The sequence below is a fragment of the Simochromis diagramma genome, unplaced genomic scaffold, assembly GCF_900408965.1.
Source record: "Simochromis diagramma unplaced genomic scaffold, fSimDia1.1 OVJJ01000091.1, whole genome shotgun sequence".
Taxonomy (NCBI): Eukaryota; Metazoa; Chordata; class Actinopteri; order Cichliformes; family Cichlidae; genus Simochromis; species Simochromis diagramma.
The window spans coordinates 2,744,622-2,863,729 of record NW_024386901.1 but is presented as its reverse complement, the minus strand read 5'-3'; the positions used below and the strand labels follow the sequence as shown (position 1 = coordinate 2,863,729).

The following is a 119,108-nucleotide window of genomic DNA, read 5'->3' as shown; positions in this document are numbered from 1 at the left end:
TGTTGCCAATGGCATTAACCGCATATACAAAGGTGACCAGTGAACCTCTCTCTGCTGATGTCGTTGCCCCAACTTGTTTAATATAAGTTAAAGTAATAGTGTGGTAAGTTGTAACATACATTATTGTTATAACTAACCCAGACTGTTGCTGTTACAACTGACCCAGACTCCTATAGCCATGAACTAGCTAACATTACAGCCAACGGCTAAAACATTAGCACTAAAGACCTACACAGAATATATCCCCATAGACATACAAATAACATAATTTAAGTTTGATGAGTTTAACTGCAAAGCAGATAATGCTATTAGAAATTGAAATAAAGTAGAAAAACTTACTTTTTGGCATACAAATTACTTTTTTTCATGTTAAATTGTCTGTGTTTGACGAAATGTGCTGATTTTTCACATGTGATAGCAGAACTGAATTGGGCATGCACAGGATGAGTCACATCATTTGAAACTTAGCCCTGATTGGAGAAATTGGAAGTGTTACAACTGACCCACGTTACAACTATCCCCGGTCTCCCCTACTGGGTAAGTGCTGAAATGCAAATATTTACTTTGTTAAACAGAAAAACAGGTTAAAAACAACATCGAAACTTATAAAGTTAACATATTAAAAATAAGCAGTAGGAATTCGTGTTTTGTTTTACATGTGGACTGCATTTTAAGCAACCTCAGAGTAAACCCTGCAATATGTTTCACTATTAAAGCACCACAGCAATAAATTTGAAATAATTACCATCAATTATTTAGCATACTCGTCCACAGTCTGTCTAGCCTGGGACAAGATGAGTAGATATTTACAATATTTTTTTTTCTTTTAAAAACTATTACAAGTTAGCGAATAATTTAATCGAATTATAGTTAAACAACATAGATTTGGAAACACTCAGATTTCTACAGTCATTGCTCGGAACTGAGTGGCCGTTCTTTCACTGATTCTGCCCTGTCGTCAAAATCTTGATTGGCCTGAACCAATCAGAAAATGAAACACTTCGCTTGACGAATCATAACGAACAGTACTTTTGAAGGGGCGGGACTTAAAGTGCCAATGAGCTGGCCGAAATGCTGTTGCTGTACATGGTTATCGGATAAAAAAGAGCAGCGGAAACTCAAAGTTTACAGCTCATGAAACTCACAGAATGAATGGAACGGCTTACTCCAACTTTGACAATCAAGAACATGTGCTGAAATTGGGAGAAACGTTTGAGAAACACCCTAAAAGTGCCTATCACACAGTGCGATGTAAGTGGTGGTTTCACTCGTTTGGTTTTGTGATCGCTAACCGTAGCATGCTAGTTAGCTCATTAGCTGAAGATCCGAAAACAGCTGTTTGGTGTGTAGCCAGTCTAGCAGCTTCGTCAGTTCGTAGCTGTCGACTTACTGGTGAGACATGCTTGTAAAAGTATGTAGTAAGTTAACTCTGAGATATACGTAGACTTTAAGCTCTGAGTTGTCAATATGCTAGATAATGTTAGCCCAGCTTAAGTCTGTACAACACTACCACCTGCTGGTGCCGTTACCCCACTGCAGCACTGTCAAATACATCCGTGGTTTACGTTTACAAATTCAGCAATGTCACTGTCATTATTAGAACATTGTACACATTGTTATATGTGATGTACATATACCTTGTTTACGTATGTGTTATTTTACAAAATCTTGATTTTCGTTTGCGTTTTTTTAAAAAAAAATTGTTGTTGTTGTTGTTTTTAATTGCCACAGATGACTTCAAGCCAGCATCCATTGATACCTCATGTGAGGGGGAGCTCGAAGTGGGCAAAGGAGAGCAAGTCACTATTACGTTGCCTAATTTAGAGGTTAGTGTCTAGTGCTCTAGAGCTTTACACTGCAAGACATAAATGTGGATTTCAGTGGTGGATTATGGTGCAATCTTGTTTCAAGACCTCTTCTGGAGCTCATGTTTTTAACTTGGATGAGTGTTTGCAATCCACAATAGATCTCAACTAATGTTCCTAATGTTCCTTTTATTAATTGTGTTTTTTGTAAGGTGACCTTGGGTTTCTGAAAAGCGCCCTCAAATAAAATGTATTATTATTATATTATCAACTGTTGCTGATCTCAACTTTCTCTGTGTGTGTGTGTGTGTGTGTGTGTGTGTGTGAGTGAGTGAGTGAGAGGAGAGCAACAACATTTTCAGCTTTGTGGTTTAAATTTTTGACAGATTTTTTGAGAAATTGTTAAAATATTCTCTGAAAAAATAGCATAATAGTACTGTGACATCTAGCTTAAATACATACATACTTACATTTATTTTGCTTTTTAGGGTTCCAGTGCTCCTGTAACGGTCTTCAAGGGATCCAAGAGGCCTTACATGAAAGAGTGCATCCTCATTGTAAACCATGACACAGGAGAGTACAGACTGGAGAAGCTCAACAGCAACATAGCTGTGAAAAAGACGAGGTGGGGTTAAAAAGAAGCAGCATACTAATCTAAAGTGGTATTTCATTTAACCTTGCAAATTTGTGTGGCAAAAAAATTTGAAAGAATGAAAGGTAGGGCTGCCATGATTAGTCGACTAGTTACGATTACGTCGACTAATAAAATCGTCAACGACTAATTTAATAGTCCTTCATTTCCCCAGATTTGAAGGGTGGGTCAGGTGTATACTTCGTGGCCCAACCTATCCCAGAATTCATAGCGCGGCCCAGCTCAGTTTCCAACAACGGCGGCAGCTAGTTAGTTTTAATATTACTCTTATTATTCTTTTTGGGTCACAAAATAAGCGTTTAACATATTTTCAGGTGAGAATGTAACTGTGTAAACCTCAAATATCTGCTCAGTTTATCAAGACACCACATATTTTCAAAAGCGCTCCGACGTTTTCAGAGACGTCTGTTACCCACTAGCTCGATAGCTAGCGGGGGCAAGGTCACTAGAGCCGGTGAGAGCACCGGACTCCCGGCAAATCGTTTTCAAACCCATCGCCGTCTTTCGCTACTCAGGTTAAATATGTAATATAAGTCACTTAGATAACTTAAAAATGTTATTGTTTGGCTTTTTTTAGTATTTTATTTGTTCCTGAGTAAATCGGTTTGGCTGAATAAACGTCAAGCTAGATAGCAAGGAGCAGACGGCTGAGTTTATTAAACTCCACCGAAACAATCTGCAAATTTCATTAAAATTTAATAAACTATCATCTTGTCTTTATTTTTAGTTAGCACATACCTTAAAATCTTAAAGCTGTAAGCTAATGATAGTTATATAAGAGCAGATGCATGCTGGTGCAGTAAGCTGTACGTTTTACGTCCAATAGATGCATGATCTGATTAGTTGACTAATCGCAAAAATAATCGGTGACTAGTTGACGATCAAAATAATCGTTTGTGGCAGCCCTAACGAAAGGTTAGTTATCAACATTTTTAAAAAAAGAAAGAAAAAAACCTTAAAAAAACGTATTAAAAGCTCCTGCGTGTCCGTGTTTGCCTGTTCTTGTGGATTTTCAGGGCTGAGGGTAGCAGTAAGATTCATTCTCGACTGGAGCAGCAGACCAGTCGTCTGGGCCAGCAGATGAGGAGTAATAACAGCAGCAGTAACAAAACCCCAGCCAGCACTAAAAGTTCTCCACCAAAAGAGAAGACTTCCCCAGCATCCCCAATGGATGACATCGAGAGAGGTAACATGGAGTCACACTTGGTGTGTTTAACTGATGACATCCACATCTGTATCATTTTTATTGGGTTCGGCAGAAGAAGACTCATCTTTTCTCATAGACAAATTAGTCGTCATATCTTGAAGTCTTATGCAGAAATGTCTAGGGATGGGAATTGATAAGAATTTAACGATTCCGATTCCATTATTAATATCACTTATTGATTCAGTTCTCATTGGCTCATTGTCACCACCCTCTCTAAGCAGCATATCAAAGATATTACACATATTACACAGAACACTTTTTTTAAAAGTGTGGGTGAGCATTCACTCAGCTTTAACATCACTCTCAGTTCTTGGCTAGCTAAGTAATGTCCATATCCACACTGCAGACTGCGCCATTATTTTTCTCCTCCAGCACACGAACTGAAATCAGCTGATTGTAGCGAGAGTGCAAGAGCCGATAAGCAGGATTGATACGCAGGCAGACTTAGGATTTCCAGGACTTGGTCTACTGGGAACCGATTCTCTAGAAGAACCAGTTCTTGATTCCGATCCCTAGAAATATCAGACATATTCACAAACACATATTCTAGTTATGAAGTCATGTTGGATGTGATCCAAAATAAACCTGTAGCTTGTCAGAGTTTTATGGAGATACACTAAATTAGCATGCTTTCCCTGGCAGAAGACATTAGAACATTTTCTGATATATTTGTTTTTGGGGCTGGACAAAAGGTGGAATAAAAGACTGCCTGTATTTATTTTACACTTGGGACATACAGGTGATGTTCCAGCCTTGAAATTGGAAAGGGAACCAAGATCATTTTAACACCCTTGTCTTTTTTTCTTTCTTTTTTCCCCCCAGAACTGATGGCCGAGGCTCGAGTCATGGATCAGATGAGCAGCAGTGACAGCTCCTCAGACTCTAACAGCTCGTCGTCCTCCAGCAGCGACGACAGCTCCAGCAGCAGCGATTCAGAAGATGAACGTACTTCCGCGGCACCCTCAGTCAACCACAGCATGCCTATCATCACCAGCACCGACTCCAACAGCCACCACCACGAGAGTGGAGGAGGACTCATGAACACGCTCAGTGAGTAACCCCCTCAGCTTCATCTAAGTTAGACGGACGTCATCTTTACATGAAAGTCGATACCACCTGGTTGCTCCTAAGTTAAAGTTGTCACCATAAATATGAACACATGAATCATACGCACCACAGAGCTGAAAGATTAGTTTTCCATTATAACATGTAAGGGCAGGTTCTCTCTTTAGTGGCAGTTCTCATTATTGTCACCCAGTATGAAAGCAGTTGGAGCTCTTAAGCTCCATCCACATGTCAGTCAGTTCACCTAGCTTTGTAGTTGACGGTTATTAAAGCGTCTGGCTAACCGGATAACCCTGCAGCTAGAGCTGGGCGATAGAACGATATGTATTGCGAAATAACTTTTTCTCGATAGAAAAGTTAAACTATTGTGATAGGCCTCATCTCTCTTGTCCTCTTAAAAAAAAAAAAAAAAAAAAAGAAAAAAAAGAACGGCGAATCCAAATTAAGTAGTGCAGAGCGGAAACAATCACAGCCGCAGCGTCACGTCACGTGACTTGTTACGTACAGCACAAGTGCCAAGCCGCACATGTGTATTTGTTTGGGAAGCAGCCAGCCACCGTACCGCCTGGGTAATGGAGGAAATGAGTGTGCCGACTAGAAAAATCAACCGAGCGTGACCGAAGGTTACTGAAGAGAAAACAGATGATGGTTCCAATGCCGGAGAGATTGTTGAACGGAAGAGCCATAGAAGTTCTGTAGTGTGACGGTATTTCGGCTATTTCAAGTCTGACAAAAAAACAGAGTAGCGTGCACTGTAAATTGTGCCGAAAGCAAGTCTGGAAATACAATAAAGCGGTGCATGCTCATTCTCTGACTGGAAGCGCTAATTCGTCATTCGGCTTTTGTCAGACTAAAGTAACTGTTAAAACTGTTTGAAAAGCTAAGCTATACAACAAGGAGAGATTGAGAATTTCCTTTTAGTTCTCAGTTTATTTGATATTGACAAAAGTTAGTTTTGTCTGTTCTTCTGTAAAACAAACTAAGATTTATTTTTAGAATTAATATTTTGTTTCTAAGTGGAATTGACAATTTAGTCGTCTGTTTCGTTTGTTCTATTTTGAAACTTAAACGCTTTAGCGGCTGCCTTTTGTGTAGTTTGCAATATTTGCCTTTATTTATCTGAAAAAGTCTCATGTTCCTTAAGTACATCTACCCTGTTGAACTTATTATGGGAAATAAATATTTAAATAAAAACAAGCTGCTGATTATTTCACATTTTACTTGTGAGCAACGGCACATTTAAATCTTACAAATATAGTTATTTGGCTTATATCGTGATAGATATCGTTATCGCCTGAAATGAAAAAAAACAAAAAAAAACAACATATCGTGATATGAAAAAATTTATATCGCCCAGCTCTACCTGCAGCGTATTTCCACCATCAACTGTATTCATTACTCACATTAGTAGCTGCTTCACTCACTCTATTCAGTGTTGTTTTGTCCTTTTTTTTTTTTCTTTTTCTTTACATCTGTCTTGTCTTTGGCTTTTGTGGTCAGAATTATGGGATGTGTCGAACACATTTGGCTTTTCCAAGATAATCTCTGTAAATTCTCCATAGGTTTCTCTTGTTCGTGTGTTTCCTTTATCTGTTTATTCATTTCTATTAGTCTGATTATTCGTAATTTTTTTTAAGTGTTTAATTGTATGATTTCTTTAAACTCCAAAGTTATAAACTGCTGTTGTAGTAATTGAATAATAAAAGAGAGAGGTGAAACAAACCAAACTGTACCATACAAAAGTGATGCAGAGACCCTGTGCAAAGGGTAAACTGAGCTTTAGCGACACATGTATATAATCTTAACTTGCTGTCTGTCTGTCTGCTGCAGAAAATGACCTTCAGCTGAGTGAATCAGGCAGTGAAAGTGACGACTGAACAGCAGGAGGACACGTCTGCCCGTTCGCAGATCTCAGGAGCATTTACAGTGAGGAGTGAAGGAGCCAGTCACAGACCTGTCAGTGTCCTGCTTCCATGAATATGGAACAGTCTTCTCTACATATCAAATGTAATGTGCTGCTTCTCTGCCAGAAATCAGTTTTTATGTCACATGTGTTGCTTTATATTTGTGTGTGAAGAGATGCCTTAGTTGAGAGCGCTGTGATGTCATTAATGTGAGAGAAGCTGTAACATATGATGTGCACTCTGTGATGGATCTCACTGGATGCCTCTGTGTAGTTAAACCGACCGAGAAAATGTGATTGGCAGGATGACGGTGGTCTTCATGTAATCGTCTTAAACAATAACTTGGCTTCCTCAATTCAGCTTAGAAACATGAAAAAACTTTAGTTGTGCTTAGATAAGATATAAGTTGATGGCTTCAGGTCCGTCTCAGCTGCTTAGGTTTGTTTTATTAGAGACATATCTGTGTTAACAGAAATGAAAGCCACGCTGCTTCAGTTACATTGAGCCTTTTATTTTGGTTTACTTAAACTTTTTTTTTTTTTTTTTTTTTTTTTTTTGTAATTTAAAGTTACATTAATTACTATATTGTTCGGGCCATCACACAAAGAATGCAAGTCTAATGCATACAACTCCACGCTTTGCTTCTCAACTCCTGAGAAATAGGCCAGACTATCAAAACATGGGCTGAAAGATGCTAAAATGCTCCATGGAGCAGAACTGAAAAGGTAGGTGATGATTATCTGTAGCTCAGACCACCTTGCATTGCACTAGTCATGTATTCATTGTTAAAATAAATAATGGTTATTGCAGCCTGAAGTAGTAGGACGTCTCCAAAACCTTGTGGATCATGATGATTTAGTATACAGCTGGGTATTATTTCAGGCAAAGTAGTCCACTATGTAGTTGGCTGACTCAGAGTCATGCTTTGTAGCTTTAAACCTGCAATACTTGAATCTTTATATCTCTAAATATACTCGACCAATGATTACTTGCTTATATTTTATATATATATTTACCAACTAGCAACTGGAAGTACGAGTAAATAGTGAGTGTGAGTCTTAAAGCACTTCATGTGTCTTGTGTTGTTTCCTTCCGCCTTTTATAACATGGAGCTTCCTATTGATTTTCAAGCGAGGCACCCTCATCACTGCTGAGCTGTCGCTACAGGCAACAAGCTGCTGTTTATGGTCCAGAATGTCTCTGGCATCCCTGCTGACTGATAGATGGAATGAGAGAGAAATATAGAGAAACTCAGTTGCATGTTTAGCCTAAAGGAGAGAGAGAATTGTTCGAGAGCAATTATACAAAAATAAAGATTTTAATGCTTTCCTGTGCTTTGGCGTCAATTTTCATTCATGTGACTGCAACGTCTGTAGCTCTTTGTGCTTTGGCGTTTACTCCATATTTAAGTGTTGCTGATCAGACCAGGTGACCTTTTGCATTGACTTGCTGCCATATGATTGGGTGATTAAAGGTTTAAGTTGTCAACGAGTTGAACAAATGTACCTAATAAAGTGATGTGAGTTATTATTTTACTGAGATACTTCCTTGTAGAAAGCTATCTGTTACACTGTTAGGTGTATTACTTGTATGATAGGTATTTACATTGCATAGTAAAGTATTACCACAGAGCCAGCAGCAATGCTCCACCTCTCTAAAGGCATAGATGACTATTTTCTCCAATCAGCCATTACGAACACGGCGAGTGTTTTCTGTCGTAGGTTTTCCCTTCAGTGTGATGTAAGTAAACTCCAGCATGTGGAAAGAATTTCAAAGTGAATTCCTTTCTGTGGCTCGTAGAAAGAGTATGTGTTAAAACACGTATAGTTTTCTTTTCACAACTCTGTTATGGCAGAGAGCAGACGTATGTTTTTGGTTCAAGTGCGCACACAGCTCTACATAAAAGATTAAGATCACAGGTAATTTCTCTGTTGACAGACTGGGTGATAGATTAAAGTTGAAAATCATGAATTATTGCAAACAAGTAGAAAATAGAAACGGCAGCATTGATTTAAGCAGATCTGATTTAAAAAATATATATTTTCACTACTAAAAATATTTATTCTTGATTGCTGACAGCTATTCCAAAATAGTTCAATGTAGTTAGTTCAATAGTTCTACACCATACGTTTTGTCCTTGCTGTAGAAGGAAGAAAAAAAAACTTTATTTACCTGCACATGGGAGGAAAAACTCCTTTTTTTTCAGAGACCATCTGCCATGGAGTAAGGAAAGCGTGGGGAGAGTAGAGATTACAACAGAAAAATAAACACTCGTTCCGTCAGTTGGACCATTAATTGCAGATAAGAAACGTGCAGCTGCAGAGCCAGCGATACCTGCAGAGCTATACAGCGAAAGCCAGGACAGAGACAAAAAGCGGAAACTACAAGAGAGAATAGAGTTAAAGGTAATTACACGCCGTGATGGAATATAACTGGACGATGAGGGAAAGGGCAGAGCAAATTGCTGAAGGCCTAAATTCCAATTAATGTGCATGTGTCAGTGCACTTTTTGACCAGATTTGTAATTAAAACTTTGTATTTGGGCCTTCAGGAGCTGCAGATTTCAAAATAGAGTTATGTTCACCAACGTAGCTAATTTGATTAGAGTAGCTGCACAGTTATTCAACTTCTGCACCAATGTTAACTTTCTTTAAAGCAAAATCTGGATAATTTAGGGAACACGTCTTTTTGAGCCTCTGGGACTAGATGCACAAATAAAACTTTGAAGCTGTTAACATACCACCTGCATAAAAGGATCCTCCCATACATTCTGTGAATAGGATGAACTTTGAATGTCAAAGGGTTCATGTGGCAATAGCACTGTGGAGCACACCTAGTTGCCTTTGGCATAAATGCCTCTTGGCATTGAAAGTCAGAAAGTTGACACTGAGTACTGATAAAAGGTAAAAGATTAGATAAATAAGACTATTGTGAAGATGGACATTTCATGTCCTTGAACAGCTGGAGAGGAAATACAATCTCTTCAATAATACAGTTTTATGTTATTTGCAGTTGCAATCTTTTCTCAGAGCAAATATAGGCCATGAAATAGAGAGACTCGTTCAGCAGGTGGATTTAAACATAGCATCAATGGCATATCTTTTATTCAATTCAATTCAGTTTTATTTATATAGCGCCAAATCAAAACAAAAGTCACCTCAAGGCGCTTTATATTGTACAGTAGATACAGAGAAAAGCCCAACAATCATATGACCCCCTATGAGCAAGCACTTTGGCAACAGTGGGAAGGAAAAACTCCCTTCTAACAGGAAGAAACCTCCGGCAGAACCAGGCTCAGGGAGGGGCGGGGCCATCTGCTGCAACCGGTTGGGGTGAGAGAAGGAAAAGATTAGATAAAAAAAGCTTCACCAGAGCTTTTTATCAGATTTATTCTTTCAATAGTTATTCAATACCAATTTTAATTGCATATTGAGACTTGTTCATTAAAGCTTTCTTCTTTAATTGTACCTCACACCACAGAAATGACATCTACCCAATCTTGAAGTCTCTACCTTTTAAGAGTGATAGAGATATTTTACCTGGCTTTGTACAAAGGTGCCCCCGTTCTAGTATGACCTCTGAGATACAGTGGCTTGCAAAAGTATTCAGCCCCCTTGAACTTTTCCACATTTTGTCACATTACAGCCACAAACATGAATCAATTTTATTGGAATTCCACGTGAAAGACCAACACAAAGTGGTGTACACGTGAGAAGTGGAACGAAAATCATTCATGATTCCAAAATTTTTTTACAAATAAATAACTGCAAAGTGGGGTGTGTGTAATTATTCAGCCCCCTGAGTCAATACTTTGTAGAACCACCTTTTGCTGCAATTCCAGCTGCCAGTCTTTTAGGGTATGTCTCTACCAGCTTTGCACATCTACAGACTGAAATCCTTGCCCATTCTTCTTTGCAAAACAGCTCCAGCTCAGTCAGATTAGATGGAGAGCGTTTGTGAACAGCAGTTTTCAGATCTTGATTCCACAGATTCTTGATTGGATTTAGATCTGGACTTTGACTGGGCCATTCTAACACATGTTTTGTTTTAAACCGTTCCATTGTTGCCCTGGCTTTATGTTTAGGGTCGTTGTCCTGCTGGAAGGTGAACCTCCGCCCCGCTCTCAAGTCTTTTGCAGACTCCAAGAGGTTTTCTTCCAAGATTGCCCTGTATTTGGCTCCATCCATCTTCCCATCAACTCTGACCAGCTTCCCTGTCCCTGCTGAAGAGAAGCACCCCCAGAGCATGATGCTGCCACCACCATATCTGACAGTGGGGATGTTCAAAGTGATGTGCAGGGTTAGTTTTGGCCAAAAGGTTCCATTTTGGTCTTATCTGACCAGAGCACCTTCTTCCACATGTTTGCTGTGTCCCCCACATGGCTTGTGGCAAACTGCAAACGGGACTTCTTATGGTTTTCTGTTAACAATGGCTTTCTTCTTGCCACTCTTGCATGAAGGCCAACTTTGTGCAGTGCACGACTAATGGTTGTCCTATGGACAGATTCCCCCACCTGAGCTGTAGATCTCTGCAGCTCGTCCAGAGTCACCATGGGCCTCTTGGCTGCATTTCTGATCAGCGCTCTCCTTGTTCGGCCTGTGAGTTTAGGTGGACGGCCTTGTCTTGGTAGGTTTACAGTTGTGCCATACTGCTTCCATTTCTGAATGATCACTTGAACAGTGCTCCGTGGGATGTTCAAGGCTTGGGAAATCTTTTTGTAGCCTAAGCCTGCTTTAAATTTCTCAACAACTTTATCCCTGGTGTGTTCTTTGGACTTCATGGTGTTGTTGCTCCCAATATTCTCTTAGACAACCTCTGAGGCTGTCACAGAGCAGCTGTATTTGTACTGACATTAGATCACACACAGGTGCACTCTATTTAGTCATTAGCACTCATCAGGCAATGTCTATGACAGGTGGGCAACTCCAGGCCTCAAGGGCCGGTGTCCCTGCATGTTTTAGATGTGTCCTTGAACCAACACAGCTGATTTAAATGGCTAAATTAGGTCCTCAACATGTCCTGAAGTTCTCCAGAGGCCTGGTAACGAACTAATCATGTGATTCAGGTGTGTTGACCCAAGGTGAGATCTAAAACCTGCAGGACAGCGGCCCTCGGGGCCTGGAATTGCCCACCCCTGGTCTATGGGCAACTGACTGCACTCAGACCAAAGGGAGCTGAATAATTACCACACCCCACTTTTCAGTTATTTATTTGTAAAAAATGTTTGGAATCATGTATGATTTTGGTTCCACTTCTCACGTGTACACCACTTTGTGTTGGTCTTTCACGTGGAATTCCAATAAAATTGATTCATGTTTGTGGCTGTAATGTGACAAAATGTAGAAAAGTTCAAGGGGGCCGAATACTTTTGCAAGCGACTGTATATTAACTCATATCATGGGAATCACTGTTCCTTTAGATCCTGAACTGAGTTTACTAGGAAATGTGACAAAGGTCAGTGGATCTGTAAGCAAACACCAAGCAAAGTTAATAGAAGTCTATTTATAGCAGATGGACCTCAGAAAAAAACAGATCTGATGTATTTTTGAACATCTTGCAGCTCTAGTACACAGGTGCAATATTATCTGAGATTTCCAGCTATGTTACCTGACATGTGGTAATTGCTTTTTTGTTGTTTTATTGATGTGTCTGCATTGTTTTAATTTTGCTTAATCTTTTGTTTCATTTTCCTTTTGTGTGTGTGTGTGTGTGTGTGTGTGTGTGTGTGTGTGTGTGTGTGTGTGTGTGTGTGTGTGTGTGTGTGTGTACCCAGATAGCAAGGAGACATTGAAACAATGTTTAGTCAATATCAGGTCATTCTATTGAATCAATGTTGAAATCTGACGGCGACCTAACGTCACTCTTGCACCCTTTTTTAATGTTGAAACAACGTCAGATTCTGATATTGAATCACTGTTGAATTCTGATGTTGATTTTCCATCACTTTTGCACCCTTGGTTACTATTGAAACAACAATAAAGTCATGATTAAAAATCAGTACTTAACAGGTATTTGTAAAAAAAAAAAAAAAAACGTTGCAAATTACCAGCAATACTTAAGACAATTGTGTATGATTCACAAATATATGCATATATGCATTTTATTTAAATAGTGTTAAAATAAAATAGTGAAAAAGGGATAAATAAGCTTTGGTTTTTGTGTGTGTGTGTTTTTTTTTGGGGGGGGGGGGGGGGGTATTCATTAGTTTGAACAAAACAGGTGGTTCTTCTAACTTTAAAATGTAAAGTTTAAAAATGTTTTGTCACACTTTTTATAATAATTCCAAAGCATTTAAGTCAAAATAACTATAAGTTGAAAAACACAGACTAGGCTTCTCTATACTTCCACTGATGATGGAGGCGCTGGGTTAAACATTATGACTTTGTTACCAAGTAGAACTCAAACATCCCTAAACATTAAAAGTAGTGAATAAACTTGAATGGCATTTTTGAGGTTTACATACACTCAGCACACTGTGGGTAAGAACAACATTCTCTAAACGTCTGCAAACTTCTGCAGCTTTAAAGTTTGAAAAACGGAAATCAATAATCTTCGCCTTTGCTAGGCAGTCTTGCTTCAATATGTTAAGTTATTTTGTAACTTTTTTGTTGATTTTTTTAACACATTTTTAGCGCTGTGCTCATGTTTGGTTTTATACAGAAGGCTATATGCACCCAAATAATGCGACAATAAAAACATATAGGCATGAGCCTGACTAACCAGTTATTATTATTAATAACTCCGAACTAATTATTGTTACGGTTATTATTATTATTGTTATTATTATTATTATTATTATTATTATTATTATTATTATTATTATTATTATTATTATTAGGTTTTCCTGTTGCAATATTTTCAATTTGTGCCAAGTCAAATACTTTTAATTTATAAGGGCCATTTGAAAACGTGTAGAGTTGACTCACAGTGGTTCCAGAAGAGGCAGGTGACTCGGAAGTACGAAGAAAACGTAGTAATAATTAAAAACAGGAGGAAGAGGGCAATGTTGGGGCGGTTATCTGTCTTTCTTAGGTTTCTTAGGTAACACTGTAGCTAACAGACAACAACAACAACAAAAGCTGGTACGTCTGGGTGGGCAAAACTCTGCCGTCTGATCCGACCCACCCTCACCGGATCCACCAATCCCCGCAAAGCTGTACCTCCAGCCGCTGTCCTCCGGTAGTTTCAGGCTATAATGAAATTTTATTCAAACTGCATTCACGCCTACGAAACGGGCGTTTACGCAACAGTGTTTGACGGTAATTTCCCACAAATAAATATAGGAGTGTGTTTTATATAGCCACGGGTAAGGAAGAGGAAGCAGACGTGTTTCCACCCCCAACATCCTTTAAAGGAAAACGGAAAACCGGGGCTTTGGCTCAACTCCACATTAACCTTATTTGTACTGAGGTTGTGAATTATGAATGCGTTTGACTAATTTATCTTCACCAGAGCTTTATATGTATATGAATAATATTTGTTCCTCTGCGTTTGCGCAGGTTACAAACAGCGTCCTGTAGGTTCACTTGCTGACGTTTATGATAATGTCAAAGTCCACAGTTGTTAGTAGGAGGCTGGTACACGGGTTTGCTGTTTCACAAACAAAGAGGCATTATTTCACCGCTCTCTCTCTCTCACACACACACACACACATACATACAGGCACAGACACCGGGGCTGATTCACTTGTTTAGCCTCCTGTCACGGCACAAAGGGACCGATAAGACGCACTGCATGGTTAAAATGCTCGGGAGATCTCTGATGAACGTCGGACTGCGGCTGAAGTGTCAGCAGCTTAAAGGGATCCAGAGAGTGACAGCGGGACTAAACCCTGCCAACTATGGGGACACCCTCCGCCGCGAGGCAGCCTCCACCAGCACCGTCATGGGTGTCAACAAAATAAAAACTATGGATGATTTAGGCGGACCGAGTTTCATGACTACCTTGTATTGGCTTTTTATAAAGGGATATTTCCAAACGACGCAACAAATGCAAGTAAGTTGGAAAAGAAGGTGAAAACAGAGTTTCCCTTCTGGACTAAGGGTTCAGTCCGCGCCCTTGAACTACAGTGCACCTTCCCCTGGAGCTGCTAGAGCGATCAGTGTATCCAGATGACCCCACTGTGGTATCTATTCACGCACAGTTTGGGGTTTAGAATTGAATCTTGGTTTAATAAGCGCTTAATAACAACGATTAAAATCATCTTTAACAAATCCTGTAATACAAATAAATGAATAAAAAGAAATCTATATTAGTTTTCCTTTGAGAGACAGTCACAGTCTTAGGAGAGTTTTCCACAATAGAGGATAAGTAAGAGATTTTTTTTTTTATAATGAGGATACTCTAAGCAAAGATAAGTATGCACTGATATGTCATGATATTTTCTAATTCCAACAGGAAACTGTTGGTCTCCTTAAACATCATTTACCTCCTGATAACTCCGAACATGCAACTAACCTATTAACTCCCATTATTTGCTCAAAGATCGAGCACAGCAAGATATACGGCCCCCTGTGGAAGTCCAAATACGGCCCTTTGGTCGTGGTGAATGTGGCCAGTGCCGACCTGATAGAACAGGTGCTGAGGCAGGAGGGTAAACACCCAATCCGGACAGACATGCCCCACTGGAGGAACTACAGAGAGCTCAGGAACCAGGCCCATGGACCCCTGACTGAGTGAGTGAAACCATCACAGATCCACCACATCTGTGTCCTGAATCCACACTGCACTGTAACTCTGAGCAGGCTGACAGCATGTTGTTTGTTTTGTTTCCGCTGATGAAATCTGTCTGATCAAGCTGCAATAACATGTGATGTCAACTGCAGATCATTTCTTTTCTACAAACAAACAAACACGATACATTGATTTTTTGTTGTGTCAGTTGCTATGCGAAAAAACTTTGTCCAGTGCCAAACTTTGCTAGGTGTTCAGGTTCTTTAAGATGGGAGCAAATACGTGGACTTTGAATGCAATGTTATGAACAAAAAAGAAAAAAAATCCATAATATAATCCAGTCAATATAAAATATGTAGGTATATATATATATATATATATATATATATATATATATATATATATATATATGGATTAACAATTTTTGATATGTGACCTAAGACAGAGGTTACTGTTACTGTTCTTCATCTTCATAGAGGTTGTGGTTGTTGATTACGCACCTCTCTCCTCTTGATTTTGCCTTGAAACAGTTCTAACAAATTGGAAACTATAATTTAACATAATTTAATTGAGATCTTTAAACATATCCAAATGCACATGAACGAGTGTACCCTGAGTAGTTCCGGGTTGTCTAATAGTGTCTGAAAGCCTGTTAGTACTGCTTCATTCAATTCATTTCAGTTCATACCTTCTGTATGAAATTACTTTGTGGTTAGTATTTGTGATGCATACTTGTTGCTGACAGGGAACATTGGCAGCGTGCAGGGATTCAGTCCAGGCCTGCAGCTCAGTTTTTTTTGTTTTTTTGTTTTTTAGTGTTAGAGACTGAGACCAATATAGACGTCGTCAGTTTCATATAAAATCTAAAGTATTAAAAGGAAGGGCCTGTGGACCACAATGTTCTTGCAGAATAACAGACACTTTCTCAGCTCCTCATTTATTCTTGTCCGACTTGTTTTAGCAGCACTTATCAGTGTTGAAAGTTAAGACCCTGGAGCAGTACTAACAGGCTTTCAGACACTATTAGACAACCCGGAACTACTCAGGGTATACTCGTTCATGTGCATTTGGATATGTTTAAAGATCTCAAACACCCACTCGTGTTTCCAGAGATTTGCCCATCTGCTATGGATATTTCATTTTGAACAGTTTGAAGCACTTTGGAAACAATAACACTTGTTATTAGTATTAATTCCTTGTTGACTTTGGTCTTTGGATGGGATTTGTTGATAAAGAAGGGAAATATGTAGACTCTTACTAGCCTTGCCTGTAAAGTGAGTCCATTTAAATGTAAGCAAGAATAAGCCAAATACAAATCTATACTTATAGATTGATATTATCATAAAATTATTTTTCAAAAAAGTAATTTTCTATGACTTGCTCTCTGGAGCCTCATTCCCTTGTTTTTATATTGGTTTTTAGGATGGGGGCCAAATGGCAGCGGATTCGCAGCATCTTGAATCCACGAATGCTGAAACCCAAGCACGTCTCCTCCTATGCCAACACCATCAATGAGGTGGTGACAGATTTTATCTGCAGAGTGAACTGGCTGAGGGAGACCAGTGGACAGGGAGTCATGGTCAATGACCTGACTGCAGAGCTCTACAAATTTGCTTTTGAAGGTTAGCAGAAAACAAAACAAATAAATGAAATGTTGTTAATTAATCAGCTTTAGAAACTCATGCAGCCCATCTCATTTAGATGCTTGGAAACAAGAAGAAAACAGAGGAATATGCTGTGTAATTGTTCTTGTCCTTGATTTTTTCAAACCTGCAGACCTCATTTTCTGTGTGTCATTCAGTAAGCCGACAGCTGCTTTTTCTTTTGGCCTTGACCGCTGATTAGACACGATAATGTGGTCATATAATGCGACACGGTCACTTTGGCTGCAATTATTTTTAAGTGTTACAGTCCAGTCTCAATCATAAATCTAAAATCTGACAGCAGCACCATCCAAATGAAATCCATCTTCCAAGATGACACGTTCCTGCTTAGAATGTTGGTGGTGTTAAATTTATCTTATGCTAGCAGATCTTTACACTAAGGTACACTGGCTGCTGGCCGTAGCCTCATAAACAGAATGTGATTTCTTCCATTTCACAGCACATTACATTTAAAGGTGCGCTATGTGAAGCTTGCGTCACATGAACTGACCACATATAAAAGATCGCAGTAGCAGCTCGGTGACAAAAGCGAAGGGTGGTTTCCCTCAGATGTCTCGTCTGTGACCTCAGTAAACAATGAGGTCACAGGTCGTTGGCTCCGTGTCAGGTCTAGTGAAGTGGAAAAGTTCAACCGGAGTCCAAGAATAAACACAGGGAAATACAGGGAGTGCAGAATTATTAGGCAAATGAGTATTTTGTCCACATCATCCTCTCCATGCATGTTGTCTTACTCCAAGCTGTATAGGCTCGAAAGCCTACTACCAATTAAGCATATTAGGTCATGTGCATCTCTGTAATGAGAAGGGGTGTGGTCTAATGACATCAACACCCTATATCAGGTGTGCATAATTATTAGGCAACGTCCTTTCCTTTGCAAAATGGGTCAAAAGAAGGACTTGACAGGCTCAGAAAAGTCAAAAATAGTGAGATATCTTGCAGAGGGATGCAGCAGTCTCAAAATTGCAAAGCTTCTGAAGCGTGATCATCGAACAATCAAGCGTTTCAGTCAAAATAGTCAACAGGGTCGCAAGAAGCGTGTGGAAAAACCAAGGCGCAAAATAACTGCCCATGAACTGAGAAAAGTCAAGCGTGCAGCTGCCAAGATGCCACTTGCCACCAGTTTGGCCATATTTCAGAGCTGCAACATCACTGGAGTGCCCAAAAGCACAAGTTGTGCAATACTCAGAGACATGGCCAAGGTAAGAAAGGCTGAAAGACGACCACCACTGAACAAGACACACAAGCTGAAACGTCAAGACTGGGCCAAGAAATATCTCAAGACTGGTTTTTCTAAGGTTTTATGGACTGATGAAATGAGAGTGAGTCTTGATGGGCCAGATGGATGGGCCCGTGGCTGGATTGGTAAAGGGCAGAGAGCTCCAGTCCGACTCAGACGCCAGCAAGGTGGAGGTGGAGTACTGGTTTGGGCTGGTATCATCAAAGATGAGCTTGTGGGGCCTTTTCGGGTTGAGGATGGAGTCAAGCTCAACTCCCAGTCCTACTGCCAGTTCCTGGAAGACACCTTCTTCAAGCAGTGGTACAGGAAGAAGTCTGCATCCTTCAAGTAAAACATGATTTTCATGCAGGACAATGCTCCATCACACGCGTCCAAGTACTCCACAGCGTGGCTGGCAAGAAAGGGTATAAAAGAAGAAAAACTAATGACATGGCCACCTTGTTCACCTGATCTGAACCCCATTGAGAACCTGTGGTCCATCATCAAATGTGAGATTTACAAGGAGGGAAAACAGTACACCTCTCTGAACAGTGTCTGGGAGGCTGTGGTTGCTGCTGCACGCAATGTTGATGGTGAACAGATCAAAACACTGACAGAATCCATGGATGGCAGGCTTTTGAGTGTCCTTGCAAAGAAAGGTGGCTATATTGGTCGCTGATTTGTTTTTGTTTTGTTTTTGAATGTCAGAAATGTATATTTGTGAATGTGGAGATGTTATATTGGTTTCACTGGTAAAAATAAATAATTGAAATGGGTATATATTTGTTTTTTGTTAAGTTGCCTAATAATTATGCACAGTAATAGTCACCTGCACACACAGATATCCCCCTAAAATAGCTAAAACTAAAAACAAACTAAAAACTACTTCCAAAAACATTCAGCTTTGATATTAATGAGTTTTTTGGGTTCATTGAGAACATGGTTGTTGTTCAATAATAAAAGTATTCCTCAAAAATACAACTTGCCTAATAATTCTGCACTCCCTGTACTAGAGATGCATCACAAGCTCTTAAGTAGTATCCATACCAAAACAGGATGACTTAAGGATAACATACATAAGGAACAAAGACAACCTGAGGGAATAAATACAACAGAGGTGAAAACACAATCAGCAAACTAAGAATCAAGTGGCAGGTCCAAGAAATGAGCGCTCACACTCAGTTTTACTGAATACAGCAGAGTTTAATTATGCTTGCCATCAGAGTCAGAAAGGAGGCTAAAGCAGGGTTTGCTTTGCTGAGTGACTGACGAGTGGCTAATGGTCAATGGGCCTCATTCACAAATATTAGTGTGGAAACATTTTTAATTGGTGCAAAAAATGAGTTTTGCATGCAAATTTACTGTAGCATTTATAAAATACGAGTATCAGTCTATTTTGTTCTCACCACCGTGCATATGCTAGTAAATCAGAATCATTCGGGACCAGCTCACAATATCCATACACGGAGATGATTTATCTGAATTTCAGCAGTGAGATAACATCTCCACACCCCTTCTGGTTGTCTGTCTATACATGACCACCCCCGGCACTACAAGTTGTTTGTTCTTGTTTTCGTGCCCCTCCCTCCCTTTTAAATCCATTCACCATTCATTAGTACGTGGGGATCTGCCCGGCCCAGGAGCCTCGGCCAGTCCCCTCTGAGACCTTCCCCACACCGCAGCCTCAATTCATACTCAAGCCATCCATCCATCCATCCATCCATCTTCATCCGCTTTATCCGAGGCCAGGTCGTGGGGGCAGCAGCCTAAGCAAAGAGGCCCAGACCTCCCTCTCCCCAGCCACCTCCTCCAGCTTATCCGGGGGAATACCAAGGCGTTCCCAGGCCAGCCGAGAGATATAATCTCTCCAGCGTGTCCTGGGTCTGCCCCGGGGCCTCCTCCCGGTGGGACATGCCTGGAACACCTCACCCAGGAGGCACCCAGGGGGCATCCTTGTCAGATGCCCGAACCACCTCAGCTGGCTTCTTTCGATGTGGAGCAGCAGCTGCTCTACTCTGAGCCCCTCCCGGATGGCCGAACTTCTCACCCTATCTCTAAGGGAGAGGCCAGCCACCCTTCGGAGGAAGCTCATTTCTGCCGCTTGTATCCGCGATCTCGTTCTTTCGGTCACTACCCACAGCTCGTGGCCATAGGTGAGGGTAGGGACGTAGATCGACCGGTAAATTGAGAGCTTCGCTTTTACACTCAGCTCCCTCTTCACCACGACGGACCGGTGCAGCGTCTGCATTACTGCAGCTGCAGCCCCAATCTGTCTGTCGATCTCCGGCTCCCTTCTCCCATCACTCGCGAACAAGACCCCGAGATACTTGAACTCCTCCACTTGGGGCAGGAACTCATCCCCGACCCGGAGTGGGCACTCCACCCTTTTCCGGCTGAGAACCATGGCCTCAGATTTGGAGGTGCTGATCCTCATTCCTGCTGCTTCACACTCGGCTGCAAACCGTTCCAGTGCGAGCTGGAGGCCCTCACCCGATGAAGCCAACAGAACCACATCATCCGCAAAAATCAGAGATGAGATTCTGAGGCCACCAAAGCGAAAGCCCTCGCCACTTGGCTGCGCCTAGAAATCCTGTCCATAAAAATTATGAACAGAACCGGAGACAAAGGGCAGCCCTGGCGGAGCCCATCACCCACCGGGAACGAGTCCGACTTATTGCCGGCAATGCGAACCAAGCTCTTGCAACGGTTGTATAGGGATCGAATGGCCCGTAGCAATGGGCCAGACACCCCATACTCCCGCAACACCTCCCACAGGACACCCCGAGGGACACGGTCGAATGCCTTCTCCAAGTCCACAAAACACATGTAGACTGGTTGGGCAAACTCCCATGCACCCTCAAGTATCCTTGAGAGGATAAAGAGCTGGTCCAGTGTTCCGCGACCAGGACGAAAACCGCATTGTTCCTCCTGTATCCGAGGTTCGACTAGCAGACGAACTCTCCTTTCCAGCACCCTGGCATAGACTTTCCCAGGGAGGCTGAGGAGTGTGATCCCCCTGTAGTTGGAACACACCCTCCGGTCCCCCTTCTTAAAGATGGGGACCGCCACCCCGGTCTGCCAGTCCACAGGTACTGCCCCTGATCTCCACGCAACATTGCAGAGGCGTGTCAACCAGGACAGCCCTACAACGTCCAGAGCCTTCAGGAACTCGGGGCGGACCTCATCAACACCAGGGGCTCTGCCACCAAGGAGTTGTTTAACTGCCTCAGTGACCTCGCCCCCGGAAATTGGCGGGTCATTCCCCTCATCCCCAGACTCTGCTTCCTCCTCGGAAGACGTGTCAGTGGGATTAAGGAGGTCCTCGAAGTATTCCTTCCACCGCCTGACAATTTTCTCAGTCGACGTCAGCAGCGCTCCGCCAGCACTATACACAGTGCAGGTAGAGCACCGCTTTCCCCTCCTGAGACGCCTGACGGTTTGCCAGAATCTCTTCGAGGCAGTCCGAAAGTCTTTTTCCATGGCCTCTCCGAACTCCTCCCACACCCGAGTTTTTGCTTCAGCCACTGCCCGAGCCGCATTCCGCTTGGCCTGTCGATACCTGTCGGCTGCCTCCGGAGTCCCACAGGCTAACCAAGCCCGATAGGACTCCTTCTTCAGCCTGGTGGCTCCCTTCACCTCTGGTGTCCACCATTTGGTTCGTGGATTACCACCACGGCAGGCACCAACCACCTTGCGGCCGCAGCTCAATGCAGCAGCTTCGGCAATGGAGACGCTGAACATGGTCCATTCGGACTCAATGTCCCCAGTCTCCCTCGGAATGCTGTTGAAGCTCTGCCGGAGGTGTGCGTTGAAGATCTCGCGGACTGGGGCCTCTGCTAGACGTTCCCAGCACACCCTCACTACGCGTTTAGGTGCACCAGGTCTGTCCAGCGTCCTCCCCCGCCACCTGATCCAACTCACCACCAGGTGGTGATCAGTTGACAGCTCAGCCCCTCTCTTTACCCGAGTGTCCAGAACATATGGTCGCAGGTCTGGTGATACGATTACAAAATCGATCATCGACCTACGGCCTAGAGCGTCCTGGTGCCATACTCAAGCCATCTGCCATTATCTGCTAGAAATGCAGTCAAACCTAAAATGAGGATGTGGTCCAAGCTAGTGAATTGCATTTTATCAGTGCCTCCAGTAATCTATATAAAGAAACACATTTGCTGCCAGGTGAAGTAGAAAACGTGGTGACTGAGATGAGGTGGAAGCCAGAAAAGGTGCAGCTTTCTAAAGTGTTTCCACAGGAGTGACCATCTTTCAGTCATTTCAGCTGAGACAAGAAAAATGTGGAATCAAAGTTGATATGAAAAGATTGGCAAACAACAAGAAAGGAAGGAAGAAAACAGGTGGAGGACAAGGATCATGTGACCTGTCAGCCCCAGATGAGAGAACAATAAAAGCCAGATTATCCAGCATTCATGGGATAGTGCCAAAAACCTATTCTATGAGTGACATTCAGCAATGACGGAAGTCATTTGTAATGAAAGATAAGAACATTTAAGATACAATAAGATGAGATAAGGGACAGTGGAATATGTTTAAATGGAAAAAGGTTAAATATATAAATGTTTTCTTTATATTTATTTATTTTTATTGCATTTCTGAGCATTTACCATATTGTGAAAACTGTAAATAATGACCAAAATTTGATAGCAGAATAATATTAATAATTAGTAGCAGCAGCAGCAGCTGTAGCAGTAGTAGTGTTAATTGTAAATACTTGTGTTTATATTCCTAAGTAAGCCAGGCTGTCGTTTGTTTGTATCCATGGTCAGAGGGACTGTACAGAAAAATTCAGGTATGAAATATGAACAAATCTGTGTGCGAAACATTTATACACACAATTAATGTGCAGACATGCGAGTATGCAGCAGGAAATGAGGCTCAAATAAGTTTATCAGTCTATCAGGTTTATCATGTTTTTTCTTTTAACTAAATAAAAAGCTGGTGAAAAGTATGTGTAAGAAAACAAATAGAAAAACCACAAACAAAACAAAATTTTTTCCAAGGAAAGCAAATAATGAATGACAAGATGCCGAGATCAGCAGCTCCAAAGGTCACAGAACAGGGATCAGCGAGAGCGACCCTGGACACATTTCAGTGGTCTGTGCTGTTTGCAGGAAGGTTTTTCTATTGTATGCATGTGCTGTCAAATTGATGTTGCTTTGTCAAGTTGCACTGAGCTCTTTTGACAAACTATCGTTTTGTTTTTAAACACAGGAATATGCTCAGTGCTTTTTGAAACCCGTATGGGCTGCATGAGTGAGGTGATCCCCGAGAAAACCCAAAAGTTCATTGTCTCCGTGGGGGAAATGTTCCATCTCTCCCAAGTCGTCATCCTCTTCCCACAGTTCCTCTGGCCCTACCTGCAGTCCTGGAAAAGGTTTGTCGCAGCCTGGGATCATCTCTTCAAAGTTGGTGAGCAACATTAATTTTTAACCAGTAAATAGAAGTGTGGTGTGTTGGTAAATTCACTGCTGAATATTTATCCGCTTTCTGCCATTATGTGATTTCTAAAACCACTTTGAAACATTTTTTCTGTTTTAGTGCAAAAAAACCAAACACCTTTCAGGCTTTTCGTTAAATATTCACGATTTAAAATTGAAAAGACTTTTCTAGTTGTCAGAAATCTGTAGGATTTAATTCATGGAAACATTACCTACTCCCGATTCCATACTGGTTGTGGATCACCAAGGTTAGTTCAGTTCAGGGTTCATGGACATTTTCAAGTAGCACTATCAGCTAATTTCAAGGTCAGCACACACAACACAGACAAAGAGACAAAGTCCACCCTACATGTGGCATTTCACACAATCAGTGTGCTAACAAGATCCCTAACTGTGTCTCTCTTTCCCCATCTAGTGGGCAAACATGTCTTCTCACAGTCTTTTTCTTTTAATTTCACATGAGATAAGATGATGTTGTCTCTCGTAGCTGAAGAACTGGTGAATAAGAAAATTGAGGAGATCCAGGAGAATGTCCACCTGGACAAAGACGTGGAGGGAGCGTATCTCACACACCTCCTGCTCAGTGAACAGATGAACAGCACAGAGATCCTGGGCAGCATCACTGAACTCCTCCTGGCAGGAGTAGACACAGTGAGTAATAACTACACCGCTCCGTCATTCCCAATTCTCAAAATAAATTTGTTTGCATTAAAGTGTCTCCCATTATTCGTTTAGGCTTCCAGGTTTCCATCTTCCCAGAGCCACTTAATAAGAACCAAAAAAAAATGTTAGTTTTCCTTTATATAAAAACAACCCACTGCCACTCACCCTAGATAGAGACGCAGTTATTGGGAAACAGTTTTACTTCTTCTATTCTACTTCTAATTTCTGTTTCTACTATTGCTGACAGTGGAGCTGCTAACATGTTGGTTAATTTAAGTTTCTTTTTCTGTCTTTTCAGTTCCACCTTTTTTCTTTTTGCTTTTGTTTGTTCCTCTTTATTAAACACTTCTTTCACATTAACTCTGTTCTACAAGGTGCACGAGTGCACAGGGAAGGTAGGGGAGGGGCCAGCGATGTGACCAGAATTGATTGGGCATTGTATTGTCAGTAATGAAAATGAACTAATGGGCTGCTGTGCACAATGCACCATGCACAGCAGCCCTTCAAGCCAGCCTGTATAGTTATATTGACAAAGAAAAAGAAAACTATACTGACCTAATTGTGGCGGCCCATCAGGCAGATTACCAGTCCAACTTTGGAGTATAGCTCTCAGCTACAAGTTAAGAGATAATTTTTGAACATATTAAAAGTCTTCTTAAAGTCAAAGAATGCATATAAAAACAAGAAGTTGAAGTTGACTTAGAAAACCAGTTGTGCTTTTCCACACGGAGGCTGATTTTCTCTAAATAGACTCTACTGTACAGGATGATGCCTTAATTCAGCATACAGTTTATAGACTACTCACTGGGCTGATTCCTCTGTAACTACTGGTTTTGAAACACACTGTACAATGCTGTCATGTCAATATGTACCAAAGTCTCCGAGGAATGTTCCTGGTATGTTGTTGAATCTGTGCGACAAATAATTAAGCCAGTCGTGAAGGATAAAACCAGCAAGGTGTACCTAGTGAAGTGGTCAATGAGTGTACAAGTTTTGGCATTCCAGAATAGTAATTTTAAATTTGATTAACTTGAGAAGTGGCCCATGAGAGTATAAGCAATTATTTTTAAAGATCATTGGTCGCATGCTTGTCTACGGATTTACTCAAAGTAGCATTTCATCCACTTAAATATGAAATAGCTTTGTCCTGGATTGGAAATCTTCAGTAATATAAATGAGGTGTTCTTGTCTCAGATGCTGCAGATGAGTAATCGTCATGTAAAAACATGAAAGGTATGCCATTCCTTAATCAATGCGGTGAAGTTTTCTGGAAGATATTTCTCAACCCAAAGATCAACCTCCCTGAAAGTCAAACACAAATGGAACATGTCGAAACATTACATAAAACAGAACATTACACTCTGTGTTTCTCTGATTTGCAGACCTCCAATACTATCTCCTGGTCTCTGTACCATTTGGCGAGGGAGCCCGAGATCCAAGAACAGCTGTACCAGGAAGTGATAAGTGTTTGCCCTGGGGACAAGGTGCCAAACAGTGATGACATAGCTCAGATGCCGTACCTGAAGGCCATCATCAGAGAGACACTGCGGTAGGAGGGGAATCTTTTTATTAATAAGATAATAACCAAGGTGAAATGAAACGCTTATCTGCTCCTAAACATGGAAGTTAAAGAAATAAAACCACTTAAAAGAATATTTCACCATTTATAGACTTACATGTTTGTAAGGGGTGAGATAGCAAATAGTTGCATTTACTGAACAAATGGAAACTGTGTTGATGCCTTGCTGCGTTTTGTGTTCGCCAGCCTGTATCCAGTTGTGCCAGGAAACGCCCGCGTCACTGTTGAAAATGAGATTGTGGTGGGGAATCATCTCTTCCCAAAAAAGGTAAGATGCACGTTAAGCACACCTGGCCTCTTACTAGTAAATAAATGCAGTCTTGTCTATACAGCGCCATCTGAAATCAGTTGGGGTTGTTGGGGTTCAGTCATAGCACAATAGCAAATGTCATGGGTTTCCTCTCTTAGACGCTGTTCCACCTGTGCCACTACGCCGTGTCCTATGATGAGAATATTTTCCCCAACCCTCACACCTTCCTGCCGGAGCGCTGGCTCCGAGGAGGGGAGGATAAGTCCAAGCAGCACCCGTTCGGGTCAGTACCATTTGGTTTTGGGATCCGGGCATGTCTAGGTCGGCGGGTGGCTGAACTTGAGATGTATCTCCTCCTCTCCAGGGTAAGAACATCTGTTCCTAATGCTAATGATGCTCCGTGCTTGCTTATAAAGAAGCAACTTTTGCCAACACAGCAGTGTACTTTGGCTTTGAGTTGAGCATGCAAAGCTACTGTGTCAAGTCTTGCCCAGGCAGCAGAGTGGATAGTGATAAAAGCTACTAGATTATACATCTAATCCAAAAACAGTTTGCATGTTTTGACAAACTGTAACTTGCACTTTAAGTGCAAAATTGGAAAAGGTAATGGAAAAGGTTTGGAAGGAGTGCTGTGAATTAATACTTTGCTTTATGTGAGTTGCTGAACAAGTTATTATAAAAACTCAACAGTAGCTTGATGCTTACAACTTTAAAGACTTAGAAGCTACGGTTAGGTTATTATTCCACTGCATATTATGTTAAAGGATCCATACAACTTTATAACTATAAGACTGCAAGACTGAAATATGCAAACAAACAGGGTCCAAACATTGTGCCGTTGCTTTTTTAAATTTCCTGGAAATCGGTTGTTCTTCAGCTTCATTCAGGGAGCAGTATTAACCTAAAGTAACTTCTCGGCTCATTCAAAGCTGTTTACTCTTTTGTCGGCCTGGGCATGCACATGAATACAAACCACTCATCAGGCTCTTTGACCTGAGTCATCCAAAATACACAGTAGTCAATTGGCAAGCAGCTGGTAATCAGTGAGTTTAAAATTTCTGCTCACATAAATAAATGTCAATTCCATGTTTTTCTTTTTAAAGAGTACTCTTTCTTTTTTGTGTGTTTGAAGTTGATAAAGCACTATGAGGTGAAGCCTGATCCTGCTGGAAAACCAGTGAAGCCAATCACCAGAACTCTGCTTTGCCCTGCTACACCAATCAACCTACAGTTTCTGGGCAGACAAGTTAAGCAGGCGGAGCCAAGAGCAAAGTTAGCAGGTTCTCCGTGAGCTGTTTTTCTATTCAAAGTCTTCATTTCACTAACCACTTGTTTATGTGGAGTTTTATTTCATGAAAACTGGATTTATGTTGTACAGTATATAATGGAGACACACATACATCTTCCTCCACTGCTTACCAATTTAACAAGATAAACTGGATCACATTCAAACATACCTGCCTGGCCACCCTCTACATTGACATCTTCACCCTTCTGCACTCCTTCATGACTGAAGAATTGTAAAATATTACTATTAGTATTACTATAGTTAGATAAATATCTACTATATTATAAAAAAACGATATACTATTGGCTGAAAATGACAAGCAGTGGAGGAATTTTTCAAACCATTTCATTGGGAAAAGGAAGCAATAAAACACTATGGAAACACGTTATTAAAGAAAAAACTGTATTAGTGGAAAATTGTGCATAAAGTATAAAAACTGAGATAATTATTCTGAAGAAAATTGTTTCTCATCAACGTTAAATTGATTAAAATTACTTCTATATATGTTTAAGGGTGACCTAATTTTAAATACTTTATATTGTGTTTAATGTCCAGCTCCATTCACAAAATATCTTAATTATGAGTTTGTAGTAGCTGTCCAGTGAGGAAGCTGTTCATGACCACAGAAACAAAAGTCTACATCTTTATTTTGCACATTTAGCATTCAGCAAAAGCAGAATTAAAAGGATTGAGCAACGTGTGACATGGTTAACTGTCAATATCTACAGGGTGATTTCAAATATGAATGAAAAAAGAACGTGGAGTGTTGGCAAAACAGCTGGTTAAACATTTAGACATTCTCATAGATGCTAATCTGAAAGTGCTGGCTGACCCTGCACCTGGTCAACTAGCCTGTTTTTATTAGACTGGACATGTTCAGAGAAATCGTCACAGCTTTCCTTGTTAATGTACTAAAGAAGTTATTAAAAGCTTTTTCATGCTCTTCTTTACATCACATATGTTAACCAAGGGTGGTTAGCAAGAGGGAACTTCTCTGTTATGATGCTAAATCACTGAAGCTGGTTTGCTTGGTAATGCAGACCATAACTGATCTCAGAGCAGTAAAAGCTGAGCTAGCGGCAGCTTGCCTGTCACGCTAGTCTGCCATCGGTTTACTGGCAGACCAGTGGTTTGTCCACAATGCACATGTGCAAACCACAAGAAAAAAGGTTTCTGGCCTCTCAGCTTGCCCAGCTTTAGTCATTGGTAACAGGAGATGGACACACCCTCAGGGACTGACAAAGCTGTAGTCTCCTAGGAGACTGAAATAAGCACATCTTTCAGTGACAATGTTACCAGTGGTCACAAGATGGCAGTAACGTAAAGCCACACATCAAGTGAAAGAGAAGGAGCTTTATAGCAGTGCTGTCTGAGGTGAAAGGAGACAAATCACTTTACTTTGGTGTGTTTTACTTTTTGTGTATGTTCAGACTTGACAACACACTCACAAATACACACACACACACAAGCAGTATGTAATCTTGCTTTAATTAAGGAACATGTCTGTCAATGCAAGTGAAGGACTCTGAATGCACATGCAGTACTTGTGTGTGGATGTGGAGGTTTGGTGTGAGTTCATTTATGTAGAAATTGGGGACCTATATCAGCTCACACACCAGTTGATTTGGGACTACTGTCCCCAGTTAGATTTGAGGCACATAAAATATTTGTATTTAGGGTGGGGTTTTTCTGTGTCGCATTGTGTATGTGTGTGTGGTAGTTCTGAATGTTAATGTGCATGGTTATCTGTCTCTCTGTGTTAGCCAGAGTTGCATAAACAGAAGGAAATTAATAGGTGGATATCCCATCAATGATCATGTCTGAAAATAAATCTATACTGCACAGGTTTTTAAAGGCATTTTAACATAAAGTAAACTTTCTTCAGGAAATCTATCATTTTAAGTTTAAATTTTGGTTTTATTGCTGATTGTTGGAAAGTTTTAATGTTTACTGTTAGTAGTATGTACTGTCGTAGACCAATGCTGCCCTCTTGTGGTCTGTTTTGTCCTTGAAAACATTTTTCATTCACGCCTTACTCATTTTCTTTCTTTGCAGAGACAATAGATTTTTTTAAGCTTCTTTAATGTGTCACTGTCCAGACATAGCTTTTATAGTCACAATAAAATGATCAGGTGGCCAGTGAGCAAGCAAATGTTTAGCTGTGTTCTGGTGACTTGTTTGAACAGCCATGTGATTGTTATTACCACTTCTATTAGCTGTTCGAAAAATGTTAATCCTACACTTACAAGTCATGACCCTCAAAGTGATTAATAAATCCCTACATGTCAAAAGGTTGTGATTGTTTGGATTCTTTTATAATCTGTTTAATGCTGTATGTTCAACTAGAAAAAGTCTCTTTTCCCCACAGAGCTTTGTGAGCCATAACACCTGTAAGGTGCTCAGATCCTGTGGGCTGCAAGCCCAAGAAGAAGAAAAAGAAGAAGACAAATCCTTTTATTGTTAATATGTGCGTAACGAAATTTTGTTCGGTAGCTTTTGGCACAGAAGAGAACTCCCTTTTACATAAATAAATATACTGTTCATACATATGCAGATACACTATAAGACAAGTGAAACCACACTATCCATGTGTGCAGGTGTGCAGAAATAATATGTGCAAAAAGTCACAGAATTGGATTTCACAGCTCTGGGGAATGAAGCTGTCTCTCAGGCTTGTGGTACGTTTTCATGTTCCTATACAACTTTCCTGAAGGAAGCACGTCTGGCCCTGTTTTTGGGATCTGTCTAGCGTACACCGAGTCCAGATGTGGAAGTGGATTTCCCACAATCCCTTGTGGTGTTTTCATCACCCAGGCCAAGGGTCATACTAAGACAGATGATACTTTCTTTTGTGGCTCTGTAGAAGTTCATGAGCAGCTGAGAAGAGAGTTTGTTCCGTTTTAGCTTCCTTAGGAAGAAGAGCCTTTGCTGGGCACATCACACCCAGAAACTTGATGTTGTCCACACGCTCTACTGCCTCTCCGTGTATGAGGAGAGGACCGTGTTTGTCATTGTGGATTGTCGGACCGCCTGCAATCCACAATGACCTCCTTGGTGTTGCTGCTGTTAAGCACAAGGTTGTTGTCTAAGCACCACTGTGTCAGTTATTGGACACTCCTCCACTTTGGTCTGAATTGTGCAAAGGACATTGTTTGCACAAATCAGAAATCTTTTGGTTCGTTCAGATTCAGCTTTGGAAAAAGAAGCCATGTTGCCATGTCCTTTTTAAAGAGAAAAGGCTTTCTTCTGGCAACCCAACGAAACAACACCATTCTTTTTAAGACTATATTTCAGTTAGAAAAAACACTGTTTTACAACAGTTATTTTTTTGCCCGAATCTTGGCACCGGTAACTTGTTACCCTAGATACTTCTAAACTTCTGGCTACTACACTGGTTGTCATTAATGCCAGCACAGTGTTGGCCAGTGGTGGTTTTGGACTGATGTTCAAACAGCCGGAGATGACATCTACTGTTTCCTTAAGTCTCATCTCTCAAGGTTTGGCATGTTGCATGGGATGTTATACCAGTGGTTCTCAAACCTCTTCTGGTATGCTCCATTTCAGAAGAATATTAATAGAAAATATTAATAGAAAATCCAAATAAACATTTGTTTAAAGTAAGTATATAATACATATATGGCATCATAAAGCTCTTATTCATTTATTTCCTCCCTCTCCGAAAAATAATTCTGGTCAACTTTATGTTTTATGTTTTTTCTCCTGGTTATCTGTGCCCCACCTATGATTTCAGGCTAATTTGTCTGTTTTGTTGTTTGCAGTTTTTGACCAGTGTTGTAAATGGTGGATCCAGGCAAAGTAATGTAAAAATAATAATTTTTAAAAAAAGAAGAAAAAAACTTTTGGAATGAGTAAAGCATATCCTACTTGAAAGCAATCGAAATTGGCTTTGTATGTAACGCACTTTCAGTAATTTCAAACAATGGCACTGCAAAGATTTTAACAGTTATTTCTGTATCTGTGAGTTTTAAAATCATGTGTGTTTTCTAAAAGTCCAAGCACATTTTTTAAGTATTAATTTGTTTTTGTTTTTTTTAACAATCTTTTAATGAAAATGGATAAAGTGAACTCCAACTGTGGCGTCTTTAAACCACTTTTTAATCTTGTGCTGTCTTGCTCATGTTTAAATTTAGCAGACTTAAACAATTGTGAAGATTGGAAAAAAATCTGCGTATAGTGGTGGTGACCATTAGACCACGTTAAAACCACACATGTGCTCACAGGAGCAGCAGCATTTGTGTCACTTCAGAAGACATAACTAACGTAGCCCACATTAATATATTATACAAATACAAAAATACACCACTATACAAAGTTCACTAACATCTAATGTTTTACACTATGTGGACATCCTTTTTGCTCCCAAATGGGATACAGGTCCCCACAGTGTGACAGTGTAAAAGTATATATGTGTAAAATGTCTGTGAAGGTTCTCAGTCATCCAGGTCATCGTAGTCAAAGGAGCTTGCAAAGAAAAGCGTCTGGACTTCTTTAAGTTGGTTGAAGACGTTTCACCTCTCATCCGAGAAGCTTCTTCAGTTCTAAGGTCAAATGGTGGAGAGTCCCAGATATAAACCTAGTGGGAGTAACCCCCCACAGAGGGACAAAAGGACCCCCTGATGATCCTCTAATCGCCTGAGCCAAGGTGTGAAACTGGGTGTGGGTCCCAATCAGCCAGAGTTTCGGGTGTGTTCATTGTGAAACCTGGCCCCACCTTATCATGCGAATTCCTGAGATCAGATGGCTCAGGATGTGAGTGGGCGTTAAGGCGTCTGGGAAGGGATCTCAAAACTGGATTATAGATGGCAGACAGTTGGTGTCGTAAACCCCCACCTCTGTTCAAAGATGGTCGCTCACAGTGGACATAGATGGCTTCTTTCACTCCTCTTTCAAACCATCTGTCCTCTCTGTCCAAAATGTGAACATTGGCATCCTCGAAAGAGTGTCCTTTATACTTAAGATGCAGATGGACTGCTGAGTCTTGTCCTGTGGAGGTGGCTCTTCTGTGTTGTGCCATGCGCTTGTGAAGTGGCTGTTTGGTCTCTCCAATGTAGAGGCCCTAATTGGGCGTTCTTAAAGTCAGCAAAGAGGCACAGAAAAGAAGACCAGACACCAGCGAGGGAGGATAAGAAAGACAGACGCAACAACATTGTCATCCCCTATGTAGCCGGTGTATCAGAAAAACTCAGGAGAGTTTTCTCCAAGCACGACATCCCCGGTGTATTTCACACCCAGCAACACGCTCAGACAAAAACTGGTTCACCCGAAAGACAAAACGCCAAAACACAGACTTAACAATGTGGTGTATGCTGTACAGTGCAGCGAGGAATGCCCAGACCTCTACATTGGAGAGACCAAACAGCCACTTCACAAGCGCATGGCACAACACAGAAGAGCCACCTCCACAGGACAAGACTCAGCAGTCCATCTGCATCTTAAGGATAAAGGACACTCTTTCGAGGATGCCAATGTTCACATTTTGGACAGAGAGGACAGATGGTTTGAAAGAGGAGTGAAAGAAGCATCTATGTCCACTGTGAGCGACCATCTTTGAACAGAGGCGGTGGTTTACGACACCAACTGTCTGCCATCTATAATCCAGTTTTGAGATCCCTTCCCAGACGCCTTAACGCCCACTCACATCCTGGGCCATCTGATCTCAGGAATTCGCATGATAAGGTGGGGCCAGGTTTCACAATGAACTCACCCGAAACTCTGGCTGATTGGGACCCACACCCAGTTTCACACCTTGGCTCAGGCGATTAGAGGATCATCAGGGGGTCCTTTTGTCCCTCTGTGGGGGGAAACTCCCACTAGGTTTATATCTGGGACTCTCCACCATTTGACCTTAGAACTGAAGAAGCTTCTCGGATGAGAGATGAAACGTCTTCAAGTAACTTAAAGAAGTCCAGACGCTTTTCTTTGCAAGCTCCTTTGACTATATATGTGTAAACGACGCATGTCCCCACAATATGAGTAATTCAAGTACACACACACACACACACACACACACCTTTGTGGGGACATGATCGTGGATGAAACAACAACTGCAATTCCTTTGACATCATGCCTTCTCTAGACTTATAGGTTTACCTTTACTATGATTGAATGTCTAAGCCTAACCCTAAAACCCATCCCTCAAACAGCAACTAACTAACACGTGTACTTGGGACACATGTCCACCACCACCGCTGATATTACTCAGGGTGAATAAAAAAGAAATAAATGATACACTCGAAGTCATCCAACCAGGGATATGCGCTTTGACCCGCACATCCATCCCACAGTCAGGTCTGCGGCTGAGTGCAACAACGACTCTATTGTACCAGTAGATCCCGCTTCACTGCAACTTGCGGACCTCCTCCCCCCCCCCCCCCCCCCCCCCCCAAAAAAAAGGGAGTGAAAGGCGTTGTAAATATACGCATATATAAACACTCATCTGCTACCTCCTTTTTAATATTTCACAAAAGACCGAAGTACGGAGGCTCGCTGCTTTTCCTGAGGTGACAAGTCCAGTGTTCTGTGGTGGAATATTAACTTTGAGTGTGCTTTAAGAGTGTAAGTGTCCGAGGTTTTTGCATCTGTGCCTTCAGAGAGCGGAACGGAGTGGGACGGACTTGGATGACAGTGCTGCCGTAAAGATCCCAAACTCTCTCATCTAAAACGACAACATGGGAAAGGTAAACGTGCTGTTTTGTGATATTTTGCGGATCATGCGCTGAGTTGCTCAGTTAGTTTAGTTGTGCATCTCTGATTTTTACCACGCAAAGATGCGTAGTAAAAGAAAAGAAAACAAAAAAAAGAAAAACAAGAAAAGTTGTACGTGGGTTGGAACGCGTACAACTTCCACGTCTGTGGAAATAAAACACGCAAAGATGTGTTGTTGACGTGTATGCGAAGCATGCAGAAGTGGGCTAAGGAGACAGAGGGAAGTCTGCTTTGAGACCAAGCTCTCACTGAAGCTCTATGCTAAATTATTATTGGTAAGATGATGCAACAGGCACCCCCTCCCCTCTAAAACTAAACCCACACTAACTGCTGCTTGGAGAAAGCTGGTGCCACATGTGGCCTGAGCGATTATGTTTTTGGAGATAGCAAATCCAATAAAGGATCATTTTTAATATGCTTACTGTACAGATTTGTTTAATCTCCAGGGGTATCATGCAGAAAATGGACAATATCTACCACGCTTTGATTTTCCTCAGTTGTAGAAAACTGTTGATACAGCGAGGTAAAATTATATATCAGAGGCAAATTGAATGGACATGTTTTCATGCTTTGATTAATTGAAATTAAATGACACCAAAACTGACATGGGGATGGGAGTAAATGTGTTCGCTGTACATTTGGTAAACAAACCCTTAAATTAAGTCTTAGCAATTAAAAAAAAGAAACATTACCAAGTAGGGAGGCACAAGTCTAACTACTCCTAGTAAGTGTTTATCTGCTTGTATACACTGGAGTGACTGTGACTCACTGACTGCCTAAAGCTCACTGAATGAGGCCATGGACCTATGATGATGATGATGTTGATGATGATTAAAACACTGACCTCATATTAATTACATCCAGCTCCAGATCAGTGAGCACATCATTACCAGTAAAATTCTACAGAAGCCTCCATTTTTAGCAGCCGGTTGTGCAAAGTGTTTTACTGCTTGTAGACAGTTTGTATAGAGCTGTAAGTACATGAATCATATACCTTTACATACCAGGGCTACAGCTGATGTGAATGATACGACCTGACAGATGGCCTAAATTGTCAAAATGCACTAAAGCAACAGCGTAAAGTTGCAGATCATTGTTAATCAAAACATCCCACACGGTGTTTAGTTGAATACTAAACATCCACTCCACAAAAATCCACTCAGAACTCAAGCGATGGATATTTTTCTTCATTTTAACTGAGCCTGGTCTCATTAAAGCTTTAAACCTATAAAACTTCTATTTCTGCGTAATGATTAACTTCAGTATCTTGTGAGATTGACTAACAGGAAGAATCTATCAGCTACATTCCTCTCTTTTCATGTCAGAGTATTCTCTGTCAGAGAATAAAACTATTCACTGAATCTGCCAGTTATTGTTTATATTTGACAAAGGTGGGGAAAAAAGATTAGATAGTGGATTCTGGATGTGCTTTTACTTCAGTGTGATTTTTTGGAGAAAATGTGTACTCTTTAAAAAGTGCTGAACTTTGTTCTGTTAATACATTTTGCTTCTTTTAGAAAATTTTTGGGACCAATTACCCAGTCAGCATCTGCTTCATAGTGGTGAATGAATTCTGCGAACGCTTCTCCTACTATGGCATGAAAGGTATGCAAATAAATGCCTGGGCAATGTTACAGTGCAAATCTATATAAAGCCTCAATAAAAGCAAGGTTTTCTAGATTCACAGAGTACTTTTAGCTTGCTACATTACAGATTATGAGTATTATTGGGGTAATATAATAGAGAGGCAACAAATAAGATCTCTCTTGTTCCCTCACACGACCTCACTTATCTCCACAAGTGACAGATTTACTTCAGCCGGATCACACACAAACACACATGTAAATACACCACGCAATTTCCTGCAGGTTTAAGCTGGTGCACTGTGTCCACAGTTTCAGCTACTGAAATTTCTCCTCAATCCGAGTGAACTTAAGACTCGGGGGTTTTATTTAATTATACTGTCTCTAAAATGTGAGAGAATATTAAAAAAATAGACCCCAAATATCTAATTTATTTCAGTCATTAGTAAAAATACCAACGGTATTAATTTTACTAATGAATAAAAGAAGAGAGATCGCATCAGAGAGGTAAGTGGTTTGAAAATAATGGATTACTGATATTCTGTAACCATCAGAATAACCAAGTTGTTTTGGATTTATTCTGGTGGCCTCTACGGTAATTTAAGAGCTACAAGCTAACACAACTGCAGTCTGCCAGGAAATGCCATCTGCTGACGGAGATCAAGAGATGTAGTTGAGTGCTCGGGAAAAGCTAGGACGTCTGTTTTGAATGAAGATGTTGCTTAGTTAACAGTGTGAGTTTTGCAGCACACAAGGTTCATCTTGAACTTTCCCAAGCGACTCTCGTGTCTGTTATGGCTTATTTATTAAGAAAATGTCCCACAGCTTTTTGGTTTTAGGTTAAAATGCCTTAGCTTACCTGAATGACAAACTCAAACCCAGAATGTTTACTTGTGGATCTTCTAAGCTTAAATGTAAGCACAGTGGGTGTCTCCGATTACATTATTTAATGTGATGGTTTAACCAGCTTAAAAAAAAATCTTATAACGGAATATAATCATGTGGTATTGTTGAATTCATGAACTGCGGAGGATTCGCTGAAAGGATTCTGAGTGCAATAATACTTTTAGAATATGACAGTTCATGTTGAAGGCTTACGATGTATTGTGGTGTTTAGGTGTGGGCTTGGGCTTCTCCATCCTGTGAGCTGATTCACAGCTTATGCTTGCTCGTGTGTGTGTGTGATCACAGCATTGCTGACACTCTATTTCCTCACCTACCTGAAATGGGACAAGGACCTCTCCACTGCTGTCTACCATGCTTTCAGCGGCCTCTGCTACTTCACACCCATACTGGGAGCTTTCATTGCTGACTCCTGGCTCGGAAAATACAAGTGAGTCTCTCAGCTGTAAATGCACTAAAGTGTGGATTCAAGCAAATAACAAAAATACATTGTGCAAACTGTGTTCATGTTATGTGGATACTTTCTAAGCTTCTGCCACTGGAAAAAACAAACATTTGTTGCCATCGATAAGTCAAAGATTTGGGTTTTTATCTCAAAACGTCTCACTTCATAGCTCGAAATCTTGACTTATAGCTAGCAAAAAATGTATTTTTCAGTGGTGGAAACAGGCACATTTTATGCGTGTGCAGTATTTCATCATCTCCTTTTAAGCTGCTAGCTTTGCCTGACGTTGCCTGCTACTGGAGATGAATCATTCTGAGCACACATAGAGATTTTGAAGAAGGCCTGAATGCCCTGTACATAATCACAGCTTGCTCCCCACAGGACCATCATCTACCTGTCCATTGTATATGTGATCGGCCATGTGGTCAAGTCGGTTGGAGCCATTCCCACCGTGGGAAGCACCGAATTGCACATGTGAGTTGTCATGAGCTAATTCTATCACTCTGCACAATCACAGCCCAGCACTGTTAGAAGAGGAAGAGGTGAGGAGGTGTAATAATTAATAATCCTTATTGCACTGAAGGAATTTGAGCATTGGTTTCAAAAGTTTTGAATCAGGATAAAATTATTTTTTTGGTCCATGAACGTCATGTCATTGATAAACTGATGCCCATCACAGTTCCCAATGCCATACAGTTTCCCATAGTTTTCACTCAGCAATTCTTTGAGTGCCATTCATCCAATCTCTTCTTTCTTTTCAGCACTGTACTGTCATTAATATACACTGTGTTGTAGTTTGAATCAGCAGTTTGTTTGTGTTTTGTGTCCGTGTGTCCTACAGTGCTCTGTCCATGTCAGGTCTGATACTCATAGCTTTGGGCACCGGAGGGATCAAACCCTGCGTGGCGGCGTTCGGAGGTGACCAGTTTGACGAGGAACATGTAAGCCTTCTTTAGTTTGTGGACGTATTTGTATTATTTTTATCGGTACACCAAGGAAACAAGGTTATCAGAAACCAATCCCAGCTATCTGATAACTTTTATATAATGCCTTTTTTTGAGGCGCGGCTTAGTGATAACTACCTGCCCATCATCAAACATTAGGTACTGAGCCACACATACTTCTCAGAAGTTATCTGTGACATGTAGGAATTGGCAGTTGCTCGCTAACTGCTTTGTTACTGTGTAAAAATAATACTTTAAACTGCAGTGCTAGATTTACTCGGTGTTATTGGTGTCCAAACAGTGTTTAGGACATATCCGAAAACTCCTCTGAGGGCTTATATACTCTTTAACACAACAGTGGTCATGTGGAGTTGTTGTAGCAATGTTAAACTCAGTAAGTGATTATGTTTTTGATCCCTTCTAGACCACAGAGAGGCAGAAGTTCTTCTCTATTTTCTACATGTCCATCAATGCTGGCAGCTTCCTGTCGACTATTATTACACCCATATTGAGAGGTGAGCACATAGTCGTAGTTTTACATGTTACATTATATCCAGTGAGGTCCACTGTGTTAATAACACACACCACTCCTGCAGGTGACGTGAAGTGTTTTGGTGGAGACTGTTATGCTTTGGCCTTTGGGGTTCCTGCAGCCCTGATGGTTGTGGCTTTAGGTGAGTTTCCACCTCAACATTTACAGAGTTTTCTCCAAGTGCTTTTCAAACAGAGCAAGGGATTTTTCAACATAACATTTCTAACTTGACAGTTTTCTTTGGGAAGCATACATTATTTCTGTTGGTGCACAATAACAGAATTATTTCAGGGAAAAAAAATACAAAACACGGTCAGCTCCCTGAAAAACTGACCTTTTTATTTGAGCCATAACACAAACCTCTGCTGTGGCAAGAAAATCTTGTAAAATCAAGTCCCTACATTGTCCACAGTTTTTTTTTTTTTTTAGCCCTTTCTGCTGTTTTTGAAATGCTTTAATCAACTTTTTCACTAACTCAGTATTTAGGCATGAAAATAGTGCCACTAATAGGGACTGAATTCACATGTTGTCCTTCTTCGATTAGAATCTTCAGTTCCATGTTTTTAGCAACGTGTTGCTAAATGCAGTAAGTGTGCTTATGATATCCGATGCTGCAAACGTTGACCTATTTTCAAACCTGCCAGTCGCATTTCGAGATCTGAGCTTTATTCCAGGCTGTGATCAGCATGCTGAGCTTGCGTTTTCACGAGCCGGCCTTACACTTGATCAAGACCCATCCACATTTGTCCTGACAGTCAGTTGTCTCTGCCTCTCGGTCCCCGTCACCCCTGATCCTTATGGGATTCATGCTTAACTGAACCCTCGCTTTGAAAACAAACTGTGATTTAATTCTTGAGAGGTCACAGACAGATCGCAGTGAGGGTGAAGCAGAGGAGGAGCTTTAGTGCTAAAAGCCTGAAGCATGTTTACAACATGGTAGGTTTTATTACCCCAAAGCCTTCATTAGCAGCTGTGAGAGGACAAACCATCCTTAAATAGGTACTCAGTGTTATTTTGGTTGTTCTGACATCAAGGCAATCACTCGCTGTGATCTTCACTCAAACAAGTCCAGTCTGACTCTTCATTTATCGCACACAGTTGTCTTCATTGCTGGCAGCAGTCTGTACAAGAGAACTCCACCCCAGGGAAACGTCCTTTGGGAAGTCTGCAATTGCATCGGGGTGAGTAATCCCATACTTCTCCCTCGACTTATCTGAGAGCTGAAGTGCAAGCACATTGATTTACTGCTTTTTACTGCCAAGAATCATTAAGAAAGATATGAATTTCACACTTCGGGGTTTCTGTCTGTGTTGCACACACTCCATTTTCATTCCAATTATTTACCTTTGGCCTACAGTTTGCACTTAAAAATCGTTGGAACAAATCAAAACATGACCCACCGAAAAAGCACTGGTTGGACTGGGCTGAGGAGAAGTACTCGGTAACGTCAGCGAACTCCTTCTATTAATTCATTGATGCGTAGAAGTTTTTTAAAAGTCATCTAACCAGTGTGTGTTTGTTTGCGCGCGCGTGTTTTATTTTACAGATGCGTCTGATTCAGGAGATAAAGATGGTTTTGCGAGTTCTGGTGCTCTACATCCCCCTCCCAATGTTCTGGGCTCTCTTTGATCAGCAGGTAAGACAAAATAATAAATAATAATAAACTTAACTTGTAAAACAGAGTTACTTTTACATAATGCAATAACAAGTCATAATCCAAAATCAAAAAGACAACTACACACAAATAAAATAACCAAAAACAGAAGACATTAAACCTTAACAGTGTGAATATTATGACAGGTAAGATAAATAAATACATTTATAAGAATGAATGAATTTATTTACCGATTTAAAAGTAGTTGCTGGAGAAATCCACAGCTCTAACACAAACTGTCCTTCTGTAATGAGCGTGCAGGAACAGATAAAATGTGTCTGAGGTGCGAGTAAATCTGTGATGTAGGTGTTGTGAACCACTTTTGTGGCCCCGAATGCAAGACTCAGGACACAGGAAATAAAGTCAAAAATCATCTTTTAATGCTGCAAGTTCAATGAAATAAACAGAATCCAAAATATTACAGAATAGGACAATAAAATCTAAATGCCAGATATGTGAACAATGAAATTAAGGACAAGAGGAGTCTGAGACAACATATAAACAAGACAGTAAGGGGAGAGGGAACAGGTGGGGAAATAGCCAAAACTTTCAAAGTGAAGTAAAACCAAATACATGTTTCTGTGCCTGTGAAGGCAACTGTTGGTACCTACAATAATATAGATGAAAGCCCAACAACCAGACGAACAAAGCACTTGGCAACAGTGGGAAGGAAAAACTCCCTTTTAACAGGAAGAGACCTCCGGCTGAATCAGTTTCAGAGAGGCGCAGGCGTGTGGAGCTGAGGGGAGTGAGACACAAGGCTAGACACAGAGTATTGAAATAAAAAAAGGAAGTCACTAAACAAGTAACCACTATCAAGACAGGCTTATCAAGACACAAAAGGATACGTCGAAGGCTAGATTACGCAAGAGATCAGAATATAAAACAGTACTACATATAACACACCTTCAATGACATTACTAAAAGCTTAAAAACTACAGTCCAAAAATGCAAAACCTTGGGTTTAAAAGCCAGAACCATGACAGTAGGTAGCAGCAAGACCATGGAAGACTTTAAAACAGGGGTGGAGAACTCCAGGTCTCGAGGGCCGGTGTCCTGCAGGTTTTAGATCTCACCCTGGGCCAACACACTGGAATCACATGATTAGTTCATTACCAGGCCTCTGGAGAACATCAAGACATGTTGATGTCATTTAGGCATTTAAATCAGCTGTGATGAATCAGGTAGCCAGTGAATCGTAGTGAGGCTGGCAGTGATGCAGTCTTTTGTTTTTGATTTTGTTAGTCTGAACTCATGTGTTTTGAATGAGATTGAGAGGGAAGAGTGATTTTGGTTGGGAAAAAGACATATGAACCTTCACAATGAGCTGCTCTCCATTATGTATCCAAACCCCATACTTTATACACCATGTACTAAAGTTAAATGCCCAATGAAAATAAGCTCCAGGAATGTGATTAGCACATCAGTTCAATTCGGTTTTATTTATATATCGACGAATCACAACAACAGTCGCCTGCATTGTAAGGTAAAGAGCCTACAATAATAAAAAGAAACCCCCCACCAATAAGACGACTCCCTGTGAAGGAGCACTTGGTGACAGTGGGAAGGAAAAACTCCCTTTTAACAGGAAGAACCCTCTGGCTCAGGGAGACTATCTACCGTGACCGGTTGGGGATGAGGGGAAGAAGACAGGACAAAAAAACACACTGTGGAAGAAAGCCAATCATTAATAATAACTAATGATTAAATATTCTTAAGTATTATTTAAATTGTGTTCCACTGTTGTGCTCAGGCCTTTATTTCCAGTTTAAGCAACATTTACAGTCACAGCTTTTACTTACTTTTTAATCAAAAAGAAAAACTTGCCTCAGTTCCCTTCCTACTTGGACAGACTGCATTCTGTGTCAGCACAAGATCAAGGTCTTGTGGCGAAACTTTCTTGCAAAATCCCATAAGTGTCTGTTATGTTCTCCTCTGACCAACAGTCAACACAATCATCTGATTATAGAAAAACCTCAAAGCCACATTCAACATTCCTGTTTCTCCTTCCTCCTGTATCCGTTTCTTCCTGTAATTCGACTGATTTAAAACTGATTCCTTAGAGGAGATGTCAGAAATACACTATCCCTTCATTATTATTATTATTATTGTCCCTTCCAGGGAAAATGAGGAAATCCCATCTGCTGTGCCCTAAACAAATTTGACAGTAACAGATGTCTTTTCTTTATTGCAGGGTTCCCGCTGGACACTTCAAGCCACGAGGATGAACCTGGCTTTTGTAAGACCTTACTTACGTGAAGTAATGGTGTCAAGATGTTAAAAAGCTGATGCTGTATTTTCACATTGTTATCAGTGGGCTGGTTTAGATTAGCATCTGATATCACAAACAGTCTTTAGAAGAGAACTTTTCTTTGTTAGGGTGTTGCTGCAATTTATCATTTTATTCTAGTAAATAACATTGTTTATGGCTCGTTATCAAGTCAAAAAATCATCAACTCATCAAGTTTAGATTTATAAAGATAAAGTTTAAGTGTCTCTCCTGTCTTTGTCTTCTTTTATTATAGGGAAACTCCTTCGCTATTAAGCCTGACCAAATGCAGGTATGTGCAGCTTATTTGGCTCTTGCTGGGATGCAAATTGTGCGCAGTCTCTGCTAATCTAAAAAAGCAATAAAGAACGGCAGAAAGTCCAGAGAAAAGCAGAAAATGATTGTGATGGATGCAGATTTCTTAGCATATACTTGTAACAGTACTGATATATGTGTATGTATATGACCCAAAGTAGTTTTCCAATGGTTTAGCAAGCGAACACACTGTGTTTCAATGCTAATTTTTACCTTTGGAAATGGGTTAAGTTAAATTTACTGTATATTGCAAGGATTCAGTATTTTATTTATCACTGGGTAAATTGTAAACTGCTGACAACTGAAAAACATGCTTTTCTGGCTGATCAGCATATTTGAATTTCAGTAAGAATGATAGATATTTTAATGTATTGTGGCTTTTTAAAAACATTTCATGGTGCTCTATGCAGTCCCCTGAAAAACTAAGTACACCCTTACAGTTTCTGTAGATATTAAGAGGGTAAACAGCAGCCAGGTGCTGCTAATCAAATGCACTTAATTCATCATGAACAAGTGTGAACACTTCTATGGAAGCAGAAGTGTTGGCAGTTTGCTGCTCTGGAGCTCTGTTAACACAATACCACAGCCTTCCCAGGAGTGGAAAATCCAAGAGCTACATTTCCGACTCTGTTTGCATGGAGTCTGTTAGCATGCTAGTTAGCATGCTAGATGCTAAAGTTCATCACAGTGCTGGCTTGTTTGTAAGGGTGGCCAGGAAAATGGCAACATGACTTAGGTTTGCAAAGTTGCATCTGGAGAAAACTCAAGAACAATGGAGCAATGTCCTTTGGATAGTGGAAGTAATGCATAGCTCCATGTTTGGTGAAGATTTTAAAAAAGGGACAAACACTTCATTCGAACTATGTTGATGGTGGGGTGATGATTTTGGCTTGTTTTCCAGCCACAGGACTTGGACACCTTGCAGTCACTGAGTCAGCCATGAACTCCTGTGTATACCAAAGTATTCCAGAGTGAAATATGAGGCCATCACCCTAACAGCTAAAGCTTTGCCCAAAATAGCCCATGTAACAGCACAATGACCCCAAGCACAGCAGAATGACTGAAAAAGAAAAGAATCAATGTGTTGAAATGGTCCCGTCAACCCGATTGAAATGACTGTGGTGGAACCTTAAATGAGAGTTGTGCAAAAACTAATGCCCACAAACCTCAATAAATGGAAACAACACTGTAAAGAAGAGTCCTCCAAAATTCACCCACAATGTTGTGTTAATGATGAGAGGCTGATAAAGTACAGAAAACCATTACTAAAGGTGGTTCTGCATACTACTGAATCATGGGGTGGACTTAGCTTTTCTCAGGACTTCATAGAGAGCTGTGAAAACTTTATTTTCACATGAATGTATGTGATTAGTGTCTCCTCCTCTTTTTTGTTTGTGGCAGTTTATCATGTCATAGTTACAGTCACAGTTTTTTCCTGCTAAGAAAAGCAGTAAAAGATGGTGACATGTTAATCTGCACTTGACCATTGGTCATGGCCTTCATTGCAGCCTTTATGGTCACTGGATAAATGCCAGACTCAATTTTTTTCTTTTCATTTATTTAAAAGGGACAACACCGTTTGACATATTTCCAATACAGAGCAAGAAATTGATGTGCTGCATTTAGAGTTTATAGCTCGTCCCTTATCCACTGAACTGGATTTCTATCCATTAGTTTCAGAATTTGGTTGTATAAAGGTGTCAGATGCTTAAATATAGACGGTGGTGCTTAGGCAATATGAAAAATTAGAAAATATCATCGAATGGATAAATAAACGAGCTGCTGAAACGGGCGTGTGGTGTTGAAGTTCATAGTCAAAATTTATGGTTGAAAGTGATTGTAGTTTTCATTGCTAAAACATTAGTAGTTTAAACTACAAACTAGTTACAGCCACACTGTCATTACAGCCAAAAATAAACCAAAGCCATCAGGAAAAATTAAAATGTTTCTTTTTATCTCCAGTGTCAGCAGGCACTGTGGATGTCATGAGTGAGGCTTACCATGTGAGCCTTGCATTGCAGCTTCACTTATGCCAGTAAAGAGCATTACACAACTTGACTATAAAGTGTTAATGGTTACCGTGTTTTTAAGCTTTACGATTTAAAGACTAAGCATAAAAAAGAGCTTCATGTTGTTCTGATATAAACAACCCGAGACTCTCTCCCTCGTAGTCTCTGTTAGGTTTCAAAGCCAGTGTGCTTGAATACAGCACCATAATTGATGGAGTGTCCTGCGCAGCTGTTATATATTTCTAATGCAGAACCTACCAGCTAATCTAAGGCACAGATTTTAAACATCCAGTGAAAAGAAGCATCTCTCAAGTCCCCTCACTAATGAAGACCAATGTTTGACTAGGCTGTGATGAGGCTATTTTCATGAAAACACTTTTATGGTTCTTCTTCACTGCCATCTCTTTACAAGCAACACCGAATCAGAATCTCTCTTTATTGACGCAACATTTATGATTTTATGGACTCTACAGAGCTTTTATAGAGTCGTTAAAAGACTAATTTTCCTCCCCCTTGTTGTCTAGATGTTGAATGCTCTGCTGATTCTTGTCTTTGTGCCTATCTTTGACCTCATCATATATCCGCTCGTTAGACTCTGCGGACTCAAGATCACGTGAGTAGTGGATTTTTTTGGCTTTGTTTTGTACTGCCACCTTTATTTCATTCAGGATCATCTTGTAATCTCGTAAAATGGAAAAAATGAAGCATGTGATTCCACATATATTTCCCAGGATTATGCCTTAGAAAAGAAAGTTAACGATTGAGGGAAGTGTCTGTAAACACATTTACAAATGAATGTTTAATGAATGTTAAACATTTACTTTTAAACCCGACTCCAAAGTACTTCTCACAGTGTAAATATGAATTTCCATACTTGTTTCTCAGGTAGGGAAATTCACAGGGTCCAGAGAGTGTTAGTCAAAGCCATCTTTATTCATTCGACACGCATCACACCACAACTTCTCGACCCTCTCCAAACCCTGATTCCTCGTGTTTTAACATGGGGAATTGAGGATGTCACGCAGGTGCATCCGCCCTCCCTGCACGGCACCGCACACCACGCCCCACCACATTACGTTTTTGGTCGCATTAGCATGCATGTGTGTAATCATTCTACTTGTGTGCACGATAGCTCATAAAGTTTTGAATGATTTCTGATAAATCTTTGTAAGCATATAGAGTGAGGTCATATTAACAATTCATTAAAATTTGACTTTATATCAACCAACATCTTCAAGGTCAACTATTAGTTAAAAACTGACATAAAAACCTTATAACCTGTAAGTATAAAGAGACGGTGGTTCTAGTGAAATGTGTAATGTTGACATATAGAAAGTACTGCAAAAGGATTTAAAATATCAAGTAACATTTGACCTCTGGCCTCTCCTTCAAGATTATTAGGTTGATTTGAAAAAAACATAATAACGCTGTATAGAGCAATTTAAAACTGTGTTTCTTACCGCCATCCAGCCTATCCAAGCTGCCATAGGCCATCGTTTGTACTAACAACATATAGGCATATATGTAACTGTTCCCACAAAGTTGGCAGCATTAAACTGTCCAAAATGTCTCAGTATGCTGAGGCATTAAGAGTTCCCTTTACTGGAACTAAGGGGTGAAGCCCAGCTGCTGAAAAACAACCCCACACCATAATCCTCCCTCCTTGGAGTCAGACAAGTACTGTTCTCCTGGTAAGAGCCAAACTCAGAGTCGTCCATCGGATTGCCAGACGGAGAAGTGTGATTCGTGATTCGAGATCACGTCTCCACTGCTCCAAAGTCCAGTGGCAGCATGCTTTACACCAATGCATCCAATCCGATTTTTTTTTGTCGTGCAAAGCTGAGAAAGAAATTCAAGCTCACACATCAGTAAAAGCATTTTGCATGATCCATATACAGACACAGGAAAATAGAAATGCTTGGCAAAAACAGGATAATGTGAACATTTTAGGCTTCCCAAAGTTTCCCAAATCATATTCTTAGTGGACCAATTTTCTTTTTAGGAGATCCTGACTTTCTGGAGTTTGCACCCAAGTGACGTAACACTTCTGAGAGTATCCCAACAATCAGATGATCCCCAATGAGCAAGGAGTTGGTGACAATAGAAAACAAGAACTCCCTTTTAACATTAGGACCAGACTTAGGGATGCACAGCCATAACAAGGAAATAATGCAACAGAAAGTTTGTCAGGGAGGACACTGTTGTGGAAATAACCCTTCTGATAAAATGATAAAGCCACGCTTTCAGAATATTTTAAAAAGCAGTGAAAAACAGGTAAAGGTATTACTGTAACTGTTGGGCACCAACTCTCTCTGTTTTCAGACCTCTGAGGAAAATGGCCATGGGAATGGTGTTTGCAGCCCTGGCCTTCGGAGCAGCCACTCTGGTGGAGGTGAACGTTGTGGTACGTATGAGCAGCAATCATAGTGATTGCATCTTGCTACAGAAAAGCACTCACACTCGGCAAAACCCTTACTGCTCATGTTTCCAGGAAAACCTGAATGTGTACAGTTCAGATGTATAATCATAATGGTAGCTTGCAGTTTTAAAGTTTGGATGCCAAAACTTAACAGTATCTTTTTGCTGATATTAAGTACATTTGCTTTTTCTAGCATGCCCACCTGAATCTTATACTTTAACTGTTTTATTGTTGATTTTATCTCATAGTGATTGTCTGACTGGTCAAAAAGTGTTTTCGCTGATATTTTTCCATCACTGTGCTCTGATTTGCTTTTCTCTCTAATAGAAAACTGTGGTGAATCCTGCACCTGCAGGGAAGTGTCTCTTGCAGGTTGTCAACCTTGCTAAAGATGATGTCAGTCTGAAGGCTCCTGGCACCGATCTGTTTCTACAGTCAATCAAGTACCTTGAGGTAAGAAGAGTGCAGGTGGCTAAACTTCTCATAATTTTCACTGTGGCTCAAGGCGAATAGAATTAAAAACCACATTTCCCTGTCGTTCACATGTACAGTGGATTTTTCTTTGCATAATTGTCAGGCGTGTAGGCTGACCATTTTTCAGAGATCCACGTATGTATGAGTGTGTGTGTTCTCCAGGTTTCTTACCCCTTTAACTTTGGCCTGCTGCAATTAGAAGTGTGTGTACCTTTTGAAAAAGCAGACATGTACGAAACAATAAATAAACAGAATTCAACTAGTAATACATGTAAGAAGAGATAAGACAAAACTAAAACTCAGTATGCCGTTAACAGTGAAAATGCTATTTTAACTTTGATTGAGCTGTTCTACAGAAACAAGAGATTTCATAACTTCATTCTGGCAAATGAGTAAGTTTATAATTCAATTTTCTAAAAACATTAACTCTCTGGCTTCTCTCAGGACCCTCCTGGTTATGAGACTGTTCCACTGTCCAACGGGGAGCTGAATCTTGAAGTCACTGTAGTCAATGGAGGAAACTTTTCGGCTACCCAGAAGGTTGAAGAGAAAAAGGCCTACAGTGTCATCATTTACCCCGACGCTACTGGAATCACCTACACATTAGTGAGTGTTCCTACGAGCTGTTACCACATCTTCACTTTTTTTTCCCAACACTGTTGACTATTGAGAATTAAATAAGCAATGAGTACAGTTTGGTTTTAAAAGTATTTTTAAAAATCGACATGAGGTCAGCGCTCTGATCCAGAAAGCAGGTTCAACAAACTCTGAGTCTGATCATAAACTCTGTGTTGGGAAACCGAGTTTCCTGTTCCAGTTAAATCAACTCAACTGTGAGTCAAGCATGTGCGTGTGTAGCGAGAGAAAGGCGTCATCAATGGAACTCTGATTCCATGATTCACCATGGCAACGGGTATATACAGAGCAGAGCCTACAATTTAACGTAGTTGGCCGAGAAATATGAATGAGCGTCACTGTGGACGAGAGAGGAGAAAAGATCCCGTCATCATTTCCCAACTTGAATTTTCTTAACATTTAAATTTTAAATTGAATTATTCGTGTCAACGGCTGGAAGGGCGGTTTGTTTGAGGAGCGGACAGAAAAGCAGACGACCGAGAGACAGGATGACAGGATTTAACAAAAAGCAAGCGTTTGTTCAGGCTGATAACTAAACACAAAAGCAAAAGGCAGAGGCAAAAACTAAACGTTACGTTGAACTGGAAAAACTAAAACTATGCATGAAAACCATAACATGAACATAAGGATGAGGATGAAGAAAAACCAACACTTGAGAAACATGAAATCCATAGACATGACGGAAAGAAAGCAAACGACCTGACAATGAATAAAGGGAGACAGAGGACTTAAATACACAGCAGGGTAATGAGGGAAGCGGAAACACAGCTGACACAAATGAACATGACACCACAGGGGAAGCAAAACGAGACACACTGAACATGGAACACAAGACCTTCAAAATAAAACAGGAAACATGACTTAAACACCTGGACCAGACAACATGGAAACAAACGTAAGTAAACATACAGTCAATGCTATAAATGAATTAATACTAAATAATAGAAAACTAAAACATACCAACACAAAGAATTCACAGAAAATCCATAATCTCAAAAATGCTGGGTCATAGACCGAGCCCCCTGACGATTTAGCTATAACGTAAGTGGGACAAGCTGTCATCTGCAGCAGGCAGTTTAATTAAAAATGAATCATGGACCTTTGATAATAGGACAACCTATTTTGATCATTTGCAGTGGAAAAGATGTCGAGGTTCAAATTCAAATTTTTAGACGTTTTAAAAAGTTGTTCATTATCGTTTAATGACTGTATTTCAGCGTGTGCGCACATTTAACATGTTGTCAGAACACATTCAAGTTCTCTGAAACTCTGTAAACTACTCTTAGTCCCACTGCACAATCTGAAAGCATTTTAAGGCTCATCTTTACAATCTTGACATCATCTCCAACACGATGCCAATGTTGTCATACATTTTTCCATCAGTGTGACAGATTACAACACAACAGCAAATGATTCTTCAGTGACGAGTGTTTTTTGTGACTAAACCATCATAGTTTTATTTAAACAGTTATTACCACAGGAATGGACGTGAAATATTTAACTGGACATTTCAGGGAACTGGCGAACACATAGACATTTATGCATTTCCATACGTGCTATAATATCAGCTGTCGGTCAGCTGGTTCAGGTGCAACAGAAGAGGAAGAGTCAGAGAGAAATGATCCATTTAAATGAAATCTCCTTGTGGAAGAGAAACCCCAGAGTTGCCATCATCTTGTGGTTGTGGAGTTAGATGTGTCTGCTCGATCACAATAAACACACTAAGCAGACAAGTCCACTTAGCAGTTTGGTGCACCTGGTTCACACTGAGGTCAGTTAGTAAAGAAAGGCAAAAATACAAATGCAGAAATTCAGATTAAGCTGTTTTATTGTGAGACTTGGTAACAGGAGATTAATACATCGGCACCATAGGTACATCATAACCACAGATCATTCTAAAAACCTACGCAGAACAGAATAAATCTTTATTGTCACTTTTACAAGAACAATGATAGACAGTTAGGCTAGGTAGATTTTTATATTAAAATTCATATTTTATTTATTAAAATTCCATTAGAATAAGTTAAAGAGGTAGTGCAAATTGAGTAAGATGGTTGCATTATAATAAATATGGTTTATAAACACAGTGGAAATGTTAACAGCACAGTTAACCTTCAATTAAGGTGGAGGTAGGGCATCTTTGACAGCCTGTGGGTAGAAACTTTTATTGAGTCTGGGGGGGGGGGGGGGGGGTGAATCTGCATGCCAATAATAATCACATTAACGTCAGAATAAGGAATTATATTATTAATAGCCTAAGTGTAAGGAATCACAGATGTCCGCAAATTCCTGGAGATTGCAAAAACTTGAAATTCTCAAGCGAAAATTTACAAAGAAGTGGAATATGTTTGAATAAAAACAAAAGCAAAAAGAGCGACCCAGGATTTGTTTCCATCATGGCTGCCACAACCACAAGCCAATGAACACATAATGCACCAGCACTCAGTGGTTAGGTCGTTGGCTCTACAAAGATTCACCACAGAAGTCTAAATCAGCTGTAAGAAGCTGAAGGATTACACAGACTCTCTATGAACGCTAATCTCCATTAATATTTATACAAGTTTCTAAAGAATTCCCTTGAGTCTAAATTGAAAATATGGCATAAATTACAAATAGCAGGTGTTGATGTTTTTTAATCTTTCAGGTAGAAGATCACATAACAAAAAACGAAGAAGGGAATCCATTATTGAGGTAAAACCTTTTTTTACCTCGAGGCTGTTGCTAAGCTTTTGTGCTTAAGCTGTAAAGCATCTGAATCTGCTTGTTCCCCTGCTGCTTTAAAATATAGGTCAACCTGGAATAATGAGGTTTGCTCACGAGTTCTCCTGGTTCATATTTAACAGGTTCCTCAACACACAGCCGGAGGCCTTAAACGTAACGGTGGGAGATAATAATTTCTACATGTCCTCCGGGTACAATGTGACTCATAACAAGACCGTGCAGCGGGGCGAGTAAGTTGGACTTTTGGGAAGTGGTGGTCAAAACTGGAAGGAAAAGCCCTAATGCCAAATATCTGCTAAGCTTTTCCCAACCTCACAAAAAAGCTAAAACAAGAGACATCACTTTTTTCATAATTCCATGTCCAAAGAGATCATAATGTTGAAGCTGTGATTTTTTTTTGTTTTGTTTAAAGCAACAAACAGTGTTAATATCAACGTATATCTTGTTAGTTAAATCATGCTGTTTGATTTTTTTCCTCTAATTCACGTACCTCTTCTGCCCTCTGGACAGATACACTGATGTCACCTGCATTTCAAACTCAGGAAAGACCTCTAAACTTAACCTGGGCCTGCTGGACTTTGGCGCGTGTTACACTGTCATTCTCACAGAGGTCAGGATGCTTTCTAACAACTTCATTTAGTCATCACAGATCATAGCAGTTTTACAGCCCTTCTGTGTCCCTTCTCAGGAGGCGGGTAAAATTGTGCCTCACAAGATCGAGGATGTGAAAGCCAACAATGTGCACATTGCCTATCAGATCCCACAGTACATCCTCATCACTGCTGGAGAGGTCATGTTCTCCATCACTGGCCTGGAGTTCTCCTACTCACAGGTGAAGTGATACACGCTACCTATCAGGATTACCTGTACTCTTAATGTTCCACTGAAAATCTTTGTTTGGAATATTAAACACTGAAAGCTTTTTGGCTTCAAAGAAAAAGGTTTTCAAGGACAGTAGCTTCCAACCAGGAAAATTCTCCAAACTGGAATACATCTGGTTGGAAAAAAGGGAAAATTGTCTTACAACACTTTTGTCCATATTAGCAAACACAGGAAGCTTTATACTTATACTTAGCTTTAAACTGTAGCACTTAGATGTATTAGCCCAGTACTGGTCCGTGAGTCGTTTGGTACCAGGCCGTGAGAGTTGAGGTTCGGGTGTGAAATGTATGGTTTTCAGGGTTTTTATCGGTTTTTAGCGTTATTTTGTTATCGTTTTTGTCGTTTGCTTGGTTTTTCTGGGTTGTTTCACGTGTGTTATGAATAAATCTTCTTTTTTGGTACCGGTACTAGTTTTATTTTGTTGTATTTATCTGCGACACCTTAAAGGCCGGTCCGTGAAAATATTGTTGGGCATAAACCGGCCCGTAGCGCAAAAAAGGTAGGGGTATAAAAATGTGAATTCAGTTGAAAAAGGTTTTTTAAACCAATGTTTTTGACCGATTTTGGAAATATTTGTGGTTTCATGACAGGTGGGCTAATAAAATTTGTTAAGCAATTTGAATAGAAATTCTTACTGAAGCAGAGTATGATGATGTAAAGCATTTAGCTACCTTTTTATTCCAATGTAATGGCCATAAAGCTGACATCCACTAGCTCGCTGTGTCAGAGGAATGCTGCGTTTCAGAGCAACCTGTGACATTAAAGACTGATAAACAAGACACAGGTTTTTAGAAGAGCTGTTTATTAAAGATCCCATGAAATTGGAATTTTCTGTAGAAATACTTAGAAAACAGTGCGTTTACTATTAAAATTTTAATCCACTGAACGTTGCCCAAGGAAGTGATTTCCCCTCCAGATCTGTTTCTGTCATATTATTAAGATGTCAAATTCCTACTTCACGAATCAATGAAATATGTGTACAGTCCCAGGGCTGCCAGCTGTCTTTATTTCTTTAACCCTGCATCTCTCTTACCCCCAGGCTCCAGCCAACATGAAGTCAGTGCTGCAGGCTGGCTGGCTGCTCACGGTGGCATTTGGCAATGTGATAGTGCTGATTGTGGCAGAAGGGGCAGGACTGGAACAGGTATGACTCTTGAAGGGCATTGTGGGAAACATTTAAACTCTTACACAAAAAAGAAAGAAAGGTTTTTAATCACCGGCCACTTCATTTGGTTCAACTACTCAGTAATCGAGCATCTAATCAGCTAATTATAGCAACTCAGCTGCAACCGGCAACATGCACCTAATAAAGTGGCCGGAGAGTGTATAAACCCTAACTACTGAAAATTACATCTTAACGTGTTAATAACTGGTAAGGATCGTTATTGTAATTCAGTGAGACGCATAGAACAAAATTTGTTGTGTCTGTTGAATGAAAGAAAGCTGCATCGCACACCGGCCTAATAGATGATGTGATAAAGCAATATACTTAAGAGATAAAAACACTGAAACGCTTTAAAGTAACAGAAATATAATAAAAGCCAAAAAAACAGACTCTAATGGACAAAAAGAAAGATTAGAAGTGCTTTGTACAAAAGTTTCATTATTGCAATGTATCATAAAGTAGAAATAAACCAAAGCTACCTGTGCACTGTAACAAGGTTTAATGAAGAGATAAGGATGAACTAAAAAAAGATGTTTTTTGGGGTATCTTATAATCCACTGGAGCGTGTTTCTCACCTCTTTTATCCCACAATGTGTGTACCAAAAATCGCCAGCTTAAATAAAACGTACATCAGCAACTAAACGGTTCTGTGTCTTGGTGAGCAACAAATGAACTGAATCGGTCGCGAGCGCGTGCAGCGAACACTAAACTGTCTCTGTTATCTCAGTGGATAGAGTTCTTGCTGTTTGCCTGCCTGCTGTTGGGCGTCTGCATCATCTTCTCCGTCATGGCCCACTTCTACACCTACGTTGACCCCGAAGAAATGGAGAAGCTTTACCTGGAAAACTCAGTGAGGGAGGAAGACGACAGTGACTTCAAGAAGAAAAACAACGAGATAGAACTGAACAAAACGGGGAAGAGCACCAAAATGTAATACCGCGACATTAGTCACACCTCATTATACGTTTGGTTGCTTTGTGCTTTATAAAGGTATTATTTTAGTGAAAATGAAACTCTAAGATGTGATTGTTGGAGATTTCTTGTGGTTTTAAAGTGTAGGACTCGTGACATCATTTAACATATGTTGTGAAAAACTCCCGTTTCAAACTTTATAACCTTACAAGGAAAGGACTTCCTGAATCAAACTTAAAATATGAAATAATGTTCGAGGAAGACAAAATAGTCATTTCTGCAAAATGATCAATAGTGTTATTAAAGCATGTTAATACTACACTGTATATATTTGTTGCATATTAACCCCATGTCAGAATGCTGTTCATGATAATCACAAGCTGTGCAAATATTGGACAGAAAGCATCCAGTTCGCTTTGTGTGCCTTTATCACAATGATGTTTGATTTCCAGAAAACAAAGCTCATCATCACTAAACGTCTGATGTGATATGATCTCTAATTACAAGGGTTTTTCTGCCTGTTTGTACCTGAACAACTAAACAAAACGGAGTTTCTCAAACAGGTTTCAAGGGTCTGCATGTAGTGCAGCCAGTAGTCGTGGATACAAGTACACAAATTTACAAGTTTGTCCCTCTAGAGCTGTTTTTTTTTTTTTTTGAAGAAACAAAAAAAGTCACATTAGCCACTTGAATTTTAAAAAAGTTCCAGTCTGGTTGTTTGGATCTTAGAAAGCAGCTGTTTCATTACAGAACCTCAACCACTGGGTAGATTTCAGTCCTGATTTATCAGCTTTTGACTGTAACTCATAACTGCTTCAGAAGTCTATACAAGGGAAAACAGAAGGATTGTATTGACACGTGTCACATGTAGCGCTAATGGTTTTCCCCTTTTACTCACACATAGTTAGGTTTAGACTTTTAACATTGATTGAATGACTTTCATATATTCGATGCTTGAATCCTCTTTTGTTCTTGGATTGGCTCCCTTTGCAACCACAGACACAGTTTTAACGTACACATGCAAACCTAGACGGATTCATCAGGGGTACCTGGGGTTCAGCATCTTGCCCACAGGCACGTCAACAGCTGCAGGAGCTGGGGAGCGAACAAGTAACCTTCTAAATAGGAGACAATCTAAGCAGCTGTGAAAGGAAAGCTTTCTGAGGGTCTTGGTCAGAAAGCAGTGAGGAGCGTAAGGGATCCATACAGGAGCTGAACAAGTAATCTATTGAAAAAGTCCACTTTTATTCATTCAAAAAGTCTTATTTATGTCACCTGAAAAAAAAAGAAGAAGCCTTTTTTGCATTCATTTGTACCAATTGTAGTCCTTGTATCCACCTGTGAATGATTTCCCTGTAAAGGTTTCTGCTTTGCTGACGTTGAAGTTTAAAATTGTGCAGAAACATCCAGCTTTGTTTTTGCATACATAATGATTTCTTTTACTGTTTGAGAACAGGCAGAAAAATCACAGATATGAAAAAAAAAGTAAAAATTATGAAAGAATTTCTTGCTACTGTTCATGCTGCTCATTGGGACACGTCATCATCACAGAGCCATCTTTGCAAATCAACAAGTGTGCTGTTAAAAAACAAAAAGAAGTATGATGCAAAGTGCTGTATGTGTGATTTTTTCAAACCTGCAGAAACTGATGTTTTTTGCCTGTGGTTTGTTTTTTGACAATATGTGATGTTTTTTATTCAGGGAAAAGTATAACTTTGATTTTTCCTCTAAAGTTCTGTAAATAAACTTGTTTTGTGATGTTTGAAGTTTTAATGCAGATTAAAACTTGTATTCTTGTCAATCGTTTACTCCCGTTTATCATAACTGCAACAATTTTGACAAAAACTCTTTGACCAAGTTTAGATGTGTAAAATGTCCCCCCCATAGGACAAACCAAGTACAGGGAATTCAATTAGGCAAAGTGGGTATATTACATTTATTATCCGCACACATACAGCAGACTATTCAAACATTTCATTTATCACTTCTTACACAGCTTTCATCAATCACAAAACTATTACAAGGAGTCCTTTGTGGCTGCTCAATGATGATTCCCCCCTTACTAACTGACATTGTGATACATTGTTTTCTGCACAATGTTTGTATCCCTGGAATATTATCTTGAATTATTTGGTTGTTTAACATACTAAATTGATTCCAGTGGCCATTTTTCCTAGTTTGGAAGAACCAAAAAGGATCAGCATGTGCAGGAAAACAAAACAAGGATATGTTAGACTGTCACTTGCAGCACTAGAATGACTTTTGGCTGCGATTTCCTGCATCTGTGGTTCACGCCAAGAAGGTCAAGAGTGACAAATGAGAGAAGAAATAAAAGTCGGGCCTCTTACTTAATGATGCCAAAACATGACTCGTAGCTTGGAGGGCCAATTTCTGGGTAAAATAAATAAATAATAATAATCATGGCTCACAACAAACCCCATGTTCATGTTGCACCTGATAAGTGAATATCAAAACTAGGATGATCAGGTGGTCGTGTCACTTCCTGTATGCTTTTCTAGAAGCAGCTCAGTGATACGGGTGATGATGTCTGGATGCACCAGGCAGTCTAACAAGTCGTTAGTGGTTATTGTTGTATGCGTTGATGCCTTATAATCCTCTGACAGGTTCTTTGATGTCCCATCTGCACAGTCACATTCTCTACACCGAGTTGAACCAGCGTTACATCCATGTGTTCTCTGATCGAGTCTGACAGCAGCTGCAAACTTGGTTGTCTGTGCTGGATCGGAGCTGACAGCGCAGTCCTCTTGAGATCTGACTGCACCGTTGCTGGAAGAGTTGACCTCTACATCTTCGGGGGTCGTCCTCCTCAGTTCTTGCTGACAGCGTACAGAGATGAGATGTGGTCCGTAGGGAATACTGAAGGGTGCACAATTCCTAACCCGATCACTATTTTTCTTGATTTGCCCACCCGAGTCCCGCTTGACTCGACAGGTGTCTCGCAACTCTGGGCTCAGTTTGCTGTGGCAGGAACTCCTTTGTTTCTGAGCCCAAGCTCTTGCCGCCAGGTTCAGATACTGCATATTTTCATTATGGGATGTTACTTCTTCCTATAAAAACAAAACAAAAACGGAGAGAAAGCTGGAGACAGCTGCCAAGAGATAAACAGTGTGTACAGCCTTTAAGATTACAAAATGAACTGCCTGAATTTTAATTGAGCGCAATCTGCTAAACAGATTCAGGCAAAGCAATAAAGAAAAAATAAATAAAATCAATGCATGCCTGGAATGACACTTAGATGGTCTAATAAAAGTGCATTATAAATCCCTTTAATGCTTACAAGGTTCTCCAAACAAGAACTGCCATTAGAATCATTTACAAGAAGCTGTACTTAAATTAATATTCAACTCACAGAGGCTTTAGAGTTTGTTTAATATGTTTAATACGTTGTATATTTCCAGAAAAAGCCCATCTTGCAGAGGCGGTTAATTTGCTTATACATTTTGGGGAAACCTTTGTACATAGATTTTTATTAATGTGCTGGGAAGTAATTGTGTTGTTTTTCGGTGCCGTTTGTTTGCAACTCAGCAAGATTATACAAAATCTACCAGGCAGAACCTAGAGAGCAGTCTTCCCACTACATTTCTCAGAGTGCACTTCTACTTCTTTACTTCTGTAGGAACAAACCAGCCACACTGGACATGCAACCAACACAAACAAAGAGGAGACAACTGACTCCAGGATGCCTTTGATCAATCAGGCCGAGTGCCACACATCAGCTCTCCTTCAAGACAAAGGGTCAGGGAAGTGTGAGGCCAAGGAGGCCTGGCAATCGAACCACATGCATTACAGCTCACACCAAAGCCATTTCTGCAAGATTAGACCAACTAAATGGCAGCAACTGACTGGAACCCCATGGCCCACTACAGCCACTGTAATCTCCATATCTACAAAGGAATTAGCATTTATCATTTAAAGCCTTATGAAGAAGAATCTGTATAATTTTCACTAAACCTGCCTCCAGGAATTCTACCTGGCCTAAAGCATTAAAAGAACATTAACAGGCAATTAACCCCCTTTCCTGGAAATCAGATGCAACACAAATGTGGTGGGAGCTCCTCAAAGAACCATGACTTTTCCCACACAAGAGGCATTTCTTCACCTAGGTCTTCCTTTTTTTAGTCTAAATTTGTGCACATTAATATATAATACAGTTTTGTTCCACCGTTTCTGGAAAATGGAAATATAGGTTTAAACTGGCACAGTGAAGGCATCTGTGACTCTCCTTGTAGGTGGGCTATATCCTTTCTTGGCTAATCAATATGCAAAAAGCGCTTTTTAAAAAAAGGTTACCTGAAGCTCTACTTTTGTTGCCACAAGAAAGACTTCAGCTGAACTGCTCTACCTGACTTCAAGCACAAGTACTCAGAATCAATCCATCACAGCATCGTAATTATCCCCCGTACAGATCACTGCTACCCCGCTGTTTGTTTTTAATCCTTCAAAGTCAGTTTCAAAGTCCATGAAAGGTCATCAGGGAGAATGTTATCATAGTCTATTTTGATAACGATATGAAACTAACTGGGTGTGCAAACAGTTGAACTAGACTAAAAATACTGCGTAATTGGTCCTGAAGTTATGTAAGCATAACTACCTTATGTGTTTAAAGTAGAGACGTCCTTCACAACTCTTATTACAACTTTTATAGCCGTCTCTAAAAGGACAACTGTGAAAAAAAAAAAAGACTCTTTTAGAATATCACAATAAATCATTTCATAGCAGCTCTGAGAAGCTACTTTAACAGGGGTTTAGGATCAATGCCTATGAACTTATGCAACTGAGGCTTTCAGCTCTCCTTACATTATAACACTGCAGCTCATACTGTATCTGCATAGAAAATGACACACAGTAAGTGACATGAATATAGTCTGTAAGTGGGACAAGCTGCCTGGCTGAACCTACTGATAAGCAGAGAAATAAGGTGTGGGGGGACAATTGGTTAGTAATCTAACAAAGTCAAACCAGTGTCTCAGCAAGTTCGTGGAGGCCTGGATACATTCATGCAGAAGTCACTTACACTTCAAATCACTAATGCAATACAAAGAAGGACTTCTCATACTTCACCAAAGATAAACATACGGTCTCCAGGGTGCTTTCATTACTTAATCAAGGACTGGAAGAACTTCATCTGTAATCATTTGCTATTCAATAAATGTTCTGAGACAAAGTGTAAATGTCCTTTGTTTGAGAAGTCTGACATCCCTCTCACGTCTGTACCACATAAAGCTATAAGCCAGCAAAAGCTTAGCTTAGCAGAGTATTGAACCCTGGGAAACAGCTAACCTGCCTCCGTCTGAATTCAAAAATGAAAATCTTTGATTTTCCAGGAGGTTTTGTGCGCAGCTATAGCTTCACTATATGCTTGACTCTCTACAGGTTCTGACAACGTCATTATCACAACACTGGCCAGGATACAGTCATGGTAAAAACAAAGTACACCTAATTCTATGGTCTTACATATCAGGGCATAATAAAATATTAACTAGTTATTATCAGATCATAAAATTAGGTAAATACTGAGAACACTCCAGGATGCAGTAGCTTCTACACCCACTTTTAGCAGCAATAGTTTGAAGTAATCATTTTCTGTATGACTTTTTTGGTCTCTCTCTCACCAAAAGTCAAAACAGAAAAATGGAGGAATTTGAGGAATCTTGGCCCACTCCTCTTTACAATGTTGCTCCAGTTCATTGAGGACTGTGGGCATTTTTTCTATGCATAGCTCTCTAAAGGTCCCACCGCAGCATTTCAATTGGGTTGAGGTCTGGACTTTGACTCGATCGTGATTCTTTTCTTTTGCAGATGGAGAGAAGAGTCTTCCTTCTGGCAACACTCTCAAAAAAGCCGTACTTGTTCAGTCTTTTCCAAATTGCACCATCAGGAACTTTAACATTTAACTTGCTAACTGAGGCCCGTGTAGTCTGAGATGGAGCTCCTGGGCTTATTGCCGTTTCTGAGAATTGCACAATATGACCTTCGGGTGAATTTGCTGGGACGTCCACTCCTGGACAGACTGGCAGCTGTCTTAAATGTTTTCTACTTGTAGATAATCTGTCAGTGCAGAGTGGACTTCACAGTGTGTGGAAATTACCTTATAGTCCTTCCCGGACTGATGGAAAGTCAGTCAACAGTTACGTCTCATCTCACTCTCAGATCCTGTCATTCATCCTCGGCATTGTGTTAATACACACCGCATCACTGCTGTATCAGTGTGTTGGGGTGAAGAGACGGCTGAGTATAAAAGCTAAACTCTCAATTTATCGGTTTTCCTACGCCCCTACCCTCACCTATGGTCATGAGCTGTGGGTAGTGACCGAAAGAACGACATCGCGAATACAAGCGGCAGAGGTGAGTTTCGAAGGGTGGCTGACCTCTCCCTTAGAGATAGGGTGAGAAGTTCAGCCATCCGGGAGGGGCTCAGAGTAGAGCCGCTGCTCCTCCACATCGAAAGGAGCCAGCTGAGGTGGTTCAGGTATCTGACAAGGATGCCTCCTGGGTGAGGTGTTCCAGTCATGTCCCACCGGGAGAAGGCCCCGGGGCAGACCCAGGACACACTGGAGAAATTATATCTCTTGGGTGGTCTGGGAACGCCTTGGTGCTCCCCCGGACAAGCTGGAGGAGGTGGTTGTGGAGAGGGAGGTCTGGGCTTCTCTACTTAGGCTGCTGCCCCCGCGACCCGGCCCCGGATAAGCGGAAGAAGATGGACACATATATGGATGAGTGGAAAATTCATATAGCTGTATATCTCAGATTCTGTAAAGTTATTTATTTCATATTCTGTATAGTTTTTCATATTTATATCCTGTTCATAGCCTGTACATAGCTTGTACTCACTACAGCCTGTACATACTTATAGTTATAGAATATTCACAACATACTTCATACCGTGTACATTATAACATACCATAATAGACCCATTTCTGTAATATACTCACATATCTATATTATTGCTAATATATATTGTAATATATCTATATCACTAAAGCACTTCTGGATGGATGCAAACTGCATTTCGTTGCCCTGTACCTGTGCATGTGCAATGACAATAAAGTTGAATTCTATTCTATTCTAAAATTAAATAAAGCCATGAAATGCCTTAATAAGAACTTCAAGGCAAGTATGTGAGACTCTACTCGAAGGCTGTAAGGTAGATATTCTGTCATCTGGTTATTTGATGGAGGGTGCTATTCCAAAAAATCTCATTGGCTTTCAACTAGGTTGAGATGTGTTGAATCAGCCTGGTTATCATTTAATTCTAATCAAATTTCATATTCAAACTATTAATCTGGCTTTTGTTCCCTTTAACTGCATGCAGTGTCATCCTGGAAGAAACTAGTGCCCTCAGAATGATAGCATTTTATCACAGGATGAAGATCATTACTGAGAGTGATTCTATATTGATTTGCAGTGACCCTTCCTTCTAAGGGGGCAATTGGAAACAAAGCAGGTCAGCAAACCCCCCACCCCCCAAAGCTAAAGAGAGATAAGAGAACATCTCACTGTGGAAGACAAAGGCTCAGGTTTTATCATCATCTGCCTGTAGTTCAATTGAAGGTCAACAGCTATAAAATCATCGCGGATAAAAGGGACCCACTGAGGCGCACCCAAATTTGGATTCCTATTTTGCCCTTTGACACACAGTATCGCTCTCTAAATAATTCCCTACACAGCAACAAAGAACAGAGAATGAAGCAGTGAAGCGTTTCATTTTCATTTTGTGAAAAAGCAACAAAAACCTGCATTTCTTTGCACTAGATCAGAATATGATCCTGACAGACACAAGCAAGAAGTAGGTGTAAGAAGACGGCTTTTAAACTGACACAGTAATTGATATCAAAGAGTAATTACTCGTTACCTCAGTGGGGTTGAGCCAGCTGTCAGTGTTGTCATCGCTTCGAGCACTTTTAATGGCACAGACAACCGTCTTAGTCACAGCCTCACCAACTCTGGCGACGTCATCCACTTCCTGTGTAGAAGCAGAGAGCCGAGAAAGAACACACATGATCAAGATGGTTACCATCAATGATAAGAAGAAATAGTTTGTGGTGTCTGTGACCTTGGCAGAAAACAACTAGAGTGGGGCAAACCTCCGAATAAACATTTGTCTTGCACCAGGGAGCCTTTTTTCATGCCCCTTCATATACATACACTCATCATAATGACAGGAAACACTTTACTGCTGGTCCTGTTCATTACTCAAGAATGAGAGGAGCCTTAATCTCAGAGGACTTAATACAACATGAATCAACATGTTCGGGATAATAACTTGCCATCTACTCTGAAATGTTTGGAATATATATGATATTGTGTCATTTTGGGGCGTTTTTGGTGAGCTCAGGATGAAAGAGACATGATGCTGCTTACCAGCTCAATCCAGGAGTTGACACTGACGGTGATAGGATCCACTGACTCTACATAATGCCACCAGTGCCTGGGGACATAGAGCACCTGTGCAAAGAAGATAAAGTCTTCACAAACTTATCAGTAATGGCAAGGTCAATGACAGCTCCCACTCTTTTTCTTTCATCTTCCTAAATACTAGGAAATACACGACTGCACATATCCGCTAGATGGCAGCATAAACCTTTCCCCCTCTGCTGTTAATCGTTCATCCATTCATACAACGGGTGTGTTAAAGAAAAAGAAAGAATGCTTATTGATTCCCCGGCCTCCACAGCAGTCTTGATTCGTCTGTGGCCTGCTGCCTGACAGGAGAAGAGAAATGAGCCGTCTTTTAATCTGATTTGCAGAGGTGGGGCCATCTTTGAGGAGACTGTGGTAGATACTCAAAGTATTCATTCTGTCTCAACAGTTGAAGCATTTCTAGGTTTTCTTTGAACACATAAACTCAGAGCTGTCAGCTGTATATAAAAGGTCAGGCCAAAGCTTGCTGCAACACTGACTGGAAGAGGTCAAGGTTATTAAAATATCCCAGCTGTCATAGGGCGAGAGGCGGGGTACACCCTGGACAGGTCGTCCGTCCATCGCAGGGCTAACACAGTGGGCAATTTAGAATCGATTAAAACTGTCTTTGGACTGTGGGAGGAAGCCGGAGTACCAAGACCACGCAAACATGGGGAGAACATGCAAACTCCACACAGAAACAACGTGGTGGAGTTGACCTCAGGACTTTCTTGCCACGAAGCAACAGTGTTATCCACCACGCCACCGTGCCGCACTGTTGCAATTTATTTCACTATTAAACAATAAAACACAAGGGTGAGCTCTGACCCTGACCTATAAATCAAATCACAACTAAGCCGACAGCTTGTTTTTTTGTAGGAGGGTATTTAATAAGCTGTGTGAGCTCCAGAACAAACAGATAGTGAAAACAGACAACTGGATAATTGCTCTGTGTCCATAGTGACCGTTTCTTTTTCTGAAACAAGGTGAAAAAGGATGACCTTCATGCAGGAGCACCTTCACAATTATTTATAATCAAAGGAGGACAAGTGTTAAAATTACCATCATGAAAACCAAATCTGGATTCCACAAAACCTCGGTCGTATCTTTGGCTGAGCACATGACATAAACCTGACTGATTTATCAGGCCTATTGGCCTGGACTTGACCCAGTTAGATCAAGAGTGATAGCGCTGCTTAACCTTCGCTTTCATCACTATAGGAACAACAGTGTGTTGAAGGTGATCCAGTGTAACTGTAGATGCCTGACTTTAATTGGGACACAAGTCACGACTGTCGCCTAGCTTCAAGCTTTTATGAAGGACACCAAGACAAATAAATCTCACTGTTCAGTCTACTTTCACATGTTCACTGCTTAAGGACCAATAAAGTTATATTTTATGGTTACTGCTTCTGTGTCACAAGCACTTCATCATATAAATGTAAAGCCACAGCATTGCATAACTTCAGGCTTTACTAAATCACTGTGGTTTTTCTATAGTCTGAAGAAAATGCAACTGATTTAATCCAAACAAAGAGGTGTCAGCTCACAGTTAGGTATAAATTATAGAGACTAGGGCTAAACAGTACTTTTGTATTCTTATTAATTTCTTATTAATTTTGTTTATAAGCATCTGGAAAGCGCTCTCTCAGGGCTAACACTGATGATTATTGCTCATTTACTTTATTGATTACTTTACAAAAAAAGAAAATATAGAAAAATATTGGTCTGAGATCTCTGTAGACATGATGTCATCAGAATTCCTGACCTGTCCTGGCTGTAGAGTGACGATGTGTTCACTGGCACCGTGGAAGGCAGGGAATCTCCTCAGGTCAGGATGAAGAACAGCCACCTGGCTGAAGACACTTGACTCTTCGTAGGGGATTCTAGTTGGGTAAAGCTTAGCTGTATCCTCCGGGGGAAAGAGGTGCCAGCGCTTCCTGCATATAGGACACATCAACAGAAAAGCTAAATATGACTTTAGATTAAAAGATTAATGCTAGAAATGAACTCTTTTGTCTGGTGACTCATGCGGTGTTAATCGATGACCTTTTAAGCTGTAAATCGAGCTTGCAAATAAAACACTGATAAAAAATCATCAATATTAAAAAGTGCTAACAGATATTAACATTGATATACTGTAAATTTAGCACAAAAAATGCTAATCATTAAAAGAGGAAGAAATACTTCATATCGTTTACTTTGCGCTACAGTGAACAATAATAAAAAAATAAAACGATATTGCTGTAAAGATCCAGATATCCAATGTCTGTTAATTAAAGAGAGCTTTAAAACCCGTCTTATTCTGGGAGACAACAAAAGCTGACACGACCAGCTACAAATCCATCGCTGTGAAACAACTCTATTTTCTCTAACATGAACATTAAACTACATTCATTTTTTTTAAAAGTACTCCACTCCCATGATTGTTTTCCGGTACTATGACCCACCATTCACACAAATGTCATGAAATCAATCAACACTATTTTATTTTTGAAAGATCAGCGGTGTCAAAGGACCGCTCGAGCTGGATTTCATTCCATTAGAGATCAATACCAAATAAAAGAACTCAAGACCCAATTACAAGTGGTGAGATATAGCCGTTGCTCTCTGGAAGAACAGTGCAGCGAGATAAGGAAGACCTGCTCCCTTATATTTCGTGACTCACAGAACCCCATAAAGCGTCTCACCCTCTGTCTTCATTCCCACCCTCTCTAGCAAGCTCTGTGACAAATCAACTCTTTTTCAGAGGGCAGAGGACAACTCGCACTCCGTGTCAGCATTTAAAGTACTCTGCACCTCCAGTGTTGCAGAAGACCTAAGTGCTTAACAGGCAGAAAACTTCCACAACCACCAGAGGGGTGAAACACAGACGTGGTTTTATGAAATCCTGAAACTTCTCACCGCTCAGCTGCAGCTTCTCCCCATTAAGTGCACAGGTATGACAGGACAGTGTCACTTTTTATTTCACACCTGACAGTGAGTGCTTCTCACTGCAAACTTTTTCTGTCACCCAATTAGAAAATGAACGTGCTCGTCTCTTTGTAACGAGAAATGTGTCGATAAAATAAATGTTTGACTGGTGTTAAACTCGACTATAGACCCAGACAGTGTGTCTATCTCGCATTGCAACACTTTTCGGGCTAGCATCACAGTACAGAATACCAAACTATTTGCATGACTCACAGTTACTCATACTTACACCCTAGTTTTACCCAACCTGTTCTGTTTTGCAACATAATCAAAACCTTGGATGCAAGTTGAAGCAACGCTGTCAAACGTAAGAGACAATGAAACAATGACAAACAGGAGTTCCATTTCAGACAGGCCCATTAGAAAATAGATCCACATTTTTAAATGTAGGATTTTTAAACACAAAAAAAGGGGACTTTCATCAATTAGACTAAAAAACTGCACTCTTTGCGGAGAACTCGATCAAGTTTCACTGCATACGTGTAATTTGTGTTATTAAAATTGAAGAATTATTATTAGAATATATAAATCTTGAGAGTTGTAAGCACTGGAACACAAATATGTATGTATATAACCACAGTTATGTAAATATGTAACCTAGCAGCTGAAAAACCCGACGCAAAAACCCAAAAAACCAAAACGCTTGTTTTTTTTGTCTGTATGGGACGTTGGAGGCACGGCCACTCTGACTGAAAGATTTGTTCACCTCTGCCAATTCCTGTCAATAAACAATTCCTGAGACCACTCAGCCATTTAGTGCTGTTGATGCCTGCTTTACTTAGCAGTAATGAGCAGGTCTCTGTGCACATAACAATCATGGGGTTTATGAATGCAGCTTGATCCTGTTAGCTGATAACAAGGCACTTCAGGCTATCACGGCATCAAAAGAAAAGCATTCAAGTACCATTTAAACCACTTCATATAACCCAATTTTGTTTTTCCAGTCTCATGTCGTACGTATGTTTGCATTTATCTTATCGTCTGGTTACTGAGGAGCACATGAAGCATCAACACAGGTAGCGATTCATCTTACCGTCCTTGCACCTGCAGTACAAGGTTACAGCCGTAAGAGTCCAGGTGGCATGGCGTGTTGGCGCCCTCTGTGCCGATCCATAAGGTGCTCTCTCTCCCATTACGCCCCTCAAAGCCAAACTCGGACCATTTTACATGCTGCAACACACACACACACACACACACATTCGAATGCCATGTATCAATCCAAAATGCCGTGTGTATAAACGACTGTTTACGATTTTCAGATTATGGTTTTGGTGCCTTCTTTAATAACGTGACATGGAAACGAGAACTGTCACCACTCTTCTATAGGCTCACAGATGTAACCCAGCCTCATCAGCTACAATGACAGGGCCTATTACAAGTGACCAATGGAGGTCCCCGAGTAGAGAAACCAAGCAACAGCATTTGTCATCTTTCAAGGAAAACTAGTCTGTCAATCATGTGCCGTCAGGACACAAAGGTGTAGCAATCACACCGGCATCCTGAATAATGAAGTCATTACCACACATGCAGGCAGCTGTAAGCTTTGACAGTCTGGTCAATCGAGCCTTCAGGCAGCCTTTTTGCCAGCACCATTTATCCTGCAAAAAGCCCATGTCTGTCTGTCTCAAAGGCATGAATGTCAGGAGGTAATAATTGGAGGTGGATGCCCAATAAAAATTTATCACCGAGATAAAAATGAAATAAATTTGCGGCAGTGGCTCAAGAAAGGATGGCACTTTTATGTCTTTACCGGCCAGATGATGAGAACAGCTAGTATAAAGCTGCCATCACAAAAGCTTGACATTTTAATTGAAAATGTCAAAACAATATAAGAATAGAATGAAAAAGTTATTTTGACTCGCTTATTTGAATCGCTTGTTAATTTCAGTTTCTTACAAAAGGCATAAGAAGCTTATAGTATGAAACATTTTAAATTAAACCTTTATTATTATTGTAAATAAAACGCATAATGCTTAGACTGTATATGATGTCAAACATTTGGTCGTGCAATCTTCGACATGTGCTTCTCTTGTTCAACACATAACATTTGGTCAGTGTGTCTGTACTGTTTGAGAAGGAATGGAAGGAATGGACTGAAGGTAAGGAAGAAAACTTTTTGTGAATGTGTGTAGTGTGTCCCTACATGCCCACTTCACACTAAGTGGCTTGTCTGAACACACAGCCCATCCACCACCGTTGGGATATATTAGAAAGCAAGCTCTGAGTCAGACTAATAAAAAAATTATGCTGTGACTTCCTGGGAGCAACTCCTGGTTCTCTTAATGTTCTGGTAGCCAGATACATGGGGTCAAATGTTGTGTTTTCAATATTTGAGCAGCCTACATGCTTAGAAAAAATGATTTAACTAAAATACTCCAACACTTAAAATAAGGAATTTTTTGGAGTGCAATCAATATAGTGAAAAATGGATCCCTGCGATATGTGTTCAAGCACTAAATCCTCAAATTTTAGGTAAGTTTAATTAGCTTTTATCTTGCTTTCTTGGATATTTAACCTGATAAAATAACCTGACCAAAAGTCTTTGTCACTGCCCTTTAGTTTCAATGGCAATTAAATATCTCAGATATCATTAAGATTAGCAGTAAACTTGTAAACTTGTGCAAACACTGATGCCAGATTTCAGCTGGACTGTTTAACTTATGTTACATGTCAACATGCATGCAGCAGGATGGTTACCTCAAACATGAAAGGCTGATCTTGAAACAGCATGGCAATATATTTGTAGTCTGCATAAGCCCAATACTCTGAGTAGGAGTATTCAGAAAAAGGCCCCACGTCTGTTCCAGACTGACCCTGAGTCCAGCTGAGAAACTGAGCTACACTGGCCTCCACGTAGGAACACTGGGTCTCAAAAAGAGGAGCCGGAGCTGAGAAAATAACAATAAACACAGACAAGACAATACTTAGTTAAAGGTTTTGTACAGTTTTAGTGAAACGGTTCAGCTGATCTAAACTACCAGTGACCAACTTTGGTTTAAGTAGATATGTAGCCACAGAACAGCAGCTTAACTGATGATTATCGAGTGTAATCACCTCCATAAAGTAGGATTTTTGACAGGCTGCTGGCTGCTGTTAACGCAATGCCGCAATCTTCCCAGGAGTGAATGTCCTGACAAATTTCCCACAAGGTAAGACTGCAAAAACTGCCCAAATACTGACAGCTGTCAGCGGTATCCCCAAGCTCTCAGTAATCCTCCTGCACCTATTGTATCAATTTTTAAATCCTAGGTGACGTTTCCTCAGGTTATCGCAAACAAAAGATTAAAAAAAATACAAAAACAAAAAAAAGAAAAAAAAAAAAAAGAAACTCGACCACCAAGATTCAAAGTTGTCAGAGATTTTTAGTAGGTGGATTTATGGTATCAATTTGAAAATCCTACGTCCCCTCAGTCTCGAGTTATTGTGTTTACAAAGTTGCATGTCAACACCACCCACTCAATACCCAATCAGCCTTTTACGCCTGATGGGTAAAAAAAACCCCAAGAGTCACATCCCAGACACTCCTCAGTCAGCATGCTAAATGTTTCATTTACCAGAACCACAGCACTTTTCAGACATGATTTTTTTAACCCACTTCAAAGTTGTAATGATTTATTATTTCTTTTTTTTTTTTTTTCCATAAACGAGGTGTGTCTGTGGTTGAGTGATGACATTTAGAATGCATGATGAGAAATGCCCAACCTGTAAGCTGTTGCAGCTATTAAAAAAAGATGATTTAGAAATCTAATTAGCCAGCTTTTATCAGAGGGCATACTCTCTGTCATTTATCAGAGAAAGAATCATTACGGGAGCCGTTTCAGAGCCACACTGAGGGCAAAATACAGCAGATGCTCAAAAACAAAGACCCTCAGTGTGTTTTTCATCTGTGAGACATTATAAATCACATCGTTAAACAGCCGGCTAACCTTCATTAGATTATGTCAATATATAAATTTTCATTCATTGGAAATTGTTTGAAATGCTATACAAGTTTGCATAAGCTCACACAATACTAGGAACTAAAACAAACCTCAGTTTATTGTGATCAGTTATTGCTCAATAGAAATAGATCATCACTATCTTGTATTTTAACAGGTCTTGTATTTTTATTTTGTCTTCTTTCATTTTGTGTTCAAAAACTGAATTTTAGTTACAGCATCTGAAATCATTAGAAAGGAAAAAAACGACACAGCCCCAGATTTGTAACAGCTAAATGCAGCAACAGCTGAGTTTTCCTTTAAAAAAATGTTTTCATTATAGCTTAATAAATATGCAATATCTAATAAAACAGCTTAAGCCCGATAGGAGTGCTTGTGGGAACTGAATTTATCTTTTTGGTCACATAAATTTCATTGTGAATGTTTAATCCAGGTGAGTAATTACAGATAAATTCATTCAACACATTGAATTACTTACCTTGTGTCTTCTCTTTTCTCCCAAGTCGGAATCGGATGAGTCTGTCACCAAGACAGCTTGACAGATGCTCTGCTGTCCAGTGGAGAACAGGCCAGTCGCAGGTCATGTTCAGGAAAACTGCGGGCTGCTGCAAATGATGCACAATCCTCCGGGTCTCCTCTGGGCTGAAGGGTTTATTAATCTCGGTGGTGTCAGCCATAGCCTTTGGTACACACTGACAGTAGGATGAAACACACGAGGAACATAAAGCTGATTAAAAACGATGGTGTTTTATTATTAGTCAGTGCCTACAAGCCATGTTCCTCATCTTCTATGTTAAACTAGTGAATAAAACTACAAAGCTTTTAATGTGTGCTGAAAGAAAACTCAATAAAAGAAAAGAAAACTCAATAGTGTGAATGCATCACAGCATTCACATAATAATAGAACAGAATAGTCCTTTATTGTCATTGTACACGTACAACGAAATTGTGGATGCTTCAACTATGCCGGAATAAAACATGATATAATATAATATACTATAATATAATATAATATAATACTAAGCCATTACCATATCAGCAAGTCAGTGTATGTAGAGACAATCAAAACAACCTGCTGATGTTCAAACCGAGCAGCAGAACTATAATGAGGCTATGATGTGCTTGGGCTCACCAAAATTGGACAACAAAACACTGGAAATATGTTGCCTGGTCTAATGTGTTTTGATTTCTGCTGAGACATTCAGATGGTGGGGTCAAGATTTGCCATAAACAGCATGGATCCATTCTGCCCTGTACCAACCGTTCAGACTGATGGTGGTATAAAGGTGTAGGAGCTATTTTTATGGCACACTTTGGACCTCTTAATACTAGCAGAGAACTGCTTAAATGCAACAGCCTAACCGATTATTGTTGCTGATCATGTCCATTTCTTTGTGATCACAGTGTGTGAATGTTCTGATGGCTGTTTCCAGGATAACACACTATACCACAAAGTTCAAAGTGGTTTATTTAACATGGCAGTGATTTGAAATAGCTTCCACAGTCACCAGGTTTAAATCCAGCTGAGCACCTTTGGGATTTGATGGAACAGGGAATTCAAATAATGGACGCGCAGCTGGTATATCTGCAGCAAATGTGTGATTTTATGTCAACATGGACCAAAATCTCCAAGAAAGGTTCCCAGGCTATGGTTGAATATATACCTTTAGGAATTAAGGCAATTCTGAGGGGAAAGGGGGGGTCAAACCCAGTATTGGCAAGGTGTAAATGATGACGTGACCTTGGAGTGCATGTACATTTTATGGCGGAAAAACAGCAATAAAATATTATTTGTTAGCAAATCAAGAAGTTTTATTACCTATCAGATCAGATGGCATTTAGCTACCACAGGACAGTGGGGATTTCCTATTTAGAATTGAACTGGTAATCGGATATCAGTGAAACTTTGATTCTCGCTCTTTGTAACCAACTTCTTAAACAACTTGGATCCAGATTGGTACAGTTTTCTACTTCCGGATACTCTTAGGTATATTCTTCCACTAATAATTGGTCAAATAATTATAATAAGACTTGGTATCACTGATATTTCCCACTTGACTAAATGTCGCTAACTAGCGTTACACGACAGAAATGAGCAACTTCCTGAAGAACTATCAAACAACTCCGAGGAAAGAAATAACGCCTAGGCTCAAAAGGCGCTTTATAAAGGGACAGACAGCGCTCAGGTGGCGTTTGATTCAACAAGTACAAGTGTGAAATGTATAATTAATTACAGGAGAGCTGGAAAAGACCCAGGCCATTATTAATGTTATTAGGAACACCTGGGATTTCCCCAGACAACTTAAAACGTCTGGTGTGAAGTAATGAGATAGCTAGGCTAGCTATGTTTCGTCTTTGTGAACATATTTTCTCTATTTACACTGTAGAAAGATGCTAAGAAACTAGCTTCGAAGAAATACCAGGATCCTTGGAAAAAAACACCAGGACTCACCTTTCACTACACGTGTAGACGAGGTTCGGGCGGAAGTAAACAAAGATCACATGACAGCGTACGCGTTCCAATTACGTCTATAACACATCGCTGTGAATCTGCACCATTTGGGCTCTTGTGATGCTACAAAACACCCGCTTACGCTAATTCACCAGACGAGCCGAAATGGCAGCTACATAGGAACAGTTTCCGAAACCTGCAACTATTTCCGGTTTGACATGCGCAGTTAAAGCAAACATTAGACGCTATCGGCTGTTTTTGTTTGTGTGGCCGAGGTAGTTTGTCGTTGCTGTACCGTCGTTAAAACCGGAATTTTTAACTAGCCTGACAAACGGGAGGTTAATATGGGTGCCGGTTCGAGCACCGAGGCCGAGAGGGAGCCGCTTCTTGTTCCTTCTTATGTGGAGACGAACACTAATCCGGTAAACAGCAGAGTGTATGGGAGAAGATGGCTGGTTCTGACCCTGTTTTCCCTGCTGGCACTGATGCAGGGAATGGTGTGGAACTTCTGGGGTCCCATACAGAACTCAGCCGCTCACGCTTACGGCTTTACCAAGTCTGACATCGCGATTTTGGTGCTGTGGGGCCCGGCTGGCTTCCTCCCTTGGTTGCTGTTTATGTGGTTAATGGATAAAAAAGGTGAGTTCTTTTAATATAGCACACTGTGTCATACCTCAACGATGATTGTGCCTGACCTGGTGATTTTTTTTTTTTTTTCACCCCACCAAGATCTACAGCGATGTAACTTAATGACGTATTTTGTTTTAGGTTTCGAAAATTTCTCTTATCATTAGTTTGACCCTATGCAATCGCAGAATATATTTACTCTGATAAAATGCAGTATTTAAGAGACCTTATAGTCTTCATTCAGTTTTTAAATGGGTTGTTTGTGCCCAGTAAGACACATAGATGAGTTGGAAACATGGGAGGTGGGGGGGAAAGTGCTTATATGGGACAAGCAAGTCTTAATTTACTTTTTAAAAAAATCTTTATTTTCAGGTTCAAAAGCCAATGCAAAAGCAGTATTTCTTGGAAAGAATGAAAGTAGCCCTCTTGCGTGTGCTTTACCAAACCAGTTCCTCTGCATCACCTGACTGTAGAAGTTTGTAATGACCACGCTGGTTGTCAGATGACAAAAACAGTAACAAGGCACTAACAACATGGACCAGACTGCTGGTCCATGCACAATCTTGCCAAGAAGTTGCATAACTCACCTTGTGATCACAATCACATTAACAATTAGGTGTTTTTGTTGCCTAATTTATTTGTAGGCAACTCGATAATGGTATCTGCTTCTTTCAGTAACTTGTTGTAAATTCTTCCTGGTGTAGATTCCACTCAGACCTTACAAAAAACCTTGTGGTCATGTCTGCATCTGAGTTAAGAAGTGTCAACCATGGTGTGCCCTTGCAAAAAGACTTCTATGACTTGCAAAGGTTGTGATATGCTTAGATCTAATCCAGCTCGACTGTGGGGAAAGTACTTGGTTTCCCTTTGGGAAAACTGGGCACCAGTGGCAGACCTGCCTGTTTTCCTCTCATTTAAAGTGAGCATGGTTTTGTTCTGTGAGCACAGGTCCCACTAAAGCAACCTGGACCCTCATGATACTCATATGGAGTCTGATTTTGAGGGTTTGGTTAGAAACACGCACATGAGTAATCCCATCGGTGGTCATGTTGTAGAGCTTTGGGAATGCTCTTCCAGTTCCTTTTTGCACAAACTTGCACATACACTATTGCTGTTGTGTCAAAGCCTTAAATGGGCCTGTCCAACTGCCACTATGTACCAGCCCTCCCCTGGTATCTCCTCACTCATGAGACAGTGCCAAGAGACAGGTAGCTGGACTACCTGTGTAAATTGAATGGGCTGCATATACCATCTCATGGTGCCAGTTGTGACAGGGACATAAAATGAATATCTAAATATATGGAAGTAACTATAGCTTTTCGGCTGCAGTTGTAGTGATCATTAACCTGCCCTTCATGTCAACAAACTGTCTCTTGAGCACGTAGATGCATACTGTGCATTGAAGTATGCAGCTGTAAACTTGCAGGTCTCATTTACGGTAGATGGCCTCCAGCATTTCTCTAAAATATGTTGCTGGCTTTTTCTTTCATTTACTGGAAATGTGGTCACAGTTGTGCATGCATTCATTTAGAGAGCTGCTCAGTACAGCTAAAGCCTTCTCAAGACAAACATTATGAATGTTTTGTTTTTCACTCATAAGTACTGATGAACAATTGAGGAGCATGAATAATAAATGACAAAAACATAAAAATTGCATATTGGGAAAAGCTGGAAGTGGCAAATATTTGCCTTTTTTGTTTGCGCTTTGGTAGAAACAATTTAGCAAATATTTAGATAATAATTAATTTTTGGATTACCTGCTGCAACTACCGGTAGTTCTAGTTGGCAAACCTTGCAAAGGTGGCTATTTCTATGTAACCTTAATGCAGAACTACAACTGCTTCTCGGCCTCTGTGTCTATGAAGGTGCCATTACAGTAGGAAGTCAATATAGCATCAGCTTATATGATATGAAGTGGGGAAGCTTTCCAGTTTATTGGAATACGTTCAAGCTTCTCTTTTCCTTTCGTTGATACTGCTCAGAATGGGTTTTATGAGGTTGTATATTGTAAACTTGTCCAACTCATGGCAGTGAAGCTCTTGTACGTGAGTTGCATACAGTCTTGCTGTTATTTCGCTTTCATGCTCAAAATTTGCACAGTCCTCATTTTTCTAAAAAGAAAGTGGATCAAGGGTCAATACCGGAATTGATAAATAATCTAACTGATGAGCAGAATTCATAACTGCACTGGTATCAATAAAGTCTGCATTCATGATTGATATTAAAATACAGTAGAGAGTTGTGATAGAAGCCAGTATCTATCAAAGTGCTTGTTGCTATTGAAGTCTCATGCTGCACACGCCATTACGCCTCATTAGTATGTTGTGACCCATATATATATTTTTTTTCTTCATTATGGGTTGGTTAAGTATTCTAACCCAGCCCTACAGGATGTTGTTAATACGTTGATCCTCTTTCCACAGCGGTCATTTAGTTGAACCTGTCAATCAAACATTCAGAAATGGTAGTTCACATGCAGAAAAGAATGGGGAAGTGCACATAATTCTCTAAATGGCTGTCATGTGGATGAAACTGAGAAATGAGACTTGAGTTAATGGTGAAAGAAACAGTTCTCATACTATTGCTGTTACACAAGTGATATTTAAGAAGGAATTTTCTGTTTTAAGATTTTTGTTGTTGCTTGGTTAGTGATGCTGGCCAATCCCTTTCAGTTATTTGTTGAAACTGTATTTATGTAGACTGTAATCATTAATTTAGATCACTTGTAAATAATTGGGCATGTTTAACTAGAGCTTATTGTATAATAATTGCACTACAGTATATTTCTAACTAACCAGGCAGCTCAGTCTTTCTCTTGGCAATACTTTCGTTAAAGCTGTAACAGATTTTTGGGTCAAGTTGTCAACTCAAAAGGCAGATGAGAAATGTAACGTTGTAATGTTGGCTGCAAATTATAATAATGTGTATTTTTAGAATCCCCATTAGGGCAGGGCAATATGGCCAAAAATATTTATCACGATATATATTTGGAAAATTTGCGATAACGATATAAGTGGCGCGAGACAAAATACTTTACAACTCCACAACTTTATTAGTGCAAAAAACCCCATTAATGTATTTTCACTTAAACAAGCAGCTGTTTTTTATGTGCATGCGCTTGCATGCTCTACCAAAAAATGTGCTTTGGTGTGTATCTGAGGGAAGAAAGTCAAACCAGTTCCACACCACTGAAGTTGCAGCATTTTTACAAACCAATTCTGGTTCATCTGTTTCATTTAACGATCCACTTTCACCCTTCTCCATCGCCGCCATGCTTTTTCTGCCATGTGTAAACTAAGGCACTGCGCATGCGCGTTTTACCCATTTTCTATCGCGATATTTCATTTTCTTATCATTGCCTAACATTATACCGGTACTAACGTGAACGGTATGATATGACCCAGCCCTAATCCCCATAATTCTTAAATGCTCCTCATACAAACAAAGGCAGTAAGAAACATGGTTTTAAGTAGCTCTAAGTAGCATTATTATCACTTTGATCTTGAAGGAGAGGTCAGAGGTCAGCAGTGACAGGATGTTTTAATCTTCATGCAGTACTTCCTGACCCCCCTCTACACCCCTTCAGAGTTTTATCAGCATTCATTCATAACTTTTCGTGCTCTCAGACTGACATCAACACTACCAAAAACATAATCTCCTTGGTCAAGGTAATTATGTAAAATATTTGTTCCAGATTTTAAAATGTGTTAATTTGCTGCTTTCCTCTGTTATCATTCGATGCTTATTATCTATTTATTTATTTTATAGTCTCTTATAGCTCCAGGAAACTGGATTTTGTTTTTACTTTTCTCTTTTTATTGTTAGATAACTAATTCAATAAGAACAGAAATAATCCTTTGTAGTAGCAAAAATTGAGAAATCCCTACCATGTTCACTGCTGTCTCTTTACTTTTTCTTACACGTCGGTGTTGATGCAGTGTGTTGTGTATTCCAGGTTTGCGAGCATCCCTCCTCCTCTCTACCCTCTTCATGGTGCTAGGAGCAGCTCTAAGAAGTATCCCACTGACAGGCCAGCCTTTGAGACGATGGTAAGAAGCCCGTGTAAATATTAAGGTAGCAGATGGCGGCACGATGCAAGTGTGATGATGATCATTTGAAAGATTTTGGAAAGGCGGTGCAAAGTGACTCATGAGCTGCACTGCAGTTATACAGGTTCTATAGTCTCCATAACTCAGTTTAGGCAAATTTTTCTGAGTGAGTGCCATAATCATTTTAGGACCAGCTTTGCACAGCGTTTCATTGAAAATGAAATGAGCTACTGGCCAAAGTTAGGACCATGGAAAAGTTACCCTTGTGTGATGTTTGCCAATGCGTGCAATGCGTTTGACAAGATTACACAAATTGGGATTTGGCAGTACGTGAAAAACTAGAAACTTTTTTTCATATAATTGTTTCCATTCAGTTTTTTAAAAAGAAGAAATAAGAATCATTTAATCAGTAACAGTTAATCAAGATGGCATGCACAGATGTCAGAGCTCCATAATTTTCTGTTGTCATGTCAATTTTGTGCTTGCTAAATGTTCCAAGATGGTCACCAGCAAAAGTATTGGACAGAATAATAAAGTAATTACATTTCAAATTGCACTGAAGGGACGGAAGGTCGCATATCGCAACACTCCAAACAATAATTATCAACCTCTTGATATCACTAGAGGAAAAATCAGAGAGTTACTAAAGTCAATAAATCATGAATGTCTGCACAAAAGTGGCCTCTTAGGGTCTTGTACTGCATGCATTTGTACTGAAGCTGAGGTCGTGCTTCTTTTTCATTCTTGATATGCAGATTTGTAACTGCGTAGAGACAATGAGACTATTTATGTGGCAGAGGATGTGATTGTGAAGGACAGATCAACACTGTGTGGACGCTTTGCTTCTTTTGGTGTCTTTGCTGGCAGTTTTCTCACTTATCAGACAGCATTTTGACAGGCTGTTGCTGGAAAACAGTTTCCCACTTTCATTCTCATTTTCACTTGAGTTCAGTGTTCTCATTTTTAGAAAGGGTAAGAGTTCAGAGAAGGTCATTTCAATTATACAGTGCCTTAAAAAATCTAATTTCCTTGAATATTTTTGGTGGTAATCTGTGTAATGATTCCTGTTGGGCTTCACAATGAGGCAGTATGTTATAATGAATAAAGAGAATTATATTTCCATGGAATAAGTCACATATCACTTTCACTTTATGCAGTTGGAGCTTTTTAAAATAGGTTTTGGCTTTCAAAGAGCAGATAAATTAATTTGTTTCTCTTTTTTGGTCTCGTGAGGCTGCACTAAGAAAACCTAGCTGCTAATATAGTGATACGGCCTAAAGAAAGAAATAAGGCAGGAAAAGCTCCTGGCAGTGTACAAGGAGAATAACTGATATAATCGCGATCTCCAGGCGATAGTCTGTCCCAAAAAAGTATTTACAGTTTGGAGTGAAATATCAAGCTTTGCAACTTTAATTTATGATTTATAAAATTGAGTTTTTGTATTTTTGTCAGCCTGTTTGTAATAACCCTAAAGCCTTAAATCAGGAGTAGCCTAAGTCCTCTTAAAAGAAAGATGCAATACATTTGGGCCATGTGCAGATGTGGGCAGATGTCTTATCTGGGAAACTGACCTTTGATAGATTACAGTGTGACCTAAAAGCTTAATATTATTAATGTGTTTTCATTGGCAAATTACTCTCGCTGAGACAGGGATGTTCCCATTTTGAACTACCTGTTATGTAAAAGGGACAAATACCAAAGCAAAGGAGTTTCTTGTCAGGAAATCTGTCTTCATGCAGTAAAAGCTGAGCTTCATCAAAGCTACCATATGGCCTTAAAAAAAAAAGTCTCCAATAAAGAGCGACAGTGACCTAAATCTGGCCTGCAAACAGATCTGTGGAATCTTTTTTTTTCTTGTTGTTGTTGTTCGAGAGACTGTAGAGAGCTGAAGTTTTTATTTTAGCACTAAATTTAAAGATATAACTTCAGAATAATGAAGAGCACTCCAGTGTCTTTACACTACTAAAGTGTTGGTGGATTCAAATTATTTAGAAACGGATTCAGAAGAGACTGCATCCTATACCCTGACTTTCAGTTCTTAGAGGGCAGCAATACTGGATTCTGCACTTCCATATTTCCTAACATTTTTATTAGTCTCTGCCTGGTAATGGTCGGTGTCTCTCCTCTTTTTCAGTTTGAAAATGCAGTTGCAAATTCATATACCTCCAGCAGTGACATGTAAACTCAGCTTAAAGTGTAAAATTCAATCGTTAAACTTTAACAACAGCATTCGCATCGTTGAGTGTTGGTCTGTGAAGCTGAAGTGGTTTTTAGCCTAATCACATCTTGTAAGCTGAAGGTAAAAATATCATCTCCACAGAGCATAACTTTGACTTGACATAAATTATTTAAAAAAATAAATCCCAAAGCACGTGCATGCACACATATTTCGACCACGCTAATGTTGCAAAAGGCTTTTACTGTAAAGAGGAAATGGAATAAAATACCAAGCTCTTCCTCTTCTTTTTGGACGCGCTCGAGGGCAGTATTGTTAGAAGTTTTCAACTTGCCTCTCGCTGTTGCTCGAGTGTCACTTCAGTCCAAAAGCCAGTCACACGAGCAAGCTTTCAATTTCACCTCTGCTGAATCCAGCCATGACATATCAAGTTTTTATGTCCGCTCAGGTCGAGCTAAGAGTTTTTAAGGGTCAACGCTACCCGCTGTGCACCCGTACCACGATGAGACTTATGCTGCTCTGCTGCGACCTTCAGCTCTTTAGATACATTCAAAGTGGAAAACAAGATAGGATGGCGAAAGCAAAGAGGACATGAATCACACGGCAAATGTTAGTGTGTCACAGTTCAGTTTAATTTGCATATTAAATGTTATAGGTCATAGATCTTAAGGCGATGAACGGCATACTGGATTATTATAGAACTGTAGAGACTCAAAGCTTAATGTAGCTGGATCACCAGTAGAGGTCACTCTTTGCTTTGCGGTAGTGATCAAAATGCAAGGGCTTTGTTTACTGACGGGTGTCGCTGATGAATGTGCTGCCTGTCATGCAGAGGATGCTTATCAGATGGATGATGATGTAGATTACCTTAGAGAGGGAATCGCGACATAATGGAGCAGTTAAGTTTTTCAGATTCCTGAAGTTTGGATATGGTGTTCAAGGACATAGCAGGCGGGATCAAACAATAGTTTGAGGAGACGTCTATCCAGGTTTAGAAACCGTGACATTCCTTCAGTAACCCCCTGCAGATCTGTTTGCTCCAGATTCCTTTTCATGTTTAAAAAGGCGATTACCTCTTTGTTTTTATGATAACCTCTTGAGGAAGTAAGGCGTCTCTTTGTTTTGAGGTTTTAAGATCCATTTTTGAAAATCAAAGGGAGCTGTGAATGTTTGAACACTGAAAAGTGGAACTTTCTCTCTTTTTTTTTCTTTCTTTCTTTTTTAAACGAGATCTTCTGTGAAGCCACATTTAAAAAAGACCTGATTTTGTTTGTTTTGTGAGGTTCAGTCAAGGAGATAAAAGGTGCTGTTGAATTGGCAGTCACTGATTAGACCTTGCTGTGATTAGTTCTGCTCTCAAATCAAAGGTTATTTTTCTTTTTTCAAACCCTTCTCATTTTCCTGGCTTTTCATGCGTCTACTTGTTTCTGTTGCTATTTCAATCTCCGTCTGTGTTATGAATTCGAATACAGACCAGCTGTGTGATTAGCGTCTATCAGTTAGATCTCAGACTCACTCCGACAATGTCTGATTGGCCATCAGAAAAAAAAAAAAAAATTGTGGATCCCATCGCATTACTCCAACAATTGCGATGGTGCCATTTTCAAGGCGGAATTGGTTTGGCCTTTTTGTGATGGCTGAATTTTGGTCTGTCAGCTCAGGCAGAGCAGAAGCAGTCAAATGACTTCGCTGTAGTGCAGGTTTCTTTGTCTCATTCTCAATCAGATTCAGTCTGACAGGGTTCATAAATAGTGATTAATCATCTCTTCTTGAAAAAGCTGCTCTATTCCCTCTCTTTGCTTCGCCAGCCACAGTGCAGTCTCATGTGACTGCTCATCCTCGCGTTAGTCACCATCCGTCCTCATCACCTGTCATATTAAAGGCACTTTTTTTAGTCTCATCTGTTCTCTAATCTAATACAGCGAGGCTGGTTACTGACCAAACTTTGTCAAACTTTTTAAAAGGTGTGAAGTGCTAAAAGCCACCATCGACTGTTCAGGTTATTAGTTGATTCCATAAGTTTTAATTTGGTTTGTATTGTGCATGAAATGCAATTTAAAAACAAAACAGTTGAGCTGCTTCGATTGTTGGTGAGATTCAAAATGAGATCACTGTAGGTCACAGTTACTGTTGTAAATTATGCTGCGTATCTTTGTCTCTTTAAATGTCGGTTTTGTTTTGTTTTTTTTGGAGAAAGTGGATTAGAGTGCCGGGTTTGGAATAATCGTCATCTAATGAAAATGTCTAGTACAGCAGGTGGACAGGACCACTCTGTCTGCACCCTTTTGAGTCCTGAATAAGACCGTAATCAGTACGTGCGCCCAAAAACCTGATTGGCACTGGGACTGTTGTGCTAGTTGGCTCCGGGTAGCTCTCGATTTCAATTCAACAGACACAATGACAGACAGACAGCTTGACTCAAAGGCTCGGTGTGGTAGGTAAAAAAATGTCATATGTATCAAGAACATATTATAAATCATGTCATTGTTACCATAAAATACAAATTAAATGTTAGCTTTTGCTCACATCGTGCTGCCTAATTCATAGACCTGCTTGCTTCGTGCTACCTGCATTGCCATCTTTGCACACTGACCCATCCAAATGGAGGACGGCCACAATAAGATGCCAACTATTGCAGCTATAGATTTGTTTTTGCCAGTACACACAAGTCTTAATCATACAGAGATTATACCAGTGGTTTACACATTTACACAAGCAGAGGATCCCTGCTTAGATCCCGGGGAGATCGAAAATCAAAAAATCTGCCAAATCAAAGATGCAGAGCTACCAAAGTAGTCTCTGTTGCTGAAAATCATTTTCTGTTTCAAGAGGTTTTTATGCAGTTGGGTAGATAAAAAAGCACATTTGGTGCTTGAGAGCATGAAGACCACTTATTTTTGGTTCTGGCTGCTCTGTCAACACTTCGTTTGCTGAATCTGGTGTTTATGTTTAGTTAAGAAGTAATGACGGGGAGACTCTTTGATAGAAATCATGTAGTTAAGTCAATGAAAACATAATGACAAGTGATGTAATGATAACCTACATGCTTAAGTGAAAATGACAGTGTGACGCCAATAATGAGGATAAATTTTTACTGCTTGTTGCTCACACTTCCCCTCTCACGTAATTAGATGAAGAAAATGACAGCTGTAAATACAGCAGTGTCCTGGCACTGGGTTCATCTGCATCCTGTCGAGTTAACTCACTCTGTACAGAAATGACACACGTTGGATGCGGAGGAGTCAAAGACATGTCTGCACCAACGCAAATGACCAGATCAGAGAAGCTCGATGATGTCAGAATCGTGTAAACGGGGACTCGGATAACCAGGTTATTCAGTGTCGGTGTTGAAAACATACCCAGTTAGCGATAAAGACTGAGAAACAAGGAAAGAAGAGGTGGGATGAATAAAAAGTATGAGGCACAGAGTATTTTAGGAGGTGTTGGTGTGTAGGAGGGGATGTTAGCAGGTCTGAGATGTGGGAAGAAGATAGAGGGTGAACAAGTTATTCTCCAATCAGCCTGTCACTGACCACAGCACTTTGTATTCTGCTGTGACACATTTATCTGTGAACCCCAGAGGCAGTGGACTCCAAAGTTAGAACGAGTTAGAGGGCAGAGACATGTCAGCACACTGGAGACTGAACAAACTAGTTTATGCCTGCTTTAGACATAAAGCAGGCATAAACTATATTGTTTCGACAGGGCTCAGTATTAGAATTAAAGGTTTTGTCAAACAAAATGCCATTCAAGGATTTTTTTATATTAAGTATTAGTGTAAAATCTAATAATTTTGATACTGATAATATTTTTTCAGTCAATATTATAGAAGATTTTTAAATGGCATAAGCTCAGAATTAACCCAACATCTTCACGTGTCCCCCTCTCTCGTTCTCTTCTCTCCCTGCTGAGCCAGGGAGTCTTTACTGAGCGTACAGACAATCAATCAGCCGTGAGCCGTCTCCAGCGGCTGGCTGTCTCGGTCAGACAGTTCTGGAGGGGGCCGTGGGGTGGTGGGGGTTCTGGTGGAATCCGGGGACATCTCAGAATACATCCGTCTCACACAATTCAGTCTGAAGGTGCAGAAGTTAGAAAGAAACTTCAGGGGCAGGTGGTTACTTGACTCCTCTGGGATAATTATGCCTTTATTTTTATTCCCTCGCCTGTCATTCTTCCTTTAGATGCTCAAAAGAAATGCCTCATTACTTTATGTCCTTATTTAGTTTATTTTGAACTTAATAGGGATACTGAGGGTGATGCCGTTTTGTGTTTGTTTCAATGGGATATCAGAGAAGTGTTTTCCTGGCACATCTTGATATGAGGCATGTATTTGTGTTCTAAATAAGAACATTTTTTTTTTTTTCTTTTACAGGTTGATACACGGAGGTCAGTTGCTTAATGGTTTAGCCGGCCCCACCATGATGAGCGCCGGCCCCTATCTGTCCACCACATGGTTTGCCCCTGATCAGAGAGCCACAGCAACAGCCGTGGCCTCACTCTTCTCCTACCTTGGAGGCGCCGCTTCATTCATAGTGGGACCTCTGATAGTTCCAGCTCCCAATGACACTCAGGCACTAACCACGATCTCGGCAGCAGTTTCCGACATCTTCATCCGGGACAGGATCCAGCTAGTAATGTATGCAGGTACTAAGAAAAAGCAAGAGCCTCTGAGGGCAAGTTGGATCGATATCGCATCATTTCGACATCATGTCAGCCCCGTCAAGGGACAGAAATACAATCAGGCGAAAGGATCCAAGAATATTGCACAAACACCAAAAACACCAATTATAATCTTCATAACTGCGTCTCTGAATAATGGCTTTTTAGGGCTGATATGCTTAACTGATTCAGAAAATTAAAAGCATGCTGAAAAGAGAAACAGGCATGCTGTAATAGATTGAGGCAGCGGCTTTTGTTTAACCTAAGGTAGTATTGTTATTAATTTCTTAAGGGCAAAGCGGATACATTTTTGTGAATCAAAAGTTTTGCAGGTTTTCAGAAGTAAAAAGGAGTCACATAAGAAGTAAGCTGATATTGTATCACTTATCATATGATGGAATGAAAGCGACCCACTAATGTGGCTACAATGGAGCTTTTTAGTAAATGCATTGCTATTTTAAGAGACGAGTTGTGATATCAGCTGATGCTATGTCAGATTGCATCGTTTTGTTAGATGCATTTATTCTACAGTCTTGTCTAGTGGGCTGTTATGTTCATCACGGGGATGGCTTTAGAGGACTTCTAGATGTCACGGTGACCTTTTTTTAAAATGTCAAACTGGACTGACTGTCTCATCTTTGAAAATAACATGTATGTCTCTTTTCATCTACGTCGCTGTGCTCCGGCAGAGTTGGCTGCTATTGCTGTGCTTTTTGGAGCAGTCCTGCTCTATTTCCCTGCACGCCCACCAATGCCTCCCAGCGTGGCCGCTGCAAGCCAGAGACTCAGTTACAGGAGCAGCATCTGCAGACTTCTTAGGTAAAATCCAATGCACACATAGATGATGTCTTCTGGTAGTCCAATATCATGTGAAAGATGATGTTGAGACCATTCTTTCAAAACCTTATTCAAGAGACCTAATTTAATATGTCCTTGATTTTAAATAGATTACAAAAGATGTGTATTTGGACTTGGCCTCATGCGGTGCTATTTTGTATGAAAGCGGTCTCTAAGAGAGCAGTTGTTAGCCTGTTTTAAGCATTTATTCTGCTCTGTGGATACATTCAGTCTATTTTGGTGATGCAAAGTATGCTTCTTGTCTCAGAAAGTGACAGAATCTTATGTTACAGTTGGCACTCACCATCTGCCTGGCCTGTTATCAAAGAAACTCCAGCCTTCGCTCTAGATTTGTCACTAAGCTCTGGCCACTGTTGAAAAAAGACATCACCCTGCATCTACACTGTGAGGGTCAGTTACTTACAATAACTCTCAAGAGACACAGCTGATGCATGTAGCTGGAGAAGAAGAGAGATGTTCTGTTATGTTGAGGATCTGACTCTCTGTGGGCTTTTTCTTCCCACACCCTGGGAAAGGGTACAGGCGAGGTCTACACGGCAATCTAGAAACAATGATTAAATAACACTTTATTATAAACCTTGCAGCACCATATCCCTATATGTCTTCAAACTTTCCACCATGGGGATAGTAATCCTCTGGGCCACGAGGAAACAGCATTGCCCCAGAATCAGTGCCCTGGCTTGTAAAGAAATGAGGCCTGTGGCAGTGGCCATAGTTCGGATTAAGGCTGGGGAAGGGTGAAGAGAAGGGAAAAAAGCTGGATGATGCAGCCAGGAAGTTGGCCCAGCTTGGTTGGCTACTCTCGGTCCCCTGAAGTAAGAAATGGCTTCACTACAGGGCCAGACTTTCCACAGGCCTCTGACCAGCACAGACAGGTTTAACTCATTAACGAGTTCAGAAACTTATGCGATCAGGCTGATATCTATCTAATACATGTTTTTTGACACCTTTTATTCATGCGCACATGCTCCTACGTGCAGAGGTTTCTGGCCAACTTAACTAGGCCATCCAGCTGTGAGGGTTTCTGTTCCACTTGTGATAGGCAGGCTTCCAGTGACCTGTTTGGGCAACATGTTGTATCTCAGTCCAGCAACATCAAGCCGTACAGTTGTCCTGCAGGGACTGGGCATGTAGCAGGAAAAGTGACTTGAGTCTTTGTGGCCTTGTGCACTCATAGAGCAGTTAGACAAAACGATTGCCTTAGTTTGAGAACTTTAAAGCTTTACTTAGTGAAATTTTAACTTCTTATATGACTCTAATTGTAATTTATTAACCACACTGCAGCTTTCCATGAAACGTATCCAGATGTTTTAGGTTTCACTGTTTACTATTGTGTTCAGTAGTGTTTCTCACCCTGATTACAGGCGGATCAAAGAATTTGGCTGTTTGAACTTATTTTACCTCACTGTGTAACATCATTTTTGCATCACTTTTAGGTATCTTCAAGCCGGGGTTTGCTGTGAGTAGCTGATAATCCACCATGTGGAATAATTGGTAGTTAGACTGATGGAGACAGGGAATTGGTCCTGTATGGACAGGATCTGTTTGGTATTGGGCCCGATACCAAGATGGCAGATTTGAATAGTGCACCTCACGCTGCATAATATAGCAGCATTTTGTAGCCTTCACAGTGATGGCAGGTACCCGCTAACTTGCCATTAAGCTTGATGCTTATCTATTGATGTATCTGTTCATCCATTTATCTGTCAGGGTCCGAGCACTGGTTAACGATCTTCAGCTTGATGAGTGCTCCCAGCTGTTCACATCTGCTGCCACAGCAGCAGTCTAATTAGAAACCTGGATGTCTCCACTCATGGTGCAAAGTTATCATTGTATTCTCATCACCCGGTGTGGTGATACTAAACAGGCCGAAGCTTGACTATTAATGACCCCTTCCTCCCACCCCCAGTCATACTCACTTTGAAAGTTGTCATTTTGATGCATTGCGCTCCAGCCAGTTCTGCCAAGGACACTTAGCTGATGACACCGGCAGCTTTGAGACTTCTTTGGAAATATTTCATCCCCAGCTGGAAGTGGAGAGGAGAAAAAACTTACCAATAGATGGTGTCTGCCTGCTTGCATTTGGTTGTCTAAGTAAGCTCATCTTTAGAGGGGGAAAAAATGCATGGATATGGATTTCCTGTTGTTGTGGCAAGGTTAATGAAAAGGGTGCTGATAGGAAAAGCAGGGGGAGTACTTTGTCACAGGGCTTTTATGACTGTCCCTACGTACTCTGTCCAAGGCCAAACCGCTTCATACTGCTTAAGATGAGACAAGCCGTCTGCAGCTGAGAGACTGGCGGCGTTTGTTTTTTCGTGTATAATCAAAGCATTCTTCCAATAAAGCGATTCATTGTGTGAGGTTCACCGGTGTCAGGAAAGGGAAGGGCTGTGGATTTGTTTACAGCAACACTACTTTGGCCGTACAGGTAGTTTGTCCTGGGAAGTTCTCTCTCTGTAGTTTGTGTGTATTCGTGAACTTTGTCTGCATTTGAAGCATATGGGCGATGCCGGCCTCAAAGTGTTATCCAGATGTCCCTGCTTGATACCGTTCAGGATGCTGGCTGCATTATAATAAAGCAGGGGCAGAATAAATGTAAGAGTTACCGGTGTCCATAAACCAACAGCAGGAGAAGAAAACAATCTGTGAATCTGCTTCCAGCCCTGCCTCATTTGTCAGACGCTGAGTGATTCTAATCACATTGTTTGGGTTGAGGATGTGGCTCTGATTTTTAAATCACCATGTCACCTCACTGGGCGAAGGTGATTAGTGTGGGTGTTTGTGCTCCAAGTGATTGTATTTGACTTTCATGTGATTGGAGAGGTGTTATATATTCTAAATGGATCAACTTTGAGTGTATGTTGGGCACACATACATAAATGCACATACACGCGACTTTATTAATTTTCTCCCTTTTGCAAACAGTTCACTGTGAGCTAAACTGCTTGTGTCAGCCTCATGTCTGCTGTAGCATTTAGATTCCTGCTGCTGCAGTTAGATTCCAGTGAACTGATGAACGGTTATTATCTACAAATGGATTTACCTCAAATCAAAGATGCATTTGTAGCTTTTCATTTTGAGCAATTGTTACAGTTTTTTTTTTTTTTTTTTTTAAACAATTAAACATTGTTTTGCAGCTAATGAAACAATAAATGCACACACTAGTGGCTCACGTGCACTTAACTATAACCTCAAACCCCGTCACATTTGTGATTAATTGCAAACGAGTGGCTGTCTTTTAGGAGTTTACAATTAAAAGCAATCCATTTTTCTTTTTCTTTTAAACCACATTGTTATGCAGTGACAGACATAACAGTATCAAAGATTTGACTTTCATTAGAGAGTGGAGTAATAACAATAGATGGTTTAACAGCAACTATGTAAAAATGTGTTTACACTGTTTTCTCATGAGAGTACCTGAAATGTAAGATGGCAAACGCAGGAAGGCTCTTATAGGTTTGCTATTGAAACAGGTTCATGTGATAGAAAGTGTTCCAGCTATAACAGCAGTCACTGGTTGCAGTCATTATTTTTATTGCCTTATGGACAAAATTTATAATTGAGTCATTGAACGAGTACATGTCACACACTGTTAAGCTTCACAGTGCAGTGCCAAGAATTCAGAGTATTCTGAGTGATCATTCAAATTCCTAATTCTGAGTTTTTGGTCCTTATTTTAGATCCTTTAGCTTAATGTTGGCAGCTTCCCACCAGTGTTCATGCTGCTTCTTATCTCTCTGTCTCTGTGCTCTGAACAGGGATGGATTTTCTGTTGTGACAGGCACAGGGAGATGAGCCAAAGTGGTGTGCCTGTGTGTGCTGTGTATTATCCATGTTGTGAGGACAAAATCTGTTTGCGTAATCACATTGTAGGGGTGGGGGGGGGGCGCTCACAACTGTTTAGTGGAATAGGAGCAAGTTGCAGTAATGTTGGTCAGTAAATCTGTGAGTGAAGATTGAGTAAGGTTGGCAAGTAGCAGGAGTAGTTTGTGCTAGTTGTCACTGTCTGGCACAATTTCAATGAACCGCTGGGCGTTTACAGTTGGGGCTAGCATTAAGTTTAGTCTGGGACAAGTGTTGGAGGCAAGTAGATAATGTTAGACACAGGATTTACAGAATGCATTAATGTCAGTGAGTACCCTGACAAAGATGGAAGCACTTGAGTGCGTGTCAGGTGGGATGACAGCTGATGGCAGACCTCCAGACATCAATGAACAGGACAGGAAAGACACACCACGTTATGCTGCTTTCATTGTTTCATCTCGGGCCACTGCTGCTGGGATGTAGGCTGTAATTGGAGGCGGCATTATGCATTCATGCAATTAGTAACATTTAGTGCTTGGATTATAATTATGAACCCCTCAGTGATTCTGCAGAGGATATCCTTTCAATTAAATCAAGTGACCAAGCTCTCACATTTATATGCAGAAGTCTTTAGAGGTACACGAATAAATATCAGATAATCATCTGTTTTTGCTAAAGTAAGAGCGGAGGTAGGAGTAATACACCAATACGCAATTAATATACTATTTATTTATTTTAGGACTGAAATAAACCCAGATGCTTTCAAGATATGAAAGATCTGGATAACTGCATGTTAAATTGTAGCATTCAGTGAGATACTATCTCTCATTAATTAGTACATACTGTAAACACTTTTGGTCTCAAATCTTTTTCTTTTTCCCAAGATTACATTGATAGATTCTACAAATGTGCTGAAATTTCTGTCTGGAGGCTGGATGATGTATAGTATAACATAGTTTTTGGGGTTTTTTTCTTGTGATTGACATGTTTAATGTCTCTTTCAGCAATCTGCGGTTCCTGATGATAGCACTGGCCTATGCAGTCCCCACAGGAGTGATTGCTGGCTGGTCGGGCGTCCTCGACATGGTTCTTACACCAGCCAAAGTCAGCCAGGTATGGCACAAATGCGCACACACAGGATAACATACTGCCTTTGCACCAGCTTCAGTAAAGTGAAGTACCTCAAAGCATTCAGTAAGAGGCTGTTTCTTCAGATTTCATTTTTTTTTCCAGTGCCCTTTTGAAAGAACAGGTCAGTACTGGTGTTTTGACTGCCTTTTGAGGAAAGTGTGGAGACGAGGTCAGCATTTTTCCTGCATAACAGACTAGTTTTCATCTGGGTTACCCTTTAGGTGGGTGAACTGCAAAAAAATATGTATGAATATTTGTATTTCTCTTATTTGACTAGGTAAGTAGTCAGTTTTCATCCACCTGTGTCTATAATTTGAAAAGCTTTTCACGCATGTGGCCCACTGAGTGGAACAATGGGGCGAACAGCTGGGGTCCTTTCTCTTGTTCTCATTGTTGCATCTTGAAATATATCTCAGAAGTTCTTCCTGCCAGTAAACTGTAAAGTCTGTTATTATCAAGATGATGCACTGAAATGACATTACACACATAGAACACATGATATTCAAGACTGAGAAGTATATTTTGATGTGGAAGGAATTCTGACGTTTGAATTCTAAAGAACCAGTTTGCAAGGGTGTATTAATCCACTCTTATGCAGGAATAAATACACACTGTCACTCCCCATGTGAAACCTAAAAATAACCAAATATGATCACATATTTTGATTTGGTGCGGTCTTTTTCTGTTTTGCACTTATTGAGCCTACACATAGCTGCGTCTTTTGTGAAGGGCACAATCGATTGCAAATCGCTATCCGCATGCCTGCCAGCCATCTTCCATTTGAGACAGAAAAACAGAGTAATTTTGAGTGGTGCAGCTTGGAGGAAGGAAAAAAGCTCTGGATGGTTTGCATCTTCCAGGTCTCAACACAGCAGCATGTCAAAAGGCAAAGGAAGCATCTTTTCAAGGTTATCGCCAGACAGGTGCTGCTGGAGAGGAGATCACACGCAGCAGAGCGGGGGATGAAACACTTCTTGTCACACCCTCTACATTATACCTCTGTCAAGAGGAAGCAGGGCGCATACCAAATTGTTCTTAGATTTCATTTGTTCTAAAAAGATTTTTTTTTTTTTTTTTTCTCTCAAATTCTTTTTATCCATGACATTTGAAAACACAAAAAGTATGTTTCAGTGAGATGAGCTATCCCTTGGGTATAAAAGTTGAGCTTAAAAATAAATGAAACGATGTGCGTGGTGCAGTACGAATGCAACTGAAGCTTTGTTCTTTGGGTGTGGAGACATTGAAGTCAAGTTGAACTAAGGAAAAGCAAATACTGCATTTTATTTTGTTTTAGCTTAAGATGCACCCACAGATCCCAATCGCAGCTCTAGCTTATCTTGTTTTTCTGTGTGTTTTAAACTTTGTTGACTGTCACATCCAGAGACGGTGCAGACAGACGCTGTGCTGGGAGTAAAATAGGCATTATATAAATGCAAGCTCTCATCTAATTAGATCTTTTTCTTCTTTCCCCAAGCACCAATGCATTTGCACTGGAATTTTTGTTTCAGTGCAAACTTTTCCCTTTGCATTTGCCTTCAGCTCTTACTGACATTTTAAAATGAACAAAGCATTAATAGCAAAAGAGAAATTTCCTGTTAATTTCTTCTTGCTTTGCAATGATTTGCTCATGTTGGTGCAGGTTTACTCACGAACACATGTTTACACCTTTGCTTTACTGTGGAATCATTTTCTGAATCCACGTCTGGTTGAAATTGGATGTAATGGCTTATCAAACAAATGTTAATATTAGACAAAGATGACCAGATGAGATACAAAATGCATCATTCAGTTGATGATTTAATTTGAGTGAAAAAAGGTTATCACAAACCGATGTGGAAGTAATTGCCACCTAAACCTAGTAACTGGTTGTGCCAGCCTTGGCTGCAGAACAGCATTCAGTCATTTGCATTGCTGTGGAGGAAATTTTGCTCAGTCTTCTTTGCAGAATTCTTTTTATTCATCCACGCTGGAGGGGTTTCCAGCATAATATTTGTTTTTTCTTTTTTTAGCTGTTTCTCTAGATCATGGCTTGATGTGTTGCTTTTTAAATTTTTATCGTTTGGCCTACTTCACTTTGTCAGTTTGACAGATTCTATTTGATGGATGTCTTGATTCAGCAGGTCTGATATTAATCATGCCTGGGTGTGGCTGGTGAAATTTATTCAGTTAAGTCAGATGATTTATCATAGGTTTGGATAGCGCCGCCCCCCTCATTAATACATGAAATCCTCGTTCAAAACTACATTAAAAAAATTATTTTTGTCTAAAATAAAATGCATTTGATCTTTAATGTGTGAAAATGAAATCAGGAAGGGGGCAAATCCTTTTTTCACTGCACCGTTTTTCAAATTCTATTTTCACTTCTTTTTCTTTTCTAGTGCACACATTTGGTAACTCAGTTCTGCTGCTGATTCATGCAGTCATTTATCCTTGGTGTGTTTCAAGACTTAACCTCATCTCTCCTCCTCCTCCCTCTCTCTGTCAGCATTTTTCTTACACATGCTTCTTCGGGGTTCTTTTCTGGAATAAAGATGCTTCTGTCATCTGTTTCCACAGCTAGCCACCCAGCCTGAGTGAGAGGTGACCATGAGTGCCGTGAGGCAGTAAGAGCAATCAGTTGTCACTGGATTAGACAAATGTTGATGTCTCCTTTTTTTTTTCTCTTTTCTTTTTTTTCCCCCTCTCCCCCAGAGTCGATTGGAAATGCAAACATGTTCTTGTCCCACAGCAGAGTGTCTGAAAAACTAATAAAGAAATAAAACATGAAGGCGAACGAAACATGCTCTGCAAGTGACAAAGACTGTTACAGCACCTAGCCAGCTCTCTGGTCTCAGTCGTCATGCTGTTTTTTTTTATGACTTCATGAAATACGACCTAGAAGTGATGTTTAACGACTTACAAGGATTGATTGAGTAAATGACTGGAAGAGGGGCAGAGGCACACGGGGATCTGTTGGCAGGGAAATGACACAGCATGTGGTGATTTGACTGGAGCCCGACAAGGAAACTCACGTTTTCATGTTTGTTTGGTTTACATGCGAGTCTTAAAAATATGCGTGAAATTACTGAAGCTCTTAGAACATAGTGTGCACATACAATCACCCCAGGAGAGAAGAAAATGACAAACTCCACCGAGGCCTTGTATCTTCCAGCGAGCCAATACAAGTCAGCAAGTCATGCCTCAATATATTTCCATACTGACACGGTGTGTGCTGTGTGGCCACCCAGAAAAGAGATTGAGACAACAAAATTTGTGTTGTTTTTTTATTTTTTGTAAAAAACTCATGTCGGTGGTTGAATTGCCATTCTTTTCAATTTTGTACCTGCAAATGGGCGCTCTCTTCAAATGCAATCACGCCGCAGTTTCTGTGCCTCTCCACTGTGATTGTTTGTGGTAGGAAGTGGGAGTTGGGGTGAAACTAGGACAAGAGCCATCGAAACGCAAAAGGATGAGAAAAGTAAAAATGGTCACCTATTCTATTATAACAAGGGTGTGTATTTCTGGAATTTGGATACTAGATGCACAGGGGAAGCGCCAAACGTCCGATGCTAAGGATGCCATTTGAGCTCTAGAGGGGAAATGTGCTAAACCTGCAGATACAAGTATCATCACAATCCGTAGGTCTCGGGAAATGGGTGCTTTAGTGCTTCAGCTCATCAGTTTTTAATGGAGACCCATTTAGAATGCATAGAATTTGAATGCAGATTGTGTCCTGCTTCTTTTAGTAAGATTAGTTTTTCTTCTTTTTTTTTTTAATACCAATACACAACCACTGTGGGAGTTTTGAAGCACTTTTTAACATGTTCTGCCTTCACATAAAACACTTCTCAGCATTAAACACTGCTTTGTGGATTTTTAGGATTATACGAAGAGATTCAGCATTAGCACAACATGCCACTTCTTCTCAGAGGATCAGGTTTATGTCATGCGATTAAGAGAGAAAACAGAAACAAACACATTAACATGATATGGCTTTCTCCATCCTAACTGCAGTCGTCGCCAGCTTATTGACACAGTCACAAAATAGCAGACATGATTAAGCTTCAGGCTTGGCCTTTTAAAGGATCCAAGCACTGAGAATGCTGCAGTTAATTAACTCTCCACCCACACATGAAACATAGTAATTTGTATCTTTTGAATTGAAATGGCTTGGCATGCAGTTTGTGTTTAGCTCCCTGAACTGGCGCACAAACTGATGTGACATACACCATAGAAAATCCTAGCATCAGTGCTGCACGGCCTACATGGAAGATAAACAGCAATTATAGGTGCTACAGGGTTGTGGGTGTTTTGATTTATAATATATATTTTTAGATCTTTGTTATTTACTTGGGGAGTACAGTTCACCTCTCTGTGCTGCTTCAGGCTATGCAAACATGAGATGAGTGCCTTTCCACTGAGCTTCACTGCTTCACAGAAGGCTGGCCCACACAAAACTCTGATCAAATATAATGGCATTTTGGCATGCATCACTTGTAAGCTAGAATCGCTCTACATTTAATAAATTTGATAGTCCACTTTTCTTCATCGTGAACTTTCTTGACAGATTGGTGCAGAGTGTGATTAAGCAGAAAGCATCAGATCCTGCTTTAGATTCAGCTTCCTCGCTGAATGATCTACCATCTGAATTTGACTTAATGAAATTTATTGTCTTTAGAAGACTAATGAGAACCAAACGCATTTATTGGCACTTTGACTTTTCCTGTGAGTGTGTGAGAGAGCGAAAGGGAGGCGTGCTGTATTTTACCTGTTATTGATTCTGTGGCAGTCCCTTGGTCAAAGTGTGTGTGTGTGTGTGTGTGTGTGTGTTGACTTTCATCCTGGAAAATAAAAAAAGGACAGAAAGCTTTGCACACACACGCATGCAACATTGCCAACCCTGGCAATTTACCGGACACGGTGATTGGCAGGCCTTCACAGTCTTCAGGCACTTAGAGCCTGCTCTCTGTCTAGCTCTGTCCTCAGTCATGGACTGCATGTTGAACAGGGTATATGCTTTTCTGTTTCTGTTCTTTTCTCTTGGCTTCTCTCCCAAACCACCACCTCATTTTCCTTTGTTTTCTTTCTTTCTCTTTCTTTTTTTTTTTTTTAAACACAGGTGGATGCAGGCTGGATTGGTTTCTGGTCGACCGTTGGTGGATGTGTGTTCGGAGTGGCAATGGCCCGGTGAGTTATACCATCCTTTTTGTGTGTGTCTGTGCCACTCTGGCTACTGAATGTGGATTAAAAGTGAAGCTGTACTTTAACACTGCATTGACATTATGAGTGAAAATATTACAAGTCTGCTACACTGTCAAATAGACCTGCCATGAAGTGTTGGTGTAAATGTGCTGTGCATGTGTGTATGCATGCAAGGATGAAAGAATGATGGTGGATGCTTCACTCCATCACTTAAGTGCTGAAAAACAGTTGAGAGCAGTGCAACTTTGACTTTTTTTTTTTTTTTTTTTAATTGTCAAGCCCATCATGAGAGCGACAGTTGGTAGCTTCATATTACTGGCTTTCATTGGAAATGACTCGTAACCATTGACTGATCACTGCGTAAGACTTCACACGTTCAGACTGTAATGACCTGTCCATGTTTAGACCAATTCAATTTTATTTATATAGCGCCAAATCACAACAAAAGGCGCTTCATAGATACAGAGAAAAACCCAACAATCATATGACCCCCTATGAGCAAGCACTTTGGCGACAGTGGGAAGGAAAAACTCCCTTTTAACAGGAAGAAACCTCCGGCAGAACCAGGCTCAGGGAGGGGCGGGGCCATCTGCTGCGACCGGTTGGGGTGAGAGAAGGAAGACAGGATAAAAGAAATCGCTGTGGAAGAGAGGACAGAGAGTAATAACAGATATGATTCAATGCAGAGAGGTCTGTTAATACATAGTGAGTGAGAGAAAGGTGACTGGAAAGGAAAAAAACTCATGCATCATGGGAATCCCCCGGGCAGCCTACGTCATTGCAGCATAACTAAGGGAGGATTCAGGGTCACATGGTCCAGCCCTAACTATATGCTTTAGGCAAACGGAAGTTTGAAGCCTAATCTAAAAGTAGAGATAGTGTCTGTCTCCTGAATCCAAACTGGAAGCTTGGGTTCCACAGAAGAGGGGCCCTTAAAACTGAGGCTCTCCCTTCCCATTCTACTTTTAAATACTCTAGGACAGTGGTTCTTACCTTGTTGGAAACCGAACCCCCCAGTATGCGCATTCACTGAGGATTATTTTTTTCACATAGATATGTTTTTTATTTGTGCACAAAATGAGCCGTGCATGTCATGGTGGAGGGTCTGCCGAACCCCTGAGACCGACTCACCGAACCCCTTAAGAACCACTGCTCTAGGAACAACAAGTAGGCCTGCAGAGCGAGAGCGAAGTGCTCTAATAGGGTGATATGGTCCTACAAGGTCATTAAGATAAGACGGGGCCTGATTATTTAAGACCTTGTATGTGAGGAGCAGGATTTTGATTTCAATTCTGGATTTAACAGGAAGCCAATGAAGGGAAGCCAAAACAGGAGAAATCTGCTCTCTCTTTCTAGTCCCTGTCAGGACTCTTGCTGCAGCATTTTGGATTAGCTGAAGGCTTTTCAGTGAGTTTTTTTGGACATCCTGACCACTGATATGTAACACATGTCCCTGTTGCACCTGCTAATAAACCTCTCAAATAACCAAACTATATGGACCAAGCAACAATCTCACCCATGTTATGTCACTTTTGCATTGTGTAATAACTTAATTAACTTAAAGTGTGAGTCTGCTGATTCCAGAGCTGAGCTAGTTTTAGCGTTTCTGATTTTAAATGGCATTCAGTCTGTTTATCAAATTAAAACTCAATAGAATCAGTGAGGCGTCAAATTAGAAAATAAACATTTACTGTGACCCCTCATTTTACATTTGCACGCCTTCTTCACAGCTGAATCTGACACATTCATACATCTGAATACAGAGTTGCAGATAGATGGATAGAGACACTCAGTCATTCCTAATCTGGGCGTCGGGTCCACCAAAGCAGAATAAGTTGTGGCATCAGGAGCTGATCGGTGAATTTTAAAAAACCCACACGCATGTCTGTCTTGCAAATTTCCTTCCTTAAACATAAAATTGAACATAAAGCTATACACACCTCACAGATTCATGGAGTTTATGATTATTTGATCTCAAGAGAAAAGACAATGCTGTGTTTGCCAAAAGCCAAAGAGTAGGGAACGATTTATATGGTGATGAAGGTTAAGCACATACACTGAACCCCACTTGAACATTATTTGCATATTTAAAAGAAATGGTAAAATGGAGCCTGGACAAAGTGCACGTGTATTTTTATTTATTTGTTTAATGTAGTTCAATACTAGCTGGAGAGTTGGCAAATGGAATAACATAATGCAAAAAGATTTTGTGAACAAAGTGTTTCTTTATTCAGGAAGCAATGAAATAATCAAGTGTTCTTCGTGAGAACTTTAGTTGCACCTATTTTATATAAAAGGCATATTTAAAAAGTGTTGCCTGTGAATGTTTTTCATTGTGTTAATCACTCTGTTCACTTGGTCTTTGCGTACATATTATATGTTGATGTGTACACCTGCCACTTGCAAGGCTGTATTGTTTCTAACAATGTTAATAATTAATAAATATCATAAAGAACAGTGAAGGTTGATTTGAGGTAAAAATAGGAGCCGCTCTTGCTCCTCTCTCATCTGCTCCCTTTTAATATATGATCTGAGTGCAGCGATGCTGCAATAGAGCGAGGGAAATTGATGCTAATGCAGCTACCACTTCACCTCCAGTGATGGATCGGGAGCCACGCTATGAAGACAAAGTGTGGACTCTGCAAAAGGAAGGGACTCATTCGTGTCTGATAGATGTATATTTGTCGTAGGCTGAGGTGCAATCAGCACTACCAAGCAGATCCAGTGTTTTCTTTAAGTTGTAATCAGGGAAATGAGCCTATAACTCCCGCTGTTAATCAATGAAGCTGTTTGCTGCATTAGGTGAAAGTATATGTAAACAGAACTGTTGAGTTATTGGTGTTGATTGCAATAGTCTTGGAGTCAGTGGATGCATAATTAGTCTTTCTTTGATGCAACACTTGATGGGTAAATGAAATTCCTCCAACCGCTCCTGTGTCGTTTGGGTTGGGTTGTCTTGGGGCTTGATCGTGTGAAAGTGACTGAATATAACTTAAGTTCATCCACTGAACGACGGGCTTGTGGTTGGTTGTGGTGAACACTGAATATCCGTTCATCCATCCATGTTAAAGTTTATTCATCTGTAGTTGGTAATGATTAATCTACCTGTTGAACTGCTGCTGTAAATCCAGAAAGATTCACATTGAAAACAGAAGAAACGCAGCAATTCTTTTGTAGCTTTGTTTTGTCTGTGCAAGTGCTGGAGTGAGGTAAGTGGAGAGATAATTTTGTAGTCGCTGACAGATTATTAGAAAAGGTCTCAATTTTTATTGGAAAGGTCTGAAACAATCAAGCCTGGAGAATGAGTGGAGTCTTTTGGTGAGCTCGGCCTTTCTCTGGCACCTGTCTATATTATATCAATGAAAACTGTTAAGCTACTGTACTTTTTATCTGAATGGAAAGATGATATGAATATTTGTCTGCAGCACATAAATGATCCTGGTTGGAGGACAGCTTTAGAACTGGGAAGATAATAGGACCTGTACAAATGTGCAGTTGCCCTTGTTTGAAGTATGAAGTAAAAGCAGGAGACGATTGTTTAACTTGAGTGTCCTAAAGTTTCATTTCTAAAACAAAGAAACTTCATCTAACAAAAAACAGCACAGCAGTGCCCTTCAGTGCTGCGGAAACCCAGAAAATATGTTAGATCTCGCTTTGTTTACCAGATATGAGAAGGAAAAGCAAGTCCTTTTAAAAATGTTATGGCTTCCTGTGTTACCAGTAAAATAATGCCCCATTCTTTTGACTTAAAGTGAGTCAGACGAATGATATTGCACCTTCAAGCTTTGATGATGATGCCAAGAATGGTATGCATGCTGGTATGTTTTATTAAGAGGAATTATTGATGACTCATCCTCATGCGTGAATGATACATTATAGCCATAATTCTACATGTGCGCCATAATGATGAAGAAAAGTGTATTCTTTTTAGACTCCCCTGCAGTGTGCACCATGGTGTTGCATGACAGGAAGCTGGTATTCTCATGCAGTACTTCCAGTCAACAGGCTCACAGGCCTTTGGGATTTTAGCTCCTAGATACCATCTAGGAGCTAACCTCCATTCTTTGATTGGAAAAATGTTTCTCCAGAAGAAGAAATTACTTTTAAATGTATTAAATTCTTTTTCCATTTCCCCAAAACTTTCTATTCCCCTTTTCTGTTTTTACTTTTTTTTTTCATCAACTTGCTGCATCACAGCATCATTAGATAAATTCCCAGGAAAGATTGTGCTAATGAACAGAACAATCTCTGTCCCTTGTCTCACCCGCTAGCAGCCCTTAAGTTATTAATGTCAAGTTGTAGCTTATTATACGCCACTAGCCGTCCCTCTCCCTTTAGTCAGCACTCTGCGTGCCAGTCGCGAGCACAGTTTGCCACAGGGAGCAGGAAATGTTCTTCTTTAAATGCTGTTTTGCTGCAGGTGTTGCAGTTTCACATTTAAAGTGCTACTGCTGCTTAGCTAAATTTCTTTGGGTGTCAGCACAAGCCCTTTGCCAAAAAATAAATGAATAAATAAAAATCATACACAGGCTCGTGCAAACATTGCGCTCCCTGTGTCTTGGCTCAGTGGATGTTTGAATGGCAGGGACCTCGATCCAGCAGGTTCAATTAGCGGTGGTAGCTGCTCCGAGGTGTGGCCCCTGTCATGAAAACATTTGACAAACAATCTGGCATCTGTGTAATTGTCTGGCCCAGACAGATGCTGATTGGACGACAGCGCCACGACACTGCACACTATTTTTATTTATTTATTTTCCTCCAGATTGAGGAGAGTGGAAAGAATAACTAAAAAGCTTCACTCATTATCTCCCCATTACAAGCTCTGGGGAAAAAGGGGGGGCGAGGGGTGAATACGAAGGAGGTGGCAGAAAACAGAACCAGGTTATTCTCCTTCACATCACGGAGGTCTGAGCTGGAAAATACTCCAATAGAGCAAACGCAAATGAGTATCAGCTGCGGCCTAATTTGTTTTCCCTTCAAACGAGAACAATCTGTGATTGCGTGTTGGTCATCATATTATATCGTTCTTTTCCTTTTTCTTTTGCAGGATGTCTGCTCCTCACTAAAAACGTAGACGAGCCTAAATTATACTAATGATGATATTTCATCATTCCCTGCAGGCACCGGGGAGCAGAAAATGGAATCTGATTCTACATGACTTAAATGATGCTATCTTTATGGCCAATAAATCCTGTTCGGGGAGTGTAAAAGATAGGCTTTTAATTCTGACTTTACCTCATGAGATGACATGACCCTCTTTACTCTGTGAGTAGTGTAACAGTTATATCTTAATCTTATTTAACAAATCCAATGGAAGTGGCTCTTTCATGCGTCATATGTGACAACCTCGTTCCCATGAATGTGACGTATAGTTCCACTTATACAAGAAGTTGTAGTGAATTTTTTTTTTTTTTTTTTTTTTTTTTTTTTTTTTTTTTTTTTTGTTAATTTTAATTAAATTTTTTAAATGCAGTTGTATATTTTTGGTTTTTAACAGCACGCTAAAATATTAGCAAAATGTCTGAAAAAATTTGTGTGCGGGTTCAACTCAAAATATCTTTCAAGTTCTTTTGACTTCAAGAACGCAGTGTAATGTTTACTATTTATATTTGATTTTTGCATAATAATGGAGTTCTGTGACAAAGATCAATAAATTACTGTATATAGGTTTTAAACACAATTTTATCTGCTTGTAATTTTTGAAGAGTAAAGGAAGGAACAGCTCAGTGTTACTGGTCTTACTTCTAAGGGAGGACCTCCTTATCTGTCAATACCCCAAAAAATAACAGAAAGAGAGCAGCAAACAAACAACAACAACAAAAAACCCACAAATATAAAAATGAAATGTATAAGGGACTCAGTGTACAGTTAACTATGATAGTGATATAGAGATCTGGTATCAGGTCTTGATAAGCTGGTCATTTTAAATGTTTCCATGTACATTAGAAATGGCTGCCATGCCTTAAGAAATTTGGTGGTTGAACCTGATAGTATATATTTCATCATTTCATCAAGCCACTGTTCATGTGTGGGAGGAGCTTCCTGCTTCCTTAAGTATAAGGCGCCTTGCAGTGAGTGAAGCAAAGGACATAGAATGCGAATTTTTTATTTTTGAGAGATTGACGTTTCGAGGTGTCTCTCCAAAGATAGCTGTTAGAGCAGAAGGATCAAATTTAACGTTATATATCTCTGAAAAGGTATTAAATCTAAGTTTGAATGAATGAACGAATCCCTTGTGCTAAAACGTCAGACTGCTCTAAATAATAAATCATGCAATGCTACTGTAGTGGAGTCCAAAAAATGCAAATTTGATCGACTTTTAAAAAGAAAAACATGGTTTATGATGGGATATTTTTTTTTATTACTGGTGGCTAACTGTGCACCTCAGTTAGCGACATTTAAACTGACATTCATGAGTTCAAATTTAAAACGTGTCACACGCACCATATTGTGCCAATGAGTAACCAAGCTCTTTATCTAGTGGAGTGGGGATCCAGAGGTGTAGTATAGGAAATAAGCTACTTATGGCATTTTAGTCTAAAGGATCAGATTGGATGTAGTACAGGGGAACAGTCTGTGATCCCCTCTGCAAAGAGATGAGCTCTTGGCTGGTTGCAGACTAAGGATTTCGTCCCTCTCTGGTAGCAGGAGTGGTTGAAGGGTTGTGGACGTGAGCCAGTCAGTGGCAGATGGGTGATGGAGATTTCAGGGGTGTAGCTGTGGGTAGAGAATTGAGATCCCCGTGTAGCACCAAGCACTTGGCCCTCTCGTCTAGCCTGCCGTTGCTATCAGCTCATTCTTGTAAGCAGAAATATGAACCATTTAGTTGGATTTTTTTTTTTCTTCTTCTTTTTCTGAAAAGGCCAACAGAAGGAACCAGGTTATGCATCTTAGCCTCACACAGTGATTTAAAAGACCAAAGGTAAAAATCCAGAGTATAGCTGATTTTCTGTGAATATGGAGATGATATGTAGAGACGATGAGTGACAGCTCATAAAATCCAAAGAGACCATAATTTCATCTAAAAATGCCACCCCGGAACATTCTGAGTAGAGAGCTTCTCATTATCCTTCCAAAGGATGTTTTCCCGCGTCCCCTGGCCCTCGGCAGACTGACAGAACTTCAAAACCTAGTTGAACTAATCAACCATTTTCCAACATGGGTTTTTTATTCTTGCGTTAAGTTCATTGTCAATTTCCGCCCTCCTTCTCTCTCAGCATCTTGTCTGTGAGCAACAAAACAAAAGTAATTAGTGTCTGTCATCGCTAAAGGCTTCTGTAGCTTCATCTAATCTTTCCCATGCATACATATGCATACCCAGAGGAGAAGAGAGGAACCTAATGAACTATGTGGGTTTAGAAAGGGCTACAAAGAGAAACCGCAGAGCTCGAGAGTTTGGGAATGGCCCGATGGCTTGTCTTCCACAATGTAATACAATGTGCATCTCAAGTCTGCCTGCTTAGCTGGTGAGACAAATTGAATCTACTCTTGCAGTAGTGTCTCCTTGTGTAGTGACAAGTGCAACTGATGCACTCAGAAACAAGTGGGAGAAGGAAATGATCTAGCTCTTCTGTGAAACAATGCATGCCTCCAGTAATAGATTATGACACAAGTCGCCGAAGAAACAGACATTGAAAAATTGCATAGATGCTCGTTGTGTTTATGAAGGATGCTTCTTGTTTCTCAAGCAGCTGTCTGTACTCACTTCAGTAGTCTTGAGTGTTTTTTGTCCTTGACATGTTTTACTCATTGCTTTTATGTATTTATAGTCCGCCTTTCCCTCCTTTTCCCAATGCATGCGCTCAGATTTGCAGACTCTATCCGCGGGATGCTGAAGCTGATCCTGGTGCTGATGCTGGCAGGAGCCTCACTGGCCTCTACATGGTTCACACTCACCTGTCTGAGCAGCTATACCCACCTCCCTTCCACTTCAGGTGAGTCCACAGCTGCATAAAATCTATGTATACCTGTGTCACTCGATCTTTATCCAGTGTGGATGGAAACGTCTTCAGTACATGCAGGTCAAAATAACAGGTCTCACAGGCTGTACTGTATATCTGCTACATATTCATCAAAACCAATTCATTCATTGATATCAGTGTTTGGGCTGCCTTTTCCAAAGCCAAATCAAAAGGCAGAGCAGCATGTCACCCGAAGCCACTAATTTTAGTCATCATCATCCATCATCATTCTCCAAGCCCTGGAACTGCCACTTAGCCCAGACACTGGCAGTCTGCAGCTGCCAGGCTCCATCCACCTGGCATCTCATAGAAGAGGGTGGTATGACACTGCAACAAAATCTGCCAAAACCAGTTATTATCCTAGTGTGGGACGGTCACTAGCATTTAAACACCCATAAGCGTAATCTTTGGTTTCTGAGAACAAGCGAAGAAGTTTTAGAGGGAAATGAAATCCTCTATCTGATTTATTACCCATGCAACACAAGTCTGTGGGCCAGAAACCCTAAATTCTAGTATAGTCTGTGTCTTTATTCTGTGTTCTTGGGTAGTTGTGATCAATCATGTCTCTTTCCTTCAAGGGATCTTCTTAAACCTGTTAGGAGCTGGTGGCATATAGGCTAATCTTATAACGCGAGGCGCGTGTGCAGCGGCTGCAGCATTTGATTTGAGCTCTTTGGTAGCACTGAAGGAAAAGAATCAGGGGGGACAGCTGCCTTTGATGGCTGCGGCGTGGCGGTTAGATTCCCAGTCACAGGCAGGCAAGTGGGTACGCTGGGCCCTCAGAGGCACAGTGATTAAAGGGACGTGCAGGCTAATGGGGAGCTCGTTTGGACCAGTCTGCTGTGATAAGGGAGATTGAGGGTGCCGTGATGCTCCAGAGGTGACTGCTTAATCTCGCCGCACATCCGCTCTAATACACGTGTTTTACTTTAGGGCCAGCTGAGGTCTGCAGCTGGGACGAGAGTACGCAAGTGCCTAGCTTACTGAAACATTTCTGATTGGTCTGCAAAGAAGAACACACAAAAACAAACCTGAATTATATTTTCTTTTTCCCCACTTCAGCACATAAATCAGCAGGTGTGTCCAGTGCACACGATTCTCATCATGCACAAAGAGCAAACAAGGCGAGCTGTTTATTATATGGACATCTGTGCATTTTGGAAGTAGAAAAAGGAATTTTATTTTTAATGTACTGTTGATTCTGTGAAATGAGTTGCATTTTGATTCAGAATGGGAATGAAGTTTTTTGTTACATACATTTATGGAAATGCAAACCAAGTGCATTTAAAAACACCACCCAGGCCTTAGTTTCAAGTACATGTACTATTATATTTGCACCCTCCACTGAGCACCTGCAACCTTTAAAGCGGTCCTTTCTAAAACTGAGCGCATAAAGTGGGAATAGAATAACAACACAGTAAGGCAGAAAAACACATTTCAAATTGCAAAACTGCCACATTCAGCTAATCAGTGTGACACTTCAGACCAGGTATAAGTGATGGTGGGCTTGGGGTAGATGTGACTTGTTGTTTGGGTTACAAACTGGCCATTTTCTGTCAATACACCTCCAGTATATTGCTTTTGTTTGTGTTAAATTGCCACCTGAAGGGCTGGCAAATGAAATGTTGTTTTTAGGATGAGGGTTCGTCATAAATCTCAGTGCTGCTGAAAGCAAATGGTAGAGTACGAAGCTGTGGAAGGTGGAATAAATCACTACCGCTGTTCCATAAAGTTGACCAGTATGGCATCTTGTTTTAAAAAAAAAAAAAAAAATTGCTCATTTGAGATTTGAAACCCTCTTTCATCAAAGCTTCCAATTAAACTGTAGCTTATTCTGCCCCACTCTCTGTTTTCACAGCAATCCTGTACACTTCCTGCATCCTGGTCGGCATTTTTATTAACAGCAGTGTTCCGATATTCTTCGAGCTGTTCATTGAGACGGTGTACCCGGTCCCTGAAGGCATCACCTGTGGAGTCGTCACTTTCCTGGGTAACCTCGTCACGGGCCTGCTCCTCTTCTTCCTCACCTTTTACTGTAAAGGTATGCTCAAAACATAAATGCTCATTCATTCATTCATTTAATGCGCTCATTTTCACCCCTATTCTGCCCTCGTTTAGTGTCATGGGGTAAGAACAACACCAGTTAAAGCACTAATTCGTGTACTTTACGAGGCTCTACGAGCAAAAGTGTAATATAGTAGTCATAACAAACAGTTCTCATCTCTGAGAAAACAATACTGTGTTACTGCTCAACAATCCCCTTATGCTTACTTTGAAAGTCCAGTCGTTGCTACACAGCTAGCCCTGCCTCAGTCTTGTTGACTGGGTGAGCATGTTGTTGTTGTTGTTGTTGTTGTTGTGGCAGTCCTTGTCATCAGCTGCCTCTTTAGTAAGTTGTTCTGACAGAATGACTTCAACTCCACCATCTTGGACTGCATGTGGCAACACTAGCCTTTGTTCTGTTCTGGAGCTCCACTGCGATCTCAAGGGTCGGCCTTAGGAGGTGGTAAACACTGGTTTCTGAGGAGAACAAGTACTTCTGTCATCAGCTGCAGGCCAATGCCAAGGAGTTGGAGTTCACTCAGCAGCCCGGATGCTCACTGGAGAGGCATCGGATTACACTGATTGCCTATTTGCTTATAATATATATATATGTTACAAAATGATTAAGATATTTGCTCGAGACAACTTTATGAACTCCTTAAACTTATTAGGAAATCACAAAGTGTGCGTGTGCCCCAGTGTGCATGCACATGCTCTTGCCCAGCATGAATAGCATGAAAATCTGATAATTATATCTTCATTAGTGTAGTGGCTTTCAAATGGTGGGGCATGAAGCCTCTGCAGGTGGGGTGCAGACAACCAGGTGAGAAAATGTGAAGCGAAATTAGTTTGCATTTTATTTTTAATATGTGGGGGGTATAAAAACAGAGAAGCGCTGCTGCTGCTGCTGCTGCTGCTGCTGTTGTTGCACCGACCTTTATTCTATTTTGATTCAATTAAGATGAAGTTTAATCCTTTTTTTAATCATTATTATTATTATTATTATTATTATTGATATTTGATGGAAAAACTCTGTAGAGAACCTTTTCAGCTTTTGAACAGGGGCACGCCAGAAAGTGTGAAAACCACTGCATTGGTGTACCATCACTAAGAGCAGTTGTAATTTCTCATAATTAGATGACAAGTTGGGTTCTTCTTTCTGTTTTGTTTTTGCTCCCGAGACGGCGTCATTTTTGACAGCGCGGGGCGAAGAACGGTTTTCTGTTCCTGTAAAGGTTTCTCACACTTCCCAAAATCTGGAGTTTTCATTGTTTACTAAAATCCATTATAGCCCTATAGACGCAGCAGATAAAAGAGGGGGAGGGGGGCAGCAGGAAAATTAGGTTTCCGTGCGATTGACATGTTTAGAACAAAGAGAGAAACTTCCTGCTGAAATTTAGCCAAAGCCTCATCTTTTCGTTGCAGTGTGACAGAGTTTGATATGATAACCTGCTTCTCTTCTACCTTTGTGGTTTTCACAGGAGGAAGTGAAAGTAAAACAAACCCAAAAGTGTGTCTGTGTGTGTGTGTGTGTGTGTGTGTGTGTGTGTGTGTGCGCGCACATGCATGCATAGGTGCGTGTATTTACAACCACGTGAATGTGTGTGTTGGTGTGTACACGGGACCATGTTTTTCCCTGTGGTCTTTGCCCACCTGCCTTCAGTTTCTCTGTAAGTTTTGTTGTTCAAAGCTCCAATTATCTGCTGTTACACATCCATCACAGACAGGCACTTCTTTCACCCTGTTTGTTTGAATGAATACGATATTTTCAGAAGCCTATAAATATTTATGAGCTTCATTTTCGAAGTCCTTGTGATTGCTCCAAGGCTACTGACAGCGGCTGCCTGAAAACTGCATCTCAATCCTGCCTTCTGGGTTGTTTTGCCAGTGCAGAGGGAATACGAATGTTTGACCAGAGGCCCTCGGGATCCACTAACAAGTACAACAACCAGATCATGAAACCTGCTTGCCTTGCTGGGAGGGAGGAAAAAAGGCTGTAGCGTGATACAGATGGCATTATGGGACAATTTCAAGACTTCAGCTAACAGTTTTCATCCCGGGTTAATCTGTAGGTCATATTTGAAAATGGTGAAATGTTGCTGAGGTGAAGTTCACAGCATTTTTACTTCTCTTTTCACATTTCCCAAGTGTCAGTAATTTGTTGTGGATTCTTGCTGTGCGGCTGTCATTTTAGGATATTCTTGTTACTTTATGAGCTGAGATGGCCTCCAGCAATTTAAAATGTGTAACTGAAGCACTGCAGTACACTTTCACTGACGCGCAAGTTCCTAGTCCATGTTTGAGCACCTCCTGTCTTCTGAGAAATGATTTTGTCACGTTTTAGTTTACAGTAAACTAAAACTACCTGCTGCTGTCACAACTTTCTTACCCAGATAGATGGTAGAAAAACTCTGAGCTCAGATTGTTTTACTTCCAAGATTACAGCAGCAAAGTAGACATTTGGGACTTCAGTCATCTGATAGAGATGGTTGGATTTTAAATAAAATTTTACAATTCCAATTTATTTGCTATTAGAAGCAGGTTTTCAGTTGCACCAGTAAGTCAGATGAAGTCTTTTCATAGAAGAAAATATGAATCTGTTAGAGTTTTTTTGTTGTTGTTTTTTTAAATTAGGATAACCGGTGGAGTGTCTCCCTATATAAGCCAGTGATGAAGCGATGACCTGTCCAGTGTGTACTTTATCCACCCTGTGTCAGCTGTTATAGTCTTCAACCACTCTGCAACACTGAGTTGGATAACCAGTTAAAAAAAAAAAAAAAAAAAAAAAGATGGATGGAACCGGAAACGTGTCAGTACAGTAGTAAATCATAGATCACACAGAATTGCTTTGGGTAGAGCAGCCGCACACATGGACACACACACTAATCACAAGAGTAGGACTTATAAAGAATACATGCTGTACCCTCTGCTCCACACCCGTCTGCAGCACCTGCTGATGGACTGCTTTGTCTGTGTGTGGGGTCCATTCTTTGCATGTTATTGTGCACTTAATATATTGCTGCATGTCTATGTGTATGCACACATGTGTCTTTGAGGGAAGGTGTGTGAGCGTGTGTGAGCGAGCTAAAGGGTTTCTGTTGTGCTGAGATGAGTCCTGACAGCTTCCTGTGACAGCTGGGGAGAAGATCAAGCTGAGATGATGGAGGCCTTTGCTGCTCTTTTTCTTCACTTCTCACCCCAAAGTTGGGAAGGATGTATCGGAGTTCTCTTGTCAGTTCTCACTGCTGCAGGCGTTTTAATTTGAGTTTGCAGAATCTGTGCCGATTGCCACCTACAGTCTGTTTTACCTGCCAAATTCGCATGAAATCAACCATTGTCTGAGGTCAGATATCATTAGTAAGATAAATTAGCGTATTGTGCATATAATGATATAAATGGTGTAATTTGGTTGTCGGAAAGTTGTCTGTATAGACGAAGTGAAATATGAGCCTGTGGCCCAGCAATGAGGGGATCTGATGACTGTTAAGTCTGAGATACTTAGCTGGCATTGTTTGGGGTTGTCTCCTTTGGGTGACATGTTCACTTGAAATCAATGCATAGTTGTTCTTGGCGATTAGGGTTTATCTACAGAAACATTTCCTGATTGCAGTGGGGTCTTCCATATGCAAATTATGTTCTTAAACTAAAAGAACACCTATATGAATTTTAAACCAATGTGAAGCACTATACACCATCCTCACCATGTCAAATGATGGAGTACCCTTTCCTATCCATTTGCTTCCGTACTTCCAGCAGTTTCAGAGACTTATCGGCTCAACTTCAAGGCACAGTGACATCAGTTTCAGCTTACCACAGATAGATGGGTATCTGTCTGTCTCATCTGACCTAATTACCACATCAGTGCAGAACTGTTCTTAAAAATAAAAAATAAAAAAAGTAATCCTCGCATACAGTACTGTGTCAAAGTCTTGAGGTACTCCTAATTTCTTTATATTTTATTAGGTATATTTGTGCAGTGAGTTATTGGTAAAACAAAACATGCATGAAGTTACAGCACAGCCTGAACTCTTTGGCAGCTTTCTTGTCATTTCTTTAAGCAGTCTTCAGGAATAGTTCTCCAGGCTTCTTGAAGGACATTCAAAGCTCTTCTTTGGAATTTGGCTGCTTTTTGTTGCATTTTGTGTCATATGGATCCCACATTGCTTCAGTAATGAGATCCAGGATCCTGGGAGCCCAGTTCAATGCTGATAATGTTCCTTGGAGTGTTTTAAAATTCATATGAGTTTGCTGGCAGCACGCTGAGATATGTTTTTGGCTAATACTACTTTGGGAATCACCTTGTTGGTGCAAAAAAGCATTTTCATCTTTCCTATTTCACACAACGCGCTCTGTTTAGACCCAGAGCAAACAATATTGTTTGACTGATGGCCCTTAATATAAAGACTTCGGACTTTACATTTCCCAATTTTTGCTTTAGGTTATTTTGTTATTTACATAATAATGTAGATAACCTAATAATTATCCTTGTTGCTGTTTTAGAGAGGAGCGGTGCTTCAAAGGATAGTTGCAGATTTCTGTCAGAATCTGCAGATACAAATAAAATGTTCATGTTTCTCCAACGCTGTCTTCCCAACAGTTTCACTGACATCTACGCTGGATGTCCAGGAAGCGTTCGTGATGTCTTCTCCGGAGCTGATAATTGGCGTCTGTCTTGTGTCAGTGACGTAAAAGACGGATTTAATGCGACTTGACCATTCAAACAGCAGTCGCCTTCTAAAACATCAGATATGTATCGGATTCAGTACCACATACGAAAGTGACCCAGATCGGATTTGAAAATATTGGATTTATGCCGTTCACACTGTCACACCATGATCAGATATGGGTCGCATAGGGTCAAAAAAATCGGATTTGATGCGCTTTCGCCTGCAGTGTGAATGTAGCCTAAGTTCACTATTTGAGTGAAAATGATCAGGTATTAAGCAGCCAAGAAAAGTCCAAAAGAAAACTTTGAAAGTCTTTCATCGGTGTAACTCTACTGTGGGAGAAGTGTCCGATTTGAGTGTGGATATTAAACTGTGACTGTAACCATTGATCTTTAAAAAAAACAAAAGGCAGGTGGGCGTGTCCTTCCTGGTCTATAAATTGGCAGCACTCTGTTCTGTTGAGCAGATCACTCCTGCAAGAATAAATTTAGATTATTATGTAAATTCCCTTTGGAGTGTTTTAGTGGGCTGGCTAATTGCTCTAATGTCCTTTCTTTACTCTCATATTGTATTTAGCAAGTCATGTGCAAACTTCAACCCCCCTTCACCTTCTGATATTCATGAATATGGCAACTTTCGCCTTTAAAGATGTCCACCTATTCCCAGTTTATTGTTCAGTTTAGGGTTTTCCTTTTGGCTGCCCACTGCCTCGTTATGCATTCTGAATTATAGCTCCTTCTCCCTGAGAGCGAGGGGGCGTTTATGAATTTACCCTCTTGTCCGTTTTAGTATCTGTGAGGAGCTGGTCTTGGATCAGTGAGCTCTAACTGGCCTCTTGACTGTCATGTTTTAAAACATTCCCAAAAGTCTCTAAACCATGTGACTCAGAAACGTGAACGGAGCCTCTGGGCCGTATATCTGTACTTGTCCCTCTTTTCCGATTTCATCTGCTGCGCATTTGTGTCATTTTGTAGCGAGCATGGAGGGGAATGCAAATCAGCAGAGGTATTGTGGAGGAAGAAGAGCGCTAGGAGGTGGAGGATGAGTGGAACTTCAGTTGCATAGGAGGAAAACACAAATTATTCACTATTGAGAAACAATTGGCACAGTTCTAAGGTCCCAGGGCTTCTTTTCTTTTTCTTTTGGCTAAACTTTATAGTCTCTGAAGTGAAAACGCCTTCGCTGCCTTTTTCAAGCCCCTATAAAGATGGCGGAGAGGTTAAAAAGAAAGAAAAGGCAGACAACCTTTCTTTGTGTAGGACTCCTGAGAGAATAAAAGTTTCATTTGCTGCTTTTCATTTTTGCAACAGTGCCACACACACCTTTGCACTCATTCTCAGTGATCTCCTTAAGTAAGTGTACTGTACTGTACGTACCAACCTGTACGCAGACAGTTGTCATTTTGTGATGGATGGTCTTTACACCAAGCTGAGGTCGCTATCTTCATGCGTGACCCCAATCCTCTCAAACAAAGGCGACGGCCGTAAAGGAGAAGCGAGCTTCATTAATTATACCGCTGCATTGACCTCAATTAAGACTGATTAAGGCCATAAGATGCTTGTCGGCACACGTCTCAGTCTTCATCTGTAGCACCTTTCTGCTGACCTGGCAGCCATAGTAATGGGCTGTTATTATGATTGACTGTCCAGTGTTCACAGCGGTGTCCTCTGACTGTGATCATACAGTCACAGTGAACCCAGTGTAGTTCATGACATCAGCCACAAATGGCAATCCGACTGATCGCTGATGTCCTGTTAGAATCAGGAGACTGATGATGGTCAAGAATGCCATCTTACATCTGTGCTCGAATCAAAACAATCTGAATAGGTAAGTATTAAAACTTTAGCAGAGTTGAATAACAAGAACATGAGTGTGACCTGGTTTTGTTTTTTTTTTTTATTTGGATCCCTCCACAATTCACAAGAATCTCCTCTCATACTTCAGTGCTTAATCAACTTCCAATGAAATCAAAGCCATGTGTATCATTTTCCATTCCAACAAGAACTGTTATTCACACGAGCGCTGAGCTCGACTGTAATATTCATAGTGTCTGCGTGTGCCCCTCTGCTGCCCGTGCAGAAATGCTGTCGTTAGGATCATTTATGGAATAGTAATATCTTAATCTGGGTTAGGTCTGGTCAAGAACAAGGTCTTTGGCAGTATTAACACAACTTAGCAAAATAGCAAATGAGCCAGTGGCTTGAAATATAACTTTGCTACCTGTTGCATGCTGCTTGTATCCTTGTATACAGTGATCGTGATCTTATTGGCATGATTTTATGTAGACACGTTGAGACATGCACTTTTTTTTTTTCTATATTATTTCTAATATAATTCAGACTTCAGATCAAAGTGGGCTGTACGTGGCCCACGATGCAAAATTAGCTTGTAGTTAAAGTCTTGGGGATGATTGACTCACAGAGCAGACAGGAACATTAGGCAGGAGTAGATTTTGATGTTAGATTGATAGTGTTTGATAGCACAGTACAATGAAAGTCACCCAGTCAGTCTTTCACTTTTATTTCCCCCCTTTGCGCCGGAAAACACAAGTCTGTTATAGATTAATGACTCATCTTTTTTTAAGACTTTCAGGGCAGAACATCTAAAGATCAATCTTGGCCACTGACATGGATAAATGTCACGTTTTTTGGCGACGGCCAGCACGGCCATGATAATAAACACCCTCTGGATGTGATCTGAGGTTTTCCTGTTCACAGATCTCTACAAGCCGACACAGTGATGCAGTCGTATGACAGAAAATGTATTTATTTATTTTCAACTGATCACCACAATGATGCAACATGATTATTACTGCAGGTGCTGTGATGCTTCTTATCTATTCGTTGGTTCTGAGACTACAAAGATCCGACCAAACGTTTACTCTGCGATGTCATGTAAACTGTCAGACGATGACACGGTATGTCAGTGTGTCCTAATGAGCAGGCTGCATGCTCTGTGAACAGAGGGGCAGACGATGTCATGCTGCACATTTAGTTTTGCTCTGTCGTTGCGGTTACATTCCACCATAGCAGCTGGAATAAGCCAGACAAGGTTTGGAAATTAAAAATAAACCCACTGCATTAAGTTTTACGTGTGTGTTTTTAAACTTGGAGCAGTTCATTCATCCTCATAATGCCATAGCAGCACTGACAGGGACAATTAGTAGGGACTGGTAGAGATAAGAGGACAAAGGATGAGAGAGAAAAACTTCTTTACAGAAATGGGTTTTACCAGCTCCTCAGCTTCTATTTCATAAAACATTCCCCGTCATCACCACCTTCCTCTTAGACAACCTGTTTATCAGTAACTTAAAAACCCCACAAAATGCTTCAGTGCTGAGTATAAAAGCCTAATAATCAAATATGTAACAGCATGAGGAAAAGCACAAGAGGGAATTTATAAAAAACATCCAAAATACTGTAGAAAAATGATGAAAATGGGTTTGAAACACTTTTTTTTTTTTTCTCTCTCTCTCTCAAAGCTTTTTAAGTGTTTCAAAACCAATAGTCCAGCAAGTGCTCAGCCTTGAGTTTACGACAGAAATCAGCTGCTCGCTACGTTGAAGGAAAGTGTGCAGGAATGCAACGCATCTCGAGCCAGAGGAAGCGTTAAGATATTATAATGGTCATTAATGCAAACAGGTGATCGGATGAGCTTCAAAGACTTGGAGCTACTTTCACTTCTTTCTTTGCTGCTTCCTTTTATTCAATTTTAATCTTCTCCCTTCCTCCTCTGCTCCTGAGTTCCCGTTTGCTCACTCAGACTTGAACTCCCTTTCCTCCATACTTGGCTTCACGTGCGTCTTTAGAAATCAGAGAGGAGTAATTGGCCATTTTCACCACATCACTTGGTTGAATTACTCTGATTGCTAAACTCCACATTAGCATTCATTTAGGGCCGTGGGCTCAGACCCACACGCTCGCACACTTTGTCTCTAACTTTAAATGGACACGTCTTTGTTGTGGGAACGTGTAAGATAGGGAGACAGTTAGACAGAGACTGCAGGTCAGATAAACACAACTCCATTAACCTGCCTCCTTGCCAGGTCTCCTGCTGTCCGGCTCGCACGGTTCTGATTAATGAGGCTGATTCAGGAGTCTTGACTTCTCTCTGCAAACACCCTTATCCAATCCCTCACCTCCCTCTCCCCTCAAGCCCCTTCACCACCTTCTTTTTGCCCCAGTTTATCCTTTACTTTCATCTTCGCACTTCTGGCCGCACATTATTCCTCCTCACGAAAGCGGTGACGCATCAATCATGTGGATTTGTGTCGTACGGCCAGGACTCATAATTTACCACAAAGAGGCTGTGCTGTGCAGTCCGAGCAGCGAGCTCTTCAAGCATCGATCTGGTCAGCTGATTAATGACTTTATGAAAAGGATGCCGACTGGACACGGAGTTGAGCCGGTGTGAGTTGTGACACATTGTCCTGGCATGTATTCATGGATTCTGCTGCCTGTTATAACCTGATTTTCTCTATATTTACTCTGTCAGCTTCCTGCTTCCACTGCAGCCTGTATCCTGGCTGAGATATTGGCCTTCACCAAGCGGGAAAGATTCAGCCTAACATCTTTGTCAGGACAGAGCCTCAAACACCTGCAACTCGCAGCCCTCGCTGCGAGACGAGCAGCTTCCCAGCGAGGGCTGCTTACTGCACGTGAAAGGAAGAATTTATCGATTTGCGTTTTGTCCAGGCTTTAGACCCGCGTTTACGCGTGCGCGCACGTGCAAGCGTGCATGATGACAATCTGTGGCACGCATCACGGAGGCTGAACAAGCAGAGGTTATGTGTCTGAGTGCTGGTGAGTTAAGATGCCGGCGGTTCAGCGCTGGTGTGAGGCTCCCATCTGCCCTCCAGATTCAGCATTATTGCAGACAGCCAGAGCACCTCTCCTGTGGTTAATGGAGCTTGAACAGAGCAGAGAAAATAGAACACCTCATTCTGCACCATGTTTAGGTTCAAGTGTAGGTCAATGATAATAGGGAACACTGCCAATATCATTGAATTATTGAGAGTGATTATGAAAGACGGCACAGGCTGCTTCTGTTTTGTGTGGCATGTCAGAAACTCCTGTTGATTAGCCATTAGGGCTGTTAATGCTAATTAATCATTCAGTGTCATTTCATGTGAACATCTCCTTTAGGTTTCTGTATATATGTGGAGTCATATTATTATAAAGGAGCACAGTGTCATATGTAGGGGTTTGCTGCTGTGTACCAGGAACTCTGGTCGTGTCCTTTTCAGATCCTTTTTATTTTTTGACGTGACCACCAATACCACAGTCATTTAACCATGATGATAGAGTCTTAATTGGCCATGATGAGAGCCTAACCAAGATTTTGCTACAGTTCAGATCAGCTGATATCAAAGCTGACCCTCAGTTTGATGCTCCTTTTGCACATTTAAAAAATACAAGTACAGCGATGCTTTTTAGGTTGCTTCTTACTCTGGCCAGCTTATGCTTTCCAGATATGTGCACAGAGGTGAATTGTGGGATCTCTTTTAAATATAGTGGTACTGACTGAAAGTTATCAGGAAGCCAAGAGGGAAAAGGTTGAAGAGGCAAATGAGAAATGCACAGTTGTCCATCACAATCAGAGTGTGGCTGTCTCCCAAACCATTTCGATAGGGGTCTGGTTTAACTAGGCCAAAATGACTGTTTGGTACCACTGCTAAGTAGGAAAACTTTCTTAAAGCTCTTTGGTGATTGAACAGAAATCTAACTCGTGCTTGTTCCCTTTCTTGTCTTCATCTAGATGTGTCGTGGCTGAACTGGTGTCTAACTGGCTCCTGTCTCTTCAGCCTCGTCCTCATCCTCTTCTTCAGGGAGTCCTACGATCGCCTCTACCTGGACGTCTTTGTCTCTGTGTGACACTATGAGGATGCAAATGTGCAACTGAATAATAAAGGACTAAATGATGACTCTTGCACAACGAAGATGAGAAAAGGGAGATGAAGGGCAAGTGAACCACCTGCGCTCTTTTAACATGTAATGTTTTAGGAATAAGCGTGATCTCAATGTTTACTCTTTATAGGTGATCGACTCAACGCCATATGACTGTTTAACTCGTTATTACCTCCTTTTGTCTCAGTGTTTGTATGTAAACGAGCTTTTGTGACGGCTTGAGTTTTCTTTACCGGGTACAGCATGACGGACGGTTGTTTATTAACTGATGATGTAACATTTAAAGCTGTAATCAGTGTGCCCCCCCCCCCTCTTCCCGCCTTCCTGCCATGCGGCTGTTTGCATCCCTCCTCCTGATCATCATCCCTGCAGAAACTGGACACGCTCAAAATTACTGCACATCACGTTTACTACAGATCGGCATCAGAGGTGTGCCCCTAACGAGGGTGGAAAGGAAACGTTTCCTCAGCCAATCAGCAGGCCTGGCTGTACTGGATCTCCTGGTGTTGTCGGCTGTTGCAGATGTGCTCGTGGTGAGTTTGCCTGTAATATTGCCTGTCAGTGAGAGGCAGGGACTCGCTCCCTGTTTTATCAGCCTCTCGAGACGAATCTCATGGAAAAAAATCTCCCAGATTTCGAGACATGGGCCAGGACCAGACACACCTGGAGTCTTCTACCAATCTGCTGCACATGTGGAAGAAATAAAATGCTCTCTGTGTTCTGCCTGTTTATAGATAACTGTATCAATTTCTGGGAGGTTTGCTTTTTAATTTGACATTCGTTTGGGGTTTTTTTTTGTTTTGTTTTGTTTTGTTTTTGTTTGTTTTTTTTGATCGTTTTTATTCATCTGTTTCCTCAGAAATCTGCCAGTATTTACTGGAAACATCTCAACACTAACAAAGCTAAAGAGTTAAAAAAGAAAAATCATAACAGGATGAAAATTTCAACCCCTGCTAAGATCCACAAAGATGAGACAGGTTGTTATTATACAGACTGGATTACGCAACATTTGAATTGCCAAGCTGCTGGTCTCCAAAGCACCAGCGGGTGTTTTGCAGCAAACATCTGTCACTTACATTTCTAACTTGTTCATGTTTGTGTCTTTGCCTTGCACATCACTTATGACAGAAGTGTTTGTGTTTTCCTTTAGGTCCTCTAAACGGTTTCCTGGTGCTTTTTTGTCTTTTTCTTTCTTTCACACTTTTTTTTTTTTTTTTTTTTTTTTTTTGTACGGGGGAAAAAAAAGGGGACGTGTTGCCTTAATTGCCCAGTGCAGTGCGTTCAGCCTCCCTCTCCTCTACACTGTGACTATTTTATGTGTAAATTTTGTAAAAGGTCATGTTGTTCTGTTTTGTGGCACACGCTCTGGTCACACTGTGGTGTCCCGGGTTTTGGTGATAAATGTTCTGTGGAAACGAACAAACATGACTGTCAGATATTTCCAGCACCTTATTAAAGAGCATTTTACAAATAATACTGCTGCTGTTCTCCTATTGTTATGCTAATAAAGGTTATTGAAAACGTACCTCTGGATAACTTGTAGCCACCTGACATCAATTTGTGCTTCCCAGAGTTAATCTTTGATTTTAGTTTCTTTGGCCACTGACCTGTTCATTTGTTGCTTTTTTTTCCTTTCACATCAGTGTTCTCTGACCTTTCCCCAGAGGACACTTGCCTTTGTTCAGAAGCAGATGTTTCCTGTGCTGTGCGCTCACACAGCTTTTTCAAACACTGTGTCCCTCTCACTTTAACGCACCCTGTTTAGGCTTGACATACATTGCACTGTGATCCTTAGTCAAAATGCAGTCTTCAACATTATGGATCATCACTTGTGCTCCATGCACATGCTAGTATGTATACAAAACACGGACCATCGCTCATTGAAGTCTCAAATTTATTTTTTAGCATGTTCTTGGGTTGTTTACAACCGTTCTATCAGTTCACAAGAACTGATAGTAGTAGTTATCAACCCACTTTAGCAAGTATATTTGGTAAGGTGCAATTATCAATTGTATAAGCTGAGTCACAAAGATGCAGACCAGCAGTTATTGTAAGAAACATGCAGGTAAAATGCAAAACTAAAGCTCACACTATGAAGTTGTTTATAGAAAGTAAGTCATGTTATTTTAAAATAACTGCATTAAACATCTCTTCTCTGAATGCAGAACTTATTATAGCTTGAAGCAGATTTCAGTTCAATTCGATTGAATTTTATTTATACACCACTAATTCACAACAGCAGTCACCTCAATCGCTTCGGTTGCTTAAAATTTAAAAATAAAGGCCTTACAGTAACAAAAGTCTCCAACAGTCTAACAGTTCCCTATGACCAAGCATTTGGCAGCAGCAGGAAGGAAAATCTCCCCTTTAACAGGGCATATTACTGCGACATTTGGATGGTAAACAACATGAAAGCATGGATCTGTCCTGCTCTGCATCAACAGCCAGTGGTGCTGGTGGTGTGAGGGTATCGGGCATCTTTTCTTGCAACACTTTGGGCCTCTTAGCACTAACCGAGCATCATAAAGAGCCACATTCTGCCCGAATATTGTTGCTGCCCATGCTCATTACTTGTGAGTACAGTGTTCCCATCTTCTGGTGGCTGCTTCTGATAGGATAGTGCACGACATCAATTAATGCTTTTTATAACATCAATCACAAATACTTGGCTTACACAGCTTGTCACACTGGAAAACATAAGATTGTGCTACAAATAAATATTTACTAACATAATAAAACATAAGTTTTCACGTCTTGAGTTGCAGAACTTTGTGTTCACACTTGTATTGGCGATTGGGCCTTTAAGAAGCAGGTTGCATCACACTCTGGTGGGACCTGGACTTGTTTTCTGTTATTCTGGCAGCACAGCAACCTCCATGCACATCATCCTGAGGCAGGAGGAGAGGAAGCTCCCAGGAGGACACCTGCATTCTAGGAAATCTTTCAGTTTTCCTGCTTTTGTCTCTCTTTGGATAAAAATCAGGAAGAAGATGCTTCACCCATTATCTCACTGTTTTTAGAGCCTTACATTACATCCATCCTGCCTGCACGGTCCCCTCCCTCTGGTGGACCAGCTGGGGATGAGCTCATGCTCTGTTGCTGGCGAGAAAAGGTCTCTGGGGCGAGTGTGTATGCTACAGTCATCAGTCTGGTTCCAATTACTATGAGTGGCTCTTCGTGTGAACTAAAAGATGCTGCGATTTATCGAACCCTCTGTACAATATTATTCTGTTGCGAACTTAAAGCTTTGAGCTATTCAGAATCAGAATCAGAATCAGAATTGCCATTGAGACTGGCAGGAGTTGTGACCTGGGCCAAGACCTTTATCAGGGGTCAGATTCACAAAGTGACATAAAAAATAAGTAAAATCAGATTTGATGGTTTTAGGTTGGGTGTGCCGTAAAAAATTATTGCACGGCATTTGAAGCAAGCCTGCAGGGACATAAAATGAGTCCACTTTACGTCCCTGCTGATCCATGATGATCTGTTTGGTTTTGAAGACACTACCACAGTTAAAATAAATGTGCCTTCTTATGCCTTTTTTTGTTTTGTTTTATTGGGAGTTTATCAACAAAGGTTCAGTTTTTTCCTCCTATCTTCCATCCTTTTTGTCCCCTGTGATTGGGCAAAAATTGGACATGACATAACACCGAGATTTTTTTTTTCAAATTAATCAACAACGCAGATTAAGAAAACTCTGAGGTTATTAATTGATACATTTTTTTTGCCGTGGGTGTGTTTGTTTGTTTATTTGCAGTATCAAAGTCCAAGAAATGGTTCCAAGGGAAGGTCGATTACTCGTTACAAGTGGTTGTCAAGCCAAACTCCCGGAGCTGTTTATATAAAAGCAGCTGTTGTTCAGTAAAACTTTATCATGAAACTGGAATGGTGTCCAAGCAGCCATTGTTGATGGTGGAGCTGGAGGATTTTAACTTCATAAACACAAGAACACAGAATCGATGTGCACATTGGGGACTTAATGATTCAGTCCCATGCAGAACTTGTGAGTTTGCTCACTTACAAAGATATGCACAGTCTCTAATTTTGTTAGTTTCATTTTCATGGAGACAGAATATCAACCAAAAATCTCAGAAGCTTGGTGGGAAGATGAAAACTGTTTGGAAAATAACCTTCTAGGACCTGGCGTCCACATATGAGGACATCACATTTTGGGTTATTTAGACCAAAATACAGAATTTTGCTCTACAAGGGCCTGATATCCACTTACCAGGACATTATACTGCCACTGAA

At 40.5% G+C, this 119,108-nt stretch overlaps 5 protein-coding genes across 5 annotated transcripts; 4 read left to right on the top strand and 1 right to left on the bottom strand.

Annotated features, from left to right (window-relative positions):
- The first annotated feature begins 1,043 nt into the window (after positions 1-1,043).
- Positions 1,044-8,163, top strand: eaf2 (ELL associated factor 2). Its single transcript, XM_040034842.1, has 6 exons — positions 1,044-1,251; positions 1,732-1,826; positions 2,294-2,430; positions 3,474-3,643; positions 4,487-4,714; positions 6,560-8,163. Exons 1-6 carry the CDS (start codon positions 1,149-1,151, stop codon positions 6,604-6,606), a joined length of 780 nt encoding a protein of 259 aa, XP_039890776.1. The 5' UTR covers positions 1,044-1,148; the 3' UTR covers positions 6,607-8,163.
- Positions 8,164-14,140: 5,977 nt separating this feature from the next.
- Positions 14,141-29,717, top strand: si:dkey-91i10.3 (cytochrome P450). Its single transcript, XM_040034798.1, has 9 exons — positions 14,141-14,628; positions 15,118-15,308; positions 16,729-16,928; positions 23,416-23,613; positions 24,130-24,293; positions 25,688-25,854; positions 26,071-26,152; positions 26,293-26,499; positions 27,267-29,717. The coding sequence occupies exons 1-9, from the start codon at positions 14,368-14,370 to the stop codon at positions 27,423-27,425; spliced, it is 1,629 nt and encodes a 542-aa protein (XP_039890732.1). The 5' UTR covers positions 14,141-14,367; the 3' UTR covers positions 27,426-29,717.
- A 4,117-nt stretch (positions 29,718-33,834) lies between these two features.
- Positions 33,835-55,565, top strand: slc15a2 (solute carrier family 15 member 2). The gene is made up of 23 exons (XM_040034795.1): positions 33,835-33,943; positions 34,034-34,120; positions 35,666-35,753; positions 36,923-37,064; positions 37,461-37,553; positions 37,921-38,020; positions 38,448-38,538; positions 38,620-38,697; positions 39,654-39,736; positions 39,913-39,996; positions 40,102-40,191; positions 42,404-42,448; positions 42,735-42,770; positions 45,327-45,415; positions 47,125-47,206; positions 47,549-47,674; positions 48,140-48,301; positions 50,976-51,022; positions 51,175-51,282; positions 51,563-51,662; positions 51,741-51,884; positions 52,974-53,078; positions 53,827-55,565. The coding sequence occupies exons 2-23, from the start codon at positions 34,112-34,114 to the stop codon at positions 54,031-54,033; spliced, it is 2,109 nt and encodes a 702-aa protein (XP_039890729.1). The 5' UTR covers positions 33,835-33,943; positions 34,034-34,111; the 3' UTR covers positions 54,034-55,565.
- Positions 54,671-71,910, bottom strand: hspbap1 (hspb associated protein 1). The gene is made up of 8 exons (XM_040034796.1): positions 71,796-71,910; positions 69,822-70,035; positions 68,103-68,293; positions 66,439-66,575; positions 64,201-64,372; positions 62,394-62,477; positions 61,885-61,995; positions 54,671-57,079 (listed from the first exon to the last, which is right to left on the bottom strand). Exons 2-8 carry the CDS (start codon positions 70,018-70,020, stop codon positions 56,495-56,497), a joined length of 1,479 nt encoding a protein of 492 aa, XP_039890730.1. The 5' UTR covers positions 70,021-70,035; positions 71,796-71,910; the 3' UTR covers positions 54,671-56,494.
- Positions 71,911-72,109: 199 nt separating this feature from the next.
- slc49a4 (solute carrier family 49 member 4) lies at positions 72,110-116,382 on the top strand. The gene is made up of 9 exons (XM_040034797.1): positions 72,110-72,434; positions 76,378-76,471; positions 83,020-83,291; positions 83,996-84,125; positions 88,973-89,081; positions 94,198-94,265; positions 102,087-102,214; positions 104,100-104,282; positions 114,709-116,382. Exons 1-9 carry the CDS (start codon positions 72,140-72,142, stop codon positions 114,822-114,824), a joined length of 1,395 nt encoding a protein of 464 aa, XP_039890731.1. The 5' UTR covers positions 72,110-72,139; the 3' UTR covers positions 114,825-116,382.
- Positions 116,383-119,108: the final 2,726 nt, after the last annotated feature.

Coding starts and splice junctions, on each gene's coding strand:
- hspbap1 (XM_040034796.1), bottom strand. CDS start 70,020: ATGGCTGACACCACCGAGATTAATAAACCCTTCAGCCCAGAGGAGACC. Junction 62,478..64,200: donor TCACTCTACAGCCAGGACAG/GTCAGGAATTCT, acceptor TTCTTTGCACAG/GTGCTCTATGTCCCCAGGCA. Junction 61,996..62,393: donor TCAACTCCTGGATTGAGCTG/GTAAGCAGCATC, acceptor GCTTCTACACAG/GAAGTGGATGACGTCGCCAG.
- eaf2 (XM_040034842.1), top strand. CDS start 1,149: ATGAATGGAACGGCTTACTCCAACTTTGACAATCAAGAACATGTGCTG. Junction 1,827..2,293: donor TTACGTTGCCTAATTTAGAG/GTTAGTGTCTAG, acceptor TTTGCTTTTTAG/GGTTCCAGTGCTCCTGTAAC. Junction 3,644..4,486: donor AATGGATGACATCGAGAGAG/GTAACATGGAGT, acceptor TTTTCCCCCCAG/AACTGATGGCCGAGGCTCGA.
- si:dkey-91i10.3 (XM_040034798.1), top strand. CDS start 14,368: ATGGTTAAAATGCTCGGGAGATCTCTGATGAACGTCGGACTGCGGCTG. Junction 24,294..25,687: donor TCCTGGCAGGAGTAGACACA/GTGAGTAATAAC, acceptor TCTGATTTGCAG/ACCTCCAATACTATCTCCTG. Junction 26,153..26,292: donor ATCATCTCTTCCCAAAAAAG/GTAAGATGCACG, acceptor TTCCTCTCTTAG/ACGCTGTTCCACCTGTGCCA.
- slc15a2 (XM_040034795.1), top strand. Junction 39,737..39,912: donor AAGTCTGCAATTGCATCGGG/GTGAGTAATCCC, acceptor TTTGGCCTACAG/TTTGCACTTAAAAATCGTTG. Junction 51,023..51,174: donor GAAGGGAATCCATTATTGAG/GTAAAACCTTTT, acceptor CATATTTAACAG/GTTCCTCAACACACAGCCGG.
- slc49a4 (XM_040034797.1), top strand. CDS start 72,140: ATGGGTGCCGGTTCGAGCACCGAGGCCGAGAGGGAGCCGCTTCTTGTT. Junction 76,472..83,019: donor GGCCAGCCTTTGAGACGATG/GTAAGAAGCCCG, acceptor TTTCTTTTACAG/GTTGATACACGGAGGTCAGT. Junction 83,292..83,995: donor CCAGCTAGTAATGTATGCAG/GTACTAAGAAAA, acceptor GTGCTCCGGCAG/AGTTGGCTGCTATTGCTGTG.